General features: G+C 42.3%; 4 protein-coding genes and 1 long non-coding RNA gene across 15 annotated transcripts; 3 read left to right on the top strand and 2 right to left on the bottom strand.

Moving 5' to 3' along the window:
* Positions 1-7,181: 7,181 nt before the first annotated feature.
* On the bottom strand, positions 7,182-22,550 carry LOC146219480 (putative aminopeptidase W07G4.4). The gene is made up of 16 exons (XM_084695254.1): positions 22,452-22,550; positions 21,964-22,005; positions 21,800-21,890; positions 20,314-20,462; positions 20,092-20,200; positions 19,874-20,001; positions 19,483-19,582; positions 16,937-17,012; positions 16,737-16,822; positions 16,483-16,587; positions 16,289-16,364; positions 16,078-16,196; positions 15,918-16,001; positions 8,073-8,130; positions 7,795-7,976; positions 7,182-7,717 (listed from the first exon to the last, which is right to left on the bottom strand). The coding sequence occupies exons 1-16, from the start codon at positions 22,460-22,462 to the stop codon at positions 7,583-7,585; spliced, it is 1,551 nt and encodes a 516-aa protein (XP_084551380.1). The 5' UTR covers positions 22,463-22,550; the 3' UTR covers positions 7,182-7,582.
* Positions 22,551-23,188: 638 nt separating this feature from the next.
* Positions 23,189-55,823, top strand: fahd2a (fumarylacetoacetate hydrolase domain containing 2A). 6 transcript variants are annotated; one of them, XM_084695258.1, is made up of 8 exons: positions 23,189-23,204; positions 25,509-25,706; positions 25,876-26,092; positions 26,355-26,414; positions 38,476-38,638; positions 41,990-42,098; positions 42,230-42,317; positions 51,161-51,450. In XM_084695258.1, exons 2-8 carry the CDS (start codon positions 25,537-25,539, stop codon positions 51,221-51,223), a joined length of 870 nt encoding a protein of 289 aa, XP_084551384.1. In that variant the 5' UTR covers positions 23,189-23,204; positions 25,509-25,536; the 3' UTR covers positions 51,224-51,450. The 6 variants fall into 6 exon arrangements, with proteins under 6 accessions (XP_084551384.1, XP_084551386.1, XP_084551385.1 ...); XM_084695259.1 differs by lacking the exons at positions 23,189-23,204; positions 51,161-51,450 and adding exons at positions 24,318-24,475; positions 55,707-55,811; XM_084695255.1 differs by lacking the exon at positions 23,189-23,204 and adding an exon at positions 24,319-24,475.
* gpat2 (glycerol-3-phosphate acyltransferase 2, mitochondrial) lies at positions 51,702-99,942 on the bottom strand. Of its 6 annotated transcripts, none has more exons than XM_084695249.1 (23): positions 99,828-99,942; positions 95,620-95,731; positions 81,352-81,462; positions 81,055-81,128; positions 80,514-80,624; positions 80,188-80,310; positions 79,793-79,892; positions 79,571-79,671; positions 78,204-78,303; positions 77,607-77,786; positions 75,478-75,576; positions 75,202-75,284; positions 74,546-74,664; positions 66,811-66,881; positions 66,460-66,620; positions 54,915-55,018; positions 54,662-54,837; positions 54,440-54,517; positions 54,232-54,351; positions 52,835-52,955; positions 52,701-52,769; positions 52,559-52,614; positions 51,702-52,222 (listed from the first exon to the last, which is right to left on the bottom strand). In XM_084695249.1, exons 2-23 carry the CDS (start codon positions 95,689-95,691, stop codon positions 52,106-52,108), a joined length of 2,346 nt encoding a protein of 781 aa, XP_084551375.1. In that variant the 5' UTR covers positions 95,692-95,731; positions 99,828-99,942; the 3' UTR covers positions 51,702-52,105. The 6 variants fall into 6 exon arrangements, with proteins under 6 accessions (XP_084551375.1, XP_084551374.1, XP_084551376.1 ...); XM_084695248.1 differs by having other exon boundaries at positions 79,571-79,704; positions 99,828-99,941; XM_084695250.1 differs by having other exon boundaries at positions 52,701-52,724; positions 79,571-79,704; positions 99,828-99,941.
* Positions 99,943-101,572: 1,630 nt separating this feature from the next.
* On the top strand, positions 101,573-103,807 carry LOC146219477 (uncharacterized). The gene is made up of 7 exons (XM_084695350.1): positions 101,573-101,653; positions 101,837-101,928; positions 102,103-102,220; positions 102,473-102,577; positions 102,833-103,028; positions 103,118-103,294; positions 103,593-103,807. Exons 4-7 carry the CDS (start codon positions 102,494-102,496, stop codon positions 103,805-103,807), a joined length of 672 nt encoding a protein of 223 aa, XP_084551476.1. The 5' UTR covers positions 101,573-101,653; positions 101,837-101,928; positions 102,103-102,220; positions 102,473-102,493.
* Positions 103,808-111,766: 7,959 nt separating this feature from the next.
* Positions 111,767-112,356, top strand: LOC146219476 (uncharacterized). Its single transcript, XR_014750976.1, has 3 exons — positions 111,767-111,827; positions 111,916-112,217; positions 112,309-112,356. It is a non-coding gene; the product is annotated as an uncharacterized LOC146219476 (long non-coding RNA).
* The last annotated feature ends 6,990 nt before the right edge of the window (positions 112,357-119,346 follow it).

Below are 119,346 nucleotides of genomic sequence, written 5' to 3'. Positions count from 1 at the left end.
GAGAAACAGCTTCCTTTTTTTTATAAAGTAACCTAACACAGCATTTCCCAGCAGCCAGAATAGCTCATTGGGATAAGACGTGCTACATTGAATTGCACGGTCGTAAGATCGATTTCAGCCACAGTCATCGAGGATGTCGTGACACTGGATAATCTGTTTAGCGACGCCACAGTAGCTGTCTAGCACTATAATCGTAATAGTAACAATAACTTTTCATTGTCATGGGATTTATAGTCAAGAAGAAGTGGATTTATTGTGCTTTGTAGATACAACACTGCTACATCTAGCCAGTGCATTTTGTCTCAAAATGACATGACTGTGTTTTATGGTTTGTTTCTTTAGCTACTGAATTTACATATCGAATGCTGCTTGGCCCCTTCATTGCTGCTTGCAGCTATATTTATTATCATTCTTCCGCCATGGGGTCCTATGGCAGGCCCTAGAAGCGCTTGGTCGAAAATTGTGAAATTTGGCACACTCATTAGGGACAGTCCCCTGGTCCAATTCACAAAGTTTCATGTCCCATACTTTGGCACTCTAGAGCCACCAACAGGTCAAATTTGGAGTTGTGTTTACACACGCAACTTTTGAACCGTATCACCCATTTTCAAAAATGAGGTACCATTGGATTCCCTGGATCAAGCCGAGTTCAATGCAAACCATGGCATCAATTTCCGTCTGTAAAGATTTTCTGCTATTTCTGGTTTTATCGAAAACCTTTGAAAGCCTACTCCTCCAAGAAATGTTGTCAAATCTTCAAAATTACCAGATATGATCTTCAGACCAAGCCTCGCTAAAGTTATCGAAGGATATTTGATTTTCAAAACCGTTTGTCCGGTACAGCCAATCAAATTCTGCAGAAAAGCTGCCAAACAGGAAGTGAAGTCATATCTCAGCAATTGTTTGAGGCAGTGAAACTAAATTTAGTACGCCGCCTCGGAACCTTATTCTGAGAATGTTCTCCAAAGATTGTGTCATGTGACTAAAATGGGGCATGGCCAGAGGCATAAACGTGTTTTGGCTAATAACTGTTGAAGTGTTTACTTTAATTAAGTAATTTATTGTCTGTTGATGTCTTGTGAGATATCAAGCTTGACTGTTGATAATATTTCATAACAACTGAATTGACGCGGCTGCCATTTTGGATTTAATGGAAAAGTGTAATAACATTTTGCACGCCCCAAATTTTTTACAATGTTTACTAAATTTGGCACAGATGATCTTCAGACCAAGCTTCACAAAGGTGTCGGATGGATTTTCCATTTTTCAAAACCGTTTGTTCAGTAGAGCTGATCAAAGGTGGCAGCGAAGCCGCAAAAGACACGTGAGAGCATAACTCAGCAAAAATGTGTCCGATCATCACCAAATTTCGGTTCCTTCGTTCCCATGAGGAGCAGAGGAGGCCTGTGGTGTTATACAAAAAAAAAAAAAATTTGAACACTCAGTACACTTGAACTCAAACAGATATTTCAACCAAACTTGGTGTGTTGCATGAGTGCAACAGGTTGCTGTGACTTAATTGTTGCGCAAGTGCTATGGAGGCCAGGTCCTGCTCTGGACTGCTTGGCCCCTCCATTGCCTCTTGCAGCTATATTTATTATTATTACACATCTGTCATGTGAGTCTATGGCAGCCTCAACCATATGGTCAGAAGTTGTGAAATTTGGCACACTCTTTGGGACCAGTCCCGTCATCAATTTCACCAAGTTTCATGTCTCCCATTTCAACCATCTAGCGCCACCAATGGGTCAAAGTTTAAGTTGTGTTTACACATTTACTACACATTTACAGTTACTTTTGAACAATATGCCCCATTGTCCAAAATGAGGTATCGTTAGATTCCCTGGATCAAGACGAGTTCAACTCACTCTATGACATCATACCCAGTCCTATAGATTCTCCGCCATTTTGAATGTAAAGGAAAAGCGTTTTTTTGCTACTCCTCCTACAATTCTTGTCGAATCTTCTTCAAAATTGCCACAGATGATCTTCAGACCAAGCCCTATCGACTGGAGCTTTGATTTTTGCAACTGTTTGTTAGAATTGATGTGGCCGCCATTTTGAATATACCGTTTTTTTTGCTACCTCTCCTATAAGGTTTGTCCAATCTTCACCAAATTTGGCACAGATCATCTTCAGACCAAGCCTCACTAAAAACATCACATCTTTTTTTGATTATCTAAACCTTTTGACTAGAACAGCCAATCAAAGTCATCAACCAAGCCACCATAAAAGAAGTGAGGTCATGTCTCAGCACCTCTTTTACAGCATTGACGCCAAATTTGGTATAGGGACTAGGGACACTGTACTAAAGAGGTCCAAAATAGGTCATGCCATTTCACCTCTAGGTGGCGCTGCAATAAGCAAAAATGTTGCACCATTTATCTTCAGATCAAGCCTCACAAACCTTTTCACATTTCAGTAAATCTGATCAAATTCGGCTATGAAGCCGCCAAAACAGGAAGTGAGATCATATCTCAGGAAATATTTGCTGAATCGACATCAAACTTGGTACAGGTGCTCAGGACCCTGTTCCAAAGAGGTCCACAAAAGGTTGTGTCATCTAACCGCTAGGGGGCGATCCTGTGTCTGACACATGTTCAATTGTGATACCAGCTGAATAGATGTGGCCGCCATTTTGAATGAATGAACCGTTTTTGGTAAATATCAAATATTCACCTAATTTGGCACAGATTATCTTCAGACCACAATCACCTTGACATGTCATAATATAACTGAATTACAGCTGTTTAAACTTTGGACAAATCAAATTGTACCCAGTAACTGAAATCTTTGATTTCCAGCACTGAGAATAGCTCACTAGGATAAGTTGGTGTCCTGGCATTGTCAACGTCAGAGGTTCGAATCCAGCCAAAGCTGACAAGCTTGTCCTGTCTCTGATTCTCTGTTTAGCGAAACTATAAGCCACTGCAAAGGAAGCCAGGTACACCTAGCCTGGCTGCCAGCCCAACTTCTCCCCGCCCACAAAAAAATTTGGTCGGGAAGTTGGGTCTGGAGGGTCTCGTATTGGGAAACAACTACAGAAAACCAGAATCTAGGCGTACCAATGAAATTGCCAGGGCGGGCTTTATACGATGATGGACAGATGATCAACAGCAACGTAATCACCCACATCACAAAAGAGCGCTTAAGTTGAATTCGTTTTGAACAAACAACATAATACATTGCTCTGATTGGTTGTAGGTCTATCCAATTGAGCGAAGAGGCATTTGTTTTCCAGGATCGTTTGAAACACGCCCCGTAGTCAAAGCCCAACGGAGAGTTCTCAGACTCATATTCTGACTAGAATTATGAGTATGACAACGTCAGGCTAAGGTAGACCGCAGTCACTAGATGTCGAAGATTTCCTCTGGGTCATCTGACCTCCTTGGCCACCACATTGCTGCTTGCAGCTATATTTGCCATTGCTGTTGTGGTCTCAAACTAGCATAACTACATATGTGTCATACACATACCGGATTTTAAGTCAATTGGATGTTTTTCAAAATGTTCACCATACATGGCGGACTGTATGGATCACCATTGTATGGTTTCTCATGAGAAATAAGGCATGTATAGCAAGTTTTTACATTTTCGACTGATGGGGTGGAAATGCTATCACTTTGAAAATGGACAAATGGGGCATGGCCTGTCATTCAGTCTTTTATTGTCAGATGCACAGAACAACAAACAGTCAGACTGGGCACTGAAAACTGGGCACTGAAATTCTTAGGACAAGACACCGCAAAACAACCTGGCATAACATGACATGAGTACAGTGCCGCCGCTCCCATAACGCGCACTACGCGCTGTGCGTAGGGCACCAAGTGTAAATAATACATAAATATTACGCACCTTTTAGGCATGTAAATCACAAAACAGGCAAAACAAGAGATATATTTAATTGCTCAAAAAACGTTACGACGGTCCCCCCCCCCCCCCCCCACAAAAAAAACAAATAAACACTCAACTTTCCAAGCTCACCGTGGGTGCCCTTTCCTACCTCAGTGGCCTGACGAATTTTGACAGTAGGCTAGGTAAACTTTTCGAAAATGGCCTCAAAAAGACAACAGGAGTCAGGGGCAGAAAAAGAAATAAACTGCGAGATGATGCCCGTGCTTCACTTTCATGTAAGTCCATGTTTAATTATTGTTAAATAAGGGAAATGTGCTGCTAACTTATAGTCAGCCTATGCATACACCTCGAACTAGCTGACGTTATTGCTAATTTTAGCACACTCAAATATGTTATCTATGCATTTGAAATAACTGACGCCAGCTAGATGTTACTTTACTGTACATTCTATGATGCTTTTATATTTGATTGATCAAATAGTTTTTAAATGAGTAATAAAGGTGGAGAGCTCCTTGGCTGCATAATTTCAGTTTTAAATGTTTATTATAATTAATTTGGAAAACCAAGCTAAGAAATGTAAGTGTGGGGCTGAAAAATTAAGAGACAAAAATACATCACCTTCACTAGACAAGGTTTTACCAATTGTAAAACGGTTGTTTATTTGACATATTTTGTTTATGCTCCAAAAACTATTATGCACTCAAATAAAGGCCCCAAAATTTCGCTCGCGCACATTGTGCGCTCGCATTAACTCCGTAACTAGCATCATATCAAATACAGAATGTAGATGCATTGACAGGGCAGTTGTGGGGGGGGGGGGGGGGGAGGGGAATTATGTGTAGGGCACCAAAATGGCTAGCACTGCATGAGTACATAGATTACACCCATGATAAACTAAAATATAATATAATAAACCTCCTAATATAGAGTTTTTGCTAGTGGGATCGAATCCCACTGGAATCTTTTATTTTCTTAGCTTCCATTTATTTTGTCCTGGCGAATGGCTGTAATGTACGCTAGTGCTCGCTACATATACAACTTTGAAATGAATTGATTTCAAAAGATACAGCGAAGAAACTTTCAGCCATACACGAAATCGCATAGGAAACTAATGGACACATGTTGTGTTTCAAAGGGTTACGCGTAGGCTATTTTGATCGTATTATCTGGGTTAGCAGCGACGTTCTTAGTATGAATTTTTTATATGTGGTGTCAGAAGGAGCTGTGATGTCGTGGAAAATACGGCTATTGGCTCGAAACAACCCCAAATACGTGATTAGTAGCCTAAATTCGGGTAGTGTCTATGGGAACCAGTTGTTTTAGAAGAAGCCAAACAAGGGGTTACCTGAAGGCCAACGTAGTTAATTAATACGTACTGATTTAGCATCATTTTCGTGAGCTAAATACCTATCAGTGTTAGGCAATAGACTGTCATGTGGAGCGTGTTTTTGCTCTAGTGCGATCGAATCCCACTTCATGCGAGCATGCAAATGTTTTATTTTGTCTCCATTTATTTTGTTGTGAACGGATGTAATGTGCGCACGTAGGGTGACCAGACGTCCGGATTTCGGCCGGACAGTCCGGTTTTCCAGCCTTTTGTCCGGACCGCTGTTGCGTGTCCGTCTTTTCGCACTTTTGTCCTCCTTCTTGACCCTTCCTGCCCACCGTCGCAATTTACCACTCGCTTAAGTTTTCCGATGCCAAAAAGAAAGACCTCCTTCTAACCTACGTGGAGTTCAGAACTCCGCTTTGCCATAAGAGCAGCAAAGATAAATATCATACCGTCTGTAAGTTCTGTCGCATTGACATTGACGTGAGTAGTAGGGGGAAAGGGGTTTTAAGCATGCCTGCAATACGCAACTGCACAAGGATAATGCTAGGTCTGCCGCCCCCCGCCCCCCCCCCCCCCCCCCCCCGACTGATAGGTGCACGCACCGCCAGAAAGTAACCTAGTAAAAAGACTGAAGGATGGGTGGTAACAGTCTCTTCCTGCCAGCTTTCCTGAGGTATTGTGTAGGTGTCCTGTAGGGCTGGGAGCTTCCTGCCAATGATGAACTCAGCAGACCTGACCACACTACGTAGGGCCTTGCGGTCCCTGTCCGTGCAGCTCCCATACCACACTGTGGTGCAACCAGTCAATATGCTCTGTAGACCAACCTATGGGCAATGGTGGGCCATTTGTGGTGTGGTAGTAACTCATGGCCTATACTTTCAATGTTTCAGAACTTGGACAACTTTTTACCATTGCATACTAAATTGGATACGCAGTAACTCCAAGATCCACAAAGGCCTGTAAAAACCAAGGAGTGGTCAGCCCACCCTTTTCAAAAAACCTTGGATGTGTGTGCGTCTCCCTAAGCTTGCATGTGTGTCAGGGGCCAGGATGTGTCTGCGAGGATTTGGAGTGCACGCGCTGTAGAGCAAGGGAGACATTCATTGGAAGCTTCTTCATTGGAGGAAGCCCTAGCAATCAGCCAAGCATGCATATTTCAAATACTCACAATAAATCTACTTTTCATCTTACATTCAACTGTTTCTCAGATTTGTGTACTAAACATTGTCAAGTCTTCCATTGAACTTGTGATTCAATCGGAGTATCGATTAATGTAAAGCAAATTTTAGCGTTAGCAAAAACCTATTTCCCTTTAATTAAATAATTTTGAAGATATGAAGTTGCCTTTGCACATGGTAACATTTTGTAGGGTCTACCTTGTGTGTGGAACAGATCAAGTCCCTAAGTCAATGTGGCACTTATTTATGAACACATGAAATATGTGCCACAGGTGCAAATTCACCATCATGTTAATAATTTGGCCATTTTGTAATATATTCCTTATTGCTTCTTACCAGTTCCATCAGTTTTGTATTTCAAGTCAATCGGAGCTACGGTTCATGAGGAGATTTGTGTACGTTTGGACAACTTTTTATTGTACAGAAAAATCCAATATGGCAGCCATTATAGGTTCTCATGAGAAATAAGGCATGTGTACAAAATTCCAGAATTTTGGGACTTATGCGCTGCAAATGGCATCAATTGACAAATGGGGCGCGGCCTGTAGCGCCACCTATTGTCTCAAATGGACCATGTTGGGTGTTGGGTATGGGGTAGTTACTGCGCTGCAGTTTCAACACGCCAAATTTCTCAACTTTTTACATTACTGGTCTAGGGCAGCCATTGACTTCCATGGTACTTCCTCCTCCTACCGGAGGAATTCTAAATATGAGAAAACAGTGTGTGCCGACGCAAGCACATCCAATTACAAGAAGAAGAAAAGGTAGAAACACAGTAGCTTTGCTGCTTGGCCACCAATAAAATGAGACAATACTTTTTACTTGAAGGAACATACCAATTATTTTATTGGAGTGTTTGATATTTTCTTGCACACAATCATAAAATGCACTGCCACACTCTCCAGTTTGAAACTAGCACACATAGAAAATGGATGGAATAACTACTCTGGCTGGTCTCTTCCCTGAGTACAGTGAAAACACATGTTAGAAACTGCTGGGCTGAGTAGGACGGATGGAACTAGCAAGGTTCTAGAAGAGTTCATGAAAGAAGACATTCTTTGCAGAGAAAAGTATTCTGGAATGTTTTCAAATCCATTATTGTGTTCTGTGCATTGTATAAGCAATTGGAACCTTTTACACGTGGACGGTAACTTATCAAGAAACATTCTACTGATTCTGTTTCTATATTAGGAGATGCTGGCAGGATGGTGTGTTGTTAGGCACTGGGCAGGATGTAGTTTGTGGCCATGGCGAGAATGGGGGCACCAGTAGGAACTCCAGGGAACGGACCACTGGAGCCAGCGATGTCAATGTGGGAGTAGGGTAGAGGCTGGTCTGAGTCCTGCCCATACTGAGATAAAGAGTGACAGTTTCTCATATGAACTACAATGAACAATAACAACATCATCAAACAACACGTGTGTGTACCTTGTCTAGGCCAGAGGCCATGATGAGGAAAGCCGCAGGGGTCTGGTGACCTCGGGGGGTTGCGGAGGAAGGTAGGTTGTTGCTCTGCAGGATCTCCTCGTACTCAGACTTCCCCTTGTGAAACTCATAGTCCTCACGTCTGATACTGGACACCTCAAACACGTCTCCCAGCACCTCCCCAGCTACATTACCACCAGGGACACAACACCAGCGATATATAAGTGTACACCTCAAATACTTCCCCCAGCACTACCAACAGGGACACATCAGTAGCTTACCTTTTTGCCACTGCAGAGCATTCCCAGAACGATGGGCAGGCCCATTATCCATGATGATCTGTAGGGAACAGCCTCTCATCACTGACATCACAGATGCTATTCTAGATAATGGCAGTCGTGTGTGAAACAAATGTGTGTCTGTGTAGCAGACAGTGTGTGTGTATATGGCAGTGTGTGTGTGTGTGTGTATGTTTAGCAAACATTGTAAAGCCGCATTTCCACTACAAAAACGTAACCCCGGAACTCAAAGCAAAAACTGAGCTCCTGCTACGGGGTAGTACTTTCCAAATTACAGGAACCTTTAGGGTGGGGCTTGCAGCGTCAAACATTTCAGATTAGTCGAGTACTCTTGGCAGCATTCTAGTATTTCAACCATCTTGTCATTTCTGAGGCAGCAAATAAGTACAATAATAATCTGTTCATGATGCATCTGGACCCTTCTTGCTGCAAGCACACACACATTAAAACATGGAGAACAAATTAACATACAATAGCTGGACCGATGAAGTTGACCAAAGTCCAAACATTTATGCTTGTAGCAGGAGGGCATTATCTGGGTAGTGGAACAGTCTGTTCCACTTCAATCTAATTCAAATTGCTCTGTTTTAGTAGTCTAACATGCACCTTAATATTTATCTCGCATAAATATACATCGAGTTTATTCTCCAAAATATGTAACAAAGCACACAAATCAGCGTACTTTAGTTCATGTTCCGTTTCCAGTATCAAATTACGGGACGAGCCCGCAGCAACTGCAATCAGCGACCGGTAGGGCTGGGCAGTATGGCCTAAACGGTTTATCACGGTATACTTTGTAAGCACTGACGGTATCGGTATTTATCACGATATGTTTGTTATTCTTAAAATGTCATAACAATGCAATCCGCACTGCAGGGGCTAATCTACCGCACACGGATTTGGATTGGGAAACTCCGGTGTGTCACTGTCTCAAGAGTTGAATTTTCCAAATTTTGCAGCGTTTATTTGCCACGGAAAATCGACTTCTCAGTAGCCTACGCGTTAAACAGTAGACGTTTATGGGATTGTAAAAAACTTAAATATTTGTAGAGTTAGCTCTCGCTATAAACAATTAGGCTATTACATGGCTGAATACTCGATTCTGTTGGCCTACAATAAACATACATTGCACAATTCTAACCAACTTGGCATTGGATTTGTCAAACGCATTCTGGTAGATTCATTTTCGTGCACATGCATGGCTTTCAAGTGGTTAAAGAGATTGCTCATGTTCCCACCTTTGGCTAGCACAATTCGACGACACAACTTACAGAGTAAGCTACTGTTTGTTGGTCAATGTCGGATAACTTAAAACCAAATCATTTTCTAATAACAGAGGCTCAATTTTTACAGACCTGCAAACTCCTCAGAGTAAAAAAGGTGACAGTGTACACCTCAAATACTTCTGGCTCGATTTTTTTGTGATTTTAATATGCAAATGACAGATTTCTGAGCGTGACTTAAAGGCCATATTGCAGGTTAAACATCACTGTTGATAAATGGGTACATGAAGCGCTCAACATATGTATATCATTTAAAAAATCTCCAAATGGTGTCTCTAAATGGTGTTAAAGAGCAGTTTTTGTCGTTTTTGGTGTTATCATTAGCATATTAGCGCAATTTGGTGATGACGTCACGTTGGAGAGACGTGGAGGAGACTAGGCATGGATATCCATAAACATAATATAGATATCTATGGAGACTAGCCTCAGATTAGTACTAGAACTATGGTGAATGACTGCAACTCACCAGGACGCTTCACCAACTCCACTCAATCTCCTCGGACCATCTAACTAGATAGAACATTTACATAATTTCTACAGAATTTAACACTTTCTGTTATGTACGCTATTCCAGCTATCTCTACGGACCATGCAGCTAATTTAATGCTCAACATTTGAACACAGGGGCTTATTACTTGAAAGAGGAACTAGGGGTGGTACAATTTCTGCGGGAAATTGTAGGGCGTCCGTTGGTTGCACATGGGTCCGTTTATTATGAAACAAGCCAAACCCCTTTTGAAACTAGCTATTCTAACAATGTTGTCACCAGCATATTTTTCAGATGGAATCGCGATTCAAACAGTACCATCTGCTAACTGAAAATATGCCCCCAAACACGTAAATAATATTTATTAGGGGGAAATGGCTAATTCAAAAGAAGTTTTCTGCACGCGATCATCGTCAGTAAAAAAAAAACGACCATTTGGTCTCAGTCTAGAGCCCTGCATGGAGAAGCTGCATGAAGAAGGTACGAGCCATCTAGCCTAGCAGATGTTGCTAGCCAAAATTCACTGAATGTGCCGGTGTTACGTCCCTACTGATTTCCGAGCTAACTGGTTTCCCAGTGGTGTGTGCACCCATCAGTCTGCCTCTATCACCAGATTCGTCACAAATTCACAAACATAATACCGGTGATTTTCAAGTCAGACCTCATCGCGGCGAATATTGAAGTATAGGCTATGTGCGCACGACATGACCATTTACGACAAAATAAATGGAGACAAAATATAACATTTGCAGGCTCTTGGGATTCGATCGGACTAGAGCAAAACACTTAAGTTACCAAAGGCCCTTGCTTTACACAGTGAGCCATTCCAGCTCATGAAAATTTTCAAAACAGTTATGTACTTAATAACCACCTTGGCCTTCAGGTAACACTTTGATTTGGCTTCTTCTGGAACAACTGGTTGACTACCCGAATGTAGGCTACTAATAATGTATTTGGGGTTTGTTCTGAGGCAATAGTTGTTTTTACCCCGACATCAAAGCTTCTTCTGACACCACGTATTAAAAATTCATTCTGAGAACGTCGCTGTTATTCCAGACAATACGATCAAAATACGCGCAACACAACATGAAAACATTCGTTTCCTATGCGATTTCCTGTTGCCCATGGCTGAGTGTTTCTTCGCTATATCTTTTGAAATCAATTCATTTCATAAGTTTATATTCTGAACAAATGTAGTGATCACTACCATACCTGTCAACATTGGAGTACCAAAATCCGGGAGATGCGGCTTGCTGATAAGACATTAAATTCCTCCGTCCATGTAGCCTACTGTCAGGGACGGACTGGGAGTAAAAAATAGGCCCTGGACTTTGATCCAGACCGGCCCACCAGAACCGGTCCCGTATACGCCACCACAGCGAGCGCCCTGCTAATGCATGCAACTTCTGTGCCTGATGCTAGTTATAGGGACTTCAACGCTTAATGCGAGCGCGAGCGAATTTTTTGTGGCTGATTTGAGCGAAAAAGTTTTTGAGGCTTTATGTAAAACAAACAAACATAGCCGCCTTTTGAATTGGTAAAACATTGTCCAGTGAAGGTAATTACGTTTACGTTTCTTGGCCTGGTTTTCCATCTTTATATTGTCTCTACTAGCTACCTTTCTATATGTCTGTGTAACTGTTGTGTGCATAGACGTTCATTTGGAATAGACCAACTGTCCTGGGGGAAAGGGGGGCCGGCCAACCGTGTTGCTGGCCAACCGTGTCGCTCAATCTTCTGACGAAATTTGTATTAGTTGTAAAAAAATATATAAGGCTAGCGACTTATAAGGCAACCAGAAGTGCTTCGGCCCATCGGGAATTCTCCAGGTGCTCCCAATGGTCAGTCCGCGACTGTGTAGCCTACTGTTAATTTGCAGCTATATATATATATATGTATGTATGTATGTATATGTATGTATATGTATATATATGTATATATATATATATATGTATATATATATGTGTGTATATATATATGTGTATATATATATATGTATATATATGTATATATATGTATATATATGTATATATATATATATATATATATATATATATATGTATATATATGTATATATATATATATATATATATATATATATATATATGTGTATATATATATATATATATATATATATATATGTGTATATATATATATATATATATATATATATATATATATATATATATATATATATGTATGTATGTATGTATGTATGTGTATATATATATATATATATATATATATATATATATATATATATATATATATATATATATATATATATATATATGTTTCATACAAGATCTGGCAACTGGACAACATTGAAATAATATATTGATGTGAATATTTATATAATGAGGTTTGGCCATACAAATTACGGGAGTTTCACGGGAGAAATTACAAAACGGGAGGGGGGCAGGAGATGGGTGTGAAATACGGGAGACTCCCGGCGAAAACGGGAGTGTTGACAGGTATGATCACTACATTACAGCCATTCACGCCATAATAAATGGAAGCTAAGAAAATAAAAGATTCGAGTGGGATTCGATCCCACGAGAAAAACATCCATTGATGGAATCCATTGCATTAACCGACATCGCGAGCTACTGAAGCAAATGGGAATACCAGGAATTCAGTCACAAATTTATTAACCAAGTTGGCCTTCAAATGTTGTTTTGGTTCTTCTGAATCAACTAGTTACCGTAGACACTACCCGAATGTAGGCTATTCATCACGTAGTAGCCTGTATATGTAGTAAAATTCTACCCACATAACAGTACTGAAGGTGTTTTTCTGACCAGCTTCCACATAACTTTGTGAGGTTTCTGTGATACATATATTTGTATTTTATGTCAAACACACAACACTCATGTAATGTCGTTATGAATGGGCGATATAAACGATATGGAATATAAACGATAGAAAATTGGCCTACGATAGAGATTTAAATTATATTGCACTATCGCGATAATGCATGTAGGACGCAATCTACCCAAGAAATTTAGAGACGAGCTGCAACGCATCATCGTATTAATCATCTTGAGTAGCTATGGCTGAAAGCGAAAGCTGGTGAAAAAGACCGGTGCAACATCCATTATTTGTACTTGATTCGTATTTAAGCCGTCCAACGAGCAGCAGCAACCTACTGGGGAGGGTCGTTACACAGAACGTTACACATAACCTTTTTTTGTTTGTTTATGTATTACAGTATATCCTCTTCTACTCTTTCTTAAAAGCCTAACAAATCTATCTCTTTCTCTCCCTGACCCTGTCTTTCTGCTTGAGCAGTACTGGTTGAAACCTCAAAATATTGTAAACAATTTCTGCATACATGCAGGTAGCAACGCTAGTACTAAATAAGTATTTGTTCGGCTACATGATGCCGGGTAAGTAGGGCTTGTGAGACAGCTCACAAAAAGAACGATGGGGAATCCACTTGTTTAGCAGATGAAGACATGTTCGTAGGTACCTAGCGAAGTCACCTCAACTTTCCTAGACTTGTAGCTACGGTAGCTGAAGGCTCGCTGACATTGCAAAGCGTAGTTGCTAGCGTGTGCTGACGTTATGACTGTGTCCGTGTGTATGTGAGAGATGCGTGAGTGACAGAGAGACAGAGGGAGAGCAGGGTAAGGAAATGCAGCTGAACTAATACGCTGATAATACTGCTTATTAAAAAAATAATAAGGAAACGCAATTTCTGGCGGCCGGTGTTGATTCTGTGTGGCGCACCGCCACAAATTAGTCTATGTGTGGGGAAACACTGGGGTCTATGTAACCTGTTCTGAAATGGTTCTATTATAATTTATATATTGTGATATATATCGTTATCGCAAGAGGCTGCAATGTACATCGCAATATGGATTTTAGGCCATATCGCCCATCCCTAAATGCCATCATATTGTCTTTATTATGTGAAGCACGACACTTTTGTATGAAGTACTATAAACAATTATTACATCTCCTTTGAGTACCCCTTTTTACATTTTACTTTATCCTACTTCTGATAATCATGGCAAGGTAACCCTAACAGGTAACCAGCTGTTTTGGATGAACCCCAAACCAAGTAACCTAAAAAGTTACCTGGATGTTAGATGTAATAATTGTTTATAGTACTTTATACAAACATGTGTAGTGCTTCACATAATAAAGACAATATTATATGACGCTGTGTGCTTAAAGATTCTGACGCAAGTGCTAAGATTCCGATTGGCCAAGAGAAAAAGTGCAAGATTCCGATTGGCTCCACACCTGTCAACACTCCCGTTTTCCCCGGGAGTCTCCCGTATTTCACACCCATCTCCTGCCCCCCTCCCGTTTTGTCATTTCTCCCGTGAAACTCCCGTAATTTGTGTGGCCAAACCTCATTATATAAATATTCACATCAATATATTATTTCAATGTTGTCCAGTTGCCAGATCTTGTATGAAACGCATCCTACTCACATACTACATAGGCTATCATACATTTTCAACCCATTTGTAACCGCAACCAGAGCCTGTCTATACATTCTCTGCCGCAACCTACAACCCAGTTGCGCTGTTGATATCTCTGCAGGTAGGCGGGAGAATTTGAAAAATACATGGTTGATTTTTGATACAGAAACACTTGTAGAAATGGCAAAAGTCTCAAGTGGTGCTACGGCAAAAAAAAAAATATATAGCCTAGCTGCAAATTAACAGTAGGCTACACAGTAGCGGACTGGCCATTGGGAGCACCTGGAGAATTCCAGATGGGCCGAAGCACTTCTGGTTGCCTTATAATTCGCTTGCCTTATATATATTTTTTAATACTAATAAAAATTTAGGCAGAAGATTGAGCGACACGGTTGGCCAGCGACACGGTTGGCCAGCAACACGGTTGGCCAGCAACACGGTTGGCCAGCCCCCCTTTCCCCCAGGACAGTTGGTCTATTCCAAATGAACGTCTATGCACACAACAGTGACACTGACATAGAAAGCTAGCTAGTAGAGACAATATAAAGATGGAAAACCAGGCCAAGAAACGTAAACGTAATTACCTTCACTGGACAATGTTTTACAAATTGAAAAAGCGGCTATGTTTGTTTGTTTTACATAAAGCCTCAAAAACCTTTTCGCTCAAATCAGCCACAAAAAATGTGCGCGCTCGCATTAAGCGTTGAAGTCCAGGGCCTATTTATACTCCCAGTCCGTCCCTGACAGTAGGCTACATGGACGGAGGAATTTAATGTCTAATCAGCAAGCCGCATTGACAATTCCCCCCCCCCCCCCCCCAAAAAAAATATATTCTCCCGGATTTTGGTACTCCAATGTTGACAGGTATGATTGGCCCAGATAAATGTCAATTATAAGAATGATCCAATAATGTTTAGCAATTCTAAGCCTGCATGGCAGGCCAAAAAACGGTGATTGTCACCAAAAAGCAACAAGTTTGCAGGTCTGATTTTTGTTTAACCAATTCTTCTTTGTCCGGCAAATCAACCCCACTGGCGTTATTTTCACACATCATTAACGCTTGCTTACACTTGCCAACAAAGGCGCTAGCTTGTTTGTAGACTTTCATTGGCTGGCACGATGCGTGCAGCGTCCATGCTGCATGTTTTTTTTGTAAAAGATACAAATTTGAACTAGCCCACTAGGCAGTATCACTTGACTTATATTTTATACCAAACAGAAATACTTACTAATACATTTATTAATATATCGTGATATCCATGATATGGCAAAATCCATATCATGGCACAACGCAATACCAGTATTCGCGTTCATACCGGTATACCACCCACCCTTAGCGACCGGAACTAAAAGTGTATTTTTCACAATGCTAAAAATAATATTAATGTCAATCTGTTTTCTATTTATATTCTATTTTATATACAATGCTGACGTCAGCTGACTAATTTTCCTAATCATGTGTTAAGTTCCTGCAGTGGAAATTCAGCAAACAATGGGCTGCCGGAACCTTCTAGTTCCTTCAAAAGGTAGTTCTGGGAACTAAAAGCTCCAGAACCTTGCTACATTAATTGTGTGTTTATGCATGTAGCAGCCCCTCAGTTTAACATGAGGTCATGCTCACAGAGTAGTTGGGTCCCATGGCACGGATGGCGTGGCCAGTCAGAGTGGCGATGGTGAAGAGCTGAGGAGACACCTCACGTACCGCCTAGAGAGAGGGGTGTGAGGTGAGGTGTGTGAGGAAGAAAGTGACATTCCCTCATTTGAATAGTCTGTGTTCTGACCTTCTCTTTCATCTCACAGAGCAAGTCCACCATAACCATGCGTCCCTCTGCATCAGTGTTCCCCACACGCACCCTGCGACCTGCACGCGACACCACTAGCTCATCAGCCACGTAGCAGTCTGCGTGCACACACACACACACACACAGGGACAAATCAAAAAACATGGAGACAGAGGGAGTTAAAAAAGAAAGAAAAAGAGATTCCACTGACCTGCCCCTACGCTGTTCCGCACCATGGCCATGGAGCCAACTACTTTCAGATGCTTAGGCTTCATCTTGGCCAGGACCTGGAGTGAGAGGAAGTTAGATCAACATCACCAGTACTACCAGAGTAAGAACAACACTACCCATGCTACTACAGGTAACAGTGGAGGCAATAGACCAGCCTCACTGACAATAACTGACCTGGAAGAAGCCAGCTACAGCTGCTGCTCCACACTTGTCCCTGTGCATCCCCGCCATGATGCCTCCAGCCTTGATGTCTGCTCCTCCCGTGTCATAGGTGATTCCCTAATGTAGGCACGTGCAAATACATTAGAGCATAACAGGAGGTGATATACTTATGTTGGTGTTGGGGTCTCAGCTCTGTATTTGGGTCAGAGTCCCAAGTCTTATGTGGTGGGCTAGGTTCCCAGGTACTAAAGCAGCAGTGTTCTCACCTTGCCCACCAGCATGAGGGTGGTTTGGATCGGGCCTTCTCCACAGTACTGCAGCTTCACCACTCTGGCCTGGTGGCGGGGCACCGCTGTGAATAGGCACTCACATTACAACAACACTCAGGAGAGCAACTTCACTCAACAGCGCTAGTAATGGATTAATTGATAAAAAGCTTGCTGATGGGTGATTGGTGGTAGTCTACCATTGGCACAACGGTTGACAGCAGCCAGGCAGGGGTACTCTTTTTCCAGCACCTTCAGCTCACTCACCACCTCCACCTTTGGAAGAACATGAGGTCAGACCTCCTTACAGAACATGGTGTCCGACCAGGGACGGACTGGCCTTCTGGAACACCGGGTGTTTTCCCAGTTGGCCGCTTAACAACTGGGGTAAATTTAGGGTCAGACCACACTTCAATAACAAGTTTGAGTTCATAATATCTGTGACCACGTAACCGCATGCAACTTTTGTGGACGAGGCGAGCTGTAGAGCTGCTAGTTGCAGCTAAAAATAAAGTGCTGTGTGCCTGACTGGCCCAGGCGAATTAACTTGATATTGCCAGACCAATTCACAATTGCGTATTAAGTCTGGAACCTCTCAGTTCCATTTTTAACCCATGGGTTAGGAAAATACGTCATCTTGGGTGTTTACAAAAATGCCTGAAAAGGCACTCCAGTCATCACATCAACCACCCCCGACAAGAAGTGAGAGGTACTTTGCTGAAGCAGGGCTCATAACATTAAAGATCTAACATTGTAACATTTTACACATGAGAAGTGTAAAAAATATTTTTGGTTCATTAGGACACTACAACAGGACTATGACCAACTATGACCACCATAGTCTAGATGAGGGTTCCCCAATTAGATTTCCAAAAGGGCTAAATTTGGTCAGGCATGCCAAGCAAAGGGCCAACATATTTTCTTTGGGCGACAGTTTTCTGCGCGGATGTCACTTCTATTATGATTTTATAATTATTAGTAGTGGTGTTAGGAGTCACACAAGAGAACATTTTTCTCTTGAAACAAAATGATTACAAAACCGACATATAATTATGAAATTTCCCTGGAACATATTCTGTGCAAAGTCAGCAAACAAAAAGTCCAGGGGCCTCATGTATAAAGGATTGTGCAGCTTTCATACCAGAAGATGGCGTACAGCCAAAACTCGAAAAGTACCTACGCACAGAAATATTCACATGTATAAAACCGGTCGTACGCCAGGTCCTGCGCACCTTTCCTTTATAAATCACAATCAACGTGAGATTGACCGCACGCAAACGAGCCACTGACCCCGCCTTGCCTACTCCCATATGCAGATGGACTGTAAATGCACTCCTGAGGTAATTTCTTTGTCTGAATTACCGTACTTCTTTGAATAACCGCCCTCAAATAAACGCCGCACCAAAAATGAACGTTAAACTCTGCTGCGTTTATTTTAAGAAATATGGTGACTGTGAGATAGAGGTTCTGACAACCGAGTGTGGAGGCGAGAAAATATGTTCTCTTTGGCGGCCTGTCATCAGGTATTAGCGACAAAAGAAAGTCGGCGGAGTGGAAAACTGTCACTATTTGCGCCCTTTCTTGTTTTTAACCTGTATCACTTTGAGATTTAGCTAAATGTAAAGTGCATTACAAATAACATTATTATTATTATTATAGGGCCATAAATGCTGTGGGTTCAGTGAACCGGACCATGGCAGAAATTAAGAAGAAATGGTCCGATGTAAAACTTTAAATGAAGAAACGAGTGGTGGCGCATCGTAACAGCATGGCAGCTATAGGGTTAGCGTGACATGCATTTCCTGAGTGATTTTGTTGTTAGTTTGACACCCTCAAGTTTAACAGAAGTTATTAAGCGGTGGCGGATTAAACAGAAGGCTATATAGCATTTCCGTTTTGGGTTTGGGCATTTTGATGTGATCATCCACATTAATGATCAAACTTTTATTTTTATGTTTTTTGAAAAGTGAACGTCATAAACGTAGTAGTGGAAACTTTATTCTGTAATATATTGTGAGTTTCGGCACTTTTCAGTTCGAATTTGCCACGTTACAGAGCCAGACAAGACTTTACGGACGGCCCGCACATTCTCACGTCAAGTAAATCTTTATACATCAAAGTGTGCGTGAAAACCAGCATACGCAAGCTTTTTGTGCGTACGCAACGTTTATACACGAGGCCCCTGCAAACACAACAGACAGCTGTTCCATTTCGTTTCGGTCATAGGGCGAGTCTATTGCTATAGTGAAAATGTTTCTGTTTTCCTCAAATCGGTGAGTAGACTGGAAAAACACTCCTCTGCTAAAACTTCGACTCTTCTGATTGCCGTGTTAGCCGACAGCGGTACTTGCTTCAACAACTTTGATTGTTTTCTCTTGGTTTAAAACTTAGGCAGCCATGTCGATTGCACATTGTTTAATTAACTCGGCAATCGGCGAATGGCTTGCCAAAGCTAGGACTCATTGTTTTACACATAGTTAAAACCGAGTGCTTGTATGGTGTTAACATGCTTGCAATTTTTTGTTTGCGCTGCTCAGATTTTTCTGGGTAGTTTGCATTAAAACTGGCAGCATGAAGAAAGTTAAAGCTGTCAGCGTGGGCCAGACATTTGGCTCTTGGGGGCTGGATCTAGCCCGCGGGCCGCTAATTGGGGTTGGCTGGTCTAGATAATTAATAGGAAACACTTGGGTGACATGAGGTCAGACTTCCATACAAGATGACCAAGTGTTAATTGCATTTCTGGTACCTGAACAGGGCTGTCCTTAAATAGAGTCTGGACATATTCAGTCACACGAGGAGCAGCCATACGCTCTGGATCTGACCCTCCGATGTCCCGGCACACCAGCCTGAGAGGGTGGAGGGGGCAGCAGAGAAAAGAGGATAGGGGCAGCGAGAGGGGGGAGGGAAAGACAGGGGCAAGGAAGTGAAATGGAGAGAAGTGGCAAGGATGACAGAAATGAAGAGAAGGGGGATGGACAGACAGTTGGAGAGAAGAAAGGAGGACCAGAGAGGGAAAGAAAGATAAAAGGTAAGGTGTGGTTACACACACATTCAAAATATCCAGTAACCAAGACTCTGGTTTTACATGTTGTGAATTACTTCTTCAAATCACAACTTATTTCTGATGACCGTCTCACCTGCCACCCTCAAGAGCAGAGGCCAGGTCCACCAGTATCTGTCCCTGGGCCTGCTGGGCCACCCACAGTCCCAGGACACACACCTTGTATGGGCTGGGCTTCAGACTTGCCTCCCTCACCTCCAGAGGCTGGGGAACACAGGTACACACTGCTCTGAGCATCCAATCAGACAGTACAGTGTAAATGTGTGCGCATATGAGTGTCTGCATGCATCTCACCATGTAGAGAGCATGCAAGGCCCCCAGGGCAGCCACCAGGGTGCTCCTCTTGTAGCTGCTGTGGCATGGACAGATAAGAAGAGGGCGCTGCATGCCTGCTTTCATGGCCCTGAGGGAGAAAGACAAATGATTAAATGTTTAAAACTCTCTGCTGCAAACCAGGTTTGACCAGGTCTTAGATGGCATGACTGACCGTAGACAATGCAGTCTCAGGTCACTGACCGTTTGATACCACTAATGGCAGCATCACTGAAGCGTCTGATGTCATCGTAGTCACGGATAACAGGGCCAGTAGAGGAAAACACAAGGCGGTTACCAGGGAGACCAGGGACCTTCAACACCACAACCTCCTCCCCTAGACCACTGTCAACCTGGGGGGGGGGGGGGGGGTTAATATTCACCATGTGTCCTCTTTATATTCCAACAGAGTGCAGTGTCACATTGACATTGTTTGGATAAGCATTGACATAAAATTTGAAGTTGAGTTTCCTACGAATATCTCAACTGGGCACTCTGCAAAGTTCATATTTTGCAGGTGTCCTTTTTATAATTCAACGGAGTGCAGTACCGCGATGGAACTAATGCGATTAACAAATGCATTCGCAATTAAAAGAAACTAAGCAGGGAAAATAGGGAAATTCGCTTGTACAACCGATAATCATCTGCTTTCAAAGGAGCTGGCTAGCAAACAGAACGACAATATAAAGTGGATATACTTTCAGTATAGATCAGTGAATTTTGTTGCATAAATGAATATGTTTACTGATGTCAAAACTGCTGTTTGTAGTGGTAAGACAATTTAACAGAACCAATATAGTACATTTTGATCAACATAAGCAATTTATAACATAGGAAACAGAGGACAAATTAAGGCTACATAACCATTTGCATGAATGTAGACTACCAAAGCATTGGCAATTTGACGAGAATAGATGTGGTTGTTGAACAAGTACTTGAGAGATGAGAATTTTAATAGTGATCTGGAAAATATAGGTACCAAAAGCACTGAGAAGAACTGTCATCAACAGCTGCATCATGAAGATATGCATCGTATGAATGTGAATGAATACTGGTAACAAATGTTGGTGGTGGTCGGAGGGGCCGTAGGCGCTGATTGGCAGCCACGCTTCCGTACCACCACCGGTTTGACTGTGTCTGAATGAATGCTGGACTCTGTAAAGCGACTTTGAGTACCTTGAAAAGCACTATATAAATAAAATGTAGTATTATTATCATCATCATCATCATGGGCACTGCTCACAGGGGCACACTATAATTCCAGAAATCTGTGTCACCGACATCATCGTGGACACTGTGCCCTACCTGGGTGTGTGTGCCACCAATTTTATCACAGGCACTATGCACTATCTATAGTTCAAGGAATCTGTATTAGTGTGTCGTTAGTGTCGTTATCCAGTTCCAGCACTCTGTGTTCCACCCTCCCACAGACCAAAGTCGGACATCCTGATTTTTGCTCCATGGTACTGATACAGAAGAGGGAGACACTGAGCTGTCTCTCAGAGTTGTGTTGCGGGGTTGGTTAGGTCAAATACTCTCTGCTTAAGCATTAATAAAGGCTAATGTGGCTAGATGGCTTGTCTTAGTGCCACCTTTCTTGATACCTGGTAGAGTTGTTGTTTTTCTTCACCACTACACATAGCACATACACTGGTATAAATATGTCATGTTGTTGTTTGTGTGTACCTACAGAGCTGTAGTCCTGCAGAGGTGCTTTCAAGCATTCCAATTCTTGGGGCAGAGTTTCATGGTTCTGGGTGACCAACAAGATGCCATCGTAACTGGAGAGGGGTTAAGAAAAACACGGTTAGAAAGAGACACATGCACACACACATTCATTATAATATTACTTACTTTTGGTTCTTGCAGTCAGTGGTCCACTCAATTGGCTGGACACTGGAAATAAAAACATTGATCAAATCAAAGCACACTTTAATGCTGTAGTAGAAGGTTCAGTCAAACAAGCTATGTTTAGCCTGTGGAGGATGACTGCTCGTGTCTAAGCATAGGACTGGAACACCATTGTAGTCTGACAGGGTACCAGGGGAAATAGGTCAAAGTCTACCGTCCTCTCTGTCTTCATTGTAGACCAATAATAGGAAGGCTAGCACTGCAAAGGGATAAAAACCTGTGCAGCACCATCTCTCTGAAATACTCAGGTTTCATTGTTGGAGATTTAACGGGTGAAGATCTCCCCACCCTCAGCCAAGCACCATCGTTTTCCTTTAGGTGCACCTCAGAAGATAAGCAATCAAGCTAGCTATGCTTGATTAAAAAACGTAAAGCAAAACATTAGTTAAGCTCATAGTTGTTTATGATAAATCAGAGGTTTAGTCTCTTACCGAGTGCACATTGTTGGCCTTGCGACGTCTCCACAGGAAGAAGTAACCGTCAGCTGACATACACTCCCTTGTTCACGTGACGCAATGGGTGTGTTCGACTTCAGGCAGCGCCGGCGTCGCCTGCAGCCGCCGGCTGCCTTGAAGCTGGGAATACCATTGGCGGCTTCAAGTCAGCCGGGCTGCAGGCGACGCCGGCGCTGCATGAAGTCGAACACACCTATTGCGTCACGTGAACAAGGGAGTGTATGTCAGCTGACGGTTACATCTTCCTGTGGAGACGTTGCAAGGCCAACAAGGCCTATTAATTGGTGCGTTCCACATGACCCGACTTCATGCGGCGCCGCAGCCGGCTGCAGGCGGCTGACTTGAGACAGTGAATTCTGGCAGAGAATGTCTAATATAGAGAACTGCCACTCTCTGGAAACTTCCGGGTTCTGAACTGGTTGAAGTTCCATGTGAGGGCGCTAACGAGCGAGTGCAGAATGAATGGAGGTCTATGGAGCTATACCCCTCAAAATCCACTTTTCTCAGGATATAATTTTTTGTCTAGTAATTTGAATTCTGAATTCGAAAGGGTAGGCAAAAAAATACACACTGCTGGCTGTTAGTTTTTTTTAAAGTTGCCTTTCTGTTCCAAAAAGCTTTTGAAAATGTAATTGACGTCATATACATCATACGACCAGAGCTACTGCTTTATGGCAAGCTCTGGTCACTTACTTTTTTCTCTCGGGGCATCGACAACACAGCTGACAGGTTAGGCTCTTCCTGTCAATACACATGCTAGAAAGAGTTTTGGCTTGCTAATGTTGTTGCTAATGTTGCTAATGCTCTGACATTCTGATTCCGCTTCGGATGCCATCAAGCAAGAGCTCTGGTCGTATCAGTCCTTCACTAACCAATCAACATTCATTAGCAGAATGCTAGCGTGTTATAGGCAACAACGACTCACAATGTAAGAAATCAATAGGACATAAGTACTCGTTCATTCAACTTTCGACCTATAATCCGTGTTGAACATGCAAAAACTACAATCAAATCGGAGATTTATCAACGACAATCAGGCAAAAGAGACAAATGTAGCCGTTTAGCTCCATAGACTCCCATTCAACATGCACTCGCTCGCGATCACTCCCAGTGGAACTCTGGTGGAACTGCAACCAAATTCGGTACAATGGGGCTTAATAGGGAGTGGCAAGGCTCTCCTTAAGCAGGCTCTGATTCTGGTTAGACTTTTTGTCCGACTTGAGACGGCGCCGAGGATACGTCACTGTGACGTCTCCAACAAAGTACCGTGAGATCGATTCGAGAACTGCCGGCTGTGTAGCCGAGCGCATTTTCTCAAGAGCAACTGCACGGGTTCAAGTGACGACACAGCTATTTCATGATTGGCCAGACTCACACACGACAACTTCGACGCATGTTTTGTAATATTCGGACACCTTCAGCCAACCTTCAGCCAACTCTCAAAAAAGTTTAATTGAATAAAACATTTGTTGAAGAAAAGGTTTTAGTCAGCGTCTTCACTAACGGAAAGGCCAAGTTAAATTATAAATAAAGTAAAGAAAGCAAACAGCGCTTATCGTCGTATCATGCAGCCGCAGTCCATGTCGAACGCACCTATTCTCACACAGAGTGTATTATGGGAGTTGTAGGCGTTTATCGGAAATATTAAACATTTCTTCCCAATCAAAACACCCAGTGGCTTTCCTATAAAATGTTGTCAATTGTACCATAATCAGTTTCATGGTTATGTTTATGGTACTACTATTGTACTACATCATTTAGCCCTACAAAAGGCTGAACCAGGAACTATGCCCTCCGTACTTTGACAGAGCCTTGCTTTTCCAACAGAGGGGGAGGGGAGAGTGCAACAGAGGGGAGTGACAGTTTCAGTCCAAAGTGCAATGTCAAGTTTGTACAATGTGCTTTGCATACCATAAAAGTAAACATTCCCTAGTCAGCATTGAACTTTATCTGTGCAGGAGATAAGGCGCTTTAGTTTTTGCACAGAGCGGTGTGATCAGGTAGGCGACATTTGCCCTGCTGAAGTCTTGTGTGCCTTTGTTCCCTTTCTCTGATTAATTAGTAATGTATCTGCAGTTGTGGGTCTAGATTAGACCGTTTTGAATGTATCCTTCCCAACACTGTCTATGTCTAGTAGACAGTGTTGGGAAGGATACATTCAAAACGTATTTCGTTAGAGAATACATGCCCCAAAATGTATTTTGTAAGTATTCCGTTACGTTACTGAATACTTGGATTACTTCCACATTGAATTGCATTTTATAAGTGCATGAATGCGACCATCAAGCTGCTTACTAAAATGCGTTTCCTGATAACGATGGATCTTGGTTGTTACAAGGTTCTCTACGAGCAAAATAACGAACCAACGTTATTTTTACGTGCGTTTCCCGAACATGCTCGTAAGGAGAACCCTTTGTACGTGTCTCTTAAGAACTACTTCAGAGTGGATGATAAGCATGCATTGGCCAACCATGGTGCATGAGTTTGCATCCCTTGTGCATGTGATGGCCATGCATTGGCTTAGCCAATAGCATTGCAGAAGGAAAGAACGAGAGGCAATGACATGGAAGCGATAGATGTAGTTGTTAGTACAGTGTAGGAACCACCAGATAGAAGTTCTGGGAAATGCATGGAGTTGCCTTAACTTATTTAGAGAGTGAATAAACTCTCTTTAACAGAATACAGTTACTCATAATTTGTATTCTGAATATGTATCGCCGGTGCATGTATTTCGTTACCCCCCAACACTGAGTATAGATAAGATGGTGGTACCTTATATCATATCTGCAGTTAAAGACATTGATGACAAAGTGCTCCTCGATAATCAAGACTGAAGCCTTGTTTTCTTTCTCTCCATGTCCACTTTTCCAACTTCTCCCTGCCTGCTTCCATACTCATTCTGTCTTCTACACCGATTGTCTCCCACCTCAATTTTTAAAAAATCCTTTGAACCTTTGATCTCAGTAGTGGACGCTAATCCTCTCACCTTGCTGATTTTGAGAGGATTCTCTGATAGGCTGTTCAAAATTACAGGACAGTGGAGCATCTACGTGGTGCAGCAATGCGGTTGGTGCAGTTCCAGTGCAGCAATGATGACGGTGGAGTCAGGGTGGGCGTGGAGCAGAGTGAAGGGCTTGGTGTGGTGGACCTCAAGGCCTTCGATGCCTCCATACCTTCCACCATGATAGAGTTCCTAGAGATGGGCCATAAGGGCATGGAGTGTGCTCAGAGGTACATAGCATACTTCTGACAGATCCTCAACACCATGCCCTCATCCCCACCCTTCCAAATCCATGTTTTTGTCTGCCTATTCTCAGTCAGAAAATAATTTTATTAAGACACATAGTAGTGAACTCATTACCTTAGATTCAGATATCCAACCTACCTTTCCCCCACCTAGGGCCCTGTCCTCTGGCCAGTGTATAGTGCCTAGGTCGGAGGTGAGGTTGCTACCCCCGGTCTTGGCCCCAGAGAAGGTGGTGTGCGTGGGCATGAACTACCGGGACCATTGCCTGGAGCAGAATGCCCCCATCCCCAAGGAGCCAATAATCTTCAGCAAATTCTCCAGCTGCATCACCGGCCCCTACGACAACATCACACTGCCGGATGAGAGCCAGGTGAAGGAGGGAAGAAAGGAGAGAGATAGATAAATTAGAAAAATTGGGGGAAGAGGAAAGGAGAGCAAGAAAGAGGATTAAGACATGTCATTACTTCATGGTTAAGCTCTGTAGAGTGAGCTACTCTGGCAGGTGTAGTAGAAACAAGAGATTGGAAGAAGCATACATTTGTATCAAGCATGGCTTTCCCCAGATTTGGGCTCACAGAGTAGCAGGGACCAGGAGGGAGATCAATACTTTTCTTCTGCATTTCTGATTGAAGGAGGTGGACTGGGAGGTGGAGCTAGCCTTTGTGATTGGACGGAGAGGGAAACACATCAAGGTGAGTCTGATACTTGACGCAGATCGTCATTGCATTGAAGTTTGCAAAACTGAGATACGGTCATTGACGTATTTAACTTTGGACTTGCCCGTTCTTGCGCAGAACAGTGGATTGCCAATAAATCGCCAAAAATAATATTAGTCTTGCCTTCAGAAGCTTTTGTTAAACACACCCATTATTCTTTTGTTGATCGTGTCATCAAGCCAGACTGCTTTTGTGGGACAATGAAGGTCCTCAGTGACTCTATATGTTTCACCCCCACTTACATTTGATAGAAACGTCTTGTAGCCAATATGGTTCTTCGAATATTCCCCTTTCAAAGGCAAATGTCCAATAAAATATATTTTAGACACAGTTCTCAAGCTTTTATTTATTACATTATTACCAAGTCTTGTTAGATCACGTTATATCCATTAATAGGCATTTGGTTTTGTAGGATGAACATATAAAACACATGGCCATATTTCTACACTGATGTTAAATTGAAGGCAGTGTGAAGAAAGTAAGCTATGCTAAGTCTGCATTATGGAAGATTTCGGTTTCCAAAATAACTATAAAGCTTTCTTTGCCTGGCGAGAACAAAGATGGAGCTGTTCATGCTAACAGTTTATTTCATTCGATACAATGCGTTGGAAATCATACTCATATCACAAAGAAAAAAAGCAACCTATGTGATGAGTTCCATCTAGAATAGCCCTATATTTAGCCCTATAGCCTATTTCTAAAAAACAAGTGAAAGGAATACTATACAGTGACAGAATACATTTCCGTTAAGTTTGCATCATGTGTCTGATTCTCATCGGACTTCTTCTACCCCATTCTGCCACTGCAATGCCTTAGCTCACCAGCTCGTATCATAGGCTCGTAACCATATCAATCTATGCTCGCGACTGGTTGTCACAAAGTATGACGTGTACAGCTAGTTGCAAGCGTGCATGAGGCGGCATGAGGTCTCGGAGCTAGGGAAAAAAAGAGACACTGTTTAAAGCTAGACCCGAAGACAGGGAAGTGGAAAGATGGCTGCGTCCAGTCTCGCGCTCTCACTTGCCTCACTGCGCCACTGAGCACTTTTCATAGAAATGAATGGGGACGCCATCTTGGAAGACAGAAGTAGCTGTCTCTAGTTATATTAACTCTATGACATCAGTGCTTGGCCCGGCATCTTCCACATTAGCTAAGGCTAAGGGGTTTGCTTTGCGTTTAGGTGGTATTTGAGACTAGAAGAACTCGTACAGTAAACTAATTCCGCATCACACAAGGTGCAAACAACTGTAGTCTTGTCGAGGTTTCCATTGGGAAGCTTCTTAAAAATAAATTTTCCCTGAAGCAAACCCAGGCGGCTTCATAGCTGCATCCATGTTACCACATCACGTTTGTGAGGGAATTTCATACACAAGGCATACACACAGGTTCGAAGACTCGTTCTCGCCCCCTACAGTGCAATTCGTTTAGGTAGCCTATACATCCGCGCTAAAATATAAAGGTGAAAGTCATCATAGCTTGGGTAGTATAGACCCAGCTTCCAACCCAACTTTGAGAATAGATTAACGGCGATATTTTTTTTATCGCCCATAGATACATCATGTGAACTTTACGAATATCAATGCTATTAGTACTGTATAGTATACTGTATAGCGTTCCTTTCACTTTGTTTTTAGAAATATAGGCCTATTCTAGATGGAAAATAGCCATTTTGGTTCCCTACGCATAATTCCTTTATGATGCTCCCCCCCCCACCACCACCACCACCACCACCACAGCTGCCCTGTCAATGCATCCACATTCTGTGTTTGATATGATGCTAGTTACGGAGTAAATACGAGCGCGCAATGTTCTGGGGCCTTTATTTGACTGCATAATAGTTTTTGGAGCATAAACAAAATATGTTAAATAAACAGCCGTTTTTCAATTGGTAAAACCTTGTCTAGTGAAGGTGATGTAATTTTGTCTCTTAATTTTTCAGCTCCATCCTTACGTTTCTTAGCATGGTTTTCCAAATTAATAAAAAAACATTTAAAACTGAAAGCATGCAGCCAAGGAGCTCTCCACCTTTATTACTCATTTAAAAACTATTTGGCGAGGCCATGGAGAATGACTTCCGAACGGCTTCAAAAAGGTTCTGGACCACCATCCGGCGACTCAGGAGGGGGAAGCAGTGCTCTGTCAACACTGTATACGGTGGGGACGGTGCGCTGCTGACTTCGACGGGGGACGTCCTGGATCGGTGGAAGGAATACTTTGAAGACCTCCTTAATTCCACCAACACGCTTTCCGACGCGGAGGCAGAGTCTGGGGACATCGGGGGGGGCCCTTCTATCTCTGGGGCCGAGGTCGCCGAGGTGGTTGAAAAGCTCCGCGGTGGCAGGGCCCCTGGGGTGGACGAGGTCCGCCCGGAGTTCCTTAAGGCTCTTGATGTTGTAGGGCTGTCTTGGTTGACACGACTCTGCAACATCGCGTGGACATCGGGGACAGTGCCTCTGGACTGGCAGACCGGGGTGGTGGTTCCCCTCTTTAAAAAGGGGGACCGGAGGGTGTGCTCCAACTTTAGGGGGATCACACTCCTCAGCCTCCCTGGGAAAGTCTATTCAGGGGTCCTGGAGAGGAGGGTCCGCCGGATTGTCGAACCTCGGATTCAGGAGGAGCAATGTGGTTTTCGTCCTGGCCGTGGAACAGTGGACCAGCTCTATACCCTCCGCGGAGTCCTGGAGGGTACATGGGAGTTCGCCCAACCAGTCTACACATGTTTTGTGGATTTGGAAAAGGCGTTCGACCGTGTCCCTCGGGGGCTCATGTGGGGGGTGCTCCGAGAGTACGGGGTACCGGATTCCCTGATCGGGGCTGTCCGGTCCCTGTACGACCGGTGCCAGAGTTTGGTCCGCATTGCCGGTAGTAAGTCGAACTTGTTTCCGGTGAGGGTTGGACTCCGCCAGGGCTGCCCTATGTCACCGATTCTGTTCATTACCTATATGGACAGGATTTCTAGGCGCAGCCAGGGTGTTGAGGGGGTCCGGTTTGGTGACCTCAGGATCGGGTCGCTGCTTTTTGCAGATGATGTGGTCCTGTTGGCTTCATCGGGCCGTGACCTTCAGCTCTCACTGGAGCGGTTCGCAACCGAATGTGAAGCGGCTGGGATGCGAATCAGCACCTCCAAATCTGAGGCCATGGTTATCGACCGGAAAAGGGTGGAGTGCCATCTCCGGGTCGGGGAGGAGATCCTGAACCAAGTGGAGGAGTTCAAGTATCTCGGGGTCTTGTTCACGAGTGAGGGAAGAATGGAGCGCGAGGTCGACAGGCGGATCGGTGCGGCGTCCGCAGTGATGCGGGCTCTGCATCGGTCCGTCGTGGTGAAGAAGGAGCTGAGTCGAAAGGCGAAGCTCTCTATTTACCAGTCGATCTACGTTCCTACCCTCACCTATGGTCACGAACTATGGGTAGTGACCGAAAGAACGAGATCGCGAATACAAGCGGCCGAAATGAGCTTTCTCCGCAGGGTGTCCGGGCTCTCCCTTAGAGATAGGGTGAGAAGCTCGGTCATCCGGGAGGGGCTCAGAGTAGAACCGCTGCTCCTCCGCGTCGAGAGGAGCCAGCTGAGGTGGCTCGGGCATCTGATTAGGATGCCTCCTGGACGCCTCCCTGGTGAGGTGTTCCGGGCACGTCCCACTGGGAAGAGGCCCCGGGGAAGACCCAGGACACGCTGGAGGGACTATGTCACTCGGCTGGCCTGGGAACGCCTCGGGGTCCCCCAGGAAGAGGTGGTGGAAGTGGCCGGGGAGAGGGAAGCCTGGGCCTCCCTGCTTAGGTCGTTGCCCCCGCGACCCGATCCCCGGACAAGCGGCAGATGACGACGACGACGAAAACTATTTGATCAATTGAATATAAAAGCAGCATAGAATGTACAGTAAAGTAACATCTAGCTGGCGTCAGTTATTTTCAAATGCATAGATAATGTTTAACAGTAAAATCTAAATTTATTTGCACCTAACATATTTGAGTGTGCTAAAATTAGCAATAACGTCAGCTAGTTCGAGGTGTTTGCATAGGCTAACTATAAGTTAGCAGCACATTTCCCGTATTTAACAATAATTAAACATGGACTTGCTTGAAAGTGATGCACGGGCATCATCTCGCAGTTGATTTCTTTTTCTGCCCCTGACTCCTGTTGTCTTTTTGAGGCCATTTTCGAAAAGTTTACCTTGCCTACTGTCAAAGTTCGTCAGGCCACTGAGATAGGAAAGGGCACCCACGGCGAGCTTGGAAAGTTGAGTGTGGATTAGTTTTTTTTGTGTGGGGGGGGCACCATCATAACGTTTTTTGAGCAATTAAATATATCTCATGTTTAGCCTGTTTTGTGATATACATGCCTAAAAGGTGCGTAATATTTATATAGGCCTACTGAAATAATATCTGCATTATAATTATAATAACTATGATGATTCTTCAGTTGGCAATTTTTTGGTGCCCCCTCAGGGGGCGATTAATCGCATTAATGTCATAGTTAACTCGCGATTAATCACAATTAATCGCACATTTTTATCTATTCTAAATGTCCCTGATTTATTTTTGTCCCAATCTTTTTTCAAATTTTAATGCTCTTATCAACATAGAAAAGTGGTTCGGATTGCTTTGTGCAAATATTTTTTTTATTGAAAACAACATTGCAATCGCCTGGCTTTGACGAGGGGGCAGAGAATTCGCATCAGCTGTGTGCTTGGCCATCAAGTGGTATTTCAGACTGGACGTGCTGCGATGATAGCTCAGTTTACAACGACAAAACACACAGATCACTGGTCTTGTCAATAGAACCATTTGGCAACTTTTTAAAAGCAAACTTTCCATTCAGAATCTTATTGGCATCCATTTCGGCATCTCGCGCTCGTCATCCACTCAAAACGTAACGTTAGCCTACTACCAGAGAATGTCTAATATCCGTAAACGGGCTCTGCTGCTACTCTTTAGCCAGCTCGCAAGCCAAACGAGTGTTTGGCGTGCCTGTTGTTTTGTTTCCGGTCTAGCTAGATCCGGTGTGGTGTTGTAGTTTTTCTAACGTCGGTAGTTGTTGCAACAGCATGTGAAAAAAACTACAAAGTTTGCTAGGCCAAAAAGAGCGTTAATCGCGCGATAAAATAATTTACGCCGTTAATTTGGGTTTGCGTTAACGCCGTTAATAACGCGTTAAACTGACAGCACTAATATATATATATATATATATTACTATTATTATGATGATGAGCTTTGCTATACTTGACGTAAGCAAATAAATAGGGTGCTAGTTTACCCATTTCGGATTGGTTGCAACAACAAAAAAATCTGCAAAAATTATCAAGCCAAGGAGCGAGGGGTGGGGGTCTGACCTAACTGCACGAGTTACGCGCTCGGTCCAAATCAGACCCTCGGCTTGAGGCAACGGCCCCGGTGGATGTTGGTGTTATTGCATTTCCGATGAGGCACCCGACTCGTCCGGTTGCTTTTATTCTATTATTGACATGTTCTTCTGGAGCAAAGACAAAGATTAATGAATCATGTCTGATAATCACAATATTGTTATCATTATGCAACGTTATGTCAGTTAACACCGTAATGCTGGCATTAACCATAACAGTAAGCTAGTAATAGTAAAGCAACATTCATCATCATCACAATAGTCACATAACCTTCATCATCATCATAATAGTCACATAACCTTTTTAAGGCCGAATCCCAATACTCCCCCTTACCCCTTCCCCTTACCCCTTCCCCTTCGTTTTGCGCGTTCCCGTGAGAGCTAGTGGTGTCCCAATACTCTTTTTGAGCTAGGGGAAGGGCTAAGACTAAGGGGTATACACCCCTTAAAACCAAGTGAGGTCGGGAGCTTACTTGAAACCGAGGGCTATGTGAAAACTGCGCGACCGGCAACAATGGCGGCCAGATCATCCGGAGAGTCCGCTAAATTTAATATTTTCGGCTTAATTAATTGATAAAAAAATTATGACAGTCTTGTTTTGTGTTATATGCAGTCATGAACATATATATTTGCAACCATTTTCCTAATTGAAACGTTTCTAAAAATCGCTAGTTTGGTACGCTAATATTACAGTGCTGAATTGCACAACAGTCCCGCATTTCTTTGACTAGCATGTCTACAGTTTAAAGTAAACTCCATTAGCAGCGAATTTCGTTTAAATCAGTGCATAACACTACTTGCTTTGGAGATATCGATACGTGCTAGATGACGTACCTGTAACCAAGTGGTGTCCCATTTCCTAGGGCTATGTAGCCCTTACCCCTTACTTTCGAGGGCCAAGGGGAAGGAGTAAGTTAAGGGGAAGGGCTAAGGGGAAGGGGTAAGGGGGAGTATTGGGATTCGGCCTAACTTAGCTTGCTTTGCCGAGCTAGAACAACGACAAAGCCAGATATTCAAGTTTACAGTTTCTTTACTTTCTTTTCACACAGTTGCAACTGGTTGTCGCAAAGTATGACGTGTACAGCTAGTTGCGAGCGTGAAAGACCCTCAGAGCATAGCGAGCCACTGTTTTGCGCAAGACCGGACAAGCCAAAACTGGAAAGATGGCGCGGTCCATTTTGCGTTCTCGCTGGCCTCACTGCGCCACTGAGCACTTACCATAGAAATTAATGTGGACGCCATCTTTAAAGAGCAGGCTCGCTGTGTCTACTGTATATAGACCAATTATTTGTTTGTAAACATTTGTGATGCGTGCGCAATGTGGTTGCAGAAAACCGGGAAAGGATAGCATTTTAAATGGCAAAAGGATAATACAAATAGTTAGATTTAAAAAGACCAAAAAGGTTGAGGAGGACAGCCTTTAAGAGAGAAAACGATTACCCATTGATCTGTCTCATCAACATTTTAATTTGGGTCAAGAAAGTCTTGAAATTTGAGAGAGAATGTCGACCGGTAAAGGCCGCATAGTCGAGCGGCAACCATGTCTTCACGTCATTTCACAAAGTTCATAATTTTACAGTTTTACAGTCAATTCTACATCTAAAAAGTCGAGCAGGGCAGATTTCAAGAGATATGAGAATTCTGCTTTTAGCCAGCTGGTCCGATTATTTTTCTGATTAGTTTAAACTAATCAATCTGAGTGAGACTGTGTCCGTTACACTGTTTTGACGTCAGCCTCAGTCAGACTAGCTCACTGGCAGTGTGCACAATGTTGTATTTCACTCCATTCTACACCAGAAACGTCAGGGGGGACTGCCTAATGTAGATACGAGTCTGATGAAGATAGCCAGCATCTCGGATTTCTTTAACCGAGCCTGTTTCATTCGTCATTTGCCTGAGAAAGCTACCTCCGTTAGCCAGGCTAGTTTTGCCCGATCACTTCAAGTGACTTTTGTGCATAGACAAGTGAAACGTAAATGTATTTGTTCAAAGACCAAGAGCCTCAAAAAGTTAATATCAAGCCCTGCAATCCAGTGGCCAGAGATATATGATGACCTGATCGACACTCCAAGTGTAATAGACCGGGGAGAAGTTTGTCTTTTGCAGCCGATATGCGCAGTTGAGCCTGCTTGACAGTTGCGTGACGTAGGGTGATAATTGGTCTATAAGTCTCTGAGTCTACCGCTACCGCTGAGGTACGGCAACATCACATGGACAAAGCACACGCAGACGTGCAGTACACCATGTCTCCAAAAGGCACTCCACAAGAATTTATACGGTTAGAGAAGCTCAATAACGGCATAACTTGCATAAACTTAACATAACATTCTAACCCTGTTACACCAACACACAAGCCACGGGCCACAGTCCAATGTATTGTTCAGGGAGCAAACATTTGAGAGCTGGACAAACGGGAGAGCAAGCAGAGATCGTAGCTTCTAGCTTAGAAGTTCCAAATCAAATCAAATGTATTTGTAAAGGCCTTTTTACATGCAAGCATGTCACAGAGGGCTTCACATACGCCCATAGAACTGCCCCTCAACCAACTTAAACCCTTAAGGACATAATAATTCTCTAATTTTTGCAATACTTGGACCGTGCCCTGTCAATAAATGAAGAACAATATATGTTTTGCCAGGATAACTGGATCTATCAGACCAGGGGCGTTTCTACACGGGGGCCAGTGCCCCTGTAAAAATGTCCCTGGCCCACCCTGTGGCCCCCCTGAGCTGACTGAAAAAAAAGAAGTTTTTCTTCTTCTAGTAGTCATCATGAACTGAGGAAGGGACATTGCAGACTTTTTTGCCGCAGTAAATAAAGAAGTTAGTGAGAAACATATCAAGGTATTTAGAGAGCTGGAAGAGGGAGAGCCAGAGCATTTAGTATGATTTTAATGTAAAGCAAATTTAAGTATTTAATGTTTAGATATCTATTATATCTATATAATATTTGTTTTCCCTTTTTCTATGTGCCCCTCTGATTAAACACTGCCCCCCCCTTGGCCCCCCCAGTAAAATTAGTCTATAACCGCCACTGTATCAGACCCCTTGAATGTTTGAGGCAATTTCAATAGCTCCTTCAATAGACCCACTGATCGCAAACTATAGTTTGAGGATCCACTAATTCGCCTTACACACAGATTGTCAATTTTTATTGGTGATTTCTTGTTATAAACATGCAATCTACCATTTTAAATGATTGTTGCCGCGCTAAAATAATGGGACATAAGAGTTGCGCTTATACCATTTGTCTACACACAATTTATATTACATAAATGCACTTCGTATAATTACATTCCTGTTATAATTTTGCACATAACTATACACATTAGGTACATTTATACATTCAGACTCGTATATGGGAGCCTTTGCGACATCTGCTGATAGAAAAGAGAATCGCTAACACTTAAAGTCCTCCACCGTTCCTACTACACAAAATGTAGACTTTCAAAAATGTACCCAAATGTGTTGATTTGTGTGATTGATGCAAAGGTGACAAGGCAGACTTTTTTCATATGTTTTGGGTTGTCAAAAGCTGAGTGACTATTGGACATTCATACTTAAAACATTAAGGGCCTCATTTACCAACCAGATTGCGTCCATTTCAGGCGTGAAATAACGGGTAAAGACTTAACACCGTATTTACAAAGACAGCTCACTTGAGTAAAAACACAGATTACCGCTGCTGGGAGGGTATAAGGGAAAGTGTACGTATGTATATTTCTAGCTCCTGTTCTCAGATTCTTTTTTTCCTCGAATCACCCATGGTGACAGTAACATGCTGACCGTATAGTTCGAAGCATTGAAAAAAAACAGTTCAAAGCAGCCCCATTGAAGTCCATGGATGCTGGGCTTCAACAGGAAAATGCACTGTGACGCTACGGGAAAGTATGAGAAGGAAATCGAGTCAGTCGACCTGCTACTATATGTAGCTGATTCTGAACGAATTCGTCTTCTATGGAACGCCGAGTTAGTCAGAATTAAATAAATACATATGTAAATAAATATATAAATACATAAATGGCTACAAAAAGGCTATTAAATACATTCTTTAAAAAAAAGAAAGATGGCCATAAATATATAAATATAGCCTCATAATTATACAGCTGAATCAATTTACCTACATCAATAATACAAACGTGTACTTATTTCAAAATGACGTTTTTGTAAAGACAACATTTATTTATTTCATGGGACTTTTATTTCCTAATGACATATATTTCCCAACACCACATTTATTTCTGTGCTTTATTTATTTCTAATCTCACATGCAAACGAGAGGGGCGTGGGTATCTTCAGACCAACGCAGCTGCACAAGATTGAAGGCAGATATAGGGACATCTTTCCTAAAAAAGATGGGTGATCATGGGTCATTTGTGGACTGTAATGATACGTTTTTGTAGTCCACTGCATCTTGGACATAAATATTGTACTTTTCAATTTTCATTTTGCTTTTTATACTTTGACTTTTTAAAAGATGCACAGTTTTGTTTCGTTTGAACACTGGGCTCAGGCCTGGAGTGGCCATCGGGAGAATCGGGAAAATTCCCGATGGGCCGCATGCCCGTTCATAAATTGGACCAGCAGATCGCCTACTTTCTCTTAGTTTTTTTCACACACCGAATAAAACGATATGTGTTAAGTTTGTTAACTACTATGTGACGGATAAGTAAGCTAATAAGCTGTTCTAGGTTTTAATTTAAATAAACACATGATCAGACCGTGCATTAAAATGTGCCGTTTTCAGTTGTCGCATAGCCTACTCTCTTTCTCAAACACAAGTGCGTGTACCAAGGTTGTTGCCATGGAGACAAACCTAAACCGTCATTTATTGTTGTGGAGGGAGTTAGCATGATGAAGATGATGCGAAAATAATAAAATGGACGGGAAAAAGATGCCAGGAGGAACTGAAAAAGCCAGGTAAAAAAAGAAAGATCTGTCACTTCAAAAATCTAGGTTGCGGCAAGGGTGGGAAAAATATGTTTTCTCAAAAGCCCCGAATCTTTCAGGTAAACATATTGGTTGTAGCCTAGTTTCCAGAAATATAACAGTCCAACTTAATGTTCATAGTACATAAAGCTCAAAAAAATGATTTTGCACTGAAATTTATGCAAAACATATGCTTGCATTACTGTGAAGTTCTGATTTCAAATAACATCAACTAGGTCCTAGGTTCGGGTTAAGCCCCGAATGTTCAACATATGGCTCGTTCCCTGGTGGGGGTGGGCTGGTTTGGGCCATTACACTCCTGTGCTGAAAATTTGTCTTGTTTTTGTTTTGTTAAAGCCATTCACATATAGGGATTCCCACGTACCGTTTACCCATGCCACCTTGCCAAGACCTCTTGCCCCCCCTTTGCCACCCCATGTAAAATGTTCTAGATCCGCCACTGGTTGGCTTTAACCGGTCTCAAGTCGGCAACTGTAGACTAAATGTCTGGCTACCTATCAATGAGGGAAAAAAATTAAAAGACGACATCGGTGTGGCCATTTCAGCTAGCTAGTGTTGGGCTGTATTGGCACAGACCTGAACAGACAAACCTGTTTTGTCACTGATTGGTTATTAAAACCCAGTGTTAGTGGTTTGATTTAATATTGAACATACCTGCAAACTTGTCACTTTTCAGTGAAAATAGCCGTTTAGAATGAAAAAAAAATAAAATGTGTCACCTTTTTCAGCCCTTAAGAGTTTGCAGGTATGATTGAAGAATTACATAAATTATAATATCTGGGTTTGGGTATTGTGTACCGTGTTGAATGGGTCTTGGTCTGGACACGTCTTGGTTATTTAATTTCATTGCCAATATTGACAACGCATTAAGAAACGTTACTTCAATTTGAAGCAGTAAATCCAAAGGTATGGGTAATGTCTAGAATGGTCTGGCTTCACTTCAGGTCTCATCTCACTAAAATGGTAATACTGGCATGGCATAATGGTGAGGCTAGCTGCCTTCTTATTGACCTAGCTATCCACATAATGGCAGAGACGTAGTGGTGGCAGTGATTGTCTTCTTTGTTAGGCGGCACTAATCACCCCCCACACTACCTGTACATCTTGCACACGAACACAGTGCTCGATAAGTCTCAAACTATTTAAGACTTAAATGTCAATGTTCTGTAGAGCACTTATCCACCCAAGTACCTCTACAATGTGTGCCGAAATGTTATGCTGACAAGCCATGCTGATCAATTTGATCTACTAAGGCCAGCATGCAATTTCTGACTTGACTAATGTCTTCCATCATCTCTCGAATCTAGATGTCCCTATCTGCCTTCGATCTTGTGCAGCTGCGTTGGTCTGAAGATAATCACGCCCCTCTCGTTTGCATGCGAGATTGGAAATACAGCACAGAAATAAATGTGGTGTTCGGAAATATATGTGACGTTTAGGAAATAAAAGTCCAATGACATAATTTTTTTTTTTTCATAGCCATATTTATTTATGTATTTATTTACTTATTTATTTACTATATTTATTTAATTCAGACTAACTCAGTGTTCCATAGTCTTTGAGATTAATGTGTTCTAACACATTACAAATGTTAACATAATAGTAAATATTTGACCATACATTTTTCTGTGTATGTCAGTGCATGTCACTGGATATTGTAAAGTGGCAGCTGAAGTTTGTGTTAGCAAAGCAAAATCAATGTTTTGATCTTGTTTTGATCCCCCCCCCCAAGGAAGAGGATGCCATGTCGTTTGTGGCAGGTTTCACCGTGGCCAACGACGTCACCGCTCGTGATTGGCAGATGAAACGCAACGGGAAGCAGTGGTTGCTGGGAAAAACATTTGACAGCTTCTGTCCTCTCGGCTCAGCTTTAGTGACAAGCGACGCTGTGAAAGGTAAGAAAAGAATAGGAAGACTGGGGAGAATAGTTCGATTTAGATCACTGGTTCTCAACTGGTCTAACTTCAGGACCCACGTTTGTCCTTGGCAAGTCACAACCCCAAAATGATCCAATTTCCGAACCATTAAATGTATTTAACAAAAAATCTAAAAGTTGATTTATTTCAGTAATTTGATTCAAAATGTGAAACTCCTACATTATATAGATTCATTACACACAGACTAATATTTCAAGTGTTTATTTCTTTCAATTTTGATCATTATAACTGACAGCTAATGAAACCCTCAAATTCAGTATCTCAGAACATTTGAATATTACTTAAGACCACTACAAAAAGAGGATTTTTAACACAGAAATGTTAACACTCAATACTTGGCTGGGGGTCCTTTTGCATGAATTACTGCGGCCTCTTCATAATACCCCATAGATTCCCTATAGATTCTCTACGTCAGGCGAGTTTGCTGGCCAGTCAAGCACAGGAATACCATGGTCCTTAAACCAGGTACTAGTACTGTGTTTTCTCAGGTCCAAGGTCAGCGCAGCCGTCTACCAGGAAGTTTAAAAGCACTTCATGCTTCCCTCTGCTGACCAGCTTTATGGAGATGCGGATTTCATTTTCCAGCAGGACTTGGCACCTGCACACACTGCCAAAGGTACTAGTGCTTGATTGGCCAGCAAACTCGCCTGACCTAAACCCCATAGAAATCTATGGGGTATTGGGAAGAGGAAGATGCGAGACAGCAGACCCAACAACGCAGAAGAGCTGAAGGCTGCTATCAGAGCAACCTGGGCTTCCATAGCACCTTAGCAGTGCCAGAGACTGATTGCCTCCATGCCACGCCGCAGTAATTCATGCAAAAGGACCAGAGGTGTCAAAAGTATTCACATTCATTACTCAAGTAGAAGTATAGATACTAGGGTTTAAAAATACTTTTGTAGAAGTTGAAGTATTAACTCAAGCTTTTTACTCAAGTATACAAGTACTGGTTTCAAAACTACTTAAAGTATAAAAGTAAAAGTAGTAATGTAAGGGGGAAAAATGATATTATGGGTAAAAGCTTAGGCCGCGCCACAAGGGCCTATAACCCACGACCCCCACCTCCCCCCCAAAATATTTTCTAAAGGCCATACGGACTAATGTAATATTTAAATGTTAATGTTGAAAAATTTGGGCTGCACCTGTTTATGCCCATTCAAAATGAACGCATTTTAGTACAATGCAAATACATTAAAGAACCATATATGTTTACTACTTAGCATTAACATGTGTTTCATGGAATGGAATATATTATGACTAGTTGCCTATAAGTATTGTAGTGGTGCAAAAATTCAAACTTCAGAGGCATGTTGTCAATAGCCTTTATTCAAAATAGACGGAGTTTTTGAAATCCATTAGCCTAGCTCGTGGTACTTAGGTGCGCAGAGCTTGCAGCGAAAGTTGTTTCCAGGTACGGCCAGGGATGTAGAAGGGTTGGCTGGTCTTCCTGGCTACCAACCTCCTTGCTGTTGCTTGGTTGGGACATTTCGCTCGAGTTCTCTTGACTCTCTGCCACGGACATCTTAGGCTACCTAATTATATTAAAGAATAAGTAAAGCAAACACAGTGAGGCTCACAGGATGTATGGAAAGTAACTCAAACTCCAAGGTATATGTTTTTACTTGTAATGTTATTCTGTGAAAAGAATTCTGCATAAAAACTGTAGTAATATCAATGTTATTTCATAAATACACTTGCTACTGTTTTCAAATGTATTGATGTTGTCATACATTTTAATAATCTCAGTAGGCCTATCTAACTTGTAAAAAAGTTTATCAATGTGTTCCAGGCTTTGAACCCACATTTTTAAGTTTATCTGACCAACATGTTTAAGAAAGTGCACTTTAGTGTACAGTGTTTGGCTTGTTAGGCAGTAGTGATGTGCCTTTGTGAACGATTCGTTCATTTTGAACAAATCCTTATAAGGACTCGGGAGTAACAAGTCCTCTCAACAAGTGACTCGTTCATTTCCCGACTCGGTCTTTCCACGAGTCTTTTGATCATTTTTCACGTGACCTGCATAGGCTCTGTAGCAAGAGGAAACGAACGATTCGTTCATTTCCCGACTCGGTCTTTCTACGAGTCTTTGGATCATTTTTCACGTGACCTGCATAGGCTCTGTAGCTATAGGAAACGAACGATTCGTTCATTTCCCGACTCGGTCTTTCTACGAGTCTTTGAATCATTTTTCACGTGACCTGCATAGGCTCTGTAGCTAGAGGAAACGAACGATTTGTTAATTTCCCGACTCGGTCTTTCTACGAGTCTTTGGATCCTTTTTTCACGTGACCCGCATTGTATTATTTAGTAGAGGAAACTGTTTCCTTATTCCCTTTCTCGTGGCCGCTGTTTTAGTAAGACGTGAATGATGTTCGCTCAAGTCATCATACTGACTGGTTTTGTTATTTTCACTTACATTTACACTTACAGTTTAGTGCAGTGTAATTGTTTGAAGTGATAATGAAATGCCAGTGTGATAATACATGACCCCCCCCCCCCCCCCCTTTGAAATGAACGAATGACTCGGAAAAAGATTTGTTCATTTTACTGAACGAGATTCAAAGAATCGAATCAGTAAAATGAACCTAACTTCCCATCACTATTAGGCAGTGTTAGTGTTATACAATTCTTTTCACAGAACAACATATCAAGTAAAAACATATACCTTGGAGTTTGAGTTACTTTCCATACATCCTGTGAGCCTCGCTGTGTTCATTGCTACTTTCTAGTTGAAAATGCACAATGGATTAGTAAGAAAGCACATGGGAGAAGAGAGACAACAGATTGGCCTTTACCTATTCTTTAATATCTAAAAAATGACGGCAGCAAAACTAAAATAATTGCAGTACAAACCAGCAAAACGATTGAGACTTTTTACAATCAGTTTGGAGCAAGTGGGGGGGCTGGTGACATAATTGCCCATAATTAAATGTCTAATATAAAAAATACCACTGCAGCACAAACAATAATTTTAACAGCACAAACCAGCAGAAACGAAGCACAAACAATTGAGACTATTTTGGGTTTATTCGGAATATGTGGGGGGCTGAGTGACCCCAGGATGACCTATAAAACATTCTTTAATATCGAGGTTCAGTAACTTATTAAAATAAGTTTGGCTTTTTGAGCATTTTTAGCACGTCCCTCTCCACACCAGTTCGCAACCCAATTTTGGGTCTGGACCTGCCAGTTCAGAAACATGGATATAGATTACCTGAAACTTTAGACAAAATTGTAAATCTACTCAAGCTCTTTACAGCAAAGGTCTGCATCTGTACTGTACAATGCTGTGATGTCTTTACTGGTCAGACCCTCATATGCTGGGGATCCGGTGCCTGGTTAATGGAGCAACGGTCCAGGACAGCAACACGGACCAGATGATCTTCAGGACAGAGAAGCTGGTGGCCTGGGTTTCAAAGTAAGCTGTTGGCCTGGGACCTGGGTTTCACAGTATGCTGGTGGCCTGGGTTTCAACAAAAACTTGGCTGATAGACATAGATGATTGAGTGATTACATTCTTTCACAGTGTAGTGTGTCTGTGTTTGTCAGGTTTGTGACCTTGTCCCCAGGTGATGTGTTTCTAACTGGCACCCCCCCAGGTGTGGGCGTGTTCCGGAATCCTCCAGTCTTTCTTAAGGTGATTCTAGTTCTCCAACCCTGTTGTCCAGGGGATATTCCAGAAAGAGGGTTTAGTGAAAATCTTGAGTTGGTTAATATTTACATTTACATTTAATGTATTCATTTTGCAGATGCTTTTATCCAAAGCAACTTAGCGGTTAACCTTGAAATTAGGCTAAATCTGGGTTTTCCGTTCTAGAAAAAGAACGCAAACGCAAACTGTGGGTCAGTGTCCTTGGTCACTGACTCTGTGAACCTAACCTGCTTTCTGGCAAGTTTTCCTTAACAAAATCTGCATTTCTACCTATCCCACTTTCTGAGCTTGATAAAGTTGGTATACATGGGGTGTCCATTACTGGTTCAGCCGACAGATCTCCAAAAATCTGCTTTGCCTTAAGTTGAGAGAGGACTATAAAACCGTGATTAGATGTGGTTTCATTCTGTTTCATTACCATTTTACGTCACATTCCATCAGTGATTTGATTTAAGACTAGGAAAACTAAGATCACCGATACTGTCAAAACGATTTTAAGAGATAAATCAACAAAGTTTGTCCACCAAAAGTACGCTATGTGAGCTTAAACAAGTTTGTCCAATAAACTGCGCATTGTCGCCGTTTCATAAGTCACCAACGAGACGATAACAAAACAAACTATTCATTGAAAATCAAAGTAAACAGATTATTTGCATTTGTTTTTGAGAATATGCAACAGCAAAACTATTTAACATGTTGGCGCAGCTGTGACTGAAGTCAATTCAGTTAGCTGCGCCAATGTGCCACGTTATTTATATTATAAATTGCAGATGATCCAAATTTATTTTGTAATTTTTAGTATTCCCGTTCCAAGGGCTTCAAGTGTTTTATTTACTGTCTGGGTGGATTGCCTTGCTAAAGGATTGCCCTCTTTCAGGCTTTCACGAGTGCTTATGCAATCACAAGACATGTACATGTCAAATTCAGCATAAGGCCTTCTAGCTGACCTTGGTGTCGCAGACTCGAGATCTGATTGGCACAGATCAGTCAGTCACAACTGACTGTCTCCCTTCACTTACGCGGACAGGAGCTTGCTCTGTTGATTCTGAAGGCCTCAGGCAGATTTTAGAAAACCTGACAACACAAGCTAGCTGAAATATGATTGGATAAAAACTCAACCATAATATACAACACTGTCAGCAGCTCAACCAAGTGGATATAATATGACATGAAGAGGACACTGGAGAATATTTTTGTTGTTATTTATGTCAGTGTATTTATTGAATGACTTTTATTAAGATGGGGGGAAATTATGAAGAATAATTGTATTTACAGTGCAACATTTTGAGCTCTATGTAAAATAAACCGCCGCTGTTTTCCAATTGGTAAAAACCTATTCTATGAAGGTGTAGGCTGTGAATCGAAAGGCCAGAGACGCGCTTGGTGTTTGTCCCTGGCTTGGGAACCACAAGTCACCTTTGGTTAGATTCTCAGGGAGATAATTGACTCGTTAATATCTGACTCCAATTTTTGACAATGTGCACAAGTGCGTTACCTGTAACCTTGAGCGCTAAACAGTTAATGACATGAAACTCTGACGTAGGTAAAAATCGTCTGCTTGATCAGAGCACCGACCCTAAAGTATGCGTGTTCACTAAACAGTCGTTTATCTCTACTATAATATGGATTTTAACCATAGTAGACCTAGTAGGATATGTAATCGATCACTCAGAGGCTCCGGTAAATTCCTTCGGAGCGTGGAGATCCACTGTAAGTGACTCAGAGGCCTTAAGTTAAAACCTACTCCAAAAGTCTATGTTTATAATCAGTTAGCCGCATCAACCAGACTAGATCAAAGTTTTCACCGCCGTAGCTTGATAGATACGTTTCAAGGAGAACAAGTAACTTTAAAATGCACACATTAATAGTTTATTATCTAAATAGCAAGATAATCAATACAATGATAATGAAATATCATCAAGTACAAAACATACCTTCAGAGCAATGGTTAACGAAGGTATTCACGATGAGGACTAGGCGCCTAACGCACCGGAGCTGTATCGTAAACAGAACTCGAAGTGATTGGTAAAAACTTCTTCCTATATACACCCAAACCTGACTAAAATGGGGACACCGGTCATGTGACAGAAAAGTTGTCGAACGCATACAAATTCAAATTGGATCATTAATCAAGACTGCAGTAGAACCAAGTGGTGCCCTTGCAAGACAAGGGAATATGTTAAACATATGTTGGTCTGCTGCAGGCACAAACTCTGTAAACCCTGTACATGTACATGTTACAGTGTTAAAATTATTACTAGAATGTAACACACAAAATAAGAAACAAAAGCATATCAAACATGACATTTAAAGCTGTTTAGAACCTTATTTTCAAGAACACAACTTTTAATGATAATTTCAGAGTCTTCCTCTGTCCACCTTCCTCTTCAACTGTTGAGACCACCTCTCCAGAGGTGTGTCATCAAGGTGTGATTGTCATTTTAGCATTCATGCAAATCAACAACTGTCCCAGACGAGTGTCTGGGTGACCAGACGAGTGTCTGGGTGACCAGTGACAAAGGGGCTGCCAAAACAGCCCTACAAAGGTGATGTCTATTATTTCTGGCTCCAAATTGTCGACAGGGGAGGCAGAAACATGCATGTAGCATGACTGAGTATTCTAACCAAGTTTGAGTGCGATGCCCTAGGACCTTGGCTGAAAATGCGCATGGGGTACGTTTGCAGAACAGGCTGCATTGGATTCAAACCATGCTAGCCTTCACCCACAGCAACGGTAGACAGGGAAGTGCTTCCACTAGGACCAGCAAGCTCTGCCTGCTCTGGAGTATGACTTTAATATCCCTTGTCGCAGCAGGGGCAGTATAGATGGTTTGGGGATCAGAAATCGATGCATGGTAAAAGTTTTTTGTTTGTAGGTACAAACACGCACGCAAAGAACAATCGATGGCTAACAAAGCTAAAAGACTACTGTTAACGTCTTTAACCCGTGTATCTTCTATAAAAACAAATAAAGATTACAACTGAAACAGAAGTATGAAATTCCAGGGTCTAACATTAAACACCAATGCTACACTTTACTATAGAGGGTTTTCACCGACGTCACGTTCTGGGCAGTAACCCGGATGCGCGGCCGTTGTGGAGGCACTCGGTGTAAATAACTGAACGGAGTACAATGGAGTATTGTGCGCTTTGGATACTTTAAGTGAATGTAGCCATGTCCAAACAACCGAAAAGCTAATCAAAACGCGTCCAAGATGCAAAGGCATATAGGGAAGGACTTGGACCACAAGAAAATGTGCGATATTTCGAGGAAATTACGATTTATTGGCGGTGCAGATCCCTACGAGTTAGCTCCCTCTTGGATCCGTGACGACCCGTTGATGCTTCCTTCAGTTGCATATCCCGGTATAGTCAACTACCTGGTTTTCACGCCAAGCCCATACACAGCGGAAGACCTTAAATCCTACAAAGGTTTGGAGGCCTCTAACCAGATGGTGTGTGGATGGGTGAGGGAGACGCAGTACCTTGTTAACAACGACCGTTGTGTTGTGAAGGCCAAAGTAAGTAATACAGTAATGTCTTTAACCAACCTAACCTTAACTGTATGATATCCTTGCGATACTCAAGGTGTAGCCAAGTGACTCTCAATCCTGTTTTTTCCCTGGTAGATCTTGGTTGAGCATTGCCAACCACAAGCGCCTCCTTTACTTTGATAATCTCTGACATTCCTTTCCCTGGTTTTTAATAACTTTTGGAAGTCGATAATATTGCAAATGTTTTTCTCGATCTGTCCTATTGGTACAACCTGAAACACGGCAATAATTAACCATTTTCCTTGACGACGTTTGGTATATACTTCAGTGCCTGTGCTTTGTTGTGATGCGGAGTGCCTCCAATATGGCGACTTCCGGTCTGATGACGCGCTGTGAAAACCCTCTATTCGTCAAAAGCCCTCCACAAAAGACCGATAAACAGTAACTTCGAGAACAAGTGAGTGGCAAGAGATTCGAGGTTGATTTCACTTTTATCGGTAAACGTGGATGCGAAGCTCTAACCTACGTTGCCCATTATCAACCAGACAATCACTGGGGAATCTTTTAAAAAGATTGGTAAAAAAAAAGAAGCATAATACTGAAAGCACTAACAGACTTTTTCATAGACGGACTTACCCATTAGGCAAGGTAGGCAACCGCCTGGGGCCCCCAGCTACCAGGGGGCCCCCAGATGCCAGGGGTGCCCTTGAAAGACTACATAAAATTACTATATGATCAATAATAACTATAATAATAATACAAATCAATTACAATTCATAACCTTCCACAAAAGTATCAACAAAGATACCAACAGAGCATTTATTCTATTTGTGTCAACGCAGGCTTCCCCTCCCCGATACTACTGTGGACTATTCCATCGATTGTAACAACTGTGCAGCAAAGCATGTCAAATCAGTTGGTTAATGTGAGACAGTAGAAGAGTGAAGTGAAAGCAATTTTTTTTGTGCTAAATGTAACTCATTGAGCGGAGCACAAAAGAGAAAGACAAAAGAGGAGAGTAAACAACTAATTGCCAAACTGAAACTACAGAAGGAAACTGGTATCCAATGATGTGGCAGCTAGCACAAGTGCTGCTCAGTGAAGTTTGGCTAGCAACAGCAGCTAGGCTAGCTAGCTTGCTCGAAGCACAATTTACTGGGGTCAGCTTCTCCACGCAGGGCCCTAGACTGAGACCAGATTTGGCATTGTTACTGACAATGATCGCCTCCAGCAAACGTTTTTTTTATTAGCCATTTCCCACTAAATAACTGTCAAACTTATTTACATTTTTGGGGGCATATTTTCAGTTAACAGATGGTACTGTACTGTTTGAATTGCGATTCCATCTGAAATACTGCCGGTGACAATGTTGTTACAATAGCTTGTTTCAAAGGGGCTTCTTAATGAATTAATGCAATATGAGTAGGCTAAATGCTTGAAAATATCACTAGAAGGGAAAAAGGTGACATAAAGTCATAAAGGTTAGGACCGTTTTCACCGGATTGCCCAATATCTTCATTTGATACAACTTTTCAACTGAGGCTGCTATAGCTTATCAATATTATATATATATTCATAATTATAATATGGATTGAAAAGAGTAAGAATAGGAGTTAAGGGGGCCCCATGCCTGTCTTCGCCTGGGGCCCCCAAATCACTAAATCCGCCACTGCATAGCTTCAACATGTAACCATTTTGGCTGAAGTCAGAAGGAGCTTGGGGGGGGGATCCCCCCCCCGGTCCGGATCCCCCCCCCCGGATCCGGCCCTGATACAGAAATGATTCGTTTATTTCCCGACTCGGTCTTTCTACGAGTCTTTGGATCATTTTTCACGTGACCTGCATAGGCTCTGTAGCCTACTGGTAGCTAGAGGAAACGAACGATTCATAAATTTCCCGACTCGGTCACTCTACGAGTCTTTGGATCATTTTTCACGTGACCTGCATTGTATTTTTTTGTAGAGGAAACAGCAGTGCCGCCGCTAGCCATTTTGGTGCCCTACGCATAATTCCTTTATGATGCCCCCCCCCCCCTACCACCACCACAGCTGCCCTGTCAATGCATCCACATTCTGTGTTTGATATGATGCTGGTTACGGAGTTAATGCGAGCAAAATTTTGGGGCCTTTATTTGAGTGCATGATGTATTTTTGTCTCTTAATTTTTCAGCCCCACCCTTACGTTTCTTAGCATGGTTTTCCAAATTAATTATAAACATTTAAAACTGAAAGCATGCAGCCAAGGAGCTCTCCACCTTTATTACTCATTTAAAAACTATTTGATCAATCGAATATAAAAGCATCATAGAATGTACAGTAAAGTAACATCTAGCTGGCGTCAGTTATTTCAAATGCATAGATATTGTTTAACAGTAAAATCTAAATTTAGTTTGCACCTAACATATTTGAGTGTGCTAAAATTAGCAATAACGTCAGCTTGTTCGAGGTGTATGCATAGGCTAACTATAAGTTAGCAGCATATTTCCCGTATTTAACAATAATTAAACATGGACTTACCTGAAAGTGATGCACGGGCATCATCTTGCAGTTTATTTCTTTTTTGCCCCTGACTCCTGTTGTCTTTTTGAGGCCATTTTCGAAAAGTTTACCTAGCCTACTGTCAAAGTTCGTCAGGCCACTGAGATAGAAAAGGGCACCCACGGCGAGCTTGGAAAGTTGAGTGTGTATTTGTTTTTTGTGTGGGGGGGGGCACCATCGTAACGTTTTTTGAGCAATTAAATATATCTTGTTTTGCCTGTTTTGTGATAAACATGCTTAAAAGGTGCGTAATATTTATATAGGCCTACTGAAATAATATCGGCATTATAATTATAATAACTATGATGATTTTTCAGTTGGCAAATTTTTGTTGCCCCCTCAGGACTTGGTGCCCTACGCACAGCGCGTAGTGCGCGTTATGGGAGCGGCGGCACTGGGAAACAGTTTCCTCATTCCCTTTCGCTGGCAGCTGTTTTAGTAAGACGTGAATTATATTCGCTCGAGTCATCATACTGACTGGTTTTGTTATTTTCACTTTACATGTACACTTCAAGTTTAGTGCAGTGTAATTGTTTGCCGTGATAATTAAATACAAGTGTGCTAATAAATGACCAAATCATACAAACTGTCATAATACATAATTTTTTCATAATACCCCCCCCCCCCCCCCCATTGAAAAGTCTTTCAATAGGTGAAACTATCTGACTAGTGACTTCTAACCTAAACTCCATTGCCACAGTCTAAACTTGTCAATCTGTTCATGAAAATAATGCATTTCAGCCTAAACCGTACAACGGAACGTTAAATCGAATTCAACCAACGCAATCGCTACAGAGACGAACACAGTCTACTGTACTAGTACAATTTAGCGGGGCAGCTTAATCTCCACACAGGGGATATTTTGCGTTGTTACTGACAATGATTGCTGCCACTGAGCTTTTTATGAATGAGGGATTTTCCCATAAATGTATGTCAAAATAACGATCCCATCTGAGATAGCTATATGCCCGGTAACGTCGTTGTTAGAATAAGCTTTAAAGGGGGTTCTTTAGTAATGAATGAATACAATATTATTTGGCTAAATGCCTGGAAATATCACGAGAAGGGAAAAACTTGAAATTTTGTTTAAATCATATAGATTAGGTCCAGTTTTACACTGGTCTGACAAATGTATTCGTTTTGATTCAATTATGAGGCTGCTCCCTCTTGCAGGGGAAATGAGAAGACAACCATTTCATTCTACTCTTCACTCTTAGTATGAGCTCCCAGCTATGCAGGCTGATGGACCCCCTTCCTGGCAATGCCCATCCATGCTCTGTTTAACAGTTTTTTCCATTCATAATTCTTATCACTTTGACAGTATACATTTAAAATACAGACAATTCCACACAAAACTGTAAATAAAGTACACAGGGAGAGAACTACCAGTAGCTAGCTACCATACATATAGGCCTCTATGCATCCGTCTTGGCAGCCGCAATCAATGTCTCTGTATCATCTTAATCATCATCATCATCCTGTGATGAAAAGCATTCTTTTGTGGGTTACTGCTACTACAAGTTGAGTTAGGCACTAGCCAATATTTACTTTGTATCATGTCAAATATAAGTTGAGGATATGCTTTAAATAAGTATGCATACTTATTATTTATGAAGATTACAAAGATTAAAAAGTTTAAATTTGTTGCTGCTCATTTACACTTCAAAATAGTGAAGTGTATAATGAAACATTGTTCTTGTCTCATTTCCCTGTGATTTTTCTCATACCCTGCAAGAGGGGATGGCGATAGTATATGTGGCAGCCTCACATAGTTGAAACAGTTGAAAACGAAGAAATTGGGCAATCCCGTGTAAAATGGTCCTAACCTATGTCACTTAAACTTTCCCTCAAGTTTTTTTTTTTTTTTACTCATATTGCATTTCCTTAATAAAGAAACCCCTTTGAAACAAGCTTTTAACAACGTTGTCACTGGCAGTATCTTACCTGAAATTGCAATTCAAACAGCAAATTCTGCAAACAGCAAATTCCAATCTGCAAACTGAAAATATGCCCCCAAAAACGTAAATAAGAACATATGTGATATATGGTTATACATGTATGACCAAGATACGAGCTTGCCCTTCGAAATGTGCCCCCCCACCCTACAACTTGCTTACCGTGTCACTGAAAATACTTTTTGTGGCACAGTCAACATGAGGTACCATAATGACTCAAGTGATTCAGACCTTCAAGTGTCAAAATAGCCAGGGAGGGTGAATTTTTTTAAGGGTGGGAAAATTATAAATAAAAAAGTATGTGAGATAAGTGTGTGCCTTACTGATGCAAGCACCCCCAATAAATGTGTGATTACAATAGGTTGTGTTCAGGCCTGGAGTGGCCATCTGGAGAATCAGGAGAATTCCTGGTGGCCGCTCTGCCTGCTCATAGATTGGGCCGGCAGATCGCCTGCTTTCTCTTAGTTTTATTCGGTGTGAAAAAACAATGTTTAAAGTTTGTTATGTTACTGTGTGACTGACAGGGCCGGCTGAGCAAATTACGTTATGTCCTTGGGTAAGTCACTCTGAATAAGAACGTCTGCTAAATTACTTAATGTAAATGTTCTGAAACCGAAAAGTCTGAGTTTTCCATTTTAGGGTAAATCTACTCGGAGTTTAGGGTTAGATTCACAATTTGTTAAATCCACTTTCTGGAATACACCCCTGGTTTGTACTGAAAAATATATAATGATGATTATACACATGCCCATGTTTGTCTTTGTTTTCTAGAGCAGACCTGAGAAGGAAAAAAGACCAGACAAAAATGGCTATAATCAGTTATTTTGTGTTCTGTGTTCTAGAAAGGAGATGTGGTTGAGTGTCAGATCGACCAGGTGGGGGCAATACGGAACACCGTGGTTTGACACTGATTGGAGTCCGTCATCAGACAGCACTGATTGCGAGGCTGATTCAGCTGTTTTGTGATGCTAAATGCCACTAAGTCAGATGACAAGTGAAGCAACTGGCCCACCTCATCCTGTAACAATCTAGGTGACAAATGCAGTATTGTCTTTAGAAAAACAGTGAATTATTCTTTGAAACAATTATAGTTTGAATGATTAAATATTTCATCAATGTATGTATGAATTCATACGGTGTGTGCATGTGTGTGTACTTCAGAGCAACACTAGATGGTAGTGGTGTTTCAGAGTAAACCCACTGTTGTGGGAAACATCAATCTGCCAGTCCAACAGGACTAGTGATAAACTGAGAAAAGGTCCAGTCATCTCTCATACCTTCCCCCCAAACCCTAACCCTGATGAACCCTAACCCTCCCCTGGAACAAATAACCCTCCAGGAATGAGGGCTTAAGCATGACTGACTGAACATGATGACATTCACTGGATGAAAACTGATTTTAATCAAAGTTGAACACAGTATCACAACAAGATAAACTGAACACACAACAGTTAACAAAACTTAAATCACTTTTCAAACATTTCTTACGAGGAAATGAAAGCATCATTCATCATGAACGGCCCTTCTCTACATGGAAACTCAGACCACAGTATTGCTCCACAATTTCAATATTGAACTGAAAGTTTGATTAGTAATGTAACCAGGCCCCTGTATACTAGCATGATGCTGGAACTACGGGACAACAACCCCTTCTGGTCCAAAGTGGGAACGCTTGAGGTAAACAGAGACAATAATAAACACATAGCTCTTATGTCTTTAGGGTTCATATCTATCAGTTAGTGGTACACAGTACATATGAACCTATGTGAGAGTGGTGCGTGTGGGAGTTAGTCAAACAGGTACTGTGAGATAAAGCTTTGCAGTTGTTGCTGGTTGCCCAGTTGCTGGAAGAGAAGACTGACCCTGAGGAACACTCTCCCTCCCTGGAGCTGCTCCTCCAGGACCTGGTCACACACACACATTGAATACAATAAAAGAAAGCCATGTCACATAGCATGAGCTATAGGCTACCCCTTTTTTTTTTTGGGGGGGGGGGGGGGGGGTATATTATTATTATTATAAAGCATTTCTGGCTTTTTAAAAATGATTATTTATGACAGTAACAGAGTTTTTGGAGAGGAGAGGAAATTGGGGTAGAGGGAGAGAGGGGAAGATATGCCAAGGCCGGATTCAAACCCAGGCCGCCGCAAGCACATTGGTGCATGCATTGGTTCGTGAACCACTAGACGCCCTCTAGTCTTCACTTTTGCTGTGTCTTTCCCATACACATTATGACTCACCCCAAGGTCTATCAGTGTTCTGACTGTGGTGCATGCCACCTCCTCTGAGCAGCTCTCTGTAGGAAAATGAAAAGACACATATCTTGAAATAATGCAGAAATTATTTCCTTTAGCTCAATGTCACAGAGTGGTGTGGCCTCACCGTAGTGATTTCTCACTCTCTCGGCTGTTTCACACAGATGGGAATGTAACTGAGTCAAACACACAGGCTCTGGAAAAAACACAGACATGTTTAACACACACTAAGACAGACACATACAAAACCACACGGCTCACCTGGTAGAGGTGTGTACAGGAGGTGCAGTCCCTCTGTGGCCCAGCAAAGCGCCCTCAGCTGGCCAGACAGCAGACTGCAGAGGAAAAACAGCATCTCTGGACACTTAGAGGGCTGGCTGACCTAGGGAGGAGTGGAGAAGGATATTATGCTTAAGCACAGGTACCTTTGTTGTGGAAAAAAAACATCATACTGTGAATGAAATTGGGTAATGATTATGAATTTATATGATTTAAAATGAAACTTACCTTTTAAGCATATGCTATATTACTGAAAAACAGATGCAAAGCTGTTGACTGATTATTATTGCCACTAAAATGTAGAAAATATTAAGCCCAAAATGTAAAGATCTGGATTAGGGGCTGAGTGTGAGAGAACACTAAGAGTATATGCTTCTGTCATAGAAAACAAGAAAACACAGCTATCATGTGGCTCATTTATGGCCCTATGCCCAGAACCGAGCAGCTGGCCTTCAAGGCCAGAGCAGGCCGAACAATGGGAGTTTTCTATGCAAAAAGCACCTGATCTGAATCTCCTAGGACAAGGAAACCAGCAGGGTAAGAATGCATATTTCATTCGGTGTCCAACAAGTATAGTACCAATTGGAGTACATCATAAAATAATTGGGAACATATATGAGAAATGTCCGGAGAAAAAATCCAGTCTGATTCCGGGATCTTGCTCACATTTGTTGGAATCTCTGTCACTCTGAATTCTAATAAAGACTTTGCATTAAACTTTGCTGAGTTTCAGTGCTGTTTCAAACTTTGAGAATTGGTTGAATACGTAGTACATATTTTTCACTAAACCTGGTAGGAGAGTGTGTAAGTACCACGTGTGTGTACCTTGAAGGAGCATGAGTGTGTGTACACCATGCAGAAGGGAGTGAGTACATTGGAGTATGTTTGTGTAGAAGCATGAGTGTTTGTGTGTGTGCCATGTAGAAGTACATGTCTGTATGTGTACCTTGTAGGAGAGTGTTTATGTGTACAGTCCCTTACAGGAGTGCATGTGTATCTTTGTGTACCTTGTTGCAGCATTTCATTGATTCTTGAGACATGGGACAAAACACGTTACATGGGTACCATGTAGGAGCACGTGTACCTTGTTGGGGCATGTGTATTAACTTGTAGAAGTCTGAGTGTGTGTACCATATAGTGGCAATTATTATTGCCACTGTAAGTCTGTAAGTTTGTGTGTGTACCTTGTATGAGTGTGTTTGTGAACTGTACCTTGTAGAAGTGCATGTGTGTGTGTGTCTATTAGGTTGTAGGAGCATGTATGCGTGTGCACACCTGTGTGTTTGCATCTTGTAAGAGCGTGTGACTACCCTGTAGAAGCACGTGTGTGTTTAGCTTGAAGCCTGTGTCTGTGTAAAGCTGCATGTGTGTGTGAGTACCTTGTATGAGCGAGAGTCTTGCTCCTCATGGTCAGAGTCGCTGTCAGGGTTGTCTGAGGAGCTCCAGGTCTGAGGACTCCGCTTGGTCCAGAAGTCACACAGAGGTGTGTCTCTGGGAACCTGCTCACAAAGAAGGGAGCATGCACCAGAGTTTTCTGTGTGTGTGTGTGTGTGTCTGCGTGTGAGAGAAAGTGTGTGTCTGTCTTACCTCCTCCATAACAAGGATTCCACAACGCACCAGACTGTCAACTGCATCCAGAGCAAAACTATGTGAAGACTGACAAGGCTGAAGATAGACACAGAGGGATAGAGAGGGACAGTGACAGATATAAAGGAATAGTATTTATATTTGAGTAAGAGACACTAAGACACCATGCTGCACAACTTTGTCTTGTTCTTTTGTAGAGGCAGAGTGTGTGTGTCCACTCACAGGCAGCAGCCCAGGTGGCAGTAGGAGGCAGAGCTGCAGAGCCCTCTCTGTCAGCTCTTCTTGGCAAAGCACCACGTCAAACTCCAGATCCTCTCCGTCTTCTTGACCTTTCTCGCCGGACCCAAAGCCCATCTCACTGCCTGCCACCTCCGACAGCATGGCCGACACTGCACATGCTAAAGACACAAGTTTATTCAAATGGTTTTGTGGGGGCCTTGAGATACTTGTTTAAGAAGCAATAAGTCCTTTTCACCTCCAACTGCCTCCAGGATGAAGGTTGCTGTGACCTTCTGGGCATAGAAGGTCAAGGTGAGGGTGGTGGAGAGGGAGGGGTTAGGGGTGATGAGGGGGTTTTTCCTAAATGGAGAAGAAAGAAAGGAGGAGAGGTAGGTGAGGAATGAGAACAAGGAGGAGAGCATTAAGAGAGAAAGACAAAACATTTGAATGTAAACGGACAAAGCTTATTCAAGCATGGCACGCAAACTGTGCATTGCGTCATAAAACTCACACAATCCCTGCAGTTGTTAATTGAGCATAGACAGACAACACATTGGCAATTATCCTCTTAGGATAATCCATGACACAATGAAATATAAAGCATTGCACCTAGCTAAGTATGTACTCACAGTTTTTACTTCCACAATCCCAAAACAAGCGGAATACATTTAATTAGATTCATTTAATTAATATTTTAGGTTAGCCTATGATGAGTAGGATAACCAATAGCCCTACATATCTGCATTTTGTAACTCCTTGGGTTTTATTGTAATATGTTACTGGCTAACAGTTTTAGGTGGAGTAGCATTTGTATCTTTGTAGGATTTTGCTAATGGACGGCCTTCGCTCGAGTATCCTATCCCTTATTGTTATTTCCCTTTCCTTGTGGTGGCATCTTACAGCATTGACATCTGCACACTGAGGGGTCAGGTGGAATACAGGGTCTGGGGGCACCTTCTCCTGGGAGGTAGGCCTAAGGACGCTTAATTTAGGTATTCAGCTGAACACTCAGTGTAACTCATATGCATGATTGTGCTTGCTTTAAAAGGTGGCGATTAGATGAAGGAAGGGGAGTGGAGCCGGAGAAGGACTGGCGCAACGGCGATTGAGGGACCACCTGAGAGTTGTCATATACAGAACCTTAGTTGCTGCAAACTGTCCGTCTCAGCGTCTCATTTGCTGTCCTGCACCCGGGGGAGGGATGAATCGTCACAACACATAATATCTCGTGGTAACCCTGATCGAACTCTGTGGCCAAAGTGCAGACACGTTGTGGATGGGAGATTAGGCGTTTGCTTGTGGCTTTCACCTGCAACTAAGTCAGTAATCAGAACACCGATAAGAGGGCCTGCTCGAAGTCAAAGAAAGAGAAAGAAAAGTGTTGGATGAGTGAATGCGGACGCGATAGGTGAACAACGTAGAGCAAGTAAAGTCAGTTTAATTCAAGTTCAAATCTTTTATTGCCAGATGCACAGAACAACACAAGGTCAGACTGGGCACTGAAATTCTTGGGACAAGACAACACAAAGCAATCTGGCATAAACTTACGTATAAGTATTCAGTTTAACAAAGATTACATCTATGATAAGCTAAAATATAATAAACCTCCTAAATACACAAAATAATGTACAATATTCAGTACAGTATACTAAACCTCTAATACACATAATAACCTATACTAACCTTAGAAACTATATTCTAACCTAGAGATAGGGGTACAATTGTGCAATATTGCTGATAGTGCAACCAGTAGCTGAAAGTGACAAGTGTGTAAAGTGGCTAGTGAGAAGTGTATCAATGTCCATATAAATATCCATTCAGAAGCCTGATGGCCCTTGTCCAGTCTGCATGTGCGAGACCTAATGCTTCGATACAAGGTGCCGTACAAGGTGTCGCCTGCCAGAAGGCAACAAGGTAAAAAGACTGAAGGATGGGTGGTAACAGTCTCTTAGAATCCTGCCAGCTTTCCTGAGGCATTGTGTGTGGTAGGTGTCTTGTAGGGCTGGGAGCTTCCTGCCAATGATCAGCAGACCTGACCACACTACGTAGGGACTTGCAGTTCCTGTCTGTGCAGCTCCCATACCACACTGTGATGCAACCAGTCAGTATGCTCTCTATAGTGCATCTGTAAAAAGTTAGTGAGGATGACTGCGTCCATGCCAAACTTCTTCAGTCTCCTTAAGGAAGAAGAGGCGTTTCCGGGCTGCTTTGACCACCTTGTCTGTGTGAGCATACCAGGTGAGGTCATTGCTGATGTTCACCCTGAGGAACCTGAAGCAGTTGACCTTTTCCACTTTGGATCCGTTGATGTGTAGGGGTGCATGCTCCTCCTCCTGCCACCTCCTATAGTCCACAATCATCTCCTTAGTTTTGCTGACTAAAGAGGTTATTGTCCCGACACCAAGATGTGTGCCTGTGTGGATGAGGTGCGGTCACTGATTCTCACCACTTGTGGCCTTTCCGTCAGGAAGTTGAGGATCCACTTGCATAGGGAGGTGCTTAGTTCCAGGTCCACAAGCTCGGAGACAAGTCTAGAGGGGATGATGGTATTGAATGCTGAGCTGTAGTCAATGAACAGTATCCTCACATATGTATTCCCTTTGTCCAGGTGGGAGAAAGCGGTGTGCATTGTCAGGGCAATGTCATCGTCTGTAGACCTGTTGGACCAGTATGCAAACTGCATAGGGTCCAGGGTGGGAGGCAGCGAGGAGCAGATTAATGATTCGACTACCCGCTCAAAGCACTTCATGATGACAGAGGTCAGTGCTATAGGGCGATAGTCGTTCATGCAGGTGACCTTGGTGTTTTTGGGCACAGGGACAATGGTGGTCCTCTTGAAGCAAGTGGGGAGTACAGACAAGCTGAGGGAGAGGTACAATATGTCACTGAAGACCCCTGCTAGCTGGTCAGCGCAGCCCCTGAAGGCCCTACCTGATATGCCATCTGGGCCAGGTGCCTTGCGAGGGTTCATCTTTTTGAAGCAGTGCCTCACCCCAGCTACAGTTAATGTAGGCACACCACTGGCTAGGCCTTCATGTAGCTTCACTGCAGGGGGGTTCACTGTCCATCTCAAAGCGAGCGTAGAAGGCATTCAGCTCATCTGGCAGTAAGGCAGAGGACTGAGTCTCACTGTAGCCTCTTCCTTTGTAGTCTGTAATGGCTTTAAGTCCACTCCACATGCGCCTGGGGTCTGAGCCATGGTAGCTGGACTCCACCTTGGTCCTGTAAGCCCTTTTTTCTGTTTTGATGGCCTTCAGAAGGTCGTATCTGGCCTTCCTGTGCTAATCAGGGTCCCCAGAGTTACAGGCGACAGAACGGGCTCTCAGCTTGGCCCAGACCGCGGCATCAACCCAGGGCTTCTGATTGGGGAAAGACCGGACAACCTTCTTGGGGACAACATCATCAATGCAGTGTTGAATGTAGCTGGAAACAGTGTCCGTGTTTTAATTTATGTCCCCATCTGCTGCCTCCCTAAACATCAGCCAGACAGTGGTGTCAAAACAAAACCTTGCAACTAGTCCGACCTGTTTTAGCTTTTGTCTATATGCGGGGAGGAGAAGAATGGAGGTGTGATCAGCCTTGCCAAAAGCAGGGCGGGGAAGGGGTTTGTAACTGCCCCGGAATGCTGTATAACAATGGTCGAGGGTCTGGTCTCCACGTGTGAACAAGTCCATGTGCTGATTGTACTTGACGTTCTCTGCCGTGACTTTCTTCGACCGAAGATTACCAGCATCCACACAACGCTCTTCTGGCGCTATACTAGCAACCATGGACGATTACCAACGTTTCCTCTAACGTCATAGAACATTGACCAGAACGTTACATAATATCCTCTGGGTCATGGCACCTTAACTATAATTATCAGTCATGTAACTGCCTATCATAGCTACTCTGCACGTATGTCGGCAGACGTGGATCTCACCAGAAAGGTGGCCCCCGGGGTTAGATGTGCGCTCGCAGTTGCTGTCACCTTACCCCATGGAAACAGATCCCATGACAACACGACACCCTCGGGCCAGCTGCCCAGAAGATCTGACCGAGAGGCCAGGCCCCCTCAGCGATATCCTGACCCCACCCCCATGGCCCCCATCCTGGTCAGGGGGGAGCAGTTGTACTATGTCCCTTGGACAAGCATGGACATGACAGGGCTAATCACCCGACTCCCTAACCCATATGAGGGGGCAAGCAGGTGGATTCAGGCGTTTGAACAAGAGACACTTGGCCACAATATAGCCATTGGAGATGTAAAAATGATTCTGGGACGTACTTTGGGGGCGGGGGGGTTGAGTGAGACGGAGAGCTCTTTAACACGATTAGACAAGAGGTGTGGGACAAGCTGAGAGTCCTTTTCCCGGATAAGGTCAGGCTGGACATGCTGACGGGAGAAACCATCAAGCCAACCGAACCACCAGTGGCGTTCATTCACCGAATCCTGGGAACATGGAGGGCGGAGCTTGGGAGAAATCCAGAAGACGAGGTCTTGCAGCAAGCTATGTGTCAAAAGGGTGAAAGTCAAGGACTATCTGAGGCTGTACAGGGAAAGCTGGGAGATGTAGTAAGTCTCCACTCAATGCCGTTCGCACAGTTTTGTGAACACATTGCTCACGCGGTGTCAAGAGACCGGAGCAGAGAAGAGGCTAGAAAAAGACAGAGACGATGTGAGAAAGTTGAATAAGATCCAACTAAAAGCTGGGCTGCAAGCAGTGCTCGTTTCTCCCCTTCCTGTCTACAGCAAAAATAGACAGTGGGGAAACCAGAGGACAAGATAAGAAGGAGGGCCTAAGACAAAGAACAAGGGTGTTGGGGCTGCGGCCTCCCAGGACATTGCAAGCAAAATTGAAGATTAACAACAGAAATTGCTGTTGCCTCTTGTGGTGTCTGACAAAACACCTCTCTCGGAAGAGATGCACTCTGGTTATTGAACTGCAGTCTCACCTGCACCACAAGACATGGGGTAGTACCAACCAGTGCCCCAAATGATGATGCAACAACCAAACAAGGAAGCCACTGTGTTTTGGCTTGGAGAAATACAGATGATAGTTGAGTCCATATTAGACCGTTGGACTCTGGAGCTAAAGACTCTGTTGCCAAAAGCCCATCCCCCAGCCCTGAAGTATCATTGTACACTGCGGTATTTCCCCTACACAGAAAAAGAAAGAAATGATAAATGGCTGAAAGAACAACCACAGACTGTACCCATCACTCTCAGAGATGTCATCATTGGCCCTCAGGGGGCAGCAGTAATGATGACCGAAACACCTTACCTAAAGAAGCAATTCTCGGTTGACAACTCCCTCCCCCATGTCACGCTACTGATTAACCCTGGATACAGGGCCCGCGACCTGGGTCCCATGATAAAAGCGGTAAATACGCAATGGAAACCTACGGACAGGCCACAAGTGTGGACATCAGAGGAAGGAAAATACACCCAACTCCAAGTCATCAAGGAGGGCCCGTCAACCCCCCAGGCTATCAGAATGCCAGAAAGAAAGGCCGAAAAGATGACTGCGGAAGAACGGTGGGCGGAAATGATGGCAGTAGTCCCACCAGAGCTGTGGTCAACCCATGAGACGGATGTGGGCCTAATAAAATCTGCACAGGCCGTTCACGTCACACTAAGACCAGGATGCCGACCCCCTCGAGTGCGTCAGTACCCCCTGAAGAAAGAGACTGAAGCTGGCATTGAACCAACTATCAAGGGACTCGATTGTTTTGCTAACAACGCTTGCAGAGAGAGGGCATAAAGCCTCTCAAGAAAAGCTCCAGTATTGTCAGCCACGAGTGCAGTACCTGTCCAGAACGCTGGGAGCGGGAACCAAAGGAATTTCGCCCGCACATCTGCTGGAATATCCCAGGCTCCAAAACCCCAGACGGTGGGGGACTTGATGACGTTTCTTGGCATGACCGGCTACAGTGCTGAATGGGTGAGCGAGTACACAGCTGTGGTCACTCCCCTCAGAGACATGATGAAGGAAGCAGGAGTCACCTCACTACAAGCCAAGCTGAGGTGGACAGAGGAGGGAGAGAAAGCGTTTATAACCATCAAACAAAGTCTGCAGCAGGCTCCGGCTCTGGCCCTCCCGAATTATGACAGACCCTTCAGTTTGTATGTATCAAACCGTGCACACCACGCCACTGCATTACTGACACAGTCCTCCAGTGGGGAACGGAAGCAACCTGTTGCTTACTATTCATGCGGTTTGACACCGGTTGAAGCAGCATTACCACCATGCTATCAAGGTTTAGCAGCCATGCACCACATGTATGAGAAGGCATCATCGCTTACGATGGGCTATCCAATCACAATTTACACACATCATAAAATTGCAGGTCTTGTTGAATGGGGTAAATTTATGTTGACAGAGTCACGAGTTAAGTTTTTTTTTTTTTACTGGTATAACACCACAGGCCTCCTCTGCCCCTCGTGGGAACGATGGAACCCAAGTTTGGTGACAATCGCACAAATGGTTGCTGAGTTACGGTCTCACGTGTCTTTTGCGGCTTCGCTGCCGCCTTTGATCGGCTCTACCGAACAAACGGTTTTGAAAATGGAAAATCCATCTTACACCTTTTTGAAGCTTGGTCTGAAGATCATCTGTGCCAAATTTTGTAAACATCGGACAAAATTTGGGGCGTGTAAAAGGTTTTTACACTTTTCCATTAAATCCAAAATGGCGGCCGCGTCAATTCGGTTGTTATGAAATATTATCGATGGTCAAGCTTGATAACTCATAAGACATCAACAGACAAAGAAATTACTTTATTAAGGTAAACACTTAAATAGTTATTAGCCAAAACACGTTTATGCTTCCGGCCACGCCCCCTTTTAGTCACATGACACAATATTTAGAGGACATCCTCAAAATTAGGTTCCGAGTAGGCATACCAAATTTGGTGTCACTGTCTCAAAGAACTGCTGAGATATTACTTCATTTCCTGTTTGGTGGCTTTCCTGATGACTTTGATTGGCTGTCACGGACAAACGGTTGTGGGGATCAAAATGCTCTACCATAAATTTTGTGCGGCTTAGTCTGAAGATCATCTCTGGTAATTTTTTAGAAGATTTGACAAAAATTGTAGGAAGAGTTGGCTTTAAAAGGTTTTTGATAAAACCGGAAATAGCAGACACTCTATATAACCGGAAATTGACGCCATGGTGTGCATTGAACTCGGCTTGATCCACGGAATCCAACGGTATCTCATTTTAGAAAATGGGTCATACGGTTCAAAAGTTGCGTGTGTAAACATAAGTCCAACTTTGACCCGTTGGTGGCGCTAGAGTGCCCAAGTATGGGACATGAAACTTTGTGAATTGGACCAGGGGACTGTCCCCAATGAGTGTGCCAAATTTCAAAGCTTCGCTGCTTGGCCCCTAAAAAAGTTAGAAACATATTAAGGTATTATAGAGTTGAGGAGCTGGAAGAGGGAGAGCCAAAGCATTTTGTATGATTTTAATGTAAAGCAAAATTAAAGTATTTAATGTTTAAATATAATTTGTTTCCGTTTTTAATGTGCCCCTCTGATTAAACCCTGGCCCCCCCAGTAAAATTTGTCTAGAACCGCCACTGTCTCTACCCTTCTTAACCCACCTCCCCCACCACCCTGACAGCAGACGACTTTTCCTCCTTCTTTGAGAAAAAAGTCGCCGACATTAGCAGTCGGTTCCCTAAACCCACCTTTCCTTCCCTCTCACCCACCATGACTGACCCAACTAAATGTCTCAACTCTTTCTCTCCCGTCCGAGGCAGAGCTCTCTGACCTCATTCTCTCTCATCGCCCCACGTCCTGTCCCCTTGATCCTGTCCCCTCCCCTCTCTTTCAAACCATCTCCATAACTTTTCTTCTCCATGTCCTCTCTTACCTCCGGCACCTTCCTCTCTGCCTTAAAACAGGCCAGGGTTACCCCTCTACTCAAAAAACCCTCCCTTAACTAGGGATGGAGATTTGAACTGATTTCACTATTCGAATAGTATCCGAAATTATTTTCGAATATCCGGATAATCTATTTTATTAATGTGGTTCCGTTATGTAATTAGCCTGACGTGACGCAAAGCATACAGTAAACACATGAACCACCACACATTCTGGCAATAATTGGGACTGTTAAACTATTAGATTAAATAAGGGTTGAATAAAGAAAACAAATGAAAGATCAATTTATTAACATGACGAAAAGACAATGAACTTGAAAAAACGCTGCGTCTTCAGACATAGGCTCTTAATTTGGCGGAAAAGCGATTAGCCTATCATTATGTGAAATAAAAAGTAGGCTACATTGGACTAAATTAAACACATTGGGTAGGCTATCCTCCATAAAAACGAAAGACACACGGAGAAATATTGCATATTAACTTGGATATTAACTTGGAACCGGAATCCTATAGGATACGGTGCGCCACCACACATTGCGAACATAACAAGCCGATTACGCTAGCTCTACATGGCTACTGGTAAGAAAATAAATAAGCCACAACTGCATTAGCCATACGCATTTTTATTCAGGAGCATTAGCATGTAAACATGCTCAGGGGAGAGGCTATAGTACGGAGTCGATTTACGAGCAGGCCGGCGTAGAAAAGACTGCAGGAACTGCAGTGGTACTGCTTAGCCAGGACACTAAGCTTCTTGTTGCGCCAAATGAAATGAAAGGAGGCTCGCAGCAGAACGCAGGCGTAGCCTACCTTTTTTGATGGTTTTCATCATTTTCTAACGTCACAACTATTAGAATTCACAACATGACACGACGATTTTTCAATAAAACCTTTTTTTTTTAAATCAAACTATGCTCATAAGTATTCGAAAAAAGTATTCGAATACTAACTTACTTTAGGATATCCGGATATTCGATTAACCACGCCCATCCCTACCCTTAACCCTGCCGTCCTCCAGAACTACAGACCAGTATCACGGTTACCCTTCTTTAAAAAAACAATTAAACGTGCTATCTAACCAACTGTCAAACTTTCTCTCTCAGAACAACCTGCTTGACCTCAACCAATCGGGCTTCAAGACTGGCCACTCCACAGAGACTGTCCTCCTTTCAGTCACCACTGCCCTCCAGTCTGCCAGAGCGGCTTTAAGGTCATCCGTCATCATTCTGCTGGAACCTTTTTGCAGCGTTTGATACGGTTAACCACCAGATCCTGCTCTCCAGACTTTCTGAGATGGGCATCACTGGCATTGCACTCCAGTGGATCTCATCCTACCTGTCGGGAAGATCCCACCAGGTCTCCTGGGGAGGCAAACTTTCAAACCCTCGCCAGCTCTCCACTGGTGTCCCACAGGGCTCCGTCCTTGGACCTCTCCTCTTCTCTCTGTACACCACCTCAATTGGACCAATCATCACCTCCCATGGCTTCTCCTACCACTGCTACGCTGACGACAAGCAGCTGTACCTGTCGTTCCCCCGACCGATCCGGGGATCTCAGCTAGGATTGAGGCCTGCCTCGCAGACATCTCCGCCTGGATGACCAAGCACCACCTCCAGCTGAACCTCGCCAAAACAGAACTTCTCATCATCCCGGCCAAACCCTCCATCTCCCACGATCTCACAATCACCCTGGGATCTGCGACGGTGACCCCTTCATCCTCTGCCAGGAACCTTGGGGTTACCATGGACGACGAGCTCTCCCTCACGGCCCACATTGCTGCGGTCTCCTGGTCGTATAGATTCACCCTCTACAACATCCGGAAGATCAGGAGATACCTGTCTGAGCACTCCACCCAGCTGCTTGTCCAAGTGCTTGTCCTCTCCAAGTTGGACTACTGCAACTCGCTGCTCGCCGGTCTCCCAGTATGCGCAACCCACCCTCTTCAGAGGATTCAGAACGCAGCGGCCCGCCTGGTCTTCAATCTACCCAGACGCTCCGATATTACCCCACTCCTCATCTCCCTCCACTGGCTACCCATCACTGCCCGCATCAGATTCAAGGCCCTGGTACTGACCTTCTGAGCAGTGAACGGGACTGCACCCGACTGCAACAAGTCTCTCCTGCAGCCTTACATCCCCACCCACCACCTATGGTCTTCTTCAGACAACCACCTGGTGGTCCCACCGCTCAAGACCGCCCGGTCCCAACACAAGTTTTTCTCCTGCCTGGCCCCCCAGTGGTGAAATCAACTCCCCACCTCCATCAGAGACACTGACTGTCTCTCCACCTTCGAGAAAAGGCTCAAGACGCACTTGTTCCGGGAGAACGGTACTTAGGAATAGTTTGCTGGACCCAATGCTAGTTTCCTCAAGGATCACAATGACTTGCTTTTAGACTTGTTGCTCTTGTTGGTTAGTACTCACTGTGAAATATTTGATTTTATCAGATTTTTTACTGTTGCTTGCTTTTCTACAGGTACACTTGCACTTATAGCGATTCATGTTGTTTAATTGTAACTTGCTTAACTACATGCTCCTATGGTTCTTCCCTTTGGCACTTATTTTTGGTTGTTCACAATATGTGCTTCATGTTTTGGCTACCCGCGATGTCTTTTTTTAATTTTTTATCTTGTTGTTATTATCAGTGACCTATGCACTTTGTAAAGCTCTCTCTTGGAAGTCGCTTTGGATAAAAGCGTCTACTAAATGAATAAATTAGTACTGTCAAACGATACAAATATTTAATCGCGATTAATCGCATTAATGTCATAGTTAACTCGCGATTAATCACAATTAATCGCACATTTTTATCTATTCTAAATGTCCCTGATTTCTTTTTGTCCCAATCTTTTTTCAAATTTTAATGCTCTTATCAACATAGAAAAGTGGTTCGGATTGCTTTGTGCAAATATTTTTTTTGTTGAAAACAACATTGCAATCGCCTGGCTTTGACGAGGGGGCAAAGAATTCGCATCAGCTGTGTGCTTGGCCATCAAGTGGTATTTCAGACTGGACGTGCTGCGATGATAGCTCAGTTTACAACGACAAAACACACAGATCACTGGTCTTGTCAATAGAACCATTTGGCAACTTTTTAAAAGCAAACTTTCCATTCAGAATCTTATTGGCATCCATTTCGGCATCTCGCGCTCGTCATCCACTCAAAACGTAACGTTAGCCTACTACCAGAGAATGTCTAATATCCGTAAACGGGCTCTGCTACTACTCTTTAGCCAGCTCGCAAGCCAAACGAGTGTTTGGCGTGCCTGTTGTTTTGTTTCCGGTCTAGCTAGATCCGGTGTGGTGTTGTAGTTTTTCTAACGTCGGTAGTTGTTGCAACAGCATGTGAAAAAAACTACAAAGTTTGCTAGGCCAAAAAGAGCGTTAATCGCGCGATAAAATAATTGACGCCGTTAATTTGGGTTTGCGTTAACGCCGTTAATAACGCGTTAAACTGACAGCACTAGAATAAATGTAATGTAATGTAATCCCTTGACAGCCGTAATATTTTTGCATTACCAACCATCTTTGGAGGGAGGATCCCTCACTAAACTTCTCTTGAGTTTTTTCTATTTTTCTCTCAATCTTAGGAAGTTAACAGAACCTTCACTGAGGTTATTTGCTGATCTGTTCCTCTCTGTGCTAAACCCATTTGGACATTTCTTGTTCAAATGGCAAAACACTAAGTTGGTAGTGATTTCCTGTCCACTGAGGCATTTATTTTCTACAGTTCTTGACTTGTTATTGTATATACTTGTGCTATGCTAGCTGATCAAAGGCAGGAAGTTTTCCCCTTAGATAGAACCACTTTTCCAAAGTTAAACCTATTTCCATTGCAATAAATTGCTCAAAATGTGAGGGACTTGACTGAATTGAAGTATACAGCGCACTAAATGATATCACATATACAAACACACACACCCAGGTGTACCTGGAGGGAAGGTTGGTGAGGAGCAGGCAGGGCTGGAGCAGAGTAAGTGCATGGTGGACCACATGGACCAGACTGCCCCCAAAGCCCACATCCTTGTTCCTAAACAGGACCTCCTCAATGAGCCAGACCAGGTCCCGACACAGAGTCTCCACACTAACTCCCTGAAGGGGGGGGGAAAGGGGGGCACAATGTTTAGCCTTCACCATCAACCAGACCCTCATTCTCACACTCACCCACACTCATTCTCTCCAAGACCCTCACTCTCACCCATACACAAGACAAGGTCGCCAAACACTCACTGCCTAGACACACACACCCTGGACACACACACACACACACACAGAGTGGTACCTTGCGGTGTCTGTGCAGCAGAAGACAGGACATTAGGCTGGTGCACATCAAAGCCATACAGGAAGTAGTAGCTATTGACAGGAAACAAGTGTTTACGTCTACTCTGTACAGGATACACATGGTATAGACTGAGCAGATCAGGGATTAAAAGAGGGTAAGAAAGGAAGAAAAGAGGGAGAGGGGAAAGAAAGCAATAGGAAAGAGAGAGAGAAAGGGGGAAAAGAAAGAGAATGTATACGGTCCCCCTTCCTGTTGACCTCTGATGACACTGCTATTGTGGGGGGTATCAGGGATGGTCAGGAGGGGAAGTACAGGGGTCAGGACCACACACACACACCTCACAGCAGACAACGCATACACTGGACACACACCAGTGAGGTCACTACAGACAACAGACACACCTGGAACACACACACAAACTGTCTGCAATGCAGACAGCACACACACTTTTCCTGGCTCAAAAATAGGCTTAAGTGGTGGGTTGTGTGTTTGCGCCATTTCTGCTAGAAGGCGGTGTGAGAAAAGCCTTACAGTGCGTGTCCACTGCAGCGATGCGAGTGACAACATGTTTTCCATTCATTTTCTATGGAGCCAGGCGAATCGCTTGCGTGGTGCATTGTGGGTAGTGACGCGACGCAACAGAGTTGAGATTTTCTCAACTTTATGAAAATTAGGAGCGATTTTCGCTAGTGATGGCCAATTGGAGTGTTTTCTTGTTTCTTGTAACATAGCAACCATGGTAAACATTTCTAGCTTTCTAGGTTTCAAGCTGGAGGAGAAACTAATCGTTTGTGTGGCTGCTTACCCAGTCTTGTACGATACATAGCTGTATTCTGACAGAGATGTTAATACAAAAAAACGATGCATGGCGCAAGGTTTGCCGAAGTTGTGGGTGCTTGTACTTTCAAATTCAGTTTAGTCACATTACGGAACTTCGTTCTGTGCTAACTAGCTAGCTAGCTCTGCTGGAACCCATTACAAAAAAGAAGTATATTAAAGTATACTATAAGTATACTAAAATATGGATAGTACACTTTTGATATACTTTTAAGAGTATGCTTGGAAAATAGTTCACTTTTAATATACTTTTAAGAAGTATACTTAGAACATAGTTTACTTTTAATATACTTTTAAGTATGCTTTGAAAATAGTTCACTTTTGAATACTGCAAAGTAGCCTGTGTAGTGCACTTTCAGTTCATCAAGTATACCTCCTCAAATACTTCAAAGTATACTTTGGAATACTCTAAAGTAGCCTGTGTAGTGCACTTTCAGTTCATCAAGTATACTTCCTAAAGTACTTCAAAGTACACATTGGAATACTCTAAAGCAGGGGTTTTCAAAGTGTAAGACAGTGAGCCTCCCTTGAGAGAACATCGAGTCACCGGGGCCTCCCCCATTTTAACAAGGTCATATAATTATTTTTATAGGGTATTTCACACTGTTCTTTAAGGTCTCCAAATAGGGTATGTAACATTGGTTGGGCTGAAAATGTCCCGGCTGCTGTTCTATGCGCCCTAATGCACCCTGTGAAATTGAATAAAACGAGAGGGTTTCTTCTTTCCATGGTACGCTCATGAATATATAGATGAGCTGCGCGCTGTTTGGATGGTTTACAACGAGTGAAGCTGCGGATCAAAGCGCAACATGGCCAACAGTAGGCCTACTCACTGAAACATCGAAGGTGGAGACTTGAAATAAACACGTATAAATAAACCTATTGTATCTGCACAACACTGTTTTCAACAGACTGACTAGACATTATTTGAAATGATAACGTTAGTTGTTTCCACTTCTGTTGTCGAGCAAACGGGATCAACATAGGCAGTGCCCACCACGCGCATTATGCGTAGGGCACAAAGTGCTGAGGGGGCACCAAAAATAGCCTAATGAAAAATCATCATAGTCATAATAATTATAAAATGCCTACATATATTATTTTAGTATAGAAACATTAAGCTCTTTTTAGGCATGTATATCACAAAACAGCCAGAACAAGAGATATATTTAATTGCTCAAGAAAGTGACGAGGGTGCCCCCCCAAAAAAAACACTCAACTTCCCACGCTCCCCGTGGGTGCTCTTCCAGTGGTCATCAGTGGTCTGTTGGATTGCGCCTGACGAGGTTTGACAGTAGGCAAAAAGTCAACTATTTGGAAAATGGCCTCGAAAAGACAGCAGGAGTAAGGAGCAGAGAAAAGACAAAATAAACTGTGAGATGATGCCCATGCATCACTTGCAGGTAAGTCCGTTTAATCCTTCTTAAATACGGGAACTGTGCTGCTAATGTAATGCTACACTTCGAACTAGCTGACGTTATTGCTAATGTTAGCAAACTCAAATAGGCCTGTTATAACTGTGTGAATGAGATTTTACTCTTAAACATTATATATGCATTTTACAAGTAACTGACGCCAGCTAGCTGTTACTTTACGTTATATTAGGCTTTTATATAAGACATATCAAATAGTTTATAAATAGCCCCTAAGAAATAAAGATGGAGAGCACCTTGGCTGCATGCTTTTAGTTTTGAATGTTTATAATTGTTTTCGGTATAAGATTCTTTGTTTGAATTTTTTGTCTCTTTCTATACTGATCCTTTTTCTTCATATTTCTAAATTAATGCAGGGTCATATTGTGAGATATTTAGGCTACAAGGAAGAGCACGTGGCCAAGGTAAATACAGTATAGCAACCAAACTATCGTGATTAGAACGCTTGGCTGGATTTGTTAGTTTCCTCCAGGATCACTACGACTCTTATTGAGTGACTTGTTGCTATTGTAGGTTAGATATAACGAAGTTAAGTCTTGTACTTGCTGTGTAATATTTTACTGTTGATTGTTCTTTTACAGGTACAGTCCTGCACTTTTGTGGTTCATGTTGTTTTATTTGTAACTTGTATAACTACATGCTCTTATGGGTCTTCCCTTTTGGCACTTGTTTAGCTTTTTCACAATGTATGCTTCATGTTTTGGCTGCTTGCAATGTTTGGGACTATCTCGTTGTTATGTTCAGTGACCTATGCTCTTTTGTAAAGCTCTCTCTTGGAAGTCGCTTTGGATAAAAGCGTCTGCTAAATGAATAAATGTAAATGTAATGTAGATATGGATATTAATTTCATTAATAATAAGAACACTGTTAAAAAAAAATAGTTGCAAAGGGTTTGAAAAAGTTTATTTTGAACACAAGTCCTAATACATTTAGCCTACATTTAGTCATTTAGGAGCCACTACTCTCTTAAGCTCAGATTCTCTTTATACGATCTCTCATTTTAATACAAATCAATAGGCTAATATGATTGATAATTAATTAGCCTACACGTCTATGCTACTTGTGCATGTTTCTGAAGTAAAAAAAAAAAACGAACAAAAAGAACATTTATCTCATATCTATCACTTTAACGGAGAACATGTTAATGTTCCACCTCTAGGCTGGCTCTCTCTACCTAGGATAGGCTAATGGGGTGAGTCTGCGTCTTCGCTGCACACAGCCGGTGGATGCGGGGCTGTAGTGACGAAAGGAACAAGCGCATGTCGCCCTCGACCTGCAGCCTCGACCGGTACTTGGTTTTGATCATGGTCAAGGCAGAAAACCAGCACTCACACAAGTAAGTGGACGTGAATGGGATAAGTACTTGCATAGCCTTTATGGAAAGTGACGGGAACTCTGTCTCCACAGACAGCCAAAAGTGTGCAAGCGACACTTCACGGATCTTCTGTTGCAACTCCATGTTAGAGCTCAGGTCAAGTAGGGCCTCCTCCTCTTGGATGCTTAATCTATCACAGAGCTCTGCTGGGAAGATGAATGGATTTCTAACCCATTGATTCCCCTTGGTGTCCTCTCCAAAATATTCCCGAAACTGCTCGCGCAACCCCTTCAAATGCACAGTGGCAACCTGCTGCACAGAGGCAACGGCCAGTCCTGCCTTCTCCAAAACGTACGCCAAGGTTGGAAACACTTCCACTGAGCCCTGTTCCACGCGAGCACACCACAGGTCCAGCTTTTTCCTGAATGCAGAGACTTTATCATGTACCAAAAAGACATGGCACTCCTTTCCCTGCAGAGAAGTGTTGAGCACATTTATCTTTTCAAAGATATCCGACAAATAGGCCAACCTTGCCACCCAGTTCATGTCCTCCATGTGTTTCACCAATGGAGAGTTGATTTCGGTGAGAAATAGGAGGACTTCCTCACGCAAGTCACACAGGCGGGTGAGGACCTTGCCCCGGGACAACCAGCGGACTTCAGAGTGCAGGAGTAGTTGGCGAAAGTGTGCGCCCATCTCATCGCAAAGGATGGAAAACAGGGATTTGATCACGTTGACTATTTTGACTGCCTCACCCAGGACCGCACGCAGCTCCTTGGGCATCTTCTTGGCCGCTAAGGCCTGTCGATGGATGATGCAGTGACTCCAAACAGCAGCGGGAGCAACATCTTGCACCCGTTTCACCAGATCACTGTGGCTACCCGTCATTGCCCTTGCCTCGCTACATATACCACAGCACCGCTTCCAATCAATGGTGTTATTCTCAATGAAATCATTCAAGGCCTTGAATAATTCTTCTGCCGTGGTGTGAGCTGTCAGAGAATGACAAAACAGAAACTCCTCCTGGACGTTGAGCTCTCTGATGTAGCGCACGTAAGTCATCAACTGTGCACAGTTAGCAACATCGGTGGACTCGTCAATTTGAATGGAGAAGTAAGGACTCTCACGAATACCGTCCAGCACCTGCTCCTTCACATCCAATGCCATGTCAGAGATACGGCGCTGGACAGTGTTGTCAGACAAGAAGACATTCAATTTGGCCGCAGCAGCTTCTCCCATCATCACCGAGCACATATCCTTTGCAGCAGGTAGGAGTAAGGTTTCGCCGATGCTGTGGGGCTTACCCGCCTTTGCAATACGTAATGCTACCAGATATGATGCCTCAGTTGCCTTGCTATTGGTGGTGCTGAATGTTTCGACTGTCTTCTTCTGTTTGTTCAGTTCCTTCAACTTATTTGAAAAAAACTCCAGCGGCTTTAACACCAAACCTTTGTACTTCGTTTCCAGATGCCTGCGGAGTTTGCAGGGTCTCATGCTATCATTAGCCAGAACCTCTTTGCAAACCACACATTGTGGTTTTTGAATATCGGCTGGCCCTATCCAAGAAAATCCCAACTTTAAATATTCCTCATCATATTTCCTGCGCTTTCTGCTGGGTTCAGACATTTTTTTATCTGTAAAGTTGTTGTCACTGCTAGCTAAAAATGTTTCGTGTCAAGTATATGTCAGGACTGAGAGATTGATTAAATGACATTAAAATATGTATATATATTTGTGTATTCTATTCCATACATCTACAAAATGATTATTTTCCAGAAAGCTATTTTTTTTATTTTATATAATTTTAAAAATATATATTTGCCGCCTCACCCTAAAACGCATTGGCGCGCCTCCCCTGAAACTCTAGCGCCCCCTAGGGGAGGCGTGCCTCACACTTTGAAAACCCCTGCTCTAAAGTAACCTGTGTAGTGCACTTTGAGTTCATCAAGTATACTTCCTAAAGAACCTCAAAGTATACTTTGCAATACTTTCAAGTGCACTTTCATTTAATGTAAGTACGTCAACAAGTAAACTTCTAAATGTAATTTTACTATTATTTACTAATGTATTAAAATGTTTATGGGCCCCTCAAACGCCTCAGATTTTGAGTCACTTGGCGAGAACGGGGCCCTCATAATAGTTTACTGCAGATTCGTAGCTCTTCACTACGTACTCAATAACGTACTTTTAAGAAGTATGCTTAGAAACAGAAAATGGTATACATTTTTTCTGGAGTAGGATGTATGTTTTCTATTATTATACAGCAAAAACAGTCAAAATAATTAATTTATAATTAATTAATAAGTACATTACAAGTTAAAAAAAATTGATCCATCTCATTCTAATTATTCATGTCTATGAAAATCTAATGCATTGCACATTGAATTTTTTTTTGTTACTGAACCTGTAACCTTAATTACGGCTAAAACATTCTGAAACCCTATACTCTTATACTAATAATTATCAATTGGAGTATTAATGGAAAAAAACGAAAAAGCTACTTGAGAATTTGAAGGTTATACTGTCAAACTGACTGAAGAACGAAATAACGACATGAAATAATGAAGATAGTGTGGCTCATTGGATAGTCAATTCCCATGATGCAAGGCGGTAAATGTTAAAATTTGCTGATAAGTTTGCCGTTTGTTTGAAATACAAATGTAACTTCATGAATTTCGTTTTTTAAATGTGTTTGCTTAGAATGTAGAGTTTTGTTGCGTGGTAATTGTCATTGTTGTGCTGGTTTACCATTGTAACCATGAGTTAAATGACTGTTACATTTGATAACAACAGCTGGATTATAGAAACGTTATTGAATATGTAGTGAAGAGCTACGAATCTGCAGTAAATTGTTACGAGGGCCCCGTTCTCGCCAAGTGACTGAAGATCTGAGGTGTTTGAGGGGCCCATAAACATTTTAACATTAGTAAAATTACATTTAGAAGTTTACTTGTTGACTACATACATTAAATGAAAGTGCACTTGAAAGTATTGCAAAGTATACTTTGAGGTTCTTTAGGAAGTATACTTGATGAACTGAAAGTGCACTACATAGGTTACTTAAAAGTATTCCAAAGTATACTTTGAAGTACTTTGGTAAGTATACTTGATGAACTGAAAGAGCACTACACAGGCTACTTTAAAGTATTCCAAAGTATACTTTGAAGTACTTGAGGAAGTATACTTGATGAACTGAAAGTGCACTACACAGGCTACTTTAGAGTATTCCAAATTATACTTTGAAGTACTTGAGGAAGTATACTTGATGAACTGAAAGTGCACTACACAGGCTACTTTGCAGTATTCAAAAGTAAACCTTGAAATACACTACAAGTGTACTTTAAAGTGTACTAAATGACCTAAAAAGCGGCCCAATTCAGTTTACTAAGTACAAAAATAGTATGTAAATAAGTACAATGCTAGTATACTTTAAGTAACATGATAATAGTATACTTTTTATACTAAGTATACTTACAAAATAAACTTGAAGTATACTTCTTTTTTGTAAGGGACTCCCTATCGTATCGGCAGATTAGCAGAGACTGAGGAATATAGTAAAACGTTTTCTTACACATGTGAACGTGTATGTCTATTAAACAGTTTTGTATTTTGTATACAGGTTGTATTTTGATGTTGCAACTACGTAAACCCGAGTCTGCACACTTGGCCATGACAAGTACAACAGTGACTTTAGAGAACTAGGCTACATTCTACATTAATCTGTCTGAAATGCCCCCGAGCGTGGTGAACTGTGGGAAGGCCAGCGATGGCAAGCGATTCGCGTCGCTGCAGTGGACACGCACTGTTAGGCTGACCGCCTTAGTATTTTCAATGCAGGAAGAACCCTGACACTCCTGGAACACACATCACAGCAGACAGCATAGACATCTACGCACTGTACAGACACATCCAAGCACTGTAGACACACACCTCACTGCAGACCACACATACACACACCGGGCACACACACCTCACTGCAAACAGCGCACACACACCTGGAACACACAATCACACCTCACACATACACCTCACTGGAGATATCACACATCTCAGAGAGAGGGAACAAAGAGAGGGAGAGGGGAATGAAAGTGAAGGGAAATAGAGAGAGACGGGGAAGAGAAAGAGAGAGTATCAAACCTTGCAGACTTACAGTACAACAGGTGGAGGGTGAGGGTCATGCCCACCTCTCGCTCTGATTGGCTCAACTCAGGCATGTACTGAGGAGGAAGGACCCACGACAACTTCCTCTGACCAAATATGGATTCCTTCCTGGATGGATTGCACCGAAAGGAGGGAGGGAGGAGAGGAAAGAAGAAGAGAGAAGAGAAAGTATATTAAGTGGTGCTGAGCTCCCACTGTGAAGCTGATCAATTGTCCACGAGTGTGTGAATACAAATTACTTCTCAAAGTTGGACTGCTGCGATACACCCTCCCCAGAACCTCAGCGTGGACGCATAAGCATATGTATGTAAGGGGAGAGTTTTTTTCTTACAAATTTACTAGTTAGTTTCTGGTTAATGGGTTTCGGTCTATCAAATGCAAAATGTGCATTGCATGAGCAAGAATGTGTATGTAGAGGTATACTCAAGGTTCAAGTGGAACTTCAGTTTGAGTGTGTGTGAGCATTATTAAGGCTGCTTAGCTGTGTTTGTCTAAAGAAACCAATATTACAACAGGACCTGAAGCCCAAGTAACAAAGATACTAAGATGGGAGGATTAAAGTGTTGATGATCAGTTGTTTGTGTGTGTGTGTTTGCGCGCAAGTGTGTGTATCCTTCACTCTTAACTAACTGATATTTGATTTACCTGTTCTCTAGGATGGCAGGAAGCAGCAGATTATGTAGGGGACGCCCTCCATCCAATCTACACCTCCCAGACTCACACATCTCCTACTCACACACACACACACACACACACACACACACACACACACACACACACACACACACACACACACACACACACACACACACACACACACACACACACACACACACACACACACACACACACACACTCCATACCATCAGATGTAAAACGTAAAAGACAAATCTAGAAGGTTCTGTAGAAAGGGCTCCTCACCTGGAAAGAGAAGGGCTGGGAAAAGTGGACCCTGACACTGCCTCTGTATCTGCCCTGGAGCATTGACCACACAAACCTCACTGCAGACCGAACACCCAACTGCAACACACATACACATACAGACTTTACCGCAGACAGCACACATGTCACTACAGACCTACACACACCTTACGGCAAATTGTGCACACAACAGGAACACACACACACACTTCACTGCAAACCACACATGCACACACACACACTTCACTGCATACATAATACAAACCTGGAACACCCACAAATACCTCACTGCAGATACACACACACACACACACACAAATCTTACACACACAGATCAGATTAATCTCACTGCAGACAGCACACACACCTGCAGCGTGCACACACACACACACACACTACACTGCAAACCGCACACACACACAAACCTCACTGCAGACTTTGCACACACTTCAGTGTTTCCCCTACCATCATTTTGGCGGGCGGCTCCGAAAATGACCTCCCTCCCCCTAAAATAATAAAAAATATATTTATAATTGGCCTATATATTCCAAAAAACACGAGATAAAACTGTTCTCTCACTACAGGAGATTTGCTTTTTGCTCGTCGCCTCAAAACAGTTCAATTTATTTGCAAACGTTTGCGCAACGTTTTTTACTCCTGATCACCTGAGTACACTAAATCCACTGGTAGCACCTAAATTTGCCTATTCGCTCCTCGCGAGCAGTGTGGTGCTGGGAATAGCATTTACTTCCTTGCATATACTGTGCTAGCAGTGTTATCAGGGCCAGATTAAGGCAATGGGCTTCAGGGGCTGCAGCCCTGGGCCTCGCGATCAGGGGGGCCTCAGGTTGCCAGATGCCGAGTGGGTCAACGGCACCGCGCATAACATTAGAAACATTCAGAGTGAAAACAAAAATAATGTGTCAAAGCAGCCCATTGAAGCTGGGCTTCAACAGGAAAATGCACTGTGACGCTACTGGACTGTATAAGAAGGAAATCAGTCAGTCGACCTGCTACGTAGCTGATTCTGAACGAACTCGTCTTCGAGATGAACGTGTTCTTAACGCATTTAAAATGTTAACACAATAGTAAATATTCGACAACGGCGGCGTCACTATTTCAACCAGCGTAGCGCGTTAAGTGCAAGCGTAGGGTTTGGTGGAAAAAAAATCTAAGGTTCGGCCGATACCGACTCCCGTCAAAAAGCCCAATATTCGGCCGAAACCAAATCCTGGATTCGGTGCATCCCTCGTCAATAGATGACATACTGCGCCAACTGGACTTTGAAAAGCTCATTGATGAGTTTGCATTGGGTTTGCTTTGAGAAAGAGCAAAAACAGGCCTTTTAATATCACTGATGTGATGATGAGTCACATGTTTAAACTGATCATATTTATAGAGCTCTGAGGACTTTAAAGCACTGATGTGTCAGTGCACTTGGCGAGTTCGGTAAAGTTGGTATGACATTCACAGATTCAAACTTCCGGGATCAATAACTCTATAGCGAAATGTTATTAAATCACAAATAACGCATATTTCATACTGTACGAGCTACAAAGTCATTTGGGTTTGTGTGCGTGTCATGATGTGCGTCGGGGGTGATATAGGGGGCCTCATTCTGGTAATTAGCCCCAGGCTTCAAAATGTCTTAATACGGCCCTGAGTGTTATGCTAGCTAGTTTAGTTTTGACTGGCAACATACTGACGTTGCTCGTCCACAAATGCCCTAATAAACGCATATAATAGGGTTTGCTTCTCTGGCAAGGCTACCTGTACGCGCTGCCAGGTATCTCACTGCCTTGTTGGGCCTGTCTCATGACTTCCATTGAAAATGAATGGGAGGCAACATCATTTTTTTTTTTAAGAATCTTTGGGGATTTGGATCACATAAACACCTCACCACAGACCACACACACACACTTGGACCACACACACCTGGAACACACACACTTCACTGCAGACAGCGCACACATTCCTGGAACACACAAACACACTTCACATACACACCTAGGACACAAACACTTCACTGCAGACAGCACACACCTGCGGCACATGTACACATATTACTGCAGAAAGACCACACACCTGGAGTACGTGTGGGAGTGTGTATGTGTTTGTTAGCTCCATACCTTTGTGCTGGCCTGGGGAACACAGTCGTAAGAGATGCCAACGGGCACCAGGCAGACAGTGGGCACGGCCCCCTCCAGCATTATTTGATGGAGTCGTGCCAACCACTGCCCTCCCTGCCCACTCAGCCCAGACGCACACACACTCACGGCCTGCCCCTCACACAACAGCTCCCCCAACACCTGTTGTAGAGAGGATGGGGGAGAGCAGGGGAACAGGGGAGAGGATGGTAATGGTGGAAAGCAATGGGAGAGGAGAGGATAAACCAGTAGAGCAGCAGGAGAGGAGGAGGAGAATAAACAGGGGAGTGAGGGGAGAGGAGAAGGATAAGCGAGAAGGGGAACAGGGGAGAGGAGGAGGGTGAAACAACTGCTAGGCTTATTGAAAGGAGCAGACCTTGACACAATAAACTGCAAAGGAACAGCTACCAATACAGACCCATCACAATTCACTGCTACATTCATGAAACTATCAACTCAGTCCGTCCCAGCCAAAAGAGCAGCAGCATTGTCAGTATTGCAGAGCAAAGAGAGGGACATGGAGTCAGGGTGTAGGGTTGTACCAGGCTCTTGCCCTCTGTGTATTGGTGGCACACTTACTGAGGTCATGATTGGTGAGTGGAGGCTGTTAATATGAGCATCCTCTTCACTGTTGGCACCAATAGGGAGGAGAACCACGCCCAGCTTTTGCAGGACAGACCTGTTGGAATAAGTTATCCATGTTGAGAAGACAGGAACAACAACTACCTTACAATTCTATAGATGTTTGTGAGAGGAGGTGTGTGTGAATTAGAGAGAAAAAAAGTTTTTGTGTGTGTGTGAATACGAGAGGAGGTGTGTGTGTGAGAGAGGATATGTGTTTGTGTGTTAGAGAGGTGGTTTGGGTGAGAGGCATACCTGTCAACATTGGAGTACCAAAATCCGGGAGAATATATTTTTTTTGGGGGGGAATTGTCGATTCGGCTTGCTGATTAGACATTAAATTCCTCCGTCCATGTAGCCGCATAGCGCGCGAGCAAATTTTTTTGTGGCTGATTTGAGCGAAAAGGTTTTTGAGGCTTTATGTAAAACAAACAAACATAGACGCCTTTTCAATTTGTAAAACATTGTCCAGTGAAGGTAATTAAGTTTACGTTTCTTGGCCTGGTTTTCCATCTTTATATTGTCTCTACTAGCTAGCTTTCTATATGTCAGTGTCACTGCTGTGTACATAGACGTTCATTTGGAATAGACAAAACTGTCCTGGGGGAAAGGCGGGCCGGCCAACCGTGTTGCTGGCCAACCGTGTCGCTCAATCTTCTGCCTACATTTTTATTAGTATTAAAAAAATATATAAGGCAAGCGAATTATAAGGCAAACAGAAGTGCTTCGGCCCATCTGGAATTCTCCAGGTGCTCCCAATGGCCAGTCCGCTACTGTGTAGCCTACTGTTAATTTGCAGCTAGGCTATATATTATTATTTTTTGCCGTAGCACCACCTGAGACTTTTGCCATTTCTACAAGTGATTCTGTATCAAAAATCAACCATGTATTTTTCAAATTCTCCCGACTACCTGCAGAGATATCAACAGCGCAACTGGGTTGTAGGTTGCGGCAGAGAATGTAGTTAATATAGACGGGCTCTGGTTGCGGTTACAAATGGGTTGAAAATGGTATGATAGCCTATGTAGTATGTGAGTAGGATGCGTTTCATACAAGATCTGGCAACTGGACAACATTGAAATAATATATTGATGTGAATATTTATATAATGAGGTTTGGCCACACAAATTACGGGAGTTTCACGGGAGAAATGACAAAACGGGAGGGGGGCGGGAGATGGGTGTGAAATACGGGAGACTCCCGGGGAAAACGGGAGTGTTGACAGGTATGGTGAGAGGAGGTGTGCGTTTGAGTGATAAAGAGAAAGAGAGAGGTGTGGTATCTGTGTGTACGAAAGAGAGAGGAGATGGTGTGTGCACAGGTACCGTATCCAGGATGTGTGTATCTGCAGAGGGCAAATCGTGTACGGCACCCTAAGGTTGTAGCAGAACAGGACCAGGGGCAGCAGGACAAAATCCACCACACTCTGATGCTCACACACATACACCAGGGGGCAACCCTGAGACACACACACTTTGGATCTCTTATCATGCTCTTGACACAAGTAAAAAATTACAAGTGAGACTGTGTGTGTGTGTGATGTGTACCTGCTGTGCAGCTCTCTGTAGGGAAGCCAGATGGTTCAGGTTAACTTGAACACTACAGAATACACACTTTAGAAGCTTCAGCGCTAGCCAGCCTATTAAACTGGAGAGGGGGGGGAAGAAAGAGGGGGAGGGGAGGTGAGGGGGCAGGCAGAGAAGGCAGAGAGACAGTAAGAGACAGAGACAGACTTGGCACAAGGAGGATGGACAGACTTCAAAGAGGATGACAAAGGCACTATTTCATAACAGAAATGGGATGGAAATCACAAAGAGCAAATCAGAAGATAAGCTTGAATATGAATTCCATCTATGAAATCTAAATTCAGAATGTAGAAGCTAGTTTCTAATGACTAGGGAGGCAAGCTTTACTTCCATGGAAAAATTTTACACACACATACCGAAGAAGAGGTGGGTAGATGCAGGTGTTGATGAGGAGGTGGTAAGGGGAGAGACGAGTAAATGGTTCCTGAATGTCTTCAAACATAGACGGTGTGTGGGGGATGGAGAGAGCCTTCTGTACCCTGAAAAACACTTACAGGTTTTTTACATACCCACACATTATAGACACCCATACTCTTCCAGACTCTCCAACCCAAACATCATACTCTTCCAGACTCTGCACCCTCCCACCTGTCACTGTTCTAGACTCCACCCCTCCCTCACTTGTTCTCTTGCAGAGTTCGCACCCTCACCTGTCACTCTTCCAGAGTCCACCCCCCTTTACCTGTCACTCTTCCATACTCTGTCCAGCCTGTCAGTAGCAGTACTGGGCTCCACCCTGCGTCCCCTGACAAACAGCACATAGCACAGCCTTCTCACCAGCCAGCCTCTGTACCTACATCAAAAGACAAAGGTGTGTGTGCATTGCAAGTCAGGTCATACAAATGCCCCCCAAGAAGACTTCAACGCCCCCCTTTAAAATATTTTGCAGTGCCCCCACGACCTTCTCTGAACACCCCCTGGTGGGCGGTACTGCCTGCATTGAGCAATGCTGATGCAGTGCAAACACCACCCTTTCTACGTGAAAATGTTCATAGCTAGCTTGTGAAAATCACACTTCTGTGTGATTTTCCAAGAACTTCAGTGCCCAGTCTGAACTTGTGTTGTTCTGTGCACCTGGCAATAAAAAACTTGAACTGTGTGATCGCGGTTGGTAGGTGTAGCAAAGCCAGCTAAAAAAACAATATCCACAATCTTACAATGGGTATGTTGAACTTGCTTTGTAGTATAGGCCTCAGGTGTTTGTGTGTTTTGCACCATTTTACCTGGTGTGTGTCTCTTTCACACTCAAAAGGTTCTGGAAGCCCAGGGAAGTAGAGGTCTGTCCATAATTCCTGCCCTGAAACACACACTCTTGTTACTCACATTCTACTCTTCACCCATTTCCATATCCTTTATATCCCTCTCACTCCCATCCCTCTATCTTTATTCCACCACTTCCATCCCTCTATATTCCACCAACTCCATCCCTCTATATCACCATGTCTATCCGTTCTCTTCTTCATCCCTCTATCTCTATCCCTCTCTTTCTCACTCACTCACTCACTCACTCACTCACTCACAAGGCTGTCAGGGGTACACTGCTGGCAGCACTGGCCGACAGTGGGTCTGAACTTTCCAAGGTGTGGAGCCACAGTCTTTAGCTTCTTCTTGACCTTCAATCCCCAGGACAGCTAATGGACAGAGGACCACATACATCACAATAACTCACACTTCACAATAGTGATGTCACAACCGGTACTCTCCGGTACCAAGTTGGCACTCAACCAGAGTTGGGGAGTAACGGATTACAAGTAATTGGATTAGTGTAATCTGATGACAATATAATTGTAACTGTAATCCATTACGTTAGTGGCAACAAAAAAAATACAGATACTTTCGAAAAATATTGAGGATTACTTTGGGATACTTTTACATTTGGGAGTAGTCAATTTTCTTTAAAAAAATGAATTCTTTTAATTCCAGAATTGGCCATTTTCTCTGTGACGTTTCACATTTGCTTAACAGACACTACAAGTTTGTTAAAACTTTGATCATGGCTGCCTAACAAACAAAATATTTTTTAAGTACATTACAGGTTACATTTTTTAGATCCATCTCATTCTAATTATTCATGTCTAGGAAAATCTATTATGCATTGCACATTGAATCTGTTTTGGTACTGAAGCAGTAACCTTAATTACTGTCAAAACATTCTGAAACCTCTTATACTGAGAATTATCAATTGGAGTGTTAAGGGAAAAAACGAAAAAGCTACTCGAGAAAGAAGCAGACAGAAGTGTTGCATTATGCATTTGAAGGTTATACTGTCAAACTGACTAAATAACGTGAAAAAATGAAGATAGCGTGGCTCATTGGTTGGTCAATTCCCATGATGCAAGGCGGTAAATAGTGTTAAAATTTGCTGATAAGTTTGCCATTTGTTCAAAATACAAATGTAACTTCAGGAATTTCGTTTTTTTATGTGTCTGCTTACAATGTAGTGTTTTGTTTATTTGTCCAACATGTTTTAGATGTTTCCCTGATTCAAATGAATGGTCATAAGCAGGCTTCTGCAGAGCTAGATAACGGCCCATTCATTGAATCAGGTGTGTTGGAGCAGGGAAACATCTAAAACATGCAGGACAGGGGGGTCCCTGAGTACCAGGGTTGAGAACCACTGCTTTAGAGTATTCAAAGGTATATTTCGAGGTACTTTACAAAGTATACTTCATAAACTAAAAGTGCACAGCAGAGGCTACTTTACAGTATTCAAACGTAAACTTCAAATACACTATAAGTGTACTTTAAAGTGTACTAAATGACCTAAAAAGTGGGCCAATTCAGTTTACTTAGTACAAAAATAGTATGTAAATAAGTACATTGGTAGGATACTTTAAGTACCATGATAATAGTATACTTTATATACTTAAGTATACTTACAAATTAAACTTGAAGTATACTTATTTTTTGTAAGGGTAGTCAGCTGCTAGCCCCTTATTAAAACGATTAGTTGGCTAACTAATTAACTTGAAACATTGTCAAGTACGACAAATATTAATTGTGGTGAAAGGTATGCTGTATGTTGGCAGAGACTACGTTAGCTGTTCAGCTAACCAACTTAGATTCATTATTTGCTTGCCACATTTCAGTCTTACCTACAACCACACATTATTAGATGTTTATTATAACAAGTATGGTCACTGCTCTTTTGCTTTCTTTATAAAATGGTGTTTTTAATAAATGCCCAGTAGCAAACAATTAAATATGGAGTTTGCGTTAAGACTTGCTGTGAAGTATGTATGCTGTACATTTTCATGGGTAAAGGAGTCAACTACCATATAACTACCAGTTAAGATAACTACATTAATCAGTCTTCAAAACTGATGCCATTCTCTTCATAATAAGCTAAAATGTTGAATTTGGTCAGGGTTGTTGAAAGACTTGAAGGGACTGTAGTTTTGTGTAAGGGTAACATCTAGCTGCCTTGATTTTTTTTCCAACATTCCAAGAATGGTAAAACAGGTTAACCATAATAATCAAAAAAGGATATGAACTAGGATTCAAGCTTAGACATAACTCAATTACTTTAATATATATATTTGTGTTCAAGTTGACCTAGGATAAGACGTTAAATTGATATGTGGTTACTAAAGTTCCTTTGGTACTTTGAATAAATAGTAAAATATACATTTTGAACCTTACATCATCATATTCACTTGATCATCATAAACTTAAGATAATAATGTACCACTTATTTTTCCCTTTTAACTAGATAAGTAATTAAAGGGATTAAATGTAAGCATTCTGAATAAAAGCTTAAAGAAACATACTAAAGTCATTTAGTATACTTTAAATTACACTTAGTGTATTTGAGGTTTACTTTTGAATACTGTAAAGTAACCTGTGTAGTGCACTTTCAGTTCATAAAGTAAACTTCCTAAAGTTATTCAAATTACACTTCGGAATACTCTTACGTAGCCTGTGTAGTGCACTTTCAGTTCATAAAGTATACTTCCTAAAGTACTTCAAAGTATACTTTGGAATACTCTAAAGGAACTTGTGTGTGCACTTTCAGTTCATGAAGTATACTTCCGAAAGTACTTAATGTTTTGAAAATAGTTCACTTTTGTAAGAAGTACACTTAGAAAACAGTTCACTTTTGATGTACTTTTAACCCGTTAATTAGTAGCGTCACGTATATGTGATCGTTCGAAAGCGGGCCCCACAGAGTACCGTCACACATATGTGATTCTGAACATTCCAACCGACTATTTTCCGATAAACAAAAACTATATGACAAACGCTATAGTATGGCTTCAAAATTTACAATTAGGAGGCTAACAAGTAACACTAGCAGGTAGTAGCATTGCTACGAGTATTATGCTAGGTTGCTAGGTAACGGAAGCTAACTAAAGCTAGCTAGCTTTCGTTTTGAAAAAATAACTCACTCTGCTGGCAGCGTCTGTAATATTTAGAACTCACTCCTCTAAAGGTTAAGTATGCTTTGAAAATAGTTTACTTTTGATATATTTTTTTTATATTATACTTATAAATATATCAAAAGTGAACTATTTTTTAAGTGTAGCCAGGTGGGATAATGTATGTACTTATTAACGCCACCAGATGGCACTGTCAGAATTTCGTTACCACCTGTGGGGCAAGGAACTCTGGGAAATAACTGGAGAAAAGCGCGAAGCTATGTTGACGGTCATTGAACACACATTTGCCTGGGTTCTGTGTTAAAAGGTAAATATGTATATTTTGTTGATTGTTGGCATAACATATCAATGTGTAAACATTTATTGTAATGGATGCCTACAAATCACGAAGATATTGTATACTGATGTTAGTGTTCCATCGGATGTTAACAGATACTGCAGACATTGTCCAGATGTAGCCGCATGGCGTAAGACTATTATTTTCTTTGATACCGATCTGTACAGGTTAGTAAGTTGTGTATTAAGCTTTATACATTTATTTACCTGTTTATCAATGTACCCATGTTAATTGTGAATTATTTTTGTGTATACAGGAGTCACTGTAGTTATTTTTGCACGCTACTGTCTTAAGTAAAAAGAAACGCATAGTGTACACGTCTTAATACTAATGCAGTATCTTGGTCTACTGGTTTTGTTTTATTTTCATTATTTAGCTGAACACCATTTTTATAGTCCAGAATAAAGACCCCGAAAATATATTTGTGTCCTGTGCTGTTTCGATTTCGCCAGGCTACATAAGTATACTCCTTAAAAGTATATCAAAAGTTAACTAAAAGTGTACTATCCATATTTTAGTATATTTTTTGTAAGGGTAGGCAAACTACAAACGCCACGAGCAAAGAGGCCAGGGTGATAACTATTTATTCATTTAACATTGTCATAAAAAAACAAAATTAGGAAATCAAATGTCCAATATGACATATGCATTGTTATTAAGCAAGTACATCTATTTTCGGAAACTAGTTTGCGGCTCAGGCATTAGCATCATGACATTAGCCTCTGTTACCGGAGCGACACATAAGACAGCAGTCTGTGATGCATCTGTTTTCAATCGTTAAAATAAACATTCCTCATAAATAAATCTTCGTTTTTGAATTTATTGTGACATTACAAGTACAACATTTGTAATGCCACTAGCAAAGAGGCCATGGTGATAACTCAGGGTATATGCTGAAGTTAATTTCAATACCTTTTTAAGACTTTTTGAAGACCTCAAAATATTTTAAGACCTCATCGCCACTAAAAAGTTCTAGGGCCCTATCTTGCACCCAGCGCAATTGACTTAGTCAACAACGCAAGTGTCATTCCTAGTTTGCACTCGACGCAAAGGCGACTTTTCCCTCCACAGACGCACATCGAAATGACTTTGCGCTCCCGTCGGCGGTTCAGCAAAAAAGGAGGCGTGGTCCGGCGCAAACGTTCCCTGGTGCAATTTTGCAGTTTCCGAAAAACAATTCCGCTACTGACCAGGAAAAACGTGGTCTAATGTCAACGGTGCATTATTCAGATGCTATTTTAAGGGCGCAAGCTTGGTCCGTGCTCACCGCTAGCGAGACCAGGGTCTTCTTTCTGCGAGGCTACGTTACATTGTTTTGATGTATGGCATGTTACATTTCTTCAATGATTATAAAAAGATTTTCATAAGAAATGTCTATGTATGTGAACTTTATTTGTAACAACTGTGGCAATTTCCTCCCATGACTGTTTAACCAAAGCTAATTTGATTAGGTTTCTTCTCCCATGCCCATCAGAATCAGAATTCGTTTTATTCGCCATGAAGCTTATGTTACACAATGTTGTTATAATACGCGATTTACTGTGGCAGGAAGGTGCAAACAATAAACATATACGGGTATAAATTAAGTACTTTTACGGGTATAAATTAAGTACAAAAGTACATTAGTTAAACTAATTCTAAGAACTAAACAATAAAAAAATAGGCTATAACAATTAAAAAAATAAAATATATGTAAAAATAAGAATAATCATTTGAATGAGCAGCATGAGTGGGCAATTTAGTGCAATGAGAAAACTGCTCTGCCTTTCTCATACAATGTCACTTCTCTATCTTTTACGGCCCTGACGACAACGTCGGTCTCCTCGGCTGTGGACCGCTGGCGTGCACCTGGCAAATCCACCGTTATAATAGCAATTCGCCATGGAACAAGCGCTACTCTTAAAGGGAATGTGAGATGATGCTCTGATTGGTTTATTGCACGTTATGCCCAAACCACACCCATTAGTAATGTAGCTACTTCAGACCAACCCTTTTTAGATTTGCGCCAGGCGTAAAGTCATTTATCCCGCCGGCAAAATAACAACCAACCTGAAGTCACGCCCACAAAGTTACTTGTGCTTTGCGTTTTGAAACTTGCGTTTCAGATCGTCAAAATAGGGGGGCTAATCTGCAAAAAACCTTAAACTTAATAAACAGTTGTAGTTTGCAAATAAATCTATAGAGCACACCATACAACAGAACTCAGATAAGCTTGGAAGAAACAAAGCTCAATATAATAAATTAAAGAATAAAAGGCAAGGTTTATAGAAATATTTGAATGTTTGAGTTCAGTGAGCGGTGATTCACCGCAGTATTGAGACACCAGATAACCTCCTCGCGTATCGTTGATGTGCCACCCATAGCCACCCTGATGTCGGCAGACGATGGGGCAGAGGTCGCTGTCGTAGCTGTTTTGACAAGTTCAGCTGTTTTATTGGGTGGTGGTGCCAGAAACTGGCAATGGACAGCTGCGGCTGCTATCTGCGGCAAATGGCGGCCTTGACAGCGTTGATGCCCATCGAAGCTACGCTAATCTTTTTACAATATGTACAGTAAGCCTGTTTTCAGGGACAGGCTTCAGCCATTGTATAAACTCATCCTTCTCCAACCAGCAGTCCGCAAATTTACATTTCCCCATTTCGGAGTTTGTTTCGCGACATGTGGAGGGCGACACATCACCTAACCGTGCATTTAGCAAAATATGAGACTCGCTGACCGAGCAAGTCATTGTTTATAATCGACATGGGGAGGAAAATAAATATATTCATGCATTCTTTTTGGAGTCAAACTCTTTGGACAAACCGTGAACACAATTTAATACCTTATAAAATCGTGATTAAGACTTTTTAATACCTTTTAAGGGCCTTAATTTTCCCTAAATGGATTTATCAACTTTTAGTACTTTTTAAGACCCCGCGGATAGCCTGTAACTATTTACTAATTTAGCTAACATTGTGATATGCAACACAATTGTGAAATGTGTCCCTGATATTTTTAAGCTAGGACTGTAGATCTAGACAAGCTCTACTTTCGGAAACAGTAGTCTGCTAATTCACAGAGGAGTTGGCTCTCGTTGTTACCCCGGCACATCTCGGTACTACCAGCTACTCGGTAATACCATCATCCCAGCCCTTCTTCAGGACAAGCTCTCCCAGCTGAACGTGCCTGATTCCACCTGCAGGTGGATCCCAGACTTCCTGTCTGACAGGAAGCAGTGCGTTAAGATGGGAACACAAGTCTCTGTCTCCCGGTCCATCAGCACCGGATCACCTCAGGGCTGCGTCCTTTCTCCTCTGCTCTTCTCCCTGTACACCAACAGCTGCACCTTGAGTCATCCGTCTGTCAAACTCTCTAAGTTTGCGGACGACACCACCCTCATTGGGCTCATCTCTGACGGGGACGAGTCTGACTACAGGTGGGAAGCTGACAACCTGGTGACCTGGTGTAGCCAGAACAACTTAGAGCTCAATGCTCTTAAGACAGTGGAGATGGTTGTGGACTTCAGGAAGAACACAGCCCCACTCACCCCCATCACCCTGAGTGACTCCCCAGTCAGCACTGTGGAGTCCTTCCGCTTCCTGGGCACCATCCTCTACCAGGACCTCAAGTGGGAACTGAATATCAGCTCCCTCACCAAAAAAGCACAACAGAGGATGTACTTCCTACGGCAGCTGAAGAAATTCAACCTGCCAAAGACAATGATGGTGCACTTCTACACAGCCATCATTGAGTCCATCCTCACCTCTTCTATAACCGTCTGGTATGCTGCTGCTACTGCCAAGGACAAGAGCAGACTGCAACGTATCATCCACACTGCTGAGAAGGTGATCGGCTGCAATCTGCCTTCCCTCGAGGATCTGCACACCTCGAGGTCCCTGAGGCGAGCGAGGAAGATTGTGGCCGACCCCTCCCACCCTGGACACTCCCTGTTTCAGCTACTCCCCTCCGGCAGAAGGCTGCGGTCCATCAAGACCAAAACCTCACGCCACAAGAACAGTTTCTTCCCATCCGCTGTTGGCCACTTTAACAAGGCCAAGGAGTCACACTGACTTTAAATCACAAGCTGCACAATGACACCCTGCACATTGCAATTTGCACTATTGTTTTATTTATAATCTTGCACTCTGTTTTATTAGGTTAGATTGTAAATTATGACTACTTACATTTTATGTTATTCCCCTTAGTATTAGCTAGACCCCCCTTAGTATTAGCTAGACTTTGCTCCTTTTGTATAGTTAGTCCACATATTTAAGTTTCAATATTCCTGTTTAATATATGCACCTCCCTGCCAGAGTAAATTCCTTGTTTGTGCAAACATTCATGGCAAATAAAATCCCTTCTGATTCTGATTATGCAGTCAGAAGACAGCTAGATAAATATTGTAGCATCAGCGCCCTTGGGTACCCAGCATGCAGTGCGGCATACCAAAAAACTCAGAGTTGTGGAAAATAGTTTGGTTACAACAGCCATGCAAGGGATTTCAGTTGTTGTGTTCGTTCAGTTAAACGTGTGTAATGTTATTGTTTGTTAGTTAAGATAATCATGTTGGTCACCCTGATTGTGCATGTTGTGTAGTTTAATGGGATCAGAGTCTGACCATGTATAAGTATTATGAGGCTGCTGTACCATCACAAGGTACACTTGCAAGCAGCTAGACATTAGCTCTACCTTTGTCAATTTGCCCGCATGACTATTGTTAGTTGTGTTTTGACTGAGATTCTAGAGAGAGATCAATTCAGGGAGAGTTCCTATAGCCATGGTTTTCTAACCATAGGAACTTTCTCGGGGAACTTTGAAAACTGTGTCGCTGCGTGGGGTATGTTTTTTGGCCTACTTCTAATCCTCATGCGGCCGCCGCATTTATGCCTTGGCATGACCTGCGCTGGGAAAGAGGAAAACAGCATGGATGGTGAAAGTGTGTGGGCATTTTTCTCTACAGTGAAAATTTGTAAAGAATTTGTAAAGAGTTTGCAATGTTGAGGAGGAATGCGCCATTGCTGCCTGCAGCTATATTTAATTTTTGGTTTGGTATCGCAGTGTTTCCTTTGGGATTTTTTTTCTCCAGTGGGAGCAGGTCTGTCCGAACAATTTTTGATCTTGATTGGCCAAGCCAATGTTTTGAAAACAGTTGGAATTGGCGACGCAGATGACCGTACTGTAGTCAGACTGCAGAAATTTAATGTGGGAAGAACATACTCGTAATATTTATATATTTTGCTTTCCTCAAACACGTTTTTTTCATTCAACTTCATGATTATCATGAAGATTACATCCAGCAGTGTTATTTGCGCTTGTACTGAGTGACTCTTGTTCCATAAACACCTTGTACAATCCAACTCAAATTTTAAATAAAAATTCAGCGCTTCCTCACCATCAGATTGTCCACTACGGGAGTTCAGGAGGGGGAGATTCCCCGACTGCATGGAATACAGGATAACGTCACATATCCTACCTTTAGATAACTGCAGAACACAGTGTATAACTAAATATATTTATTTAATACTGTGCTCATATGTCAAAAACAATACAGTCGTCAAGCTCCCGTGCAATCGCTACTGTCTACGTCCTCGTTATCAGTCCAGACTTTAATAGATTACGGTTCATAACAAAACGCTTTTGTTTTCAAATTGTATCTTGACTTGCAGTGTCACTGCCACAGTTGACGCCACTCGCACAGTTTTTTTTAAATTGGTGATCTACCAGCCACCACATTTTTTTAGTTTTCGGGCTCCACCAATAGGCTAACAGTGTCTGAGAAGTTGTCATGCGCTATGATTCACCGTAAAGAACAATCGTATGCCAGGGTCATGATGAGATACTAGTTTAGCATTCATGAGGTGCTTTGCATTGACTATATATGGTTAAAAATGGGCGTGTTTAGGGCGGGGTACAATGCTGATTCACGTACGCACACTTGTGAGTAATCTGTGATTTATAAAGGGAACATTGGGTACAGGTGTGCGTACGCACGGTTTTATAAATCTGAATTTTTGTGTGTGTACGCCATTTTAGGCTTTTGGGCGTACGTACACTTTTAACGTCTTTTTTAATTTGAAATATTTGATGCGCAGTAATATGGAATGTTATGTTATGAGGACAACTTGAAAGGTTATGCTGGATTTTACAATGGCATGGAAGGCGATATAGCAGAAACAAGGATTGGAACAATCAGTATTAGAAGTTACTATGAGCGCCAACAACATGATTCAACATGTCGGCTGTGTGGCAGGACTTCACAGTATCAAAGGATGATGACAAAATGGCTATTTGCGGAGTTTGTAAAGTGTCCGTGATGCGATACATTTTAAGTTTACAGAGTTACAGCTGCATTTCTGTGCATATGTGTCAAGAATGTGTCATTGTCAACAACACAGTTTTAAGGAAACTGTAGTTGTTCAAGTTCAAGGTAGGGATGGAGATTTGAACTGATTTCACTATTCGAATACTATCCGAAATTATTTTCGAATAACCGGATAATCTATCTTTATAAATGCGGTTCCGTTATGTCATTAGCCTGACATGACGCAAAGCGTACAGTCAACACATGAACCACAACACATTCTGGAAATAATTTGGACTATTAAGATATTAGATTAAATAAGGGTTGAATAAAGAAAACAAATGAAAGATCATTTCATCAACATGACGAAAAGACAATGAACTTAAAAAAAGCTGCATCACGACGTATAGGCTCTTAAATTGGCAGAATAGCGCTGAGTTTATTACTATGTGAAATTAAAACGTGAAATACTTTGGAAGACATTTAACACATCGGGTAGGCTATCCTCGACAAAAACGAAAGAAACACATATAATATTGCATATTAACTTGGATATTAACTTGGAACCGGAATCCTCGGTACGCCACCACACAATGCAAACATAGCCGATTACGCTAGCTCTACGTGAATGCTGGTTAATAAAAAAAAGCCACAAAACCATTAGCCATACGCATTCTTATTCAGTAAAATGAGCATATATACATGCTCAGGGGAGAGGCGAGTACGGAGTCAATTTAGGCCGGCGTAGAATAGACTCTGCAGGAACTAAGGTTGCTGCGAGGTAGGCTACTGCTTAGCCAGGAGTGGACACTATGCTTCTTGTAGCGCCAAATGAAATGAAAGGACACTCACAGCAGAACGCAGGGTCATGTAGCCTACCCTTTTTGATGGTTTTTCAAAAAGGGTAGGGTATTTCATCATTTCTAACGTCACAACTATTAGAATTCTCAACACAACGTTTTTCATTGGAAATAACTTTTTTATATTAAACTAAGCTCATAAGTATTCGAAAAAAGTATTTGAATACTAACCTACTTTAGGATATCCGGATATTCGATTAACCACGCCCATCCCTAGTTCAAGGAGGTACTGTTCAAGTATGAAAATTGTGACGAGAAAATATAAATAAATCTGCCATATTTGAAATCATTTCAATCGTTTTCATGAGTGAATGTCTATTTCTAAAATGATCCAAATCAAGTTTTTAATGTCCCGTATCTACAGCAAGTACCCCATCATAATAACAGATTAATTGTAGTACAGGAGATACTTTTCAATAATTAAAAAGCAGAGGTGTATATATCTAGCCTGGCTTCCAGCCTAACTTAGCCCCGCCCACAACAAAAATTTGGTCGGGAAGTTGGGTCTGGAGGGGCTCGTATTGGGGACAAACTATATAAAACCAGAAGCTGGGCCGGACCAATGAAATTGCCAGGGCGGGCTTTATACGATGATGGACAGATGATCAACAGTAACGTAATCAACAACATCACAAAAGCGCGCTTGGGTTAAATTTGTTTTCAACAAACAACATATTATGTTGCTATGATTGGTTGTAGGTCCATTCAATTGAGCGAAGAGGCATTTGTTTCACGAGTTCGGTTGAAACAAGCCCCATAGTCATAGCCCAACGGAGAGTTCAGACTCATATTCTGACTAGAATTATGAGTATGACAACGTCAGGCTAGTCTGGGGGGCATGTTTGGGGAAAAACTATGTCCGAACAGGAGCTATTCGGACCAATGAAATTGTCAAGGGCGGGCTTTATACGATGATGGACAGATGATCAACAGTAACGTAATCAACGTCACGAAAGAGCGCTTGGGTTGAATTTGTTTTCAACAAACAAATATTACGTTGATCTGATTGGTTGTAGGTCTTTCCAATTGAGCGAAGAGGCTTTTGTTTTGCGAGTTCGGTTGAAACACGCCCCATGGTCACAGCCAGGGTTCAACATTAAAAAAAATTGCGACTGGCCCCATGGGCCAGTGGGATTGAAACTTACTGGCCTCAAGGCCATTTTTACTGACCCCCCCTCCAAAAGTTTTAATTTATCATTGTTAAAACAAAACCAAAGACTTACAAGTTATGTTATTCTGTTAACATGTTTAACCATTTATTAAACACATCCACATCCCATATAAAAAGAACAAAAACGAAATCACATTTCTAGTGATAAAAAATAATAAGGTAATAGTCAGCAAAACAATTGACTTCTAACCTCAAAAATGACGTGCTCTCTTCCCTGCTGACAGCCATCTCTGCACGACTGTCTGGCTAAAACTGAAACCTCTGGTCCCTCAACGCTAATTTATAAAAGCTTCCATTGCATTTCATCAGTATGATACCAAGTACCCAAGTCGACACCATTCTTCTGCTGCAGTTCAATAGCCTGGGGGAACAAGGCGAACGTCTGTCCGTCTTAATTACGTGATACAGACATCCCAAGTCTCCCGGAAAGTCCGGGAGTCTCCCGCATTTCATTAGCGGCTCCCTGACGCCCGCAAATGCTATACAAGCTCCCGGAAATCGGGGATTTTGTATTTCGAGCGAGCGACTGTGAAATGGTCATTTATGTTAGAGATATGTGCATGTCGCGCGTCATGACAGCGTTTCGGAGGGGGGGGGGGGGAGTACGTGCTGGTTGAGGGGGTACTTCATGCGTCCGGATTGCGTCCCCCCGGTGGGGGGGCCTGGAAGATGGATTGTCAACCATCCGCTTAACTGTCACGCAAACCAGGTGCTGCCTGCTAGCATGGCTGGTCAGGGATTGTTTTCGAAAATTGTCGGTGCCTGTGTAAAAAAGATCCACTTTTGTCTGCTTTAGACAGGAACATACGACAGACGACACAGTGCATCTTAGCTCCATAAAAAAAGTTGCTTTCATTTGAACTCATAGCTCTACTTTGCTTTCATCTTCACTTTTGTCTCGCGCCAGTTCTTAAATTTATCGAGATTAGAGAATTACAATTTGACAACCACTCGTCACTCACTCAACTCTTGATTTGCCACATCTGCGCCCCACGAGCTGCAAAGTTATTTATGCATTTAGCAGATAGCAAAACATATGAAGGATGTTAACTTTTACGATGCAGATTTTTTTTTTTCAATCAATATTTTGCAGTGGCCCGATAGGGCCAGTGAGTTGCTATTTAACTGTCCCGACGTTACTTTTTACTGGCCCGGGCCATCGCTTATGTCAAACCCTGTCACAGCCCAACGGAGAGTTATCAGACTCATATTCTGACTAGAATTATGAGTACGACAACGTCAGCCTAGTATATATCGGTATCGATAATCGGCCAAAATGAGCTTGTAAATATCGGCATATCGAATATCGGCTAAAATTCTATATCGTGCATCCCTAATATACGATTTACAGTTCTCAAGGAGGCACACACGCAATCTCAACTGCGGTGAGATTATAAAATGGAAAATGGTATAGAAAACACTACTTCACAATAACACCATGTAAAACTGAGTTACCATGCGTGTGTACCTGTTATGTTTAAGTTTGTGTGTATCCGGCATAATCTGGAGTCAACGGGCGCAAGGGCATTCTAAACATTAGTTATACCACAATCTGTCATTACAGCATTATCATAACAATAGACCTGGGATTTATCACTTGATCATAACCCATACTAGCCTGACGATGTCATACTCATAATTCTAGTCAGAATATGAGTCTGAGAACTCTCCGTCGGGCTTTGAATACGGGGCGTGTATCAAACGAGCCTGGAAAACAAATGCCTCTTCGCTCAATTGGATAGACCTACAACCAATCAGAGCAACGTAATATGTTGTTTGTTCAAAACCAATTCAACTTAAGCGCTCTTTTGTGACGTGGGTGATTACGTTACTGTTGATCATCTGTCCATCATCGTATAGAGCCCGCCCTGGCAATTTCATTGGTCCGTCCCGATTCTGGGTTTTCTGTAGTTGTCCCCAATACGAGACCCTCCAGACCCAACTTCCCGAACACATTTTTTGGTGGGCGGGAGAAGTTGGGCTGGCAGCCAGGCTAAACCATTACACTACCGCAGGGAGGAAGGATGCTTCCAGACCAATAAACAGGTGGTCTCTTGAGGAGCCAGGCAGTGTATGCATGACCACTGGCAGGATAGGAACAAGATGTAATCTCATGTAATATAATCTAGTGTAGAGTTTTGAGTTTAGTAAATTCTACATATTCTAGTTTAGTGTAATCTAATCCTAGTATAACAGGGTTTCCCCTCAGAACATGTGTTTGTTAAGATGGTAGGGTGAGGTTTGCTGGCGGCATTTTTATGCGTTCTGCAGAGAAGGGTGACTGGTGTTGGTCACAGTTTGGAATGAAAGGGAAAAAACAGGACAGAGTAACATGGCGGATATCACTCATTAAAAAAAATATATATATGTAGTTAAGGCGGCAGGTGTGTTGCTTAGGCGCCGCGGCAGCTTTAACTACAAAGTGCTGTGGGAAACCCTGTATAATCTAGCATGGTATAATCTAAAGGAGTTTAATCTAGCGTAATGCAATATAGAGTAATCAGGGCTTTAAATTACATTTTTTTACCTGGTAGCACTAGTGCTCCCAACTTTCATACAATTATTTGCTCTCTCACAAATGCTCAAAAAAATATTTAGAGGTTGCACAGATACAATTACGGGAGCAAATGCAACCAAAAAGGTTGCAATGTCCAGCCCTGGTAGTGTAATATTGTTGTGTCATTCAATATCATACTATAATATTGTAATCTTGTTATCTAGTGTAGTGTTATATAGCATAGTGTAATATAGAATATCTCACAGCAGGTTTTTGCTGGGCTGTGGGTAAATGCCTTGGGGCTTCTCTGACAACTTCATCCACATCTGGAAGCATGATGGTCCAGTCCACAGGAGTCTGTCCCTTTCTCAGAGTCCTACCATTACACATCAGGGAGGGAGGGAGAATATAGAGTCAACAAAGGTCTGAAAGCACTATAGAGACATAATACTGTAGCTGGAAGCCATCTCTACAAAGTGCTTGTTGAGTTAGCTTTATTCCAGATCACAAACACATTTAGAAATGAATTCTCATATTAGACGAACAATCTACTGAAACCCAACAAGACCGAGCTACATCTCATCCTTGCCAGATCCTCCAGTCCATTGTCCTCCCATTCTGCTTGATTACTTTGAATCCTTTCTGACTTTTTCCCCCCTAAATTGAGCTAATGTTGCACTGTAGTGAAGATAATGTTTTGATTGTTCACTGTGTCTGGTAGCTAAGAGTGTCATTGCACTGTAGCTTGTAAATGCTATCAACTATGGACTTCTGATCCATGATCTTCTGCTGTACTTTCTTTAGGCACTATTTGTACATCGCTTTGGATGAAAGCATCTGCTAAATGAATAAGATGTAAAATCTATCAACCCACGGCCGAAGATGTCATTTAGCAGACGCACTTATAGAGCAAGTACAGGGACATTCCCCCCGAGGCAAGTAGGGTGAAGTGCCTTGCTCAAGGACACAACATCATTTGGCACGGCTGGGAATCGAACCGGCAACCTTCTGATTAATAGCCCGATTCCCTAACCGCTTAGCTATCTGGTGTCTTGCAGCATTTTTGTTGACTTTCGTGTCGCAGCGATTTTAGAATGGGAGAACCAGCTGTAGTAAAAAAGGTGACAGTGTTGCGGGGGGTGGGCGTGCCCCAGGCTCGATTTATTCAAATGTTTTTATATGCAAATGACACATTTCTGAGCATGACTTAATGACCATATTGCAGGTTAAACATCACTGTTGATAAATGGGTACACGAAGCACTCAAGATATATATCGTTTATAAAAATCTCCAAATTGTGTCTCTAAATGGTGTTAAAGAGCAGTTTTTGTCGTTTTTGGTGTTAGCATTAGCATATTAGCGCAATTTGGTGATGACGTCACGTTGGGGAGACGTGGAGGAGACTTTGCATATATATCAATGGGCATAACATAGACATAGATATCTATGTAGACTAGCCTCAGATTAGTACTAGAACTATGGCGAATGACTGCAACTCACCAGGACGCTTCACCAACTCCACTCAATCTCCTCGGACCATCTAACTACATAAAACATTTAATTTCTACAGAATTTACCACTCTCCGTTATGTACACATGTATTGCAGCTTCGTCCCAAGATCTCTACAGACCATGCAACTAATTTAATGCTCAACACTTGAACACAGGGGCGTATTACTTGAAAGAGGAACTAGAGATGGTACAATTTCTGCGGGAAATTGTAGGGCGTGCGTCGGTTGGGTCCGTTTATTATGAAACAAGCCGAACCCCTTTCGTAGTGATGGGAAGTTAGGTTCATTTTACTGATTCGGTTCTTTGAATCTCGTTCAGTAAAATGAACGAATGTTTTTTCGAGTCATTCGTTAATTTCAAGGGGGGGGGGGTCTATACGTCCACTGCAAACACGTACGATATTCTCATGTAGGTTAGTGCATGACATGTGCACCAACAGATACTATTTCAAAATAAATTCCTGCATTAAAATGATGTATCATGAATTTGTATGATTTGGTCATGTATTATCACACTAGCATTTAATAATCACGTCAAACAATTACACTGCACTAAACTGTAAGTGTAAATGTAAAGTGAAAATAGCAAAACCAGACAGTATGATGACTTGAGCAAATATCATTCACGTCTTACTAAAACAGCGGCCACGCAAAAGGGAATAAGGAAACTCTTTCCTCTACTAAAAAATACAATGCGGGTCACGTGAAAAAAGGATCCAAAGACACGTAGAAAGACCGAGTCGGGAAATGAACAAATCGTTTGTTTCCTCTAGCTACAGAGCCTATGCAGGTCACGTGAAAAATTATCCAAAGACTCGTAGAAAGACCGAGTCGGGAAATGAACGAATCACTCGTTGAGAGGACTCGTTACTCCCGAGTCCTTATGAACGAATCGTTCACGAACGACACATCACTACCCTTTTGAAACTAGCTAACAACGTTGTCACCAGCAGTATTTTTCAGATAGAATCGCAATTCAAACACTACCATCTGCTAACTGAAAATATGCCCCCAAACACGTAAATAAGCTTGATATTTAATTAGGGGGAAATGGCTAATTCAAAAGAGGTTTGCTGGGAGCGATCATTGTCAGTAAAAAAAAGCCGACCATTTGGTCTCAGTCTATGGCTGTGTTCGAAAACTTAGACAGCTGTCTTAATCCTTGATGTCTTACTAGACAAGTGTCTAACGAGACAGCTCTCTTCGGGGTAAGGTATCTTAAAAACCGTTGTTTTCGAACAGCCTATTAAGACAGGAAGCACGTCATCGCGCTGCGTGTACTTATGTGCTTGCACTAGCGCACTTTGTCAGACGGCAGTCAATTGCATCGAGTTTGTTGTCACACTAAGTCAAGTTAAGCTGTATTTAAACTTGTGTTAGATATAAGCTCAATAGCTCATAACATTTGTGTTTGTATTTCACTCAATTGATAGGATTATGATTAAACGCAGCAACTAGTGTCTGCACTGCGATGCTAGATACTGTACGTTATCGAAAAGTCGGAGCAAATTTACAAATAAGGAGTGATATCAATAAAATAAGTATATTTTCAGCAACTACACTGCCCAATTCTCGATACATTTTTATTCAGATACTGATTTATAAGTACCGTTTAGCTGAAATATGAATTGTAAAAACGTAGAGCAATGGCGGTGAAAGGATTCTGTTTAACTTGTTGCCTACGGTAACCTCGCGCACAGACTTATGGGTAATACGTGCCGCCATTAAGACAGCAAGGCAGCTCAGATGCGCTCTTAAAAAATGACCGTTATGTGACGTATTTCAAGGTGTCTTATTAGACAGGAAGAGAAGATTTAAGACATTTCGAACAGACCTCGCTGTCTTAAAAAGAAGGAAGGAAGGACGCATTTTAAGAGTTTTCGAACAGAGCCTAGACCCCTGCATGGAGAAGCTGCATGAAGATACGACGAGCCAGCTAGCCTAGCTGATGTTCCTAGCCAAACTTCACTGAATGTGCCGGAAATAAAACGTTTATTTTGACATAGTTTAGCCTGTGGCATTGAAGACAGCGACGCACCACACAAACTTGAGTTAAAATACATTATTTAATGTGACATTACTTACTGCACATGCAAGTCATGATGCTGCCAGTAGCCTACACCGGGGGCACAATAGATAGTACTTAAGCTATAGCTTAAGTAGGGAGGTCAAACGTTCTGCTCTCAATCAATGTAATCACTAGCCTGACGTTGTCATACTCATAATTCTAGTCAGAATATGAGTCTGAGAACTCTCCGTTGGGCTTTGACTACGGGGCATGTTTCAAACGAGCCTGGAAAACAAATGCCTCTTCGCTCAATTGGATAGACCTACAACCAATCAGAGCAACGTAATATGTTGTTTGTTCAAAACCAATTCAACTTAAGCGCTCTTTTGTGACGTGGGTGATTACGTTACTGTTGATCATCTGTCCATCATTGTATAAAGCCCGCCCTGGCAATTTCATTGGTACGCCCAGATTCTGGTTTTCTGTAGTTGTTTCCCAAAACCAGACCCTCCAGACCCAACTTCCCGACCAAATTTTTTTAGTGGGCAGGGAGAAGTTCGGCTGGCAGCCACGCTATGTAATCACAATTTGGAACTCAATTTGAGTTCCAAGCGTCAACAAATGCCAAACTGAACTTATTGCTCATTTAACATTGTGATAAAAAACAATTGTGAAATTTTATGTACAATACGATGTACTGATATTATCAGTACATTTACTTTCGAAAACAGTAGTCAATTTTCGCTTATTGACTGAGGCGTTAGCTTAATTAGCCTCTGTTGAACGACATATTCGATAGCGGTCGGTGATACATCCGTTTTCAATTGTTAAAATAATAAACATGCCTCACATATGGATGGACCTTTTATGATTTATATGACATATTCCTAGTAAACAATTCATGGGTACAATTGTCCTTATATAACTGTAGTTTTAAACCAGTGTAGCTCACCGTTATGGAGTACGCGACGCGGTTTAGAAAGCCAAATGGCGACAGTAAAATCTCAGCACTTCCCTTACAAAAATCAAAATTCCCAGATTCGTTTTTCAATTGGTGAATCAAACTGTCACTCAAATTAGAACCAATCCCTGTGTGCACACCGTCCCGTATGTGGACTGTGAAAACCGCGAACATTTCCCAGCTGGGGGATTTTTTTTAAAATCGAGTATATGTCCTAGGAGTGCCCCTGTTTTAGAAGTACATTTTGAGTGCTGACAAACTCTCCATCGCTCTATCCAGCTAGTTTGCTTGCCACTAGCATTCCTATCCCTGCTTCACCAACAAAATATGGACAGTGCCTTGTTTTCGCTCATTTAATCGGATCGACCTCAAAATCGGTTAACATATGGTGAATGGACACGTACATCTACGAATCGGTGGTCTCAAATATACATAAAGATAAACATTTTTTTCAGCTACTGGTAGTACATGTCTTCCGAGATAATTTGTGATCAAATTATTGTATCTTATATTGTATAACTATCGTATAACTGCCCTCATTGTAAACAAAAGCAAAGGGAGTTTGATTAGTGGGTGGGCTGAAAAATAATTTTGTAAACCTGTTGGTCTTTAAACATTTTGTGGCAGATGGCAGAGAGAGGTGAGGGGAGTGGTGGTTGAGGCCAGGTATCTGGTAGATTGGATCCACCCCCGAGCCATGTAGGGACTTCCTGTCTCGTTGAGAGGATTGTGGGTTGCTTATAAAAGGGTGTATGTGAGAAATAAAGGGTAAAAGGGAAAGGGAAAAAGTATATTTTTCATTGTATATTTACGTTTTTCATTATCTTTTTCCTTTCTATTATTCCATCAGTTGTTTCTGTGGTTACCAGTAAGGACTCTACTCCCTTGGAGTCAGCTGAGGAGGTTCCCACAGAGACCCAGTTAAACTGTACTCAGCACTTATTTGGTAAGATGATACCTTAATGTAACTAAACAAGTGAGCAAAAATCACGAAAAACATGATCAGTTTATTTTATTTGTCCTTCAGACAGTGAGATGCAGAAACTGCAGGACATTCTTACATCACCTGAAGTTCAAAGTGCAAGTGAGGCGCCTTCAACGTCCACATCATGGAGCTTGCGCCAATCAGCAGCCCAAGAAGAGTGGGGGAAAGCAAGGTCTTATCACCTTAGCTCCTTGCTGTCCTGCAATGTGGTACCAGAGAAGAACTGCATCCACTGCACATCTCCTGCCATCATTCGCCGCAGAGACTGCATGCCAGAGGAGTGGCTGTGTATGGATTGTGACATCCGCATCCATGCAAAACTTGCACTCCATAACAGGGAGTCCTGCATCGATGGGATTTACAAGCCCATTGACCCAACAGAGTGCTGTATGCAAAAATATGGCATATACACACTGTTCAAACAAGGTAGAAATGTGTCTGTTCTTCAGTCTATAATTTTTTTATTTTTAAATTACAATCTGAATTTGACATTTAAGTTTCCTCACTAATAATTGAACTTCTGACCTCAGTACGTCTACTACCTAGTGAGAGACCTGTCCAGTTGTGCACTTGTGGCCCTGCAAACATTGCAGAATCAGCTAGGCCCATTCAACCAAGTGTGAGGTACAACATATTATTTCTAATGACATTTGAAATAGATTTTTTATAACTTATAATGTATATGATTGTAATATAAGTTTCACACTTTGTTAGATAATCTGGAGTGGAAAAAACCAGGAGGGTGCTGGCACAACAGCAGGGGAGGAGGTTGAGATGGTGAACAGCTACCTGTCTCGTTGTGCCCTCACAACAAAGTACATGACCAAATCAGGTAAGTGTTGCTTATTTTTATTCTTTCTGTCTAATACTTTCTGTGAGATTGCATGAGAGAAAGCTCTTATATTCTTAATATTCTGTTGATATGACAATACATTAATAAAACTACATTAATAAAATTCCATTAATGACCATTAATGGAACTTTCCTATATCACATTATTTATGCTGTTTAAAAGCTCGGAATGACATGCTCACCGTCCATGCAATTGGGTGGAACAGACGGAAGCAGGATGGCCTTCATCTTGCACTGTCCCGCAGATATATCAAGGTATTGACCAGATAACATTAGTCAAGATCAGGTTTCCTTACCACATAAAACAAATGTCCTGTTTGGACAATTTGTCTCAGATATATACAATGATTTTCATGATTTTATTCAATTTTGGAAGATGACAATAAGATGGCAAAGTCAAAGATCTAGTGTTTGATGTTTTTACTGTAGACTTTCCAAAAGGCGGAAGCTGAGGCTCAGAGAATGGTGGCTCTGACCAGTGAGCTTGGGTGTCCTGAGGAGAGCATGCAGCAGTGGGTGCATGATGTTACACAGTGGGCTACTGATGGTATATTTTTTTAATGGACATTATTGAAAGTAGTTGGCTAATATTGTCGTGTGATTGATTTCGCGTTATTTTCCTTCTTGTTTAATGATTTAGCCATTACAGTAAAGGTTTTTAACATATCCTTCCTTGTTACATTTTCCTTTATTTTGGAGTGCCTGGAACTTGGAATGCTTTAAGCATTGAACGTGAAACAATTTGAATGTACAACGTTCAATACATCAAAATTGTTGACATATATTGTTTTTGTTTAAGATGCTGTAGTTACCACCTCTGATGACCAACATCATCTTCAGAAAGCAATTGAACAAATGTTTCTTGGTGTTCATCAAAAAAAAGCCAGCCTTTATAATCACACTGGTATGTTGATAAAGTTGATTAGGATCATCAGCAGATGTCTTATCTGGCTTGTTTCTGTGTCTTCATGTTTTTAGTTTTAAATTGTCTCGCCTTTTTATATTTTACAGATATGATGTGCCTTTTATGTATTTTCTTACATTTTGATGTATTTGTTTAATTTAATTTATAATAATTTGTCTTAACAGTATTGCATTTAACTTTTTGATCTGCATATACATGCTTGTGCATCATGTTTCCTGTGTTGTGTAACTATAGACAGCAACAAAATTCGCCACTTGCGACGAAGGAAATTGGGTGATGAGAAAACTCTTCGATTCAATCAAGAGCTACAATGAACAGGTGCCAGATGAGGAGCGCATCGCAGAGGAGAAGGTGGAGAATGGACTCTGTGTGGTGGGAGGAGACGGTGGGGCAGACAGTCTCATATGGCCATGGGAAGTGAACAACAGTGGTATGGAACAATTTCTCTCTAAGGCTATTGTGTCTGTGTGCATAATTAAGACAAATTAAAATACTGGTTTATTATTTGTGTGACTTCAGAATCCGGCAACATCCTCACCAAAAAGAAAATCTTTGACGTGTACATGTCTACACTGAGGCTCCAAGAGAAGAAGATCATTTTGATGAGGGAGATGAGACAACACTGCACTTATCTTCGAAGGCTGGCAGAGAGCATTAGGGCAATAACATCAGAGATGTCTTCTGGAGGAAACTGTGGTAAGAAGCTAACTTGTATTATCCTCTTGTAGCAACCGTTTTGGGGATACTATTTATTGTACATAAGGCTGATCCTTTGTACTAAACCGAATGATCCCGTTCTTGCAACAAGGAAGGAATTTCCTGTCAAATCTGGACAACAGTTCATATTAAATAGCAAAGATTTACATTATGGATTCCTTGTGGCTGAATATAAATGATCGGTATTGTAGCTTTTCAGTAAAGTTAGTTATGACTAGCTGAACAACACTAACTTCATGGAAGTATTGTCATTCCTGTCTTTGATTTTTCCTTCCAGGCAGTTTAAGTGACGAGGGTCATCGAGGGCTACTGTGTCTTCTGAAGAGAAAACTTACAGATGTGCAGGAGAGGTTCCAGGCTGTGTGCTTCAGTTACAGCCAGACTTTAGGACCAAGTGCTGCTTCTCTCCTTGAGGATATGCCCGAGGAAATACTGGGGGATCCTATAGAGGTTCATCATGAGAGCTCCGATGACAGTGATGAAGATGTGTAAATATGTGGATGTGTAAATATGTGAATGTGTACTTTTCCTATTACTGTGCCATCCAAAGGAATTAATTTAGTGTGAACTGAACATCAGCTCCCTCACCAAGAAAGAGGATGCACTTCCTACGGCAGCTGAATAAATTCTACCTGCCAAAGACAATGATGGTGCACTTCTACACAGCTATCATTGAGTCCATCCTCACCACCTCCATTACCATCTGGTACGCTGCTGCCACTGCCAAGGACAAGAGCAGGCTGCAGCGTATCATCCGCACTGCTGAGAAGGCTGCAATCTGCCTACCCTTGAGGACCTGCACAACTCGAGGACCCTGAGGCGTGCAAGAAAGATTGTGGACAACTCCTCCCACCCTGGACACTGTTTCAGCCACTCCCCTCCGGCAGACGGCTGCAGTCCATCAGGACCAATACCACACACCACAAAAACAGTTTCTACCCATCCACTGCTGGCCTCTTCAAGGCCAAGGGCTCACACGGACTTTAACACTTTATCTGCACAATGACACATTGCCATATTTTTACAATGTTGCCCTATTGTATTTTTATATTGTGTATTATAGCTATGTCATTAAAATAATGAATTAATAATAATTATAAATGTTTACATACTTAAGCCCCTTAGTATTAGTTAGACTTTGTACCTTTAGTATAGTTAGACTGTACACCACTGATTTAAGATTCCTCAATTCTGAAGTGCTTTACGAGCACCCGTTTGTGGCATTTTTTTTGTTTACATACTAACCCTTATTTCTGTCTACCTGTATTACGCCATCCACAGGCTCTGCCTGTCTTTCTGTTTCTGTGTGTTTGTGTGCATCTCCAGGCTCCAGTGATCCAGTCCATCCTACCTGCACAAGATCCACACCTGCAGTCCAGTTTCCCAATAACTTGCGGTGACAAACCCTGGTTTGCCCTCTACTCACCGCCAGATCGTTGTTTTTACAAATTATTCAGATATTATATATTAAACAGCAACATATTTCAGTTTTATGAAATTCGACACACAAATATTTCTTAACTTTCATATTCAAATTCAGATAACTTTGTCAGCTTTACATCCATACACTTTGTACATCTTTACTGTATCTCCCCCACACATAGCATTTCACTCCACTCACTTTCTTCCAACGTCAGAACCACACACCCCTGTCACAATAAAAGCACACAAGAAAATACCTTACAAGTATCAGCACAATTAGAGGGAGCGCCATAATCTGTGATGTGTCCTCTAAAGACTCGGCAATTCAGTCAATTTCCCGGCAAATGTTGTCATGTAATGCAATGCGTATGTGCACACCGCCCCCTACCGAACAAGATGGGTAGCTAGGTCAGCAGGGAGCTGAAGAAGAGAGGCTCCTGACGTCACTCTGCTGCGCCGCTCAGAATGCATTTTCGTTTTCGAATTATGGGCCGTTCTTTGCGGGCAGAAAACGAAAATGCATTTCTGGAAATGCATTTGAATTTGAATTGTGGTCACGATTTTGCAGCCATGTTCTTGAAAATGAAAAAGCATTTCTGAAAATGAATTTGAATTGTGGTCACGATTTTGCAGCCACGTTCTTAAAATGAAAACGCATTTCATTTTCGAATTTTACATTTCAAATCGAATTTTGGTATCTATTTGCTGGGGCATATTTTGAAAATTAAATTTCAAAAGTCTTTTTCGTTTTCATTTTAATTAAGTGAAAGAATGAGCAGTCTTAAAGAAGAAAATTAAAATGCAAATAGAATGATTGATTACTCATTTTATTTATGAGTCAAATAATGCAGCCACATTCTTAAAATGAAAAAGCATTTCTGGAAATGCATTTTCATTTGAATTTTGCTCACGATCTAAAAACATGCAAGCTAGTAGGCCCGAAAACTAGGATTGAGCCAATGCCTGTGTGAATACCGTCCTGAATGTGGCACTGGCGTTTTAACAGTTTAACACGTCTGTAATTAGCCGAGTGGTCTCAAAATTAAAAGTAGATCTTAAAATGTTAAATTAATCATTAGAGTACAAGCCGAATACAGCCCACCCACGCATTTTGACCAGCCCTCTGAACAATGCCAGAGATATTTGGTTTGGAATCTATTAGCACAAACAGTTAGCCTATTATTAACTTGTATTTCGAAAATCAAAGTTTGCAGCCATTTTTCCCATTCTAAAATTGTTGCGGGGCAGTTATGCGCCAGTCAACAAAAATTCAGCAAGACCCCCGATGCAACTGCCACGAGACACTGTTGCATACCATTAAATGTGTTCGACTACGTTTGCATGAAAAAAACGGCGAGAGTTGCCGCTTGCAGTCGGAGTTAAAAAGGCTCCGTAAAGTCGGACATTCCAGTTTAAGGTTTGCTGCATTGACGTCAGTCATGGCCGATCAAGCGCTGTTTGCTTACTTTATTGTTGACGAACTGCATGGTTGCAAATTTAATTGTTTCCGCATTATAACTTACACAAACCAGTGCACTGAAATTCGTCATTTTATTTGTTAAACTCTCCAACCTGCAGATTAATAATACAACCAAAACTCAATTAAACATAGTCTTTCCGTTAGTGAAAAACCGGACTAAAACCCTTTCTTTAAAGGTGCAATTGACTGCAAAACCGATATTACCTTGTCATAGTTGAATAACGACAGTTCGGTGGGTAAAATGAACATACCGTGAATATCAAAGTCCATTGACACCTCTTTCCTATTCAAATCTCAAAAAGAAAAAATGTGCCTGTAAAACGCTAGCTTTTCAACAAAGGTACCGGTCCTACGTAGGACCGGTGATCGCCCTCTTATTGGCTCTGGTCTGTATCTTTGTCACGCCCCAGAATTTACATCCAGACCAGCCCGAGGTAGCGTCTATCTCCAATACTAGTTTAGCTGCACGCTGCTCTGTGTAAGCTACTTATAAGAAATTACAAAGAAGAACGTTTTGAATTAGAACAAGGATATTGAAAATGGACCACGGTTGTAAATGCTGTGTTCCAGGCTGTAGCCTACAGGGAAGGCTATCACTCACAGTCTTCCCAAGGAGCCAAACATTCAACAGGCATGGCTGCCGTTGTCTTATGAGGAGATCCCGGCGAAGTTCGACACTCAATCATTCATTTGCTCTGAACATTTCACCCAAGACAGTTTTGACAACCTTGGACAATTGCAAGCAGGATTTGCTAGGAAGCTGAACCTGGAAAGAAATGCTGTTCCGATCGTATAGTCATTGCAAGCGCCTAGTATAAGGACAGTATGATGTTGTGCTAACAGTTATTAGCAATGCTAACGTTTCCTGTATAATATAGCATACCAGGTAGAATGCTAAATAAATTTCTACACACATCAAATGACTCTAGCTAGACTAGCTGTAGTCGGCATTAAAGGGAAACTTCAGAAAACGAACAGCAGTCTGGCTTATTGCTAACGCCTGTCTAGATAATCTGTTTGAAAGAACTGGAGAAAGGCAGGTGCTTGATACAGGATAAGGTAGCATTGCTAACTGTTACTAGTAACACCTAGACTGTAGGCATGTAAACAAGTTTAGCTTGCTAACGCAAGAGCATAGGTAGAATGTGTGATCATTTAGCCTAGTTTATTGGCAATGGGGCAAACGTTTTGCGTTTTTGCTCCCCAGCTTCACTCGTGCAATTGTTCTCAAGACAATCCGCTCGACTCCACAGCTGGCAGTTCTCGAATCAATCTCACGGTATTTTGATGGAATACGTCACAGTGACCTAGCCTTGGCACCATCTCAAGTCGGGCAAAAAGTCTAACCAGAATTCACTGCTTCAAGTCAGCCAGCTGCAGCCAGCTGTCGGGGCTGTATGAAGTCTAACACACCCAAGGGCCTAACCATGGTTTAGACATTGGGGGGGTCCAAATGAATATCCTTCCCCATATTTTTTCAGGGGTGCAAACTCATCAGGGATGAAAAAAGTGACGAGGATCCAAACCCCCTCGGGGGTCCAGGGCATACTCCTTGGGGAATATATAAAAAAATATATACATAATATAGGGTATGGTTAGGGTTAGGGTTAGTTAGGTTAGGGTTGCATAGTCAGTGAACACTGAAATGAATTTGAGGATTATAGGTCACATGACCAAAAAGCTATTGAAATTCGAAGGTTTATTTTGAATAAAGAATACATTTTTCATAACTTGAGATGAAAATGAACAAAATAAAGGCTTTGCAGCATGAATGCATACATCATCAACTGTTTAACATTATTTTGACGCTCCTAGTTCATTTTGTTGAGAAGCTATTGACTTTTGAAACGTGTAATTTGTTGATGGTCCCTAAACATACGCGTTGTTTAGGCATTGGCTTAGCGGCCGGTGATAGCGGTGTTAACACTGGTTAAAATAACAAAATACTGGGCGTCCGAATATCTGTTGAAATCCAACTTCAAACCAACTTTACCACGGTCATTCACCAGCCTTAAATACAATACAATCATCTCTGTCCATGACCGCAACTACAGCTTGCTCTGGGTAGCCCCACACAGGTATAGCAGAACTGCCCGCAATATAGGCTGTTTATCAATCCACGTTTTTTTCCGTTCTTGTGTTCTTGCGAACTCGTTTGACGTCATCTTTCATTGCCAAAGTACGGTTCCAATCCAAAGAACACAAGTCACCAAGAACGCCAAAAATACCCGGAAATGTTCTTGATCTGCCCCTTTTATCGAGGATACATCGGATGGTGACTTGACCAGCGAGAACGCTTTTGATTCCCCAGAAGTCATTGTAAGATGTCAAGCGAGGCGGACAAACCTCAAAACTGTAATTTTTTACTTTTCATATTTCAGCTAAAGGTACTTGTAAATCAGCATCTGAATTAAAATGTGACGAGAAATAGGCAGTGTAGTTGCTGAAAATGTTCTTATTTTATTGATGAAACGCCTAATTTGTAGCCTGACGTTGTCATACTCATAATTCTAGTCAGAATATGAGTCTGAAAACTCTCCGTTGGGTTGTGACTACGGGCGTGTTTCAACCGAATTCGTAAAAAAAATGCCTCTTCGCTCAATTGGACCTACAACCTATCAGAGCAACGTAATATGTTGTTTGTTGAAAACAAATTCAACCCATGGGCTCTTTCGTGACGTTGTTGATTACGTTACTGTTGATCATCTGTCCATCATCGTATAAAGCCCGCCCTGGCAATTTCATTGGTCCGTCCAGATTCTGGTTTTATGTAGTTGTTCCCAATACGAGACCCTCCAGACCCAACTTCCCGACCAATGTTTTGGGGGCGGGGAGAAGTTGGACTGGCGGCAGGCTACCTAATTTGTAAATTTGCTCCGACTTTAGAATTTCGTGACCACAAATTTCGGAAGTCATGTCTGGGGCTCTGGGAGTTACAGACCCGAAGACTCAAAATGAAAAGCGTGCGTGTCATGTTGACATTGGTTGGCCAAACAACAAGCTTGAAAAAAATATTCATGAAAGTTTGCGTTCGCAGGATAGGCTACTTGGAGGAACCCCTTTTTTATTGCAGATCTACACGAGTCACACAAATGACCTATTTTGGATAAAAAACTGCGAATTTCGCCAAAAGGTGACGAGTTTGCAGTGCACCCGTTTTTGTTGTTACGTGCATTGCCTACAATTTATATAGGCATATGAAAATGTGCACATTTAGAACATAGTTTTAAGGACTACATTGACCATTTGAATTCACATCTAAAGGAATAGTGAAATTGCTCAGAGACAGTGAATTGCAGTGCCTGCATTGTGACCACGTCATTTTATCAGAAAAACAGCGACTCCTGCTTTTATGAGGCTACTGGTTTTACTTGTTTACACATTTAGATAGGTATCAAGTTACTTAATGTCTGGGAAAAAACGCATATGGTTGGCTGCTGGTCAAGTTTTCTCGCTTTTTAGGTAACCTCAAATCCTCCATTAGCCTAGCCTGGCTGCCAGCCCAACTTCTCCCCGCCCACAAAAAAATTTGGTCAGGAAGTTGGGTCTGGAGGGTCTCGTATTGGGGAACAACTACAGAAAACCAAAATCTGAGCCTACCAATGAAATTGCCAGGGCGGGCTTTATACGATGATGGACAGATGATCAACAGTAACGTAATCACCCACGTCACAAAAGAGCGCTTAAGTTGAATTTGTTTTGAACAAACAACATATTACGTTGCTCTGATTGGTTGTACGTAGGTCTATCAAATTGAGCGAAGAGGCATTTGTTTTCCAGGCTCGTTTGAAACACGCCCCGTAGTCAAAGCGCAACGGAGAGTTCTCAGACTCATATTCTGACTAGAATTATGAGTATGACAACGTCAGGCTAACCATTAGCCTACTCCTCTCCAACAAGTTAGCTAACGTTACTTTCTTTGGGCTCAACTGACTGAAGAAAAAGTTTTAGGTAACCATGACAACGCAGAACGACGCAAAGTGGATCACAGAAGTGTACAATTAGGAAGGGGGATTCACACACTTATGTTTTTCTTAACAAACGGAAATACATTGAAAATAAATAAAACATAAGACCGATCTATTGACTGGGTTCATAAAAACAGAACATATATTTTACATATTTTCTGCTGTATATTGGGGGGGACAGATTGGTATTTGCTCAATATTGGGGGGGACACGACCCCCCCCAAAGAATGCGTGGTTACGCCCTTGAACACACCTACTATCAACAGAACAGTAACTGTCATGTGCCAATAAAGGCACTGTCGTACCACTGGTAGTGGTGGTACGTACCACTATCAATAGAACAGCAGGCTAGGCTAACTTATGTGCCAGTGGAGACGCCATCACGTACCACTGGCAACAGTACAGTACAGTTTTGGTTCCAACTGCCTCTCCTTTTACTGCTAACAGTTTTACCGCTAATACTAGCCAGAGAGGATACCATGGGAGATTGCCTACAGTATTAGATTTACAGCTTCCAATTGAAATCGAAGACAACATTTTGAGTGAAGACAAGTTTCTTCAGTGTTTCCCCCACCATTATATTAGGGGGGCGCCCCGCCCACCCAATGGCACCCCCCACCCCCTCTGGAAGGTCAAGTTAATTTTAATTGTATTTTTTATGTAGCGCCATATCACAAAATAAGTCATTTAAGGTTACCTTTCCTATAAAACAGGTCTATAGCTTGCTCTTTTATTAACAACAAACAAACTAAATGGCCAGGGGCCTGTACTACGAAGCAAGATCAACATGCTCTGGATTACTTTCAGTTACCCGGCTACACGAAGCCTAAAAATCGCAATCACGATAAGCAGTACTACGATGACGGTTATCAATTCTCTAACTCAACCCAGATCTTTCCAATCTAGAGACGTGCGCGTTCACATAAATGGGCGATGTTTGCACCGTATGTCCAATCGCAAACATGGACGAAACAAGAGCCGCATATTTCACGCAGAAGGAGCAGACAATAATCTTATAAACTTTGTCTACTCCTCCTGCATGAAATATTGGAATACAAGCATATCAGGAATTCGGACATATGATATAGGCAAAATTCAACAAAGTAGCTGCTGCCAATCTGGCAGAAAATAGCAGATGCTGTAAATGCGTAAGCTACATGACTTATTGAAGATGTGATCATAATTACACGTGTGCATTCCACAACGTTAAACTTTTGTTGCTGTGTTATTTTAGTTGCAACCCCGCAGTGGCAAATGATCGTGGGAGCAAATGCTAAATAAATATAAAACCATAATTCAAAACGGTAAGTAGCAGTAGGCAATACTTGCACATATTTTCAGGCCAACAAGTACAAGGCTGAATTGCCTGAATTAGTCCCTTTTGTAGGATATTGTATAGCTACGAAAGGCCTATAGAACAATGAAATTGCCTGCAGCCAACAGGAAGAAAAATTAGGCAACTGGTGGCAGCAGGTTGGAAGCCCAGGCATATGTATGTTTCAAGTAATCTATGTGACCATGTTCATTCAACAATTATTTATGAACATTGTAGGAGTGAAATGTATTACTGTTCTCTGCAGTGACAGGAAATACAGTGGTGTTGCTGCCACCACCCACTGTCGTCCCACTGTGCCATACAGAGGTAACAGTGAAACTAATAGTCATATGCCAGTATGTATGCCATATGTGGTTGCTGAATATGGATGAAATATACCATTTACTTTCTCAAGTGGAGGTCCTAGATGATCAGGAAACTGTGTCTGCCTGCTCATTTTGGGGGTACACCTTTGAGTTTTATTTACCACTTGCAACACAGATGGTGAGAGTGTGTGAACGTGTGACTGTGATTGAAGTGTCTGTAATGACTTACTAATTGTGGTGGTCTCAACATAAGACACAAGTCCTTAAAGTGCTCATTTCAAATATGACTCAATTGATTACATTTCTATGGTGTTGAACTCAGCAGGAAGAGGAACTTCTTCCTCCCCCTGAGCCTAGGGCCTCCACTTCAAGGCCAAGACAAAGACACAAGGTATAAGCAAAAAACCACAGTAGTCAAATGGACACCTTCAACTTTTTCCAAGTGTGCCTTGCAAAGGGACAATGTTCTTCATTTGTTTCAGGTTGGAGCAGACAGTGTGAGGGCCCTGTATAAAAGAACCCTGGAGCTCAATTATAAGGTTTTTAATTAAAAAAACAAGGCTGGAGACAGAAAAACTAGAATATGAAAGAGATCGTACATGACTGAACGACACTAAACTTAGTTACACTGACATATTTTTCCTGTTTCCTGTATTTGTTAAACTTTTGTCTACGTTTTGATATTTTTATACCTTTTTGTGGCTTTTTTGTTGTGCCTTTTGAATCTTTTGTGGGGTTTTTCACCATTTCTCTCTTTCAATGTCCTATTTATTATTTTTGAAAAATGCTATAAAAGTGAATGAAACATCAAAAATCAATGAAAAAGTGAAATGATCATTTATGTATCACTTGTGAAGAGCTTTGTACAGATACCCATTGTTCTTTTTGGTTTGAAAGGTTTTGGTTGAAAGAAACCCCAATTTCTGATATGGAAATGATTAGAAAATGGGTCAAAGCAACCCAAAGACAAAAGGGTTAAGTGAATAGGAATAACATATCAACATGAAATCTCCCAAGTTGATAACTAATAGTAGGCCAAATAATGTTTTCATTACTAGTTTCCTGTAAATGTAGGCCTATGTTTAAATGAGCAAATGATTAAGTTGTAAAATATGATATTCTTTGCATACATTTCCAGACCGGAAATTAGAACATTGAGTGAAAAACCTTGTTTCATTTTGTCAACATATTAGAGTCCAAAGTTTTTACAAAGGGCACTTTGGATATTTATTTTTCATCACTCCATTAATAAGAATATGGTGACAACATGTCATTAAATTAAATCCGTTCTAAATTGCGCGGCAGACCGTGTTCTTGCTCAGGTTCTCCGCATCACCCACACTATAAATCTACCCATAGCGAAATAACGAAACGCTATGCATTCAGTCTGTGGGACTGAGTGCACAGCTTTAATGCGTCGCATTGGCAACATACGGCTCAAGAAGCTGGCAATATACGTAATTCCCTCTGCTAAGAATCTATATCTTTCAAAAAGATACTCATGAGGGAATGCGAAAGGGTTCTCTAAATGTTCTGGCTCTTCTGAGCGCACCTCTCACTATCCGCGCACCAAGCTGCACAGGATCTATGAACGGTGACGATTATCGTCAAGAATTAGTTAATGGGCGGGGTTTTCATACCGGTTGATCTCTGATCTCCAACTTATCCTGCTCCCGACCAAGTTAGCCGTTCAGCATATGTTACCATGGCGATCTACCCCGGTAACAAGTAATCCACCGTCGTAGTACAGAAAACCCTGGGTTGAACCTGAAGTTACCTCGCTAACGCCAAATCTTGATTTGTAGTACAGGCCCCCGGTTATTTATCTTATTTACACGACGGTATGTCATTTCTGTCTCTACATCAGTGGTTCCCAAAGTGGGGTTCGCGACCAGCGAGGGGGGGGGGGGGGTCACAAGATGATTTACAGAAATCAAGGAACATTTTAAAACAATTAGAAATAGCTTTTTTTAGCAAAAATTAACAAGTTAATAGTTGTAGTTAAATTAATGCATACAAATAAAAAAGCCATCAGCCTTTTGATTGTCCATTCTCCCTAAGTACGGCAAACTATCTGACATCAAACCAGGAAGACGCATTAGTTGAACTGTCAGGCAACCGAATGTTAAAGGCAGCGTTCTCAGCCAAGACACTGGCTGAGTTTTGGATTTCAGTGGCGAGGGAATATGGCCGCGGCAACTAGGAGTGCTTCAGCACCCCCTGACAGCACGAGAATAAAAAATTATATATAGTCATATATATATGACTTGAAAATCAATCACCGCGGCACAGCCCCACAGTAGCGGACTGGTCATCGGGAGCACCGGTAGAAGACTAACGATGGAAAACCAGGCTAAGAAACATAAGGATGGGGCTGAAAAATTGAGAGACAAAGACATCACCTTCACTAGACAACGTTTTACCAAAACGGCTATGTGTATTTTACACAAAGCTCAAAAACTATTTTGCGCTCAAATAAAGGCCAAAACTATAAAACTCCCGAACTAGCATCACATCACACACAGAATGTGCATGCATTAGCAGGTTAGCTGTGGTGGCGTATACGGAGGCTGGTGGGCTGGTCTGGATCAAAGTCCAGGGCCTATTTTTACTCCCACGTATACGTAAACCACCTCCGTGGACATGCGCGACCCCGATCCGTCCCGACCACTCTCCCTATGTAAGGCAACAAGCATCAGTTATAACTGCACAGCTGATTAGGCGATGTTAGCGTGTGTAACGTTGGCCACACAAAAGTACTACAACACTTGAAAAGAAAAAGTGAATTATGCTTATTTTAAAGTAGGCTATTTTTGGAGCCGGCGTTTGTGCTTTTAGGCTTGGCGTCTTCCTGGTTGTCATGGAGATGACGTTAGTAGGCCCGTTCTTTTGGCTGCTTAAAATTGTAATGTTTGGCTCGCTCCCTTTCATCAGTGCTCGAATGACGTGGTAGCCAGAGGGAGCCGAGCTCCCATAGAGTGAGGACTGGCTCCCATGAAAGCAACAAATTCAAAAATATGAGGGGGTCTCTCATATCTAAGGTGTCTGCCGTATGTTGCATTGTAATTTTGATCTTAAACAACGCTCATTACCCATCCCTGTGCGCCGCGGTCTCTTACGATTAAAGACGTTAAATTAAATTATAGGCTAGGCCTACTACGGGACGTAGATGCAGATTTAGAATCAGAAAATATGGCACTAGCAACAGCTAGTTCTAGCCAGGCAACTAGCTCTACAGAGGCAGAGGACGTGAATAAGAATTTATGAAGGTAAATATTGCTGGTCTGGCTCAAATGAGTTACGTTATATTTCATTTTAAAATTGAGAATGTCTTCTTTGTTTTGCGAAATTGAAATTAAATATGGACTATTGCTACTATATATCAATAATATGTTGCATGCATGCAAACTCCTCACCTAATGCCTAAACCTCACAGCCAATCAGGGGCTGGTTAAAATAACATGATATTGTTTAGAAGAGCACAGATTCTACATTGATAGCCTCTTAATTTTTCTCTCAAAGTGCACTAGATTGGTGCGTTTAACTTTACATTTTAAGAAATGTTCTTCCCCTACAGGGTCGGGGGATTGCAGTATCGTTCTCAGTTTTGTTACCTCAGTATTGCACTTCAGTAGGCCTATATATATCATAACTTTTCTGCTCCATGTCCTAAACTCCTCTCTTACCTCTGGCACCTTCCCCTCTGCCTTCAAACAGGCCAGAGTTGTTCCTCTACTCAAAAAACCCTCCCTTAACCCTGCCGTCCTCCAGAACTACAGACCGGTATCACTGCTACCCTTCTTTTCTAAAACAATTGAACGTGCTGTATCTAACCAACTGTCTAACTTTCTCTCTCAGAACAACCTGCTTGACCCCAACCAATCGGGCTTCAAGACCGGCCACTCCACAGAGACTGCCCTCCTTTCAGTCACCACTGCCCTCCAGTCTGCCAGAGCGGCTTCGAGGTCATCCGTCATCATTCTGCTGGACCTTTCTGCAGCGTTTGACACGGTTAACCACCAGATCCTGCTCTACAGACTTGGAGAGATGGGCATCACTGGCACTGCACTCCAGTGGATCTCATCCTACCTCTCGGGAAGATCCTACCAGGTCTCCTGGGGAGGCAAACTGTCAGACCCCCGCCAGCTCTCCACCGGTGTCCCACAGGGCTCCGTCCTTGGACCCCTCCTCTTCTCTCTGTACACCACCTCACTTGGACCAATCATCACCTCCCATGGCTTCTCCTACCACTGCTACGCTGACGACAAGCAGCTGTACCTGTCGTTCCCCCCGACCGATCCGGGGATCTCTGCTAGGATTGAGGCCTGCCTCGCAGACATCTCCGCCTGGATGACCGAGCACCACCTCCAGCTGAACCTCGCCAAAACAGAACTTCTCATCATCCCGGCTAAACCCTCCATCTCCCACGACCTGTCAATCACCCTGGGATCTGCGACGGTGACCTCCTCATCCTCTGCCAGGAACCTTGGGGTTACAATGGATGACGAGCTCTCCTTCACGGCCCACATCGCCGCAGTCTCCCGGTCTTGTAGATTCACCCTCTACAACATCCGAAAGATCAGGAGATACCTGTCTGAGCACTCCACCCAGCTGCTAGTCCAAGCACTGGTCCTCTCCAAGTTGGACTACTGCAACTCGCTGCTCGCTGGTCTCCCAGCATGTGCAACCCGCCCTCTTCAGAGGATTCAGAATGCAGCGGCCCGCCTGGTCTACAATCTACCCAGACGCTCCCATGTTACCCCGCTCCTCATCTCCCTCCACTGGCTACCCATCAACGCCCGTATCAGATTCAAGACCCTGGTACTGACCTTCCGAGCAGTGAACGGGACTGCACCCATCTACATCAAGTCTCTCCTGCAACCTTACACCCCCACCCGTCACCTACGGTCTTCTTCAGACAACCGCCTGGTGGTCCCACCGCTCAAGACTGCCCGGTCCCAACACAAGCTCTTCTCCTGCCTGGCGCCCCAATGGTGGAACCAGCTCCCCACCTCCATCAGGGACACTGACTGTCTCCCCACCTTCAAGAAAAGGCTCAAGACGCACTTGTTCCGGGAGTACAACGGCACTTAAGAATGCTTGGCTGGATTTGTTAGTTTCCTCCAGGATCACTACGACTCTTATTGAGTGACTTGTTGCTATTGTAGGTTAGATATAACGAAGTTAAGTCTTGTACTTGCTGTGTAATATTTTACTGTTGATTGTTCTTTTACAGGTACAGTCCTGCACTTTTGTGGTTCATGTTGTTTTATTTGTAACTTGTATAACTACATGCTCTTATGGGTCTTCCCTTTTGGCACTTGTTTAGCTTTTTCACAATGTATGCTTCATGTTTTGGCTGCTTGCAATGTTTGGGACTATCTCGTTGTTATGTTCAGTGACCTATGCTCTTTTGTAAAGCTCTCTCTTGGAAGTCGCTTTGGATAAAAGCGTCTGCTAAATGAAAAAATGTAAATGTAAATATACTGAAGCTGCAATAAACATTGCATATATGTACATATATTACACAACATAACAAATGGAGTTGGAGTCATTTGCTGACAGCTTGGTCCCCCCCAGTTCAACAATTCCATCTGCGCCCCTGTCCGTGGATGCAGGGTCGCAAGTCACTGGCACCATTATTTTAGGGGTCGTGGGCTGAAATGTTTGGGAACCCCTGCTCAACATGGTCGGTCGCCCCCCAAAGCTGTAAACCTAGGAAACACTGTTTTTAATGTGTTGTCACTATTGTCAATTAAAAGTCAAAACTTTCTTGTGAAGAATGTTTGTAGCAGTAACGCGAGTTATTTCAGGAAAGAATTATGTGACCGTTTGGCCATTCGTTACAGGCAGCTATGACAGTAGTAGCATTGGCTGTTTATCAATCCACGTTTTTTCCGTTCTCGTGTTCTTGCGAACTCGTTTGACGTCATCTTTCATTGCCCAAGTACGGTTCCAATCCAAAGAACACAAGTCACCAAGAATGCCAAAAATATCCGGAAATGTTCTTGATCCGCCCCTTTTATCGAGGATGCATCAGATGGTGACTTGACCAGCGAGAACGCTTCTGATTCCCCAGAAGTCATTGCAAGATGTCAAGGGAGGCGGACAAACCTCACAACTGTAATTTTTTACTTTTCATATTTCAGTTAAACGGTACTTGTAAATCAGCATCTGAATTAAAATGTGACAAGAAATAGGCAGTGTAGTCGCTGAAAATGTTCTTATTTTATTGATTAAACGGCTAATTTGTAAATTTGCTCCGACCTTTCGATAACCTAGCTAGCAGTGCAGTGCACTAGTTAACGGTCCGTGTACGTGAGTTTAATTCCTTATATCGTTATAACGGAACACGCATGAATACGAAAAACGTTTGTGAGTCCTTTTTTTCGTTTTTTTGCAAAAACGAAAAAAACGGATTTTGACGTTATTTTGTTCTCTCGTTTTAAAACAACTAAACATAAAACAACTTTATATTTTGATTTTTCTCACGTGGGTAGAGGTAAGCGTGAAATTCCTGTCATTGGCCGAATGTGTTGTCAGCACTACCTGTTCTTTCAAAGTAAAAGTTTCCCCCATCTAACTCGATTAGCCTAATATGGGTTATCTATCAGTTACATTTGAGGGTATTCACGTTTATAAACTTTCCAATTAATCTTTATTGACTTGTGAGTTCGCCCTTCCAACTTCATTCAATGCATCTAATTTTCTCGGGCCTACTGATATCTACAGGCTAAATAAACTAATGTCAAAATGCTGTAGGCTTAGTTGTGTTTTTCCATTTATATTTGTATTAGTAATATTATAAGATCACATCAATCAATTTTATTGGCCCCTTAGTGTGGTGGTGTTGCTGTAAATTGTTAGCTAACTGATGGTGCTTATAGATTCAACATTCCATTGAACTTCTTTCACACAACTGTAAAAATATATACATCATGGCAATTCTAAATGTGCAGAGGAAAATGGAATGTGCAACTGAAATGCAGGGATAGCAGCATGTGAGGTTCTCATGCACTGATGATCCTGTGCACCCTGCTCAGACACAGCTTGTCCATGCCGCTAGGCGCTTGACCTCCTCCCTGTAGTCTGTCACTGACACAGTTTCATGCATTCAAATTTCCCCCTAGTCATCATACTCCACTAATTGAATGGTTACTTTTAAGTGTCAAAAATAAGTTGCACTATTAATAATACAAAAGCTGTGTCAATGGGTAGTTTTGATGGAGAGCAATCTTCAAGACATGCCACACATCTTTCATTGGATATAGGTTGGGGCTCTCACTGGGTCACTCAAGGATATTGACGTTTTTATTCCTTAGACTAGTGTTCACCAATCCTGTTGCAGGAGAGCTCCCTTTGTGTATAGGTTTCACTCCACACGGCCTTAGCTGCCGTTAGTGAGTGGTTGCACAACTAACTAGCACACAGATGGTGTACTTTTCTCTGTTCCTTTGGGATACAACATTCAAGTACCATACAAAGTCAAATGCATTTCAACACCTAACTGCACCTTCTCT

The sequence above is a fragment of the Hypomesus nipponensis genome, chromosome 28, assembly GCF_054491055.1.
Source record: "Hypomesus nipponensis isolate SF chromosome 28, ASM5449105v1, whole genome shotgun sequence".
NCBI lineage: Eukaryota > Metazoa > Chordata > Actinopteri > Osmeriformes > Osmeridae > Hypomesus > Hypomesus nipponensis.
The sequence above is the reverse complement of the archived record's forward strand: the minus strand, read 5'-3'. Positions and strand labels throughout refer to the sequence as shown.

Bases quoted from the DNA above. Each gene is read 5' to 3' on its own strand.
- LOC146219477 (XM_084695350.1), top strand. From the start codon at position 102,494: ATGACCAACATCATCTTCAGAAAGCAATTGAACAAATGTTTCTTGGTG. The intron at 102,578-102,832 runs GTATGTTGATAA...GTGTAACTATAG, and splicing joins CAGCCTTTATAATCACACTG to ACAGCAACAAAATTCGCCAC. The intron at 103,029-103,117 runs GTATGGAACAAT...GTGTGACTTCAG, and splicing joins ATGGGAAGTGAACAACAGTG to AATCCGGCAACATCCTCACC.
- LOC146219480 (XM_084695254.1), bottom strand. The intron at 16,588-16,736 runs GTGAGAACACTG...TGCCTACATTAG, and splicing joins CCCTCATGCTGGTGGGCAAG to GGAATCACCTATGACACGGG. The intron at 16,197-16,288 runs GTCAGTGGAATC...GTGTGCACGCAG, and splicing joins GCGGAACAGCGTAGGGGCAG to ACTGCTACGTGGCTGATGAG.
- fahd2a (XM_084695258.1), top strand. From the start codon at position 25,537: ATGCGGTTGGTGCAGTTCCAGTGCAGCAATGATGACGGTGGAGTCAGG. The intron at 26,093-26,354 runs GTGAAGGAGGGA...TTCTGATTGAAG, and splicing joins CACTGCCGGATGAGAGCCAG to GAGGTGGACTGGGAGGTGGA. The intron at 42,099-42,229 runs GTAAGCTGTTGG...TGTGTTTGTCAG, and splicing joins CTGGTGGCCTGGGTTTCAAA to GTTTGTGACCTTGTCCCCAG.
- gpat2 (XM_084695248.1), bottom strand. From the start codon at position 95,691: ATGCTTCCAGATGTGGATGAAGTTGTCAGAGAAGCCCCAAGGCATTTA. The intron at 75,285-75,477 runs GTGAGGAGCCCT...GTGTGTGAGTAG, and splicing joins CCCAGCCCTTCTCTTTCCAG to GAGATGTGTGAGTCTGGGAG. The intron at 54,352-54,439 runs GTAAGACAGACA...CTTTGTGAGCAG, and splicing joins GAATCCTTGTTATGGAGGAG to GTTCCCAGAGACACACCTCT.